The sequence below is a fragment of the Emydura macquarii genome, unplaced genomic scaffold (genome assembly GCF_026122565.2).
Source record: "Emydura macquarii macquarii isolate MOO-44397 ecotype Brisbane River unplaced genomic scaffold, CSIRO-AGI_Emac_v2 contig_2676, whole genome shotgun sequence".
NCBI classification, from domain to species: Eukaryota; Metazoa; Chordata; order Testudines; family Chelidae; genus Emydura; species Emydura macquarii.
Window position 1 is genome coordinate 10,000,001 of NW_027132813.1, and position 119,844 is coordinate 10,119,844.

Genomic DNA, 119,844 nt, shown 5'->3' on the forward strand with positions numbered 1-119,844 from the left:
CAAGAAAGAAGATCCAGAGCTAAATCATTATAATATTATAGAATAAGAAATTATAAAATATAATATAAAATAATAAAGGCCAAGCACCCAAAATTACATTATTATGGATACAGTGCAAACAGACTATGGGATTCTATTTATGATATATGTCTTTATATCAGTTAGAGTCTGACTCTGCAGTCTTGATTAACATGAGTAGTCATAATGATTTCAGTGGGAATAGTCATGTAAATAAAGATTGCAGGATTAAGCCCTTAGATTACAGTCCAGTGAGCAGGGGGAAGCTGCACTCCATTCTCAACATACCATTAGTTTTAATATAATTTGTATTAATAACATTAAACTATGCTCTCAAGCTCAACATTGCTTAGAATTATGTACTATTCTGCTCTCCCAGCCAGGAGTTCTGCCACTAGTGAAAATGCCCTGGAATTCCATGACGTCATGGGGGGGAGGGAGCATGAATATTCTGGCTCAGTGCTGTTTCAGTCTGTCTCCTGCTCTTGACCTAGTCACTTCTGGTTCTCAAGATGCAATACACAGTTCCTTTCCACTCTCATAAGTCCAAAACAAACAGTTCAGGAAATAGTGAATGAAAGAAACCTCTACAAGTAAACGCATGAGCAAGAAAAAAGAGGAAATCAAATGTGTATCTACTCACCAGGTCTTATATATGTGCTGTTATCCTACTAATAGTTCCTATTGAACTGAAGCCTTACAATAACATCTTTAGGACCAAACTGTACCCTCAGTTAACCATGCACATTGAAGCCAAAGGGAATCACATATGAGTATTTGAGGGGAAAATCTGCCCCAAAATCTTTCAACTTTAAAATATCTTCTTCTCAATTCCTCTTTTCCTACTAATGCAACAAATATGCTTAAAGGCAATTTGCAAAAGAAAAAAAATGGATTGGTGCCTTTTTTGCTTCTTTGACATATATAAAGAATATTTGAAACAATATTCAAACCTGTTTTCCTTGTTGGTTGTACCGTAAAAGTATCAGGAATATCAAGTTTTACCTTCCCAGAGTATTGCTGGAGGACACTTTTGAGAACCAGATACCAGTTAATAAGGCTGAGGGTGCTGACTGAGAGAACTTGTCTCTTAAGTGTTTTTCAGACATTGAGTTAAAAGGTTAAAAAGGTTAACACAGAAAAGCAAACAAACAAACCTTGGACACCTCACAATCAGGGTTCAGGCCAGGGCACAGCACAGCAGGTGTTCTAGTAGCACTAAAAGACCCTCAACTGAAGCCAGGGGATGGATGGATGGTCTTCCCTCTACTATAAACCAAGAAGCCAAGCACAGCCTACTGCTGAATACATTTTGTGTTTAAGTCACAGAAAGACCTTTTTTGATTTACGTTGTGTGAACTAAACATTGGTTGGACTACTGAAACTAGGTGAGCCCACTTTGCGAAATACCTCTTGGCTCAGGTGAGCCAGTGACACTGAGCATGAGAAATGTTATCCCAAAAGAAATTTCAAAGGCAACGTTATATAAGAGAAAACAGGTGAATTAGCACAGAGAACTGAGAATCAGGGCTCTTGAGTTCTATTTCTAGTTCTGAATTATCACTGATTTGCTGTGGCTTTGAGCAACACAAATTCTGCCCTCATCATTAGAGCCCTGCAAATCCGTGGATATTCACTTTATATCTACGGACCATTTTTGCAGATCACAGATCGGATGCAGATACAAATTTTTGTATCCACACAGGGCTCTACCCATCATCATTATGGCTTCAGTCCTGCAAAGACTTATGAATGTGCTTAGTCCCACTGACCTCAATCTTAACTTTACACTGATCCTGTGTGCATCTTCCAGGTTCCCCTGGTCATCACCACCACATATGCACAAACAAATTTATACTGCCATTGACTTCTGGGCAGTGGTCTGTACTCTAATCCTTCCAATGGGGACCATAGAGCATGGAAAGGTAATAAATGCTACTTGAAGCATCATTAACTAACCCCTACTTTTTACATGGCCCAATGGCCATGTGAATTTCCTGTGGAGGAGAAAGTGATGGCTACACAGAGTAGGGAACATCCCATATAGCCATGTCTCCTCCAAACCACACAAGCACCATATTTTTATAACATCTTTGTGCCCTTCATATTGCATGCTGCAGAGGGACCACAGAGTTCATGGTTTGTGGGATCATCCATTGTTTGCCATATGTATTTTAACCGCTTTAAAATCTTATTATATATAAGCTGTGAAAGTCTTGTACACCGATATCCACTGTATCAGGGGAAAAAGCACTTAAAATTTAACATTACAAAAGAATCAGTATTCCTAATACACATTACAAAAGTCCCAAACAGAATACCGAGGAACTTTTAAATAGTTGTGTTTGGTTTTACTACTGTGTTTCCATTTCCAAGGTCTCTTTGATTGCCCTTATAAACTGCCATGTTTATAAAACTTTTTATTATATGCTAAATTCCTTCAGTGTATGATATGGTGAAGGATAACTGACATGAATAAATACTACTACTATATTTTTAATACAGCTGTGGGCCTGTCCTCATCATGGAAGCTGCAGCTTCTTGCTGAAGAGTTCAATTGACAACTTGCGCATTTTGTTTTTCTTTCCTCTGCATAGCACTATGCTACTAAAACACAGTTTTGACATATTCTGGATCTTGCTCACTCTGTAATATGGTAACATCTTGTTAAATAGAAAGATCTGATTACTATATTCTTGTATAATGTCTCTCTAAACAAAAGCTAATTTATTGTTTTGTTTTTGATATTTACATGACACGGATTTATAAACTTGTTAAAACTTCCTACATAAATAGTTAAAAAACCCACTAAGTTTAATTAAACAAGGCACTGTCAGACTTCCTAAGGTATAAAAGGGTTAAATAAAACAGACACAAAATAAAGGAATGTATACCAGGACTCTAAGCAACCTCAAAAAAGATTTAGTATGGCTTATGTGTATGACAGATGCTTGCAAGGTTAATTTACAACAGGACCAAAGACTGGAAATTCTATGATATCGCAGAAAGTTTAAGATTTTTAGAGGAAATGTGGTCTAGTGTTTAAAGAAGGGAGCTGGGAGTCAAGATTTTAACCCAGCTCTTCCATTGATTCTGTTTGACCTGGGATATACCATTTAACCTCCGACTCAGCTTATCCATCTTAAATGTAGGTGTGATAATACATACATGGGAGGTATTGTGTGGCTTGATTGGTATTTATAAAAATACTTTTAGGTTCGTGGATGAAAGTTGCTGTACTAAAGCAAATCTGTATTCATTATAAGGAAAACTGGTGGACAAAGAAAAACAGATTTGAAACTAAACCCACCAGGCCAAGTTATTTTGCACAGATAAAGATATTAGAAGGGTTTTAAAAGGTCTTCTGCATATAGAGTATGATAGCATAAGCATGTGGGGAAACATTGCTTCCTCAAGTTACAGTATCAAAATGATTAAGCTCATTCTAGCTGTCCAGGTCCTACACACATGATCAAGTTATGATAACCTTTTTGATCTTTTTCTAATCACCATTCTTTCCTGTATTGGATAGCCCATGAGCCTCATCCTAATGGAGGCTACTGTAAAATATTTTATTTCCTAGTACTTTATTTCTGTGCTGATAGACTGAGTTAAAGCTGCTAAAGAGAAACAACCAGGATAAAGTATAATTAGTTCTCAAATGAGATTTGTGAAGTATCAATGATTTATTTTGATCATCTGTTTAGCAGAACCTTAGCAAGCTGGGTTGCCCCAGGACTCTAGCAAACAAGCCCCTGTAGGTTTGCATTAGAAAAAAAACACAGGCTTACTATTTTCCATACATTTAGGCTCACATTAGCCTGATTTCATGGTGCCACTTCTGCACTGATATGGTATCCAGCCCAGGCTGAAGTTGCCTTAAAAGGCTCTGGCTTTCTCTGAGGCACTGTATTTGGGAGAACTGAAAAAGATGTTTTATTTATTTCATATTTTTTCTCAATGAGATAGTCGCAGGAGATAGGCATCTCAGTTTCAGGAATGCCCAGGAGGGCAGCAGTCAGACAGTGGTACTTAAGCATACTGCAGTACAAGCAAACACAATGCAGGATACCCCAGCAGATGGCAGTCCTCAGTATCTGGTGTGGTCCTCAATATCATTAGTTTATTTGAAACACTAAGGCTCTTTTGACCCAGTACTTTCAAAATATATTAGTTCCTGCTTCATTGTGAAAGTACAGGAGTAAGCTCCTCTTGAAACTGCACTGAAGCATCACAGGTCTAATTTTGAACATCAGTTGAAATACATTCTCAGTGAGGGAATCATTTTATAGTCTGAGCCTAATACAATTTTGAGGTGCTCTGCAGCATCCCATTTTTTTAATGGGTACTCCAAAGTCTCAAAACCCTCTTTCAGGAAAACTAGCCTCTTGAGGGACATTTGAAGAGGGAATGAGGAGCTGGAATAGCAGGCAATGTATTTTATAATGACAGCAGGTAACTTTAAATTCTTCTTAGTCTTATGAGCCTAGAGAGATTTGTTTTTAAAAGAAAAGAGAACTTCCTAGCAAAGCAGGTTTTTCCAAATTCTTTGTAGATCACACAGATCACTGTGCCACAGTTCTCTCTCCTCCCCCCCACCCCGTTCCCCGACAGCCACCATTTTCTCCTAGCAATAATTTTCCCCCCTTCACCTCAGACTCAGGTCTCATGAAGCATCAACTGAAACCCAAAACTGGAGGCTATTTTTAGAAATGTTGGTACAAGTAACTTGTTGAAGACCACAGGAGAAATCAGTGTGGGAACCAGAATTAGAATTCAGGAGTGCCTGGCTCCCAGATCTGTGCTGAGACCACACCTATTAGGCACTGGCCTGCATTGGGTCATTGCAGAGCTACACCATCCCAAGAGGAGCTCCAGAAGATATTGTGCTTCAGAGGAGCATGATGCCTTCCAGAGTTCCTTGGTACACAATGGGAGTTCTCCAGCTGCACCACATGCTCCTAGACAGTTCAGGCTGCTTCACCACCGCTTAGTCACCTGATGACATTGTTGCCAACTCTCATGATTTTATTGTGTGTCATGCAATATTTGTTATTTTTCTAAAAGCCCAGACTCATGGAGTCATGTGATTACATCAACAGCTGAGCTTTTGATAGGGTTTTTTTTAAGTAAGTTTCTAATCCAGTAAAAAAGCTTGAAAATGTGAAACTCCCTCCTCTGAAGGCTCAATAAAACCCCAGAAAGTAAGCAAATAGCTCCAAATGTATTATGTATTAAAACCTCATGATTTATAGCAAATCTTATGATTATTCGGGCCTGACTCATGATTTTTGAATGCCATGAGTTGGAAATATTGCATAAAACATAATTGGTGGAACATCTAGAAGGAAGGAAGGAATAGAGCACAGATACCTGTCAAGACTGTAGGTCTTGAGAAGACAAATCAAGACAAGACTGAGGGGGGACATGATAACAGTTTTCAAGTACATAAAAGGTTGTTACAAGGCAGAGAGTGAAAAATTGTTCTTGTTAACCTCTGAGGATAGGACAATAAGCAATGGGCATAAGTTGCAGCAAGTGAGGTTTAGGTTGGACATTAGGAAAAACTTCCTGACTATCAGGATAATTAACACCCGTCAGAAATGGTCCAGTTATTACTTAGTCTTGCCTTGAGTGCAGGGGACTGGACTAGATGATCTATTGAAGTCCCTTCCAGTCCTACACTTCTATAATGGGGCTTAAGGAGGAGATGTTAAATATAGCAGAGTCCTTCCACATTAGCGGCTTTAATATCCAAAAAGGATATCTTAAAATTAATCCACCACCATTTAGGGCACTGGGGTAGAGAACACAGGTTGAGTTTAACATGATTGTGGCTACTGAATAGAGGGAGCAGGCCTCAAGCCACAAGCAGTGAGGAAGCACAACTGGAAACCTTACTAACAAAGAACTGCAGTACTAAAGGTTAGTCATGAGGGTGTGTGGTTTAATTGTAGATTCTTCACAGATTAAATAAAGGGACAACCCACACAAATTATGAAGCTAATAAACACTTCATACCATGTGTGATAAATGGGTTTCCATGGAAAAGGCATGATTAGAAATAAGATTCTTATCCTTACTACTTCCGAACATTTCCCACAGTAAGTAAAAATAGAAAATCAAAGAAACCCTACCACCTTCCCCTCATAACGATGAGTCCTGCCCACCTGCAAGGCTTCTGTCTTCCCCTGGTTTGAAAATGAGGCAATCCAGACATATCCTGCCAGCAGTTTCATCGCATCTTCAACAGAGACCAAACCAGCAAGATCCACCAAGCAACAGATGTACAGCTGTGTCATTGTTATACTAGTAATATTCCACTCTACGCATGATTTTACCAGGCCTCATATATATATGAGATAAGGCAAACACATAAGAGACAGAGTGCTATATTTCAAATTCCTCACTGAAGATACATAATTATCCATTTCCATTGCCTGACTCCTATCTTCCAGATAGAGCTAAAAGAAACACTGGAGGGCAGTTCCAGATACATGAGCAACACTCTTTGAACGCCAAAACAACCAGCTATGGTTAATTATATAAGTGCTCAGAAACCTAGTGTAACCAAAAAGACAAATTGACTGAATCCAAAGCCATTCATGACTGTGACTAATATAGCTTCACGACCCCCAAAAGGCCTAAAACTGGACTGGAACTTACCCACACTGTCATTGTTATGGAGGTGTAACTGGAGGTGACCTGCAAAGAAAAAAAATTCAGTGTGGTAAATTTGAATGCACAACCACAGTTGACAAAAAAAGCTGCTGTGCAGACACAACCCAATTTTGTTGGTTGTCTCCAGGTCAGGTGAGAGCGTCGCAGGTTACAAAAACACTTGTTTTACTTATAGTGTAAATAAGGCCTATGGTATAGAGATAATCCCTCCTTGTTCTCTGAACAGCCCCAAAAGCTCACTGTTACACTCCCCATCTTTAAAAATGCTGTCCAACAGCACTGAGTAGCTGAAGTGCAATGGTGCTATCACCATGCCACTTGGTGTTCTGCCCATGCCTCTTCTGCCCCCCAAGCATGCTCCTACACCAATGGCTGCAATGTGGGACCATGTAGCCATTCCACTGTCTCTATGCTGTTCAAGGAATCCTCTGTAGGGGGATTATCTGGTAGCAGCTTCTGCTGTGTTTATGACCCTTACGATGGAGATGGTGTGAAGTGACTGCACTTAACTCCAAGCGAGGGGCTCTGGATCCGGGTAACCTGCTGTAAACCACACTCTGTTTAGACCTTTCCTCCATGCTCCTTCCCTTTTATTGCTGCCCTTCCTTTCTGTATTAGTTTCAGTCAGTGATCCAAGGGAGCCAATACCAAGCAGATGTGGGTGGAACACTGTAATTTGGGAGTTACTCCCAGCAACTGGAAATGCAAGGAGACTCTTAACAAGGAGTCTTCAAATCAACATTCATCGCAGTGGAAAAACAAGGACATGTCTGGTTTTTTACTTCCACTGATCATCTCAGTATCTACTTAGTTTGCTTTGGACTGTGAGATTCAAATTATTACATTGTTGTGTTCAGATGATGAAGCCATATTATAAAGCCATGTGACGATTGCCCTCTCCTATTTCCTAAACACAGGGGCCTGGCTGACAGATAATAGAAATGTACTCTAGATAGTACACATCTGATACTGTATGCTCATTCTTAGGTTTGGATTTTGGCAGCGTTGCCTCAGATGCCAATTAGGAAACTGGAATCTAGTGCTTAGACAGAGATTAAGTAATTCAGCACAGTGTCTCTGCAAGCTATAATTAAAGGCAGAGAACTTTGTTACAGGCAGAGCAAAAATAAAGAGAGACAAGAGACCTATTTTTAGAATTGTTTTTCTTCTATAAAATCCTCTGTGCATTGCAGTTTACCCACTCATCTCTCACCAGCCTCAGTCAGTTAAAGTCAATCAAAAGAGACCAAATCTAAAAAAAAGAATAGACTAAAACTAGAGGAGATATAGAGTGAGAGGATAAGGCCCTAAAAAGCCTGACTGGTGAAACAGTATTAACTTCTTGAAAATTACTTCACTTTTCAATAAACCCGCTCAGCTTGAGATATTGTTGCCATACTTTAAAATATATATCCATATTATTTATTATCTGTTGTAAATAACTGAGGGGGGTTTATAACAATAAGAAAACCCTTGGAGTTATTTATCACATTTACAAATGATTTGTTAAGAGAATTAATCAGCCTCAGTTTTGTTTCAGGCCATTAATATCAAGAAACAGACTACAAGGCATTCGGTAAATTTGACAGTAGCTACAGTATTGAAGCTAATGTAATATAATATTGTATTCCCCCAATGTAGTGTAGTGCGCCCAACCCAGTATCAGGTATCATAACACATTGCTTTTACCCATTATGCTGATGACACAGAAAGTGGAACAGATGACTATTAACATTTGGCAGGAAACTGCGCTTGCGGATATCAACTTAGATTAATTCCACTTAATTACATTTTTGTCAAATGGCATGATGTCATAGCATCTGAAATGAAAAATGTTCCCTCATGTAATACAGCATTTAACATTATTATTCTAAGAACACACACTAAGGTTTTTCTATACATTTTCATGACCCTCCATACAAAAAATATCAAATTGCTTACAAACATTTATAAATTGAAAATAGGCCACCTACAAGTTGTAGTTTAGCACATTAAAACTTAATAGAAAATGTCTCTACTTATTCAGATTAGCGAATCTCTGTGTATACTGTATTACTCAACATACTGTCCTGCAGATTAGAAAACATTCTTAAAAAATATTTCTTCAAATACCTGTAATGATTGCTTAAGTATGCTATTTTTTACCTTAATGATTCATCCTACAACAATATTTTAAAGAGACACTATCCTTTTTTAAAAAAGCGGTATCTTTCATGTTTTACCGTCTCTTTCTCTCTGTTGTGTTTAATAATGCCCAATCCTCTTACTTTATCAGAATGTCTTTTCTCCACACCACTCACACAGGTTTGTTAATATGGGGTACCTTGTGAGTTCAGGAGAAAGTTATACACTTAAAGAAGTTTACTCTTTTCTCCCTGCTTGTATGTTATATTCTTTCTTTCACCCCATGTCTGTTTAGATTGCAAGCTCTCTGGGGCATGAACTGTCTCACACTCTCTGTACAATGCCTACCATAATAGGACCCTGATCTTGTTTTGGGCCTCTATGCACTATGGTATGATGATCATAATGATTATGATGATGAAAAATGAACAGATATTTTGAATCAAATCACTGCATGTCAGAATTATTCAGACTTTGTATATAGATGTAAGATTCTTTTTTAAATTTACACATAGATTAATAGATTTTACGACCAAAAAGAACTATTATGATCATCTAGTCTAACCTTCTGCATAACACAGGCCTACCCTGACCTAATAATTTGGACATTTCATTTAGGGATTTCAAAGTGAAATATGAGAAAGATGTGTAGTCTAGTTGTTAAAGCATAAACCAGGGCAGTAAGATATTCTAAATTCTAATCCTGGCCATGCCACTGACTTGCTGTGTGATCGAAGGCAAGTAATGTAGCCTACCTGCCTCTGTTTCACACCTGAAAAGTTGAAATAATATTTTCTCATTCCAAAAGGATGTTGTGAGGTTTAATAAATCAGTGTATACAAAACATTTTCAGTGTGAAAAGTGATAGGTATTATTTACTAATTAAACTTCAAAACACCACTGTGGAATCAGGGACTATTAATTAATTATCAATTGACTAAAACTCATGCTGTATGAGCTCAATGTAAAATAGATGCAAAATAGAAAATTAAGGAAATACCTATCTGCCATGATGACAGCTTTTTTTTTTTTTGGCTCCATTGATTTATAGATTTTTTGAAAGAAGACAGAAGGGCGGTGGAATAAGTTCTGGTAATCAAGACCAACTGACACGGGAACTCCTGAACTCTAAATTCCACCTTTGCCACTGGTGTATGCCCTTGGGCAATTCATGAGAACATGGGCTATAAAAGCAGCTGCACTGCTGTACCTTATCCTGTGACCAGGCTGAGGGAAGATTGCACGTCTCCCCTCTGTGACACTCTGCTATCTGTAGCATCCTGGTTACTGAAGGTATGTCTACACTGAGATAAAAAACCCATGGCACTAAGTCTCAGAGCCCAGGTCGGCGAGCTGCCTCAGGCATGCAAGGCTTGGGCTGTGGGGCTAAAAATAGCAAAGTAGACATTCAGGCTCAGGCTGGAGTCAGAGCTCTGAAATCCTCTGGGGTCTCAGAGGCCAGACTCCAGCCTGACCGGCTACACTGACATTTTATAGCCCACAACCTGAGCTCTGGGAGCCTAAGTCACCTGACCCATGCCAGCCACAGCCATGTTGCGGCGGGTCTTTTACGGTAGTGCAGACATACCCTGAGGTTGCTGCAGCACAGGAAGACTGCAAGCTTAATTGAAGTCAATTAAACCATTTCTGTTGGGAATTACTGACACTTGGGTGGTAACTGCTTATCTGATGAGGCAATTGGCTCAGTAATTGGGAGGATATATATTTGGGAGGAATAGAAAATAAAGGGGGAGTCTGGGAAAGGAGAAAAAGCTGTATGGCATTGGCAATCTCCTCTTGCTGTCTACCTGTGGCTCCTTCTGTTATGCTTTGCAATTGAGAATTAAAAGCACATGTGATGAATGGAGAAATACTGCCAAAATTTCAGAAATGATAGATGCAATGGCGGGATACATCCCAGGGCTTTTGCACAGAAATTGTCATATGGGGCCAACTGATGGATGAGGCCAGATAGTCAGGACTTAGAAGCTCAAATAGATGCTATTATTCTGGAACAGTTCACACACAGCTGCTCCAAGGCAAGAAGAACTTGGGTCCAGAGACATCAGCTGGAATTGGTAAAGGCTGCTGTAAAATTAACAGAGGAGTATGTGGAAGCAGACTTTTCCATGAAAAGAGCTCGCTCCTCCTACAGAAAGGGAAGGAAACTTGAGGAACCTCATTCATCGAAACCTGGGAATTGGTTGTGAGACAAGAACAAAGGTGGCACAATTGCCTGCTCAATGATTTGTTGCCAGTGTGGGATAAAGATCATATGAAGAAAGACTGGACCTACATGAATTGTGGGTTTGCAGAGTTCTGTGGTTAACAGGCATAAAAGAGGGACCTAGGATAAAGACAATTCCCATCAAAGTAGGCTGGAGAACTACAAGGGGTATTGTGGATTCAGCAGCAGCATGTTCCCTTGTACAGAGCACCTTGGTTAGGCTATAGTGGTGACAAGGGGATTTATTAATAAATAACGATTTATTGTGTACATCAGGAGAAGAATATTTATCCCACAGTGGCTGTTCTATTGGCAGTGGAAGGAAAGTTTAAATGACAGAGAGTGGGCATAGTATAGTCATTGCCTTGCTCAGTGTAAGAGGGGGAATGGTCCCGCTTATGTGGGGAATTTCCCTGGCTCATACAGTACTCCAGTGAATGTGGTTAGCAAAGGGATCTGAGTTCTTGCTCCCACTCTCTTTACCCAGAGGCCTGCCTGACTGCAAGGACCCCCTTCCACTGCCCTGTGTGGCGGAGACCCTGTAACTCCGAAAAGGCTGGGCCCAGAATCCCTGGGGGTCTCAACCCCCAATCTTGTCTGGGTCACTTAGGATAGAGGTTAGGGTGTCTCCACTCCAGGGTAATCTCTCTGCATTGGACACTTCCCTGACCGATGCATACAGTTCAAAGCAATACAATTTATTAAACCGTAATCAATTAAAATAAAAGATGACAATGAGTAAAGGAAAATACCTACTGCTACACGATGGGCACGGAGACACCACACACATCATCTCTGTGGTATAAGGGACATTCACAGTCTGTTTCTCACACATCGCAGGCCTCCTGCCCAGACCCTGGCTGTGCTGCGCTGAGGGGACGCAGAGAGTCAGACACTTGCTTTGACAGTGGCCACACGCTCCCAGGCTCTAGGTGGCAGGACACTTCTCACCAGCTTCAGCCTCCCATCAGGGTCACGATCCCCCTCCAAGTCTGGCCGGCAAGGCCTCTTGGATGGTGGTGTTTCCCTGCACTGGGCCCTCTACCCACAGTCCCCTCGCTCTTCCCAGCTGCTCACCGCACCCGGCTCTAGATGGCTCCAGCCCCAGCTCCACCCTGCTTCAGTGTGGTTGCTGCTCAGCTCTGCTCAGCTTGGCTCTCTGGGCTAATCCTCAGGCCCCTCTGGTTCTGCTGCTGTGGGTCTGCTCAGCTCCCTGGGTTTCTTCTCTGGCCTCCTGCACCCAGTTCCAGATGGCTCTACCCCCAGGTCCAGCTCCACTCTGCTCAGCTCAGCTGTCTGGGCTTCTTCTTTGGCCTCCCAGCCACAGCTGCTTTGTCCTTAGCTGGGCCTCACTCTCTACCCAGGCAGCTGCTCAATCCAGCTCACATGGAGAACGGGACCCCCCCACATCCTCCTGGCTCCCTCATTTGTCTGTCTGCCTTGTCAATCAGACTGACCTGGAGCATTGGCCTCTCCCCACTGATTTCTCATCAACCCGTCCCCTGTCCTTTGGTACTGAGAAATGGCCAAGCAAAAAGACCCACTAAGTTTCAATAAGGGGCTAATAGTCCCCTTACATCAGTAATGCTAGGAACTGACTGGACTTTGTTTGCCTTATGTAAAAGAGGAAACAATGGAGTGAGAGATTCCAACAGGTGGGTCCACGTAAAGAGTTAATAAGTGTAGACCCACCAGTTAGCTCTCCAGGTGCAGCATGTGATAACCCTAGACATACCATAATAGCCCTGAAAGAACTGACATGCTAGAGGATTTGTGGGGGGAAAGAAAACTCGAGAACAGGGCTGTATAGCAGGGAGTGCTAATCCGTCTGTGACATCTCCCAAACATTACAGAGGTCTCTTGCTTGAAGCCTGCTTACTTAGACTTTTTGCAGGGGGCCCACATTTAGCTATACAGTATTCTCCATTCTTTATTCTCCTGCACCCTTAGATGCATAGGGGTCCACCAGATTCTGCCATTTCTTTAGGTATTGTGCTGGTCTGTGCAGGCTTCTAAGTGTCATGTTGATAGATTGAGCCCTGCACAGATCCAAAAATGTGGCTCTGCCTCTGCTCCTCATCCACCAGAATAAACTTGTATCCAACCCATAAGCCGCACTCCCTCTTTTAGGTGTATTTGCATCTGCAGCTCAAGGGCCACCGATCAGTTGTTTGGCGGTCAGTCCCCCTCTGCCACTGATCAGCTGTTCAGCCGCATGCCATGGCCAAAGAGCTAATTGGCAGCCAGTTCCAGGGCCTCCTGAACTGCTGTTTGGCAGCCCCAAGGCTGGCTGGCACATCAGCCAGCTGTTGGGCAGTGGCTCCAGGGCTGACAGCTGCTCTAGTCCTGCCCCAGAAGTCAGGGAGGTCACAGAAAGTCACGGAATCCATGACCTTCATGACCATCCACATCTGCTCCTCAATCCGCAAAAAATGATCCGCAGATATAAAGTGCATATCTGCTGATTTGCAGGACTCTTTTGATGGATTGGCTTCTTTCTCCATTGTTCTGTGTAATGTTTCTTTACATAGCTGTTACATGGTGGCCGACTCCTGTGATTAAAATAAGGACTAGTCTACACTTAAAATTTACCACGGCACAGCTGTATTGGTACAGCTGTGTTGCTGTAAGAGCACTTGTGTAGCCATGTTATGTCGGCAGGAGAGCTCTCCTGCTGACATCATAAAACCACCTAAACGAGCGGCAGTAGCTATGTCGGCAGGAGACACTCTCCTGCCGACATAGTGCTATCCACACAAGCTCTTATGCCAGCAAAACTTATGTCACTCAGGAGGGTGTTTTTTTCACACCCCTGAGTGACAAACGTTTTGCTGGCACGAGTGCTAGTGTAGACAAGGCCTAAGTCTAGCTCCCCTGGACAGACTAGGTGCTCCTAGCTGAACCAATTAAGAGTGCAGGGCTGCATCTGGGCTATAAAAGGTCATAGGAGTTCAGAAGGGCACAGCTACAAGGGGGTCTGCAGTGGGAAGCTGCAGGGAGAGAGGGTCTCCTGCAGTGGCCCCCAAAGAAGGGAGTTAGGGCTGGGTAAGAAGACCCAGCTGCAAGTTTTGTTTTTTCTTTGGGAGAAGACAATGAAGGCAGACCAGGCCTTGTGTCTTCCACAGTTGCTCAGACAGCAGGAAAGGACAGTACCTTAGGGAGGAGGCACTACACTCTGCTTAAGGTTTGGTGGAAGATTTGTTTATATTAATAAAGAAATCAAACCCCAAGAAGGGCTGTGATTAGATGATCAAGACTGTAAGGAATTTTGTGAAAGGAGTCCTGAAGAAGGGGAAAACAGGCCATGCCCTGGCTATGAGGAGGCACTTGAATGGTGGCTGTTGTGTTACCATTGCCCACTTTGTCTCTTTCCAGGTGGTGTCCATATTATTACCACATGTTGATGGAATCCTTAAAGTGTGTCCTAGATATGTCTATCACCGCCTTCTTGCTATATTTGAAGCTTTAGATTGGTTTGCTCTACACAGAATTTCCAGTGTTGCAAGAAATTCTTTCCAATCACCTCAAAAGATCTTTCACAAGTATTTACTTTGGAATGAGCAGATTTTCTCATCAATTTCTCTTGTAGATTTCCATGACTCTGCTTCATAAAAAAGGACAGACAGGATGCTAATGTTACAAATCTGTATTTTTGTGTCTACTCCATGCTACTTTTCCAAATCTTTTCAAGTTTATGAAAGTTGTTTACTGTTTTTGATATTCGTTGCTTGACATCTAGCACGGTGTAAACATCATTGCACATTTCACTCCCTAGATAGGCAAAATGACTTACTTTTTCTATAGTTTCTTCATCCATTCTAATGGTTATTTTTGAGACATTGATAGCCATATATTCTGACTTGCCCTTGTTGATGAACAAATCAACTTTTTTGCTGCATCTACAGAAAGCTGGTCTTTTCTTCCATTAAATAATGTATTGAACTGGACAGGACAATGTCATCAGCAAAAACAAGATCATCCAATTGTGCTGTATCATTTGTCCATAGAATTCCTTGCTTGCCTTCTGCAGTTACTTTCCTTCTGACATAGTCAATGACCAATGCAAATGATAGTGGTGGAGACATAATACACCTTTGCTTTTCTGCAGCTGCCACTGCAAACCATTGGCTGATGTTGTCACCATCTCTGACTGCACATTCCGCATTATAACAGAGATCCTTTATTATTCTAATTATTTTTGCTGGTATTCTGTAATGTGCCATAATTTTCCAAAGATTTTCCAATCTCTGTGTACACTATCAAAAACATCTGGAAATCTATAACATTTATCACATTTTGTTGTATAATATGTCTAAGGTCAACCATATGGCTTGCACATGCATTCAATGGTCTAAAAACCTACTTGTTCCTCTCTAAGTTGAAGGTGTATTTGTTTCTTGATATGTTCCAGGGTGATGTACCACATGATTTCCCCAGGCACTGAGATTCCTCTCCAGTTATGCAGCTGGTAATTCTTTGGCAATTTTACTATAAAGGTAATTATAAGGCCTCTCTTCAACTGTGTTGGGTTCTTTTCTTCATTCCATATTCTGTCAAAAAACACAAGGAAAGTCTGGGTTGTTTCATCACTTGCTTTTAGCATATCTCCAGTAATGTTATCCTCTCCAACTGCTTTAACATTTTTTAGTTCACTGATGGCTTTTCTAATCTCTTCCACTGTAACATCTCCTAAATCAATATCAAGCTCTAGTGGTAGGACTTTATCACGTATTTCTGGTAGTTTGCTTCTGCACTAAGAGTCTCCATTGCATCTTTAACAGGGCCTCCAGTACTCCTAAAGTTTCCTATTTAGCTGTTTGATTGTCTTATACAAGGCTTTTTGGCTACATTTTTGGCCTCTTGACATTTTCTATCAATATAAGCCCTTTTATCTCTTCTAGCACTCTTTATATCTCTATTTAGAGCTCTATATTTTTCTTGTCATTTGCTTGTCTCTTCACGTGTCAGCATTCATGGGTTTTTGCTTTCTTCTTTTTTCCATTGCTGCCCAAGTAGCATCACTAATCCATTTTTTCCTTTTAGATTTCATTGTTATTAAAACTGTCTTTGCATTTTCTAGATAGCACTCTCTGATGTTTTCCCACAGAGTATCAATGTCCTGGTTTTCTTCAGTTAACTCCATTACCACACCGAATCTGTTCTTCATTTCAAGTTGAAAAGCACTTTTTTGTGTTTGGGTCTTTTAATTGTGTGCTGTTGATGCACGGTCTTCTTTTAACCTTCTTCATCCTCTTTAACTTGATTTTCAGTTTAGTAATATAAGGTTTATGGTCACTGCTCACATCTGCTTCCCTGTACGCACGTACATCTACCAATGAGCTACAAAACGTTCTTGAAAGGCAGAAGTATTCTATCTGGTTCTTTGTAGTACCATCTGGGGAGTTCCATGTTACTTTATGGATTTCTTTTTGAGGAAATGTTGTTCTATCTGTCACTAGGTAGTTCACACTGCACATTTCTACTAATTGTTCACCATTTTGGTTCATGTTCAAACCCCTGCCACACTTTGCCCATAATTTTATCCAACCTATCATTGTTAATTCCAACCTTTACATTAAAATCATCCATGTTCACTTTGATATCATGTGTTGGGGTCTTGGTTAACATGTCCTGTAATAAATACTAAAAAGCATCTTTTTCCTCATCTGGTGTTTTGTTTTGGTTTTTTGGTTGATGCATTGCATTGTATAACTCTTAGTTTGAAACATCTAGTCTGAAAGTGAGCTCTAATAATTCTTTCATTGACTAATTCACACTCAGTCATTGCCTGCTTTTCTTCATTTGACAGTAGGATTGGTACATGTTTCATGTTTACCATCCACATTCCCAGAATAGATGATGGTCTCATTTATTTCTCTAAATTGTAGTTTGTTTGAACCTGTCCATCTACACTCACTGATTCCAATGGACATCAAGATGGTATCTGGCCATTTCTTTAACTATTTGAGCAGTTTTAGTAGCTTCATACATAGGTCTTGCAATCCAAAACATGATTTTCATTATTGATCTCACCTTGAGCAAGGGACTTTATGGGTTTTATTAATGCCTGTCATATTCTTCACAGGAAGCTGATCTATTGTTCAAGCTTGCTGTACGCCAGTATAGCTCCTGGTGTTCATTTCTGTAGTAAGTTTGTTTCTTTGTGGTAGGGTTGTTAGCCTCATGCAGAACCTTAGGTCCACGGCTCCTTATTCATTATTCAGAGCTGTCCACATGTGGATATGCCCCCATTTGCAACCCAGGACACGTGCTTAGAAGCTTTGGATGCCACGAGATAAAACATTTTACAGGAGAAAATATTTTATACTAATGCATCAAAGCCCCTTAAATGATTATGTATTATACATGTAGGGCCTGACTCTCCTCCTTCTTACTTAGATTTTACTCTGTTGCATTCAATTCTGATTTACACAGGTGTATGTGAGAGGATTAGGTCTATAAAGCACCTAATGTAGCTGAGGATAGAATCTGGCCCTAAAAGAGTTCTAAATGATGGTGGGTGCAGAGGGAGATGTAATTTGTTCCTTGTGTGGCAGGCAGCAGCTGTACTAGCTAAGGTGTTCAGCCAATCCCTAGGCAGGAGGGGAGTTATAGCTCCAGCCAGAGCTCAGTACAAGACTGCCTAGAAGATGTACTGAATCAGTCCATCTCATGGGTTTCCTGGTTCTCCTCCTCCCTAGTCAACACCATCTACTATTTTGTCTGTTTTAGTGAACTACAGACCCTCACTGCCAGCAGCCTGGGTTCCCATGGAGGAAGTAAATCATGCTCTCTGAATGTAACTGAAATTCCTAAGATCTAAAGCTATATGTATACCTATTAAATATTGCAAATTACATATAAATTATATTCTGCGTATATTTAAAAATATTTTTAAAAACCAGGGAATTCTGCATTAAAAGTGACATCCCAAAGATAAGTCACATGGTTCTGAATGAAAAGGTGAATTCAGGAGAAAATATTAGCTTGAACTTTGGATCTGATCCAGCACAAAACCACCATAGCTTTCCAGGCTGCACAGACTTCAGAAGGCTTTGGATGTTAGCTGTGTAGTAAGAAGGCTTATGCTTGAGATGTATAACCTTGCTTTTGGAAGGTAACATACTAAGTGCTTGTCTAGATTAGGATAAAAAATGTATGTTTTTTAAAATGTGTTAGCTAACATGTTTTAAACCTCTAATGTACTATAGACAGGGCAGGTTGTATTTTAATATGTGTTAGCTGGTCGAGGTGAACCCTGGGAGGAACCTGTTGCCTTCAGTTATTAATAATTTGTATTACAGTAGTGCTTAAAGGCTCCAAATGCAAATCATTTCATTTCTCTATGCCTCTTTTTTCCCTCTCATTCTTTGTCTATCTTGTCTATTTAAAATAGATGATAAACTCTTTGAGGCAGCAACTGTCTCTAACTTTGTATTCATACAGCACCTAGCACAATGGGGCCTTGATTTTGGTTGGAGTCCCCAGATGCTACTGTAATACAAAGAATAATAGTAGAATTTGCAAGCATTGTACATATAAAGTAAAACTAAGTCACATTTTCAAAAGCAATTTAAGCATGTAGTAGTCTAAGTCCTACTGACTTGCAATGAGACATAGGCTACTACATCCCTCTGAGTATGTGTACACAGCAAAAGTTGTGCCTGGGCTAACCTGCCTGAGCTAATGCAGGTAATGATAGCAGTGAAGATAGCGCGGCACAGCCAGGTATAAGTCTGACACAGAACCTGGGTACATATGTGGCTCTTAGCCACGCTGAAGCCTGCACTTCCCTGTCTGCACTGCTATTGCTACCCATGCTAGCTGGATTCAAGCTCGCTCTGGTAGGCTAGCCCATGCCCAGATTTTGCTATATAGACATACCCTAAGTCACTTTTAAAAATGAGACTTAGACTCCTAAGTGACCTAGGCGCATCTGAAAATTGTACCCACACCTAGGAAAAAACTGTCCCTGCCTTGAAGAGCTTACAATCTAAAATGACAAAAAGAGGAAGAAAAGTATTAGTAGTATCCCCACTTTACAGATGGAGAAATGAGGCACACAGAAACTGACTTGTCCAAGCAACATAGGAAATCTGTGGCAGAACTAGTAAATTAATCCAGATATCCTGAGTCTCAGACCAGGGTCTTAATAACAATACCATTCTACCTGTCCCACTGGGACACACATGAATAAGGTTTTATAGGGCTGTGCCCTAGGCTCTCTGCTCCTGCATTCCCCAGTATTTGGGGCCATCTGTCTCATACACTCACAAGGGTGACTGATGCTATAGTAAAGCATGGGTTAAAAACAAAAATAAAAGAATTACTGGGTGAGGGCTTCCCCGACCCCCTGGTAGCTAGAAGTCTGTGATTGGGGTCTCCCACCTCCAGTCACCAAACATTGCCTGTGGGGAGTAACCTCCTTCCTCCCACTTGTCGAGGTTTGTGAGACTGGGTGCCTGTGTCTGTGCACTCTGCAACCAAGTCTTTTCAGGCAGCAGGGCCCCTTGTTGCCTCCCCTTGACTGACCTCTGGAAAGGCTCCTGTAACCATCTCCCTGGCTGTCAATCAGCCAGGGAGAAAATCTGCCCCTATATTAAAGCACACCACCACCCTGATGTCACTCCCAGTTGCCATGCCATATATGGCTATCTGGCTGGGTGGAGTCTTGTACAAATGGCTGACTAAGCTGGTGTTTGGCAGCTACTGCAGTACCGATGGCTGCAACTGTAGCTCTCAGGACTGTCAGAGAGCCTATGGGCCAACAGCCACTGAGGAAAATTTTGCATGGATTTGACCCTTTGGATTTCCTGGTTTATATGTTTGTGTCAATTTTAGCTTTATTTGATTTCCTTTAAAAGAGAGGGAGAACTGGATGTCTGAAGGGACTGACAGTAGGCTGCAAATATTTTCACTTCTACATTGGCAGTTCAAACCAGTTAAAATCAGCAATGGTGACTGCATCTGAAATCTATGCAGTAGCTTTCATAAAATGAGTTGGTGGGTCTTAATCCAGTTCCTAATGGACAGATCACAAAATCCACCATCTCATTTGGCACTGACTGGTTCCCTTCTTGGTTGCTATAGCAGCAAAGTCAAGAATTGAATAGGTTATGGAGACTGAACTGCACTCTAAATAATACCTCAGGTGGAAAAGAGGCCCATTGGCAAAACAGTCTGTACTGCTGTTTCCTGTCCTACATCTACTTAGAGGATGCTAGTCCCCAGAAATATTAATTTGGAACCTTTTACTACCACTGAATTCACTTTACAAGTACTGTAAAAACAGCTGTTATTACCATAAGTTAGATGGGAGGAAAACTATGTGAAGGTTACAAAGCAAGGCACATCCGACATTTACTGAGATATTACCTGAATGGTATTATCGCCACACAGTCAGCTGTGGCCTCTTCTAATGTATATATATTTAATATGAATATTATTTATCCAGTTGACCAAAGGAATTATTCCGGTCCATCACAGGTAAAGACATCATTTACAACTGCTTTTAAAATGCATATTAGTTATTGAAAAGAATAAATTATCTCCTTGAAGCCCTCCAGTGTGTTGCTTAATTGTGCTAGCCATTAATGTGGAGTGTTATGTCAAATTAATAAAGCAAATGTGTAAACTTTAAATCACAAAAACACAATGAAGTGACCTTAAAAACCTGACTTCTGGCTCGCTCATGAATTCCTGGAGCACCCACCGAAGTTACAATGAAGTGTGAGACTGGGCCTTTAAACATCACGGTTGGAACATTCAGAGAATGCAGGAAATGTGGTTTGACACTTTGCCAAGTTATGCTTACAAGGGAACTTCAGTGATTACTTGTACTCCATTAAGCTTTGACTACACTGAGCTTCCTTTCTAACTTTCCCACTATTCTGTTCTATACAGGTTTTTACTTCTCCCACCACCATAGTATCTGAGTGCTTCCAGTACTGCAATTCCAATCACTGCACTACAGCCAGTGCAGACCCCATGAGTGACAGCAACAGTGAGATTGCTAATGTGGACTGGCCATCATTTTATCATGGACTGGCCAGTGACATTTTAACTATCTTATGATCTAGATCTGCTGAGTAGGATTAGATGACACAGAGGTAAAAATGTTAGTGGCTAGCCTGCAGTAGCTCTCCTACCATTGCTATCTCCAAAGGAACTGTACTGATGCTTAGGAAGGAAACCATGTCAAAACCACTTTTAATATTATTTGGGCAAGAAAAGTGTTATAAGTGGTTCCCAACCTTTTTGGCTCGAGGGCCACAAATATCATTTTTACAACCCGGAAGTGCCATCAGTCTATCAACTCATTAAAAATGTACTGACATATATACCATTAAGGACTGCAAATCACTACGTATTTAAAATAAACATTTTGATGCTACTGTCTCATTTTTACATTCATTGTTTTACACCTACAAATTACTCACAGTATGTCACATGCTCACAAAGCACTAGTGTAGATGAGTGACTGTCACTACACACTGAAGCACATGGCCTGGCAGCTAAGTAATGGTGGGTGCAGGGCCCACACATTGGGGGCGGGGAAGGGTACACTTTACCCGGGCCCCAGAGGCTCTGGGTGGCCCAGCCCAGGCTGCAACCCCCATTACCATGAGGAAAACATTGAGACTAAATTGTAGATCATGCCTGAGGATATTTATAGAAACTTATTACCCTGTATCTATTGTCCAGATCTTGTGAGATTTGCTGGAGCCAATCAGAACAATGTTAGAACAGTTTCAAGCAACATTCAGAACAGTGAGTTGCTGGGTGTGCTGGCCCAGCCCAGGCCCTTCTCTAGAATAGAGAGTGTGTGCTTGTGCAGTTAAAATAGGACTTCTAGTTTGAGACTGAGAGAGAGATTTGTGCTCCTCTCTGTGACGTGGTCTATCATATCAAGATCAAGAACTACCAGTCCCAGAGTTCCTTGTGCATAGGCAGGCAGGAGGGACAGCTGGTGGGAGGGGCAAAGCAAAGCACCATAAGACAGTGGGAGCCAGTGCTGCTGCTTCTTCTGGTAGGATTTGCAGGCCCAAAATGTGAGAGTGTCTAATTCACTCACAGTCTCACACACCCCATGCTGCCATGTCTGGTGGTGGCTATAAATACAAATCAGGCAGCCAGAAACATAAGGAGGTTAAAAAAAAAGGAACTAAAAGAAGCTAAAGCACACCAATCTATCCTCCAGTTTTTCAAATCAGACAAGGCCTTTCTGCAGTCAGGCAATATACTAACTAGGGAAGCAGATGAGCAAAATCAAGATGAAAATGATTTCAATACAGAGACTGTGTCTGTGGCACTGGCAACTGATGACAAAAAAAAGCTGCCAGAACATGCATCATGTGACTAATGCTTGAAGATCCTCAGATAGTATCACCATTAGCACCACCACATTCAGAAGGTTTACAAGAAACAGGAGAAGTAGTGCTACACTGTTTCTTGTTGTTTCAATGATCCAAGCTTGTGACCTGAAAAGCCACAAAGCTTGTGATCTGAAAAGAACGGTTAAGCCACCTAGCTATCTTGTCTACTGAGTGTGAACTTGCAAGAGAAATTGACTCTGGGGGGCTAATTCATGATTTTGCAATGAAAAAGACAAGAAAAATAAAGCTTTAAAGTTAATTGGCCTAATTATAAAATGTTTGCAGTCACATTGGTCCATTAGAATAAAAAAATCAAGACACTGACAGGATATAATACATTTATAATGACCAAAAAGTTACAAAAGTCAGCAAACTAGTAGGACTCTCAGCTGGGTGTTATGTTAAACAAAATTAGCAAAGGGGGCATTTTTCAAAAATGTAGAATATGTAACAGTAATTTAAGAATTCAAACTTTTTTCATGGCTCAAGAGATTATATGTATGGGATGAGGGATTGTGGTATGTGTATGGGAGGGGGCCCATGTTACAAGTTTGTACTGGGCCTGAAAAAATTACGCTTGGGCTCTGAGTGGATGGCCTGCTAAGTGCAGGCCAAATCAGAAGGCACTGATTTTTAGAGTCCTGCCCCTCCTTAAGCATGGTGGGCCCTGGCTGCTCCGCTAGCAGCCATCCCCGTCTCCACTGCAGCCAGACAGGAGTTCAGTGAGGAGGCTGCTTCCTCACTGATCTCCCATCAGCCTGGCTGCAGCAGGGAAACCACATGTGTCCTGTAGCCCCGTGCACTCCAGCTGGGTCCCTAGGCAGTGGCTCCCTCCCTCTGGCTCCAGCAGGGACCCAGCGCCTATGGACCCAGGCAGAGTGCTTTGCTATGCTCCCTGCTACAGCCAGGGAGAGGGGAGCACTGATCTCCCATTCTCTTGGCTGCAGCAAGGAACCTGCACCTATCTTGTAGCCCCACAGCAATGCGCTCCAGCTGGGTCCTTAGGCAGCAGCTCCCTTTTGCAGCCACTGGGAGAGGAGCAGCGGGCCACTTTGAAAGACCCCATGGACCAAACACTGTGCTAAAAAATGTAACACTTTCAATAGTTTTTCTGGCCAGCATACTCCAAACCATTCTACAAATTATGCTCTGGCATCTATTCTCTTGGGGTTAGGCTTGTTCTGTACTAGTCCTGGAAACTATGTTTAACATGTTAACCTAGTATAAGTTCTGGACTACACAAAGAATATTGGGATCTGCAATTGTTCACCAATCCACAACGTGGACACTTTTGCCACCAGCAACATAGTAGTTAAAAATGCCTCAGTATTGCCATCTCAAGAATTCAAAAATTGAGTCAAAACCATGAGATTTTTAAAACTAATGATTTGTGGGTTCTTTTCATATGCTTTCTGAGCCTCTTGCATTCATGTTTTTAAACTCTCTTCAACCATAAGGTGTAGAAAACTTACTTTTTCAGTGAAAGCGGAGACTCTCACAATCACAATTCTAGAACCTGAGGCTTCAAATAAAATACCAAATATTGCAAGACTCATGAGAAATTGAGAGTTGGCAACAGAATCCTTTCTTCATCCCAGCCTCCACAATAGCTACAGTTAATGGAGTTACACTCGTGGAGAATTATGTGGCCTAATTTTCCTAATGTAGAAACAGTTAAGGGAGGGCCCTTGTGCTATGCATTGATTTACTTGATTGAGAGTTCTTTAGGGAAGGAACTGTGTCTTATTTAAAGGTTTGAACAACACATATTAGGTGTTTTTATTTATTTGTATTGCAAAAGCAACCCCCATCTCCCAAGCAACAGGGCCCTAATAAAACTTGCACTGTCTTTCAAATACAGGCATACTAGATTTTTTAAAAAGTGAAGTTCCCAGGACCACTGTCTGGAAAATGCACTGTATTCTGTTATATTCAGCTGTGGGTGCCTAAACTCAGGTAACTAAGGGGAATATTTTCAAGCACACCAGAGGGATCTAGAAGCCCAAGTTCCATTGGGACTTTTTCCTCTTTAATCCCATCGGGTCTTTTGAAAAATCTCCCCCTCAATCCACATTTAGTCACTTGGAGTTTTAAGAGCTTATTTCCGTTGCAAAGTTTTGGTTTGAACGCCTAATTTTAGGCAGCAAAGCTTGAAAACATTGGCCAAAGAACCTCGTCAATAAGGCGAGGACACCCTGGAGGTCACAGCTAGTGCGCCAGCGGCAGTGAATTCCTGCTGGTGTACTGATCACTTCGACAGGTAAATCGCCCGTGGGTCTTCAAAAACACCAAACCAAGCCACAGTCACTGCAGGAAGACGCGGCACGCGCCGATCCCAGCTCCCCTGCAGGGCTTGTGACGTGGAAGATTTCCGTCCACGCAGGCAGCTGCCCTGTGCTCACGGGACTGCAGAGAGGATAAAGCAGAGGCTGCAGCACGCCCTGACTGACTGACTGACTGACTGACTGACAGACAGACCGACCCCTCTCCGCCCAGGCCCACCAGCAGGCTCCCGCCCCCCCATCCACCACACAGAAGGACGGAGGCGGACGAACACTAGCAGCCTCTTGTATCCGGCCCGCGCCCGCCCTTCTTTATCGGCCTTCTCCAGCCCCGCCGCCCGGCGCGCCGCGCCGCGCCAGCCCATTGCGACCCGCGCCCTTTCTCGCCACGTGACTAGTGCCCGGCTTCCGGGTTGGCTTCCTCCGTCATCAGCGTGCGCCGTACCCGCGGCTGGCTTGGGGCGGCGCGCGCTCCCTCTCCGGGCTGAGCGGGGGAAGATGGCGCTGCTGGTGCGGGACCCCGCCGCTTCCCGGGCGCAGCTAGTGCCGCTGCCCTCTGGGGGCGGCTCGGTGCGGGACTGGCTCCGCATTCGCTGCCGGACGCTGGTAGGAGCGGGAGGGCGGCCGGGGGCGCTTCCTGCCCCATGGGGGGTGTCCCGCGGCGGGGCGGGGACGGGAGCTCCTGCCGGGGGAGAGGGGATGGTGGGTGGGGGGGGGAGAGAGATGATGCCGATCTGGGGCCTAGAGATTCCGCTGTGCTCCTCTGCCCGGTGTCTTGGGCCTGCTGGTGGATCATTTTCCTCCCTGCAAAACCGGTGTGTGTGTTTGTGGGGAATAGAGGCCTGCTACCGGAGGGTTTGCTTTTGTTTAACAAACTAGAAAATCTCTAGACCAGCCAAGACGTGAGCTTGAAGGTCCCTTTCCACCCAGACCCTCCCACCTTCAATAGTTGAGGAGATCACTGCAATACCAACAGTGCCCATACCTGCACCTCCTTGCAGTGCTTCAGGATCTCACTGACACTTAAATTAAAACAGAGGAAACCCTGGTTTTGGGTCTTAGCAAATAAATGAGGAAGTGATTTATTTAATCTCTAGTAGGATCCTGTTGATTATGACATTTTTCTTAATATGCACAAAACAATATATTATTATAGTAGGCTTTACAGGCCTCAGCTGAGATTGGTGCCCCATTGTGCTAAATATTGTACAAATGCATAGTAAGAGATAGTTTCTTCCTCTGAGAGCTTGCAATCTAAGTAGCAAAAGAGACAAGGAAAAGTTGAGGCACAGAGACAGAAGAGATATTACATGATGTATCCGAAGTCACAAAGGAAATCTGTGGCAGAATAAGGAACTGAGTCCAGGTTTCCTGAGTTCACATCTGGTGCCGTAAATATAATAACATTATTTCTCTCAATTACGAATGATGCTCTGCTATAGCCAAAGGCTATCTTTAAAAAAAAAATAATAATTCAGTTTTCTATTCTCTTCCACCTTCATAGTTGTAGTGAGAACAGCCAGGCTTGCACTCCCAACATCTACCAGTGGTAGCAGTGAAATCTTTCACTCTTTCTGGCAAACTGCATCAGATATGGTGTGCACATTTATGCCTTCACCTATTGTTACCACACAGGGAGCCAGGAAACTCTGATCTCTTCTTCTTACAATTACTGGAGGAGTTGACAATGCACTAGATAAAACTTTGACATCCTGGGGTTGTGGGCATCTTCTTTCTTTCCTCTTACTGCCCTAGCTGAGTGGAGGAGGTGCTTATTTTATTTTTTTTGTTTTGGTTGGTACAAAGTTTAAAGACCTCCAGTAAGTGATATAAAGTGCATTTTAACAGTGGAATTCATTTGCAGGCAAATGTAAACTCTATAAGCATCTTTAACCTTCACTATAAACTCAAATTGGAAAAATACTTTGCATTTTGTACTTTAATTCCAGTTCATCAGGTGAATTACCTGTAACTTGATTTAAAAATGTGTTTGTAAGTTTTAAGATTACATATTCAGTGAATGTTTGTGGACTTGGAAAGCTTCTACTTTATTTTTAATATCTTACTAAAAAGGAGGAAAAAAGCCCATTCTCCTTTTATTGTGTTCTTAAAATGGATTACTCAGGCTGATCAAACTCCATTTTTATAGACTGAACTTTATTGTTTCTAGGGCATTCCTGAGGACAGTGTCTATGTGAAGTGTAATGGACGACTGGTTAACTCTGAAGATTTGCTACAGGATGGAGTTGTTTATAGTCTGGAGCCAAGACTTTGTGGTGGAAAAGGAGGTTAGTTGCTGATGCTGTTCTTTTACTGCATAGGGGAAAAAACTGTCAAATGTTTAATGTATTAGATTTCAAAAGCTCCTAGGGGATTTAAGAATCTAAATTTTAATGAAAATCAACAGGAGTTAGGATCCTCAGTCACTTAGATGTTTTTGAAAAGATTACCCTAACCCATGACCTATGGAGGTTCTTTGTTTATTTTATTCTACAATCAAACTTGGGAGTCAAAAAAATCCTTGATAGCCAGAACCCCTTTATTCTAAGATTCCATGGTCATAAAACTCACCACAGAATCTACCACTTGCCATGCAGTCCTGCTCCAGAATCAAACTTTCATTTAAAAAATATATGAACATAAAATGTGAAGTGAGTGTAACTGATGCAGAGCTGGTTTCCTGAGTCTACAGCACAGACAATCTGAAATTGTACCTGTGAACCTAAACCATTTAAATGTCAGAATAATCTGTTTCTGCTAAAGTAATGATCAGTGAAAGATTCAGTTATAATGTGTTTATCCCACAAACTCAAATTGCTTCCCAGTCCTTTGTTTCAAAAGACCCAGCTACCTACTGCTCAGCTGCCAAAATAACTCACTTTCCTCTCAGTAACTGCATTAAATAAATTATGCATCATCAGTACAAAAATATGCACCCCTTTGACACACTGAAATATAGGCACATAAAAATGAATTTAATAACAAAATAAAGCAGGTCACTGGGCTAATTATATTTTCATATTTGATAAATAAATGCTTCCATTTTAAAATGTTAGGAAAAGCTGGGGAACTTCATTTATCTGCATGCCACAGAAATCAAGGGGGCTTGCTTCAGAAGTCAAGTCCAGCTTGTTGCACTTCATCTATAGAATTAGGCAGAATTGAAAGTAAATTCTGCATCTGTAACTTTTTAAATCGACCTGAAGACAACGGACTACTGGTATTTGTTTATAACTTGCAAACTTTATCCATTGTCATGACTGCCTGCTTCTACTCTACTGTAACAACCCAGAATGCATCATTCTGTGATGTCACAGATGCCATTGGAGTCTTCCTGGGGCTGGTCAACTAAATATTTTTCCAAATCATGGTTAGGCTTGTCAAGTACTTCTGTTTGGGTTTTAAAATAAAAATATGGGATAAAACAAGGAAACTGGTCACAAGCCTGAACCTATACCGGTCTGAAGGCCAGCTTAATATCCCATTTGACTCCAAATCAGGCAAAGTCGCAGAGAAACTGAAAAGTTTATGACTTTTTTGAAAAGTTTAGGGCCTGGGAGCATTACCACTGACTTCAGTGGGAGCAGAATTGGCCCAGGTTTAGAAAATAGTTCTCTGTACTCTTCAAAATATAAAATCCAGTGGAACTTATAATAAGCAACTTCCTCCCAAGGGCCTGCTTGGAATCAGCTTTGCAAAATTCTATTAATCTATGGCAATAGTTTGTTTTAATAGGTGAGTGAACAGGTGACTCTCATGGTATGGATGGGTGTCTGGCTTGGTAATTTTCATGGCATTTTTTCAAGGATCTTCAAGGATTCTAGTACAGTTTTGTTCAGCTTTTAGTTAAGAATAATGTAATAATTGGCACTTACATAGTACTTTATAGCTCTGCACTGACATTGCAACTTACATGATACTTTAAAGCTCTGCACTGTTTCTTTGTAGTAGTTAGGTAAGTATTATCCATAACTGGTGAGGGGTTATGAGATAGAAGTTAAGTGACTTGACTAGTGACAAGAACAAGTGGTAGAGTTGTAAATAGAACTTAACATTACGGAGTTTCCACCAGAGAACATTGCCTTATGTGACTGCCTCGATCATGCAATTAATTTTTTCTGGCATTCTGCAAAATTCACACTATAGCCTGCAAAAAATCACTTTCCTATCCTCTGTGCAGGTGTCCTCAATATGGGGGTCATGATAGTTGTCCAGTTGGGGAGGTCCTGTGGTCCTGATATGGAAAAGACTGAGAACCACTGCATAAGATTGAGAACCTCTGCGCTAAGAGACTCTGTAGTATCAGAAATACAGATTCTAGGGATATCAGTAGCTCAGGAACCCAGCTGGCATAGCTTCAGGAGAGTTAAAATTAAAAGTTAGTTTAAACTTAGTTATACCTTGGATGCCTTTCTTTGACTTGATGTTTGAGTCATTCAGCTCAATAATATAGTTTATCACATTGTATCTGTTAAATATTTACAGCTCACCTTTGGCCTAAGTTATTCTGAGAGAAAGCAAGTAGCTAAATTTTCTGTATTCCTTTCCTGATCAATGGTGGGACTAACAAAAATTTTTTCTCTAGTATATTATGTCTCGTTGACAAAATCTCTGATTGGGGGTGGGGAGGAAGAGGAATAGTTACTTTTAAAAACTGTAATGGTCCTAATCCTGTAGATTTCTCTATCAGAGCTTTATAGCTGACTTCTGGTAACTTTCAGGTTTTGGATCTATGCTCCGAGCACTTGGTGCTCAAATTGAAAAGACAACTAATCGAGAGGCTTGCCGAGATCTTAGCGGAAGGAGACTACGCGATGTTAACCATGAAAAAGCGTGAGGCATTTACTTTCTCAGAAATATCATTATAAAATGAATTACCTATATTTTATTGTTAACAGAAGTGGTCAAATAAGAGGATCTTATAATCAGAATAATGAAACTTTATGGATATTAGAAGGAGCTTTTCACTCTTTGAAACCCTTAGCACAATATGGATAGCAGCCAGCAGAAGTCAACTGTCTGCTTGCTTAAGAGTATATAGCTGGTGCAAATTAAAGGTGACAATACTGCAACCTGTTTGTGACACATTTGTCTGCACGTCTTGTGTTTCTCAGGGGTGTAGAAGAATGTTCTCACACAACAGAAAAATTATAGCATTCTCAAAGCACACTGTCCTGTAGCTGCAGGCCAGTGATATTCACCCAGCTTTGGAGCCCATCATTAGTTTGTCTTGCATAAATAAACCTTCCTCCCTCCTGTAGTGAAATTTCCAAGAGTTGCTGTGGGGTGATTCTTTTTTTATGACTAATTCACCTATTTCCTCTCCTCTTCCTTTTTCTGTCCCCAACAATGGGTGAAAGTGTTCAGTAACTGCAAAGCAATAATTATTGTAAGATTGAAATGTCTGAATGGTTCCTATTTCCTGGATCTTTTATTCTCTACAGAATGGCTGAGTGGGTGAAGCAGCAAGCAGAGCGGGAAGCAGAAAAAGAACAAAGACGCCTGGAAAGGCTGCAGCGTAAACTTGCAGAACCAAAGCACTTTTTCACTAATCCAGACTACCAACAACAATGTCACGAGATGGCTGAGCGGCTAGAGGATTCAGTCCTTAAAGGTACTACCGAGCACTTGGAATGACTCCTTATAAATAACCCTTATCAGTCAACATAGGACTATTTTCAATCATAGCCTATTAAAATATGGCAGTTTGAATTAACTCTATTTGAGAAATTGTTACTGACCATAAATATGGTGGGCTACGTTTCACTGTTTCATCTGGATGAAATAGACTAAATTTGACTACTGATGAAAACCGATGGAATTAGCTTTTCCTCCCTTTGAATATAATTAATTGGAATATTACACAGCGAAGTTGCAACATAGATACAAGTGAGATATCATTTTACACCAAGGTAGCGTACAGGTAGGCTACATGACTCCAAGGTTAGCAGCAGTGCTATCAAGAACTTTCTGAAGATGGTGATGAGAACTTAGTAGTAAGAATCATATGTAAACTTTTTTGTAGTAAAAAAATCATAGATTAACAAATTTTATGGAGAGTTTAGAAATTGAATATAATCTATAAAATATTTGGATTACACAAGTGTCCTTTGCAGTTATTTTATTTAGTCAATGATTTTTACCCTGTTGGGAGGTTCATGCCTGTTCTGAGTTTATGTGGAAGACTTCACACTTCAGGACGTTCAGTCCAGCACCTTACACCATGCTAAAGAAAGACCGTATTTATGTATTTATGGAAAGTAACTTGAATCATAGAGCATCCTGTTTTCCTTTTAAAGCTCTCAGTAGCTCAATCTTCTTATGTGGACTTGGTGATCTCATAATAACCTATCTAGAGTAGAATAGATCTGCAAGGGTACTAAACTTTTAACTTTTGCTTTGAAGGAATGCAGGCCTCTTCCAGTAAAATGGTGTCTCCAGAAACCAGAGATAGTCGGAAGCGCCCAAATGAGTCTGAAAAGAGTGGAGCCAAATTTGGGAAAAAGCAATGTTTTTGGTAAGTGTTCTGGCTAGAACTAGCTTTGTAAAGGATAAGAAAGATAATAGATAACTACCATGGGATAATGATCAATTTTTTTACCAGTGGTACAGATTTAAAAATAAAGGGTTTTAAAATAAAATACCATTTTAACTAATCACCAGCAAAATCCAGACAGCTGAAAGTGAGTGTTACTTAGGAATAGTTGGTATAGAATAACTACCACAATTCTACAGAAACCAAGGAAATCTAATCTGATAGAGCTTTGGCCCCTCACTTCTCTCCCTCCTACTACTTCACATCCTGGTGCGTCCTGCTGCCTTGCCCTCATCAGTATTCATCTGGATAATTAAACCTACCATTTGTAACCTGAAGACTTTTTTGACCCATTTAATCTTCTCACGCTCCAATTTGGTCATCTTTCGTACAGAAAACAGTGGGAGGATCATACATTGTTCTGTTCTTTTAACAAAATGAGTTTTTAAAGTCCATTATTTATTTAAAATGATGCAATAGAATGGTTAGACGTGGGCAAGGTGTTCCTGTGGTTAAAGGTCTGCCACATGGCAGTAGTGGATTCATCTCATTCTTGACTAGGAGTGCTTTGGAAAGTGTATCTGGCTTTTGAGGGAGTGCCTGGAGTTATCTACAGTAACAGTTACTTCTACCCTTCTGAGTGCGGGAATTAAATTGGTCTGGAGACAATCCAGTTTAGTTCTCTTTTGCTAGGCTTGTACAGTGGGGCTTTTTGGGGAAGTCTGGCACATGAAAGGGAAAATGACTTTTTAATTAAAAATTTGTAACCAGTGTTGTTTGTAACAGGATGGGAGTGGATGCACTGGAGGATCCTGAGAGCTCAGATGATGGTGGTAGTGAAGATGATTCTCCTAGCATGGCAGAATGTAGTTGGCAATCAACTGGCAGCCATGTTGAAAAGATTGAACTCATAAGTGAGTGTCCCAGTAGTTCAGAGGATTCCATAGGATACAGTTCAACCTCTAATGCTACTGAGAAATCACAGGAACAACCAGAAGATATCGGAAAAGATCTACCAGAGGAGGTGCCTGCAAGTGGGCAGACTGAAACTCCAGCAACTGATGAAAAAAATGAAGCAGCTAAGATCCTAAAGGATGGGGAGCAAGAAAACATTTCAGCTACTCAACAGGAAACTCAACAGTTGCAAAGCACAGTAAGCAGTACTAAATGTGAATGTCTAAAGATGGACCTATTGCTGCTTCTTCCTCTATTCCCATCATCTATCTTTGGACCACATTTTCTATCATTCAGTTAGTGAATGACCTACCTAACTGACATAAAGGGACATAGCCAAAGTTGTTGGGTCTATAAATTAACTTGCCTTGACAGTTCTCGTGAAAATTCATATTTCTAAAGAACGCTCACTGTGGGTTCTAAATAGCTCCTTACAGCAGCTCAGAACAATCCCCAAGTCACTGCATGTACCACTTTAAAACAAATTGGTTTAGATATGCTAGATCCTATAATGATCTGTATGCAGTAGTCTTCTTTTGCAGTCAGAGGCAGGGATCAAAGAGCAATCAGAATTCTTGAGGCAAGATGAAAGATTTTCATGCTCACTTTATCAGGTTTAGTCACATCACCTGTAAGTGTAGGTTGACCTTAATATTCATCCTTGAAGGTCTCCTAAGCTAGAAGTTAGTCCCTTGGGTCTTCTGTTTGGAGCAGACAAAAGCCAATGACTAGTTCATCTATCTTGGTTTCCTCTTATAAACACTTCTAAGGTGGTTTTGTCCAAGCACCATACTGATGTGGCTGAGACTGCAGCTCTCATTCAGGCAGTGAGATTTGGTTGCAGTATGTCTATTTGACAGTAGCAGCTCCTGGGAGGTGGGAGCAAGGATGTGATGTGCCACTCTTGAGTTTACAAACAATGGTGGAAGAGAAGATTTAAAGGAAATAATGAATCCATTACCTCCACAATGGAGTAACCTCCCTACTCATGTTTCCTTAAAAGATGGGCAGTTCAGAGTCTTATGGAAGCTTATTCAGTCACATCACTGACAGTAGTCAGCTTTACATTAGCTCTTAGCCACACAACTGACATACTGTATTACTTCGAATTTTCATCTGCTGTGTAAGAGGCCTGGATTAGCTTTCTAGCCAATGAAAACTTGATGTTCAGTACTGAGCATGTTGGCACTGAATAAATTGCCAATAATGATGGCAGCCAGATCTGTTCTGTTAGTGTAATAAAACCTATCCTTGAGTTGAGAATAGTCCAGTTCTTCTGCCTTTGTTTGACTCCTGCAGAGTCTTTATTAGTAACAGTAATATGTTTGGAACCATTTGTTCCTCCATAGAGTTGAATCTTGCTAACTTTCATTAACTGCGAAATCCATTGCAAACTATTGAATCTTGACAGTTGGCAAGTAAGTGAACAAACATACATTGAATGAGGGAAAACCCATCACAAAATGTACTTTAGTTTTTAACAGGTGTTAGTTCAGTCAATCGAAACTTTGTAGTATACACTTAGTGCACAGTTGGCACCATCTTAAACTGGATATTTGCAACACTCTTTCCCTCATTATTTGCAGTGTTCCCTAATCTTAGAACTGGAAACTTCACCAATTGCATAATCAATTCTTATTGCAGGTGGTAAATATCATGATAGTGCCCACTGCATTTTGTAAAAGTAGTGACTATAGTAATGAGACCTCTTATCAGCTCCATTCGGTGCTAAGGGACAGCCAGGAGTTTTTTGATGTGTATTCGGTAGTGTGCAATCCTCTATAGAATCAGACTCTGTTCTTAAGTAAATAGTTAATGCTGGGTATTGGGCTGAAAAATGAGTGGTCTCATTTCCGTCACTGGGACTGTTTATTATTGAGTCCCTTTTGGCAAAACTCCAGCATGATGCTTCATGGGAAGCACTATGCTTGTTAATAAGTGGTGTAAGAGTGAGCCCAAATTCCATATCTGGTTGAGTGGATACTAATACATTGCATTGATATGAATCTTCCTAGAAGTAGAAGATGCTGATTTTCTTCATCAGAGGCATGGTTTGTATTAGCTATGCTAAATGTCGAGAAAAGATGCACTCCTAGAGCTTTGCTCTCCCCTAAACACCTTATAAAAAGAGAATGTTTGTTTTATCTGCAGTTCTTGTAACTTCAAGGTGGTTGCAATAGAAATGTATGCTGTCCCCTCCACTTTTCCTACTACTGATGGTGACTATTTCATCTTGGCTATATTTTAAATTAAGAAAATGTAGATTTAGGTCCTGGGCATTGGATGGCCTATGCAACTGAAGGATAAGGCTGTTGAACTGCTGAGTATTTAAGAATTCTGTGTTCATGGGATTATTTTTCTGTTATTTCCAAAGAATGAGAAGATAGGAACAGGTCATCTGTGTTCCTATTTCAAATTTGTTCAGCCCTCTGTCACAAGCAGACTGTGTTAAACCCTGGCCACTAGTTTAGTCCATGGTATTTTGGCAGGATAACTTAGAAATATAGTTGTCTGTAGATCACAGAAAGGACCCTTAGGTTACTGGAATTCAAGTTCAATTGTGAAAATATCCCACTTACTGTACATAGATGTTTAACTAAATCGTCACACTTTGAAAGTGTTTGGATGACTTCTGTAACATGAATTCTTGTTGAAGACCAAATAAGCATAAGCCTAGAAGACCATATTGTAAATCTATTAAAACAATTAATTCATTGCATGTTCTCTCCACAGGAGCCTACACGAATAGATCTGCTGGCATTCAACTCTGCTGCTGAGATGGAAGAGCTAGGATTAGAGACGCTGAAGTTCGAACTGATGGCTGTGGGTCTGAAATGTGGAGGCACTTTACAGGAAAGAGCTGCGAGGCTTTTCTCAGTGAGAGGTCTGTCGAAAGACCAGATAGATCCGGCCCTGTTTGCAAAGCCCTCTAAAGGGAAAAAGAAATAAAATATATGCTGTTGTTAATCTCCTATTTAATATCTGCACTCTCCAAAAAAAACAGCTTCTCTGTTCTGCTGTCACTCTGTAACTTGCCACTTGCATTTGATGTCTATAGATACTCTGATTTCCATTTTTAATAGTCTTAATAAAAGCATCAGTTGTTAACGTAACACACGGAGTAAATTGCAAAGTAGTAAGTGTTAAATATTAAAGGGAGCTAAAACCGTGAACAGCTACATTAAATCATGTAATTAACAGCACACACAGTGTCCCTGGAGGGTAGAAGAAACTGATGTTCAGATGTGATGGTGCTTTCCAGAAAAGGATGCACATCACTGCCAGTGCCCAATTAAGTAAAAGTCAACCTAATGGAGTTAACATAGGATTACTAATTTGCTTTAATCTAACACTCCATTTCGTCCAGATATACCCTTCAGATCGTGGACATTTATTTAAAACGTGTTTCAACCTTGAAAACTGAAGTCTGACTTGAGGGAAAGGGAAAACTGTTGTATGGGTGACATCAGATATGGATAATACACTATTTGTGAATTGCCTTGGTGGTGCTGTCAAGTGTTTAGTATAACAGGTTAAAACAAGTGAAAACATTGCCTTTCTGTATGTGATATAACTTATCAGTGTAAATACGTTTTGTTTCTATGAAAAGCAGTTTAATAAAGGAATCTTTACTTATGAAGCTGTAGAAGAGACTGAATGGGGGGAAGGAGAAGACATCACTTCTATAAATACTTTTGAAGTAGGTATACAAATGAAGGAGGCAAATTAATTGGAAGACAATAAGATGTGGAGCAATGGCTTGAAGCTTAGTGAGAAGTCTTCCTAATAAAAGCAAGAGTATGTTCTCTAGAGAGCTTGATGAAGCACTATCATTGTAGGTATTTAGAATAATGTTTTATACCCCAGTAGTGGAAATGGCTGTCACAAGAGGTCCTGCAAATTTACAGGGGCCATGTGTGGAAGGCTAAGGGCCCCATGCTGCCATGAATTTGTGGGTGCAATTTCCATTGTCTTCAGATAGCAGGATAGATCCTATGAGTAGTCTTTCTTCCTGTTTCCTCCTATTAAATATATATATATTCTCTACCATTTTTATTTCACTTTTGTTTAGAGAGCAGTAAAAGCAAATGAAAGATCCTTTATGCAATGAATAGTCAACATGTGGAATTGTTGCATTAAATCATTAAGACAGCATGCAGGAGTTTAAAACAGAAGTGGGTAATCTTGACCTCCTGCACTTACACTTTGACCATAGCTGCTGGTGATCCTGCAAGCACTCCACTTACAGCCTGAGTATGAAAGTTTCTGTCCTCTGCAGGTATACACTTTTCATGACTACTTGCCAAGGCTGCTGTAACCTCTTTCCCAGACTACTGTGTAGGTTGGACCACTGATATAATCCAGTTTGGGAGTTCTTTTGCATTGACTGCCACTTCTTTACCTTGACTTCCAAAATATAGTTGTATTAGCTAGAGGCAATACTATAGAAAATAAAATATGGAGCTTATTGTAAAGTATCAACAAGCAATCTGTACATGATGGACACTCAAGTGTTGGGCAAACAATACAGCTTGAAACTGCTCTTGCCAGGTGGATCTTCAAAAGCTCAGCATGGGAGGGGTCTCCAAGATGAGAGTGGTCCTGCTATGATGGCATTTCCTGATTGATAATTGTCCTAAATATTCCATGAATTCTTTCCCATAAGGGTGAATCTTTCTAGCACAGTTGGCAATCTCATTAAGTGCCTCCTGCTCACCCTATTGTGTACAGAAGGGTAGGCTTTTAATTACAGAAACATGGGGAAATTGGGTGGATAATCTAAGGTAAGTGTCACATAAAATAAGGGAATACTAAACAGAGTGAGGGCAGTTGTAATACTATGTTTTGAAGTTAAGTACTTCAACTTGGAAGGTGAAGACTATTTGGGTATATTTTTGCGCAAAACCCACTTGAGTTCTTCACCTAGTGCTGCTCATGTGTGGCTGTGGCTATTATGTGGTATATACTAAGCTGGGGTTGGAGATGTTCAGTAGCATCCTGTCCCATCTTCAGTGCAAATGGTTTAGATTTATATTCAAATTACGCAAAGAAGTTGGTTGAGCAGCCCCAGAGACACATTTGAAAAATGGAAAGAGCGCACTCTCTTCTATGAGCAGCTTATTTGTCAGAAGCAGATGTAGTTGAGGATTGCAGTAACTAATATGAAAATAGGTATCTTACAAGGTAACCAGTCCACCTTCAATGCAGTTAGTGTTTTAACATAAGCAGGTTGTATCTCACTATTCCAGCTCCTGCCTTCACTATATTCAGTTATCAGAAACTGAATCTTCTAGTCTAGGAATAACCTCACCTCCCCATCTCTTTCCCAGTTAGCCAGGAGGCTATAGAATGTTCATGCAGCAGCTTTAGAACAGTCAGTGTAAGCCTATGGCCTTACATCACGAACATGGCCTATATGGTACTGCTTGCATTTCCCAAAGGTAGCTGAAAGTCACAGATTGCTCTCCCTCAAGCAGGCCCACTGACAGGGAGGGGAAGGGGGGCAATTGTCCAGGGGCCCAGTGATTTAAAAGGGCCTGGGCAGATGGGAGAATAGATATGTATCCTCCTCTTCTCCACACCCTCCTTCCCCTGAGGCCTCCGCAGCTCTTCCTCTCTGCCCTTCTCTTGAGCCAAACTTATTTATTATGTGCCATGCAAGTTTCCAAGTGGCTGAGGAGGCGGTATCTGCTACTCTCCTTCCCAGGTTCCTCAGTAATCTCCCTGGGAAATCCAAGGGACCTGAGAAGCGGAGTAGCAGATGCCACCTCCTCAGCCGCCTGAGAACTTGCATGGCGCATAATAAATAAGTAAAAACTTCTGGTGGAAGCCCACTTGGCCCTCAGCCATCTTTTTCAGGGGGGAGGAGAGGGGCATTGACTGTTCTGCCCTGGGACCTGGAATTGCTGTCAGTGGGCCTGCCCTCATGGATTATTGGACAGGCAGTGTTGTTTCTTGTAAGGAGTCATATTGCTCTAGTAAGTTTAATTATTTCTCTATCAGTTAGAGCAGAAGCCTGAGAAGTAACTCTTGGGTTCTTTTCCTGGCTTTTCCACTGCTTCTATATGTGGGTCTTGCCAAGATATATGTTTTCTTGGCATTTTAGTTATTCATCTATCAAATGGGATAGGAGATATCTTATGATTATTGTAATGCTTAGTTAATATTTGAAAAGCACTTAGAGAGCAAATTATTTTTTATATTTACAAAATAAATCTTTTTAATGTTTTATTTGAAATAACTGTTTTGGAATTTCCTTCAGTTTTATTTTTTTGTTAAAGTTCAATGTTCAATCTAAATGAAACATTTAATTTGACTGGAAACAAATTTTTCTACTCTCGATTTGCTGAAAATTGTAGTTTCAGGTGAACCTAAACAATTTTTTATATTTTTTTCAGAACTGAAAAACTAGTAATTCACATAGTTCTAGTGCCAGCAGTCCTCCAGTGCTTTCCCACCCTTTTCCTTGTGTGCACAAACAGACCAGTTCTCCCAAAATTCATTGGGAAAGAATTAAAGTGGCACAGCTTACTGCAGAACTGTGGGATATGTCGTGACAAGTTCTGGAACCTAGACAAGTGAGTACAGCAGCAGTGTGGATGCATGTGAGATAGGCTAACACAGGTGCTCACAGTTGGGTGCTGACCACTTGAGCTAACACTATAACAAAGGCATATTCTATGGTGCTGGTTTGTGAAGAAAATTCTCTTGCTATGTTACTTGCCTGTCAAAGCAAGAGGAGTTTAGCAAGTCTGCCCTAGAATAATTTATGGTGGAAATTGACCTTTCACTAGCTCCCCTCCACTTCACCCACCATGAATGCAAGCCTGTTATCTGTCATTCACCATTGTTTTGGCCCAGCTTTAGTCTATGTGTTGCTGAGACTTCCACCATAATATAAACTATCCCAAACTCTAGCAGCTCTCGCTGTTCGGATGTTTTTCCTGTCAGTCTCATACACAGGTATTACAGCACCATTACTATTAGTGGTGGGTCCTGAAACGTGAGCGGGATGGGGGAATGTCCACTTGCTAATTGGTAAGTGCTGCTTTATGCTCTGATTGCTTGTGAAGGCCTAGCACTGTATCAATCTGGCTAGGTCTGTGCCCCATCTCCATTTATCCATCAATCATGTCCCTTTGTCCCTCTCTTTCCCCAGTTTTCTGAACCTCTACATGTTGGGATTCCTGAAAGACACTGTCTACAAAATACAAGCAGAGCAATGGACAGAATACATAGAGTATCAGAGAGAAAACTCTCAAATACTTGTGGTTGAGGAGTGGCACAGTCGGACTCTCCTAGTGCACTCCTTAGCTTGTAGCTTTGTGCTATAGCATCTGCCCTCATGGGAAAGGATGTGTTTTTTGTATGACTTGTATCATTCTGTAGTCTTGTTTTGCTAATGCCACCATATTAACAGACATCGCCGGTTCCACAGTATGAGAGCAGAGAAGCATCATTCTGCCACTAGATGTCACTGTGCACTGATAACCATGGAAGGCTGTTGCATTGCACAGCAGCTTGGAGAGGGAAATAAAGTAAGTAAAGAGGCCTGAGTTACATTTTCATGTACAGAAGAGTTTTGTTTTTATGGCTGGCTAATTTTTTTAATGAAAAATTGGTTAGACTCCACAATGAGTTAATAAATATTAGCCCAACTCATAAACCTAGAGAGAGTTTCTGATTTCAGCTACTCTGCTGTAAAGCCAGAGTAACTCCACTCCGAGGAGTAATTCAGTGGAACTACTCTGGATTTACCCAAGTGTACCTAAAATCAGAATGTGGCCATTAGGATTCACAAGTAGCTTGTTGGCAAATATGCTTTATAGCAGTGGTGCTCAATCTTATTGTACAGGAAGACCACATAAACTTAAGCACACTTATGTGTGGGCCAAACACATTCTACATATTTTAATAAGATTTAAAGTCACCTGTATTGATTTATATTTTAAGTTCAGCTTCTTTCGTATATATTTAGATAGATCGTTTCTATGTACAGTACTGTCTATTTACATGTGTAAACTAAAATGATGTAAACATGATGACTGGACGCTATTAGCATATTGTATTGAAGCAGGCCGTGGGCCTTATGAAATGCTCTGGTGGGCGGGATGTGTGGGCACCCCTGCTCTGTAGAAAGGAAACTATTCCTAACAGTATAAAACTGGACTATTAGAGGTGTTACATGTACTTTTCATTAGAACTCCTGAGCTAATATTCCTAGGGTCAGTTTGAATGTATTAGAGTTTGTGTGGAGTTGAGAGGTATGAAGCAAGTAATTACATTTCTCTGTGCCTTGGTTTCTCCATCTGTAAAATGGACATAATAATACAGCTGAAAACACATGAGGCCATTGGAAAAAATGCTCTGTAGAAGCATGAAGTATTATATAATAACACTTAGCACTCCCCAGGGCCTTTCATCTGAGGATCTTGGAGTGCTTTACAAGCTTTCACTAATTAAGCTTCATGACACCTCTGAGGTAGGAACAGATATACATACAGTTTCACTAGTGTTAATTACCTCTGACTGATCAATGGCCTTAAAGTCTAAATCTATGATCACAACTTCTGCTGGTTTATAGGAAGCCAATTTGCACATAGGCTGTAATATTTAAATTAAGTGCCCATCTATTATAACACATGGAAATCTGTCTTTTTACATATGTATGTAATCTAAAGATAATGAATATGCCTTTCAGCAGATTAGCACTAGTATAATTCCATTTGCTTTAAAATGTAATGACTGTTATTTCCATGAGGAGCAATTATTTAGATTGAGCAGATAATGACTAAAAAGGAAAATGGATATTTCGTGGCAAAAAAGGACAGACTTGAAATTATGCTTATACAGAACCTTTAGTAATTCTCAAGTGGGGGGGGGAAGCTATTTGAAAATGACATCTTGTAGGGACTATGGCAGGTCAAACAGCCACTCAAGACAAAGAAGCTTGTCTTGTTTTCCAAGCATGTGTTTTACTAGGGGCCTGACACTGATGGTGAAATCCTAGCACCATTGAAGACAAGCATAGATCAGAGTTCCCCTCTGCCCCAGAAGGGAAACACTTGGTTTTTTTTGCCTGGAAGGACTTGTCTACACATGGAGTTGTTTTTGATTAAATGTTCCTGATTAGCTGTGTGTGGACACTCTTACTCTGGCATAACACTGCCTATTTAGGCTATTTAGCCTATTTAGGCTATGTCAACATTATAGACCTTACAGTGACACAGCTGTACCGCTGCAGCTGTGCCAATGTAAGGTGTCCCGTATACCTGTTCACCCCCAATGAGCGGTGGTTGCTATGTTGATGGGAGAGCATCTCCCGCCGATATAGCACTGTCCACACCAGCACTTTTGTCAGTGAAATTTATGTTGGTCAGGGGTGTGGTTTTTTTCAACCCCTGATCAACAAAAGTTTTACTGACAAAAGTGCTAGTGTAGATATAGTCTTAGTTTCACTCCTTGGGTGTTCTCTGCTGTGGGACCAGAATGTTACATGCCCAGTTGGCAGGCTTCAGAAGACAAGAATGATATAAAGACTCACTAGAACATAAAATGTTACATTAAACATAAAAATGATCCCTCAATGAAAAGAGGAAGTGCTCTGGGGTGCCCTGAAAGTCATCTGAGGCACAGAGAGAGCCTAGATTCGAGCAGCCAGGGGAAACTATTTAACTGCCACCAGCAAAAGAACATGCTACAAGGGGAAGTTACGCTAACATCTTGTCCATGCTTCCCTAATCCTCTAGTGTGCAGTAATATCTGAAATCCAGTTCAGTTCCTCCTAGATATGGGGCATCCTCATGGGCACTCTCAGCAGGAATGAGTGTGGAGACAGAGGCCTGGTCTACATTTAAAATTTAGATTGACATTGCTACGTTGCTCAGAGGTATGAAGCTCTGTAGCTATGCACACCTCGCCCCCAGCATAGATACATTTAGGTCAATGAAAGAATACTTCCCTCACCCTAGCTACCACTGCTCAAGGAGATGGATTACCGGCAGTAACAGAAAAACCCTTTCCATCACTGTAGGAAGCATCTTTGCTATGGTGCTACAGCACCATAGCTTCAGTGCCATAACTGTGCTGCTATAGCATCTGTATGGTAGACAAGCCCTGAACAACCGCTGACCAGCAAAGGTGATCCCTCTGATTAGGATTGAGGCACAGCTTGTGAAGCAGAGTGAAGTAAAGCTTACACTCCCATTGTTCATACTGTATCTGTTCTAGGCTTTTTCACAAACCTTCAGGATATCTCTTCTTCCCTCTATATAGCTGAACAAGAGGTGCTGATTCTGCAAGTTCATATGGCAGGGTTGGGACATTAGGCTTTGTCTACACCCAAAACTTGCATTGGATTTTAACTAAAACTCTCTTTCAAATCAATTTGGTTAAACAGCTGTAAAGCCCTGTGTGAACACTTAATTTACAATGGTTTGTGAGATTTACCTGAAGTAATAAGCTAATTTTAACCAATTTAAGGGCCCTCCTCCTCCTTCTACATAAGAAAATTGTATCAATTTGACTAAATTGGTTTATAAACTGATTTAGTTACATTGTCCATGCAATAGCTATACCACTACGGTGCCTAGTGTGGGTACAGCTATACCAGTATAAAGATGCCTTATCAATATAAAGGTGGTTTATCCCATATATACTGAAGACATGCTGGAGGGTTTGCACCATTTTAAACTATAGCGGTATAGTTTAAGCGGTACAACTTTTGTATGTAGGCAACTTATTCGTGTAACTAAAACTGATTTAGTTAAATGGATAAAATTTATTCATGTAGACAAGGCCTAAGAGGATTTACATATGTTTAACAGAACTTGTTTACAAACCTATTTTAGTCAAACCAGTGCAAGTTGTGCATGTAGACTAGGGGCAGTCAATAGGCAGACCGTGGGCCAAATCCAGACCACCAGATGCTTTTGAAGAGACTGAGAAATCTTTTTATTTACTTATTATTATCATTATTGTTATTGTGGTATGAAAAATGTTTCTCTTGAGTCTGGACCTTGACTAAAAAATTTGGACCTTAACAAAAATAATTGATTACCCCTGCTGAAGACCATCTCTTACATTTCTGCTTTTTGGAGCAGAAACTGTTTTCATGTATATCCGTAAGGCACCTTGTACTTTGTTGATGCTTTACACATAATAAATCATAGCAATTAATAATAATTCAGGAATAAATCTTTAAATATAAATCTAGATTTTCTTTGCAGATTTTTACTAGTAAATAGAAGCTAGAAAAGAAAGTTAACTTTTCTGAGCAGGGCTAAAGCCCATGACACTAACAAATCTCCTATTATAATGCAAAACCCAGAAATTGCCTGCAACTTCTCCTTTTAAATTTAAATAGAGCTGAAAAAATTGGAAACATTTTGAAAGAATTATTTACCGTTGGAGAATACAGTGCTGTTGAAATCAAACCAGTTTGCAAAATCATTTTGATGTTGTCAGAATTTCACCGTGAAGGGTAAAAAAAGTTCCAGCAATGTCCAAATGTCACATTTTAACGTTTTGGCAATTAAATGTTTCAATTTTTCCTTTCAAAATTACTTCTTCAATTTTTTATTTTACATATATATAAATTTTTATATATATATAAAATAAATTTTTAAAAAGTCAAAATCAAAACCATCCACTCAAAACAAATTTTTTTCAATGTTCTCTGATGGGGCATTTTGAAGTTTTTAGATTTTGTTCCTAGTCAGAATTAAAACAAATTTTGAAATCTGAAAATCCTTTGCAAAGTGGAATTTCCATTCTTCACACATCTCTACTTTTAAATAGAAAAGTTTCCTATAAAATGTTTAGCAGCTCCGGTTGTTAGAAGTAGTGCTCTGGTTAATACAGCTATGCTACAGCTTTGGTTTCAATTCTAGCTGATTAATTACATTGACTTTACAGATTAACATGGTAAATACAGCCTACAAATAAGGAGGCGTCAGTTATTTTAAATCACTCTGACTATTGTAGAGGCTAGGCCAGTGGCTTTACTTTTGCAGCTCATTGCCGCTTTAAGCAGGGTACACACTGTCCAAAATGGCTGGTCTGAAATTAGACTGAGCAGCTGTGATTTGTTTTGGATGTGCCCAGTAGCATGAATGCAGATGTACACTTAGTGTCCTCCCTCTGCTCTGCCTGGCAGAAGGGCTTGAAATATACAAGAAGCCTGATCTTTGAGTACTACACAGGGCAATGTGTTACTTAACCACCTTCTTGTAATGTTTCGAAAGAAAAATTGAGTAATCATGAGGACTGTTGCTCTGAGGCACGCTGAAAGACTCATGCAGGCAGGGCCTCCACTGCACATGGGAAAGGATACACTTTACCAGGGCCTGGAGGCTCTGGGGGGCCTGGCCCAAGCTGCAACCCCCATTACCATGAGGGAAAAATTGAGGCTAAACTGTAGATCATGCCTGAGGATATTTATAGAAACTTATTTCCCTGTATCTATTGTCCAGATCCTGTGAGATTTGCAAATCTTGGAGATTTGTAACATGGGAGGGGGCCCGTCTTACAAGTTTGTACTGGGCCCGAAAAAATTATGCTTGACCCCTGCATGCAGGTAGTACTAAAACATCCTTTTCTAAAAACTATAGATAATTTTTAACACAAAAAGGTATTGTACCGAATGTGGGGTAACTATGTGAGACCTCTTTATAATGGAAGAACATTAATTGAACAGTGAACTGGAAGTTGCCCCTAGGGCGCAGTGATCATGACCTCATTATTGGCAAACAGAGGACAGTCCCAACCAGTAATATAGCTCCAAAAGAACTAATTTACCAAAACTCAGTAAAAAGTTTGAGCAAAATTAACTGAGAGAAAAAACTGAGACAGAAAAATGTAAATGAAAATTAGTTCTTAAAGAAGAGTTTACTGGACAGCCAAAAAGCCCCAATCCCAAAAGATAACAGCATGGTTAAAAGCTCATCCCGGTTACAAGGGGAAGTGAAGGCAGCAGTTAGAATAAATAAGCATAAAATAAATGGGAAAAAGGTCAAATAGCAATCAATATAAATTAGAAGTAATAAAGTGTAGAAACTTGAGAAGAGAAATTGAAGACATCATGGAAAAATGACTGGCTGGCAGGTCCCAGCACAACAAGGAGGGTTTTTTTAAAGTATATCAGGAACAAAATAAATCCTCACCATGGTATATGACTAGATCATACTCTCTCTGCAGTATGACTGGATGGTGCAGGGACTAAAAATGGGTTATGGAATCTTTGTTCAAATACAGCCCAGGTTGGTGGTGACCAAAAATATTAAAATCAGTTAGCTAGTTGGTGTTTTATATTAATGAGCTGATGGGTCTCAGTCTAGTATCTATCTAAAACATTTCCCTAGGACCCATTATCATATCATCTATGGCATTCTATGCCCTGATAGTGGCAAGTGGGCCAATGTCCATGCAACAAAAATCTTGCACAACTGATGCCCATCATCACTAAGTGTCTCATTAGAGAGGTCAAAGACTGATTGGGCTATAAAGAGTGAACTCCCCACTCTTCTCTACAGGTGGTCCCTGCAGCTCACAGCTGAAGAACATTGATGTAGGATGTGGTAGTATTTGCCTTGTTGCTGCCGCCCATGTTCTGTGAATAGCTGAGTTGGATTGACAGAGATTCATCTCTGTCATTCCCTCTCCTTTCACAAGAAAGATATTCACATCAAATGTAAAACATTGCATAAAGATAATGTTAAATAGCTCTTTAAAAATATGATAAAACTGAAACAATCACACAGTGTCCTGAAAACTGCTTACTTCCTCTTGAGTTTTTTCTTCTCTGTATTTGTCTCGCATTCTCCTTTCCCAGACCTCCACCTGTTTTTTGCAGAAGCCCAGCGGACCTTCACTGATTGTCACCTTTGTTCAGATGTGGATTGGGTATTTGCTATTCTACTTAGACTACCAATTAGGACCAGTCCTGAGAGGCTAAGTGTCAGACACTATTTGCAGGACTTTGTCAAATGCAATAAAGAAAGAAAGAGGAGAGAAAGTGAGACTAACGGATAAGGTTATGACTTATCATAGTAATGGTAGATTCTGAAAGCAAACAACAGAGCAACATAGCTTAAAATGATAAAAGATCTGAGGATCAAAGACAGTAAGGACAATTTCATTAATAAAAATCGTATCTAATGTGGTATGAAAACATCTGTTTGTTATTTTTTCCCTCCAAAATATTGAAGTAATAATAATTGAAAAAATAAATATTGAAAAATAATGCAAAGACCCAAGTAATCTTCTCTACTCTACTAAAGTCATACATGCATGAGGGAAAAATTTATTTAAATGAGGGAACAGTTATCTAACAAATTTCCCTACAGAGTGCGATTAGGAATGCCAGCACTGCACATTTCATCATCTTAGAAATATAGATCAAGAAGCCCAAATCTTATGATGACATTCTAGATTAGGTACAACAGTAATGAGTTCTAGTACAAAACCTCATGACAGTCAGCAAGGCCCAACACTTACACACGTGCTGTACATTAAAAAGACTGATTGATTTCAGTGGGACTACTTATGCGCTTAATGTTAAACACATGTGTAAGCATTTGTAGGATTGGCGCTTAGAACAGCAAGTGAAATGCAGGAAATATTAATAACATCTTCTTATAGTCAGGGCTTGATTCTCCTCTGTTACATCTGTTTTACCTCATGTAACTCCATAGGGCCGGATGGAGCTGCATTTGTTTCACATTAGCTGAGGATCAAGCCCCATGATTTTTAAGTGGAGAGTGTCTGTCTAATGTTTGAAAAATTAGGATAAAACTCAAGGTTTAACTGATATTTTAGGCCAAACTTGAAGTAAACATTCAGTGAAGACCAACATAATATGAATCTGGAAGAAGTGATCTAGTAAGTCGGTGAAGAATCTTGAATTTGTATAGCTAGAGGGTAAGGTATCTATTAGTGGGATTCTGTTAAGATAAAAATGTTTATATTTTTAATATGCCATTGTCTTTTACACTGATAACTAACACTGGAAGATGTTTAAGAAATTGGGCCCAGATCCTGCAATCTTAATAGCCCCTTATGCTCTTCCAGAGCACTGCTGAAGTCAATGAGGGAGCACAGATCTGCTTGTATGGATTCAACTGCAGGATTAGGCCCTAATCTCCTTATTGGCATGAAATAGATTTGTTCAGTTTCTGCATTTTCAGTGTAGTCAGTTTCCCTTTACACTTCTAGTCAGGTTTACTTTTTTCTTTTTCTCATGCACTAACTCAGTGCTCTTATGCTTTTAACATTGCTAGAGAATGTTTACATTTTAAAAACCCTGTTTTCACTTTTAAAAAAATACTTATTTTTATGCAACCATTTCTAGTCAGACTTAGTTTTGTAAGCCCCTCCCTCTGCTTCCTCCTTTCTCATAAGAGAACCTGAGAGTTGAGCCTAAACTAAGCTGATAGGGCATACCTAAAACATTTTCATGTCTTTCCTTGGAAGGCCAGTTGTCACTCAAACAGAAGGAAAAAATGACAGCTCAACAAGCCCTTTGGCATGTATTCCCATCTCGTCCCTGACTTACAATTTATAATAATGCTGTGTGTGTATAAAACCTTTTATCTGAGGATCTCAAAGCACTTTAAAATACTAATGAATCAAGCCCTACAACAGCTTTGTGAGTTAGGGAAGCATTATTACCCTTACTGGGAAACGAAAGCTGCAAAAGGTGAGGTGACTCATTCAAAATCACAAAAGCAGGTGTGTAGCAGGGCCAGGAATAGACCCACAAGTTGGGATTCCTGCTTCTGTGCTTTAGCCACCAGGCCATCTTCCTCCTCACCTTTCCAGGGGTTCTCAAACTGGGGATTGTGATCCCTCAGGGGGTTGTGAGGTTATGATGTGGGAGTCATGAGCTGTCAGCGCCCGTGCATGCCAGTAAGGGTGGCATATCATGGGAGGGGTCATCACTGTTTTGGGTGGGTCATCACAGCCTGAAATATATTCAAACGGGGTTCCAGCAAAAAAAGTTTGAGAACCCCTTAGCTGAACACAATGTAACCTGCATTAGGATTTAGCCAAGGCTATCAATCTTCATTCTCATGCAAGGGACCGATCCCTTCCTCCCTCAGATAGTACTGGATTTGTCTAGTTTGTTGATAAATTGGCTATTTTGCACTTTGTTGTGCTGTCTTGGTGTTGGTCAGAGCCTTCAGGCTACTCCCTGAAATGGAATAAGAAGCTGGGTCTGAAGTGTAATGACAGTAAAGGCAGGCTTCTACATAATCATGGGAAGGAGGTAGCCAGAGATAATGGGGCTCATCAAATTTGTATTCAAATAACTCCCAGAAGGTACCGAGTGCCATAGATCCCCTCCCTGAGGACTAATGTGTGTTTTCTTTTTCTCTCCCTAAAGTTCTTTGATTTTATTGATGGGAATTTATGGCAGAGAAAGGTGCCAGAACACCAAAATGAAGTCCATTATTTAACCATAGAAAAGATGTATTATGGATAGCAACAATGCAAGCTTTCCTGTGTCTCAAACCTGATCAGTTCAAGGGTATGAGAAGTTCTTCAGGCCTTGGCTTGGGCTCTTCACTAAATGAATTAGAGAAACAAAGTGGGTGAGATAATATCTTTTATTGGAACAACGTCTGTGGGTGAGAGAGGCAAACTGCAAGTTTACACGGAGCCTGATCCAAAGAGTGGAGTGTGAATGAATCTGTTACAACCCCCAGCTGCTGAGCCAGGCTTTTTAGCTCAAGCTCTGAAAACTCATGCAGAAGTAACCCAATGTTGGCCAAGATGATGGCTATCACACCAACATTGGGGTCAGTTAGTGTCATTCTGATGGCACTTATCCACTATGAATAGATGAAGACAAAACTAATTTCATAGTGGCTACTGAACCATCATCCTCCTGCAGCAACATTGTTTACTACTGACCTGGGCTATATTTGAACTGATGTTTTGGAAGTAAAAGTTTCCATGTCCTATTACCAGTTTCCTCCAAGTCATTGTTAATTTGGTTGTTCCAATGAGTACAAAATACATTGACTAGAAAGACCTGTAATAATTTTCCATATAGCATATACTAGACAGATGAGCACGTCTTTATGTAAATATATGTATCTGTACATGTAAATGAATGTGGCAGTGTGCACATATATGTAAGTGCATGTATAGGAATGTGTAATTGTATACAGATGTATGTGTTTGTGTCAAATGTATATAGGATATGCTTCAGTTCAGAGCTCTGTGCAGGACTGGGATCCCATGGGTCCCGCAGGACCCGCTGCCAGAATAGCAAGTGAAGGATTAAATAATAGAGCACAGGGCTTTACTTCAGATTTGGTATTTGGGATGATGGTTTTCACAGCCTGGTGGAGCCATAAAAGAGGTAGAAATAATGCAAGGCCTAGTCCCCTCATGAAGTTTCCCTTCCTGGATAGGGGAGATACCATAAGTCCCAGATCTTGCATGATTTTGCCCACATAAATGGATCTCTGAAGCAGAAAAAGCCCATGAAAAATATGATCACCAACAAAACACTGAGATATGTGGAATCCACAGTGCTAGTATGTGAGTGTGAGCTCTGTGCTCTAGAAATGTGAAATTCCAATCAATCATTTATACTCCGAAAGAGAAATAAGTCAGGAGATGAGAATAATAATGAGGAAACATTTTTAGAAGCCTAAATCGATAGTTTTATATTGTGGCTCCTTAGTTTTACAATCAGACTTGCACTTGGTGGCAAAACTAAAAACCCTGGAATGAGAAAAATTGGCTTCTATTTTCTTTCTAGTTTCTATTATTCTTTTATTTTTGTTCCACTTCTGTATAGAAGGGTCAGACTGGAGTGAAAAAAATGCTAGTACTGTACTCAAGCGCCACTCACACTTCTGGAACAGCTGGACAATACTCCTGAAAAGTTCAGCAGTGAGAGTTAACAACTTGATACTCCACTGCACCCTGTCTTATAACACAAGAACAAAAATGCATTCAATGAAACTGAAATATAACCAATTTAAAATTGATAAAATGAATGTGTGGCGCTCACTGCCATTAGCTAACATTGAGGCCTAGAGCCTAGAAGGATTAAAAAAAAGGATTAGGCCTTTATATGGATAATAAAATCCACAGTTGTATTAGATAGGATAAAACACTGCATTAGAAGGGGTATAAACCCTCATGCTGCAGGCATAGACAATCTCTAACAGCTGGGGTTTGGCAAGGAAATTCCGCTATGATTAATTATTCCATAATTGTCCACTTCGGTGTTTCTTGCACCTCTCTCCGGAGGCACTGAGAAAGACACAATACACTGAACTAGACAGACCACTGGTCTGATTCAGTGTGCCCATTCCTGTGTTCCTATTATTTAGAAGTGTCTCAATTAATCTTCAGAGTTAACAGCCTTAACCATGAAAGGGGCAGTTCACACCTTGCAGAGTTGTTATTTGAGGCTTATTGGCTGCAGGTGCAACGATAGCAATACATGGTTATGTTCAGAAGATTTTCTTTCATCTTTCAGAAGGATTTAAAGCTTCTTTTCAAAAAGGAAAAAAAAAGCTTAAATTCTGCAGAAAAAGATGGAGTCCCGAAAGAAGCGCTTGTGCCACTGTGTGTTGCCACTTACTGGCTCAACCCAATCCCTGTCTGCATACAAAGATAGCCATATAAAAAGACCTCATATGTATACATATGTCCAGATTCCAATCTCGTTCAGATTGAGGACAATCTAGAATAACTCCATTAAATTCAATGGTGACTCCAGATTTGTTACTAAGAGCAGAATCTGGTTCATGGAAAAATATAGCATCTACATTTACCAGATGTATATTTTGTCTAGTCATTACAGGTATATCTTACATGAATATGGATTTATCAGTTTAGATTTACCAGTAATCTTTCCCACAATAAAGCACCCTTCTAGCACGTATGAGTTATCAATAAAAGACATCAACATTTTATTTTTATACTTTTATTGTTTTCCTAGTGTTTCAAAATATGCAAGACTGAAGGAAAAATCTCTACTCTGGAATGATTGTGATATACAACTTGAAAAAATAAGGGCCTGATCCTGGGTTTCTAAGTCATCATGTGAGCGGTCTTTACAGCCCGCACTCCCATTGACTTCAGGATTGAAGGATCAGACCCTAAAGTTACGTTTATCAACCTTCTGGCTGAAGTCATTCTTGGCTCATGGCACAAAGGTGAGAAATAGACAGCTTTGAGTTATACAGTATTTACATTTAAGTGCTTCTGGTTTGTGATTCACAGTAAGTATGTTCTCATGGTTAAGACTGACACACAGACGAAATTATAGAGCACCAGATTTCAAAACATGGTTAAGACTGTTCGGCTCAACAGTTGCTCAGCTGGAAAACATCACTGCCATTTCCGCTTTCCTCAGCAAACATTCACTAGGAGTCTGATTCTGATTGGTTTTTACACTGGTGTAAATCAGGAGTAACTCCACTGAAGTCAATGGAGTTATACTGGTGCAAAACTGGTGTAAGGAGAGAGCCAAGCTTCATATTTATAAAGTACATAGGGCAGCAAAATACCTGTATATATGGACTGTCTTTATCGGCTATTGCTGCATGAGTGGTGGGCATGGAGGGGCACCACACTGGGGGCAATGACCAGAGTCACACTGCCTGCAGAGGACACAGGCAGGCACAATTCCCAATGGGGGCATTCGCAGTTCTAGCTACTGCCAAACCCCTTTAAAGGGTGCAGTGTGCAAAGTCCTTCGTGCCAGCACCACCAGCCAGCTGGCATGAAGGGACAGGGAGGGATGCTGAGCCATGTCTGTGATCCCTTTTGCAGCATCTAGGGTTGATGGCAGCACTTGCCTGCACCTTGCACACAGGGAGTGCAAGCTCTAGGACTGTGTCTGCCTCTGCCTCTGGAACTGTAAGGGAGGAAAGGACTCCGGGTGGTGTGTCCCCCTTGCAAGAGCAGCCAGACTCTGCCCATGTGTCTTTATTCTACACCACTGCTATGTTGTCCATAACACAGCCACATTTTTCTATGATCATGTTAGGAAATTCAGCCACTTCAATTTCCGTGTAGTTTCCCTTCTTGACAAGGTACATCATAGGAAGGGGGGAGCTCTCCACCACAGCACAGGTTCTTTCCCCATAGCCAAAGTGACGCAACAGGCTCTTGGCCTGCACACAACCCCCCATGCAGAGGTAGGCCTGGTACCCCGCAGGCTCAATAATCCAGTACTGAGTCCAGGTCAGTTCTCGGAAATTGATGTAGTGTTCCTGCCGGCAGCACATGGGTTTCTTTGTCACAGTTTCCTCCTTGCAGTCTCCAGGCCCCCTATCAAAAAGCAAAGCCAAGAAATGCTGAAAGATGGGGGCACGGGAGGGGAGAAACAATCTGTGTCATTATCAGCAGAAAAGGGCCAGAGCTACAAAGCTTGGCTCTGGATTATCATCCTGTCCCCGGAATTCAGGGATGTTTTATTAGTTCAAGTATTTAAGTACAGAAATGAGCTCAGTAAATCTGGGGAGAGGAGATGCTTGAAAGTAAAGAAACTTCCTAGTATTCCATTTACAGTGATTTATTTCTAACAGGTAAGTCTGATCCTCTGGGCTTGAATCTCCATTGCTCTGCACCTTATGCAGTCATTTACACTGTGCAAAGTGTGAAATGCTATCATATCAGAACAGGAGTGCTTTACAAACCCTTGCATTTACTTCACCTCTGTGTAAATGACTATACAAGATGCAAGGCAGTGGAGAATCAGTCCTTCTGTTGTCTGGCTCTAAAAATTCAATACTATCCCAGCCCAGATATGTTTGTCTCCTCTACTCTCTCTGTTTCTGTGGTCTGATTGATTACTTGTAAAATATATTACAACTAGACATCCTAATCAAAACCACTTGGGATAATTTGGATCTAGCTCTGAACTTCACAGCTGGTTCCTAGCTCTAGAATGGGCCTAACTAAAACCCCATGTCCAAATTGTCCACATTTTAGGGAAGTTTGGAACCAGATCTTTGTCAAATTTTGTGGCTCATTTCATTTCTAATTATGACACATTATTTACCTTAGTATTTAACTGTGTGACCTCCTTGCAGTTTCACTTACCCACTCTAAGAGTTTTGCAACCAAATCATGCCTATCCAAGCTTTGCCTGAAATTTTATCTTCATTATGAATTAGCCACCAAATACCAAAGACAGCACAGACTTGGATTTGACACATACCCATATTCTTCGAGGTTGAGGGTATAAAGCACCAACTCGGGTTTGCCCAGGGCTTTATCCAAAGGGTCCTGAGAGGTAAACCGCACGACTTTGGCCATTTCTGAGGCATAGCTGCCTAACCTTTCTCCTTCAATCCAAATCTCCAGGAGCATTGGTCCCGTCTTCTTGGCTTTTAGCCAATAATGTACAGCCTGAGTCACGTCAAAATTCCTCCAACCAGACTCCATTATTGGAACCAACCTGTGTGGCAAGGTGGGGACAAAAAAAGAGTCCATTTCAGGGAATTAAAGGCACAGGACCTGAAACTCATAGATGTCTTCAGCCAGATAATGCCTGGTGAAACTCCGTTAACACCAATGGTATTACACCAGAGAGTAATTTAGTCCCTCTAGTTTGCCATATGCCCTGACTGTTCAATAATTCTTAATGGATAGCTATTATTAATCTTTAATAAAAATAATCATTATTTTCAAGAGATATGCTAATTTAGCAAATGATGAAGTACTAATTAACGAACTAGTATATCCATTCATTGCTATTTGTACAGAGCTTTGACAATGCAGGTCCATAGTCAGCCGTGGCACGAACAAGAGCAGGCCCTTTAAAAACAATGGCATTTACATCCATTTTTGCTGGAGCTGAATTGAGTCTATCAAGCTCTACGTAGAAAAGGGTTTTATAGCTCTTGTGTCTGATCTTGCTCTCACTGAGCAAAGCACTAGACTTCCTTGGTGCAGAATCACAGCTCATATGGGGAATTTGCATATTCATAATGCCCAGTGAAAGAAATCCTCAGAAGAAGAAAAGCCAGCAGTCCATCAGCATGTTCAAAACAGGAAATAGAGAGTGAGAGAGAGAAGAGAGATGTGAATGAGACAGAAGACTGTGGCAGAGCAAGAGACGAGAACTATTACATGCAATTGCAATTTTTTAAATGTATTATAATGTATAGCTCTCAGACAAATTACAGAAATACAGTCACTTCAAGATGAATATTGCAATCTTTTTAAGAAATAAAGATGCCCTGGCTCTTACAAATTCATTATGGACTTAAAAGAGGATACAGAGCCAGAGCCTGCAGTCTTTACTTAAATGGGAATTGCATCAGAGTGAGGGCTTGGGCCTGATTCTGATCTCACACCAATTGTTTACAGCTTTAGCTTCCTGGATTGATTGGAGTTTCTCCTGATTTAGGCAAGTGTAGGTGACATCAGAAACAGGCCCAGTAAAACCAAGTCCCTAAAATGCAGCTGTATCCACATTAAGGGATCATTTCTTACCTGGAATCAATCAGGGAAGTCCTGTTGGTGCCATCAACTTGGATCTGCACCCAGTACACGCTGACTCTGGCATTAGTGACTGGCCTGTGAGATTGCTTGGTAGGCATGTTCGTTCTGTCCAGGGGCTTTTTGAAAAGTTTTAGTTCAGCCATTGTCACTTCACTGTTTTCAGGTATCCTCCCTTCCATGTCAAAGACCAGATTCTGGCGTGTGGTATCAGAATAGAGAACTTCTCCTGCAATATCTATGTACATTGGAAACAACAAGGAAAACCTGGCTCAGCATCATTTCCACCCCATGCAAGCAAAGCCCTTACACTTCCCTTTCATTCCTAATTACCACAACACACTCATCTCATGCTCCAAAGAGTGGCCACTTAGTCCCTAGACAGGTACTAAACACACCTTTTCTAATGCACAGCTGAAACAATGACTTGTAAATGCCCTCATCGTCTCATCTCCCTCTGCATGGCTCTCTGTAACCTGGTGGATAGTGGGAAGGAATCTAAGAAGTTAGTATTTTATTTCTCCCAGAACTCAAAACCACCAATGGCCGGGCATTTATTTATTTTACAGATCTCTGTGTGAAAACAGGTCCCGGAAAATGATGTAAATCTTTTGAATACTGAGCAGATTTTTAGAACGTTTCTTTGTGTTTAAATAGCTAGTCAATATTTTTCTGTGGAAAATTTTTCCAACTGAAAATTGTTTTGTCTAAAGAAAACTTTTCATGGGAAATACCTGCTTTCCTCACATTTTTTTGATTTTTTTTGTGAAAAAAAACCCTGACATTTTTGCAATTTTTAGCCAGAAACTGTGGGTGAGGGGGTGGGGGAGTTGGTTTTTGGGTTTTTGATTTAAAAATTATTTTCTTAACTTTTGCCAAAATTTTCTATAGTAATAAACCCACTTTTCAACCAGATCTAATTTCAGTGGTAATGTCCATGGAATCCCCCTTGTTTATGCTTTAGTCTTTAAACCACCATTACTTTATGCACATCTATTTTATCCACATAAATATAAATAAAGAAGGGTCCTAAGCTGTAAAGTTCAGCTCCAGAAACAAATCAAAATAAAAATTCCCTCAAATTTGGTAGTTGGCACCATGGTTTTTGTTCAGCCCATGATATACTTTGAATCCAGAAAGTCTGGATGCATATCTGGATCTGAACTTCCCCCAAATTCACTGGGTGTTTGGATCTGGGGCTTTGCTAAACTAATTGTAATAATTCTAGCATTGTTACCTGCATTGCCCGGGATTCCTCTCAGGATGCCAGCCAAACTTGGCAAGGCTCTTCTCTTCACTCTGTGGCGCCTCAGCATGGAGATGTATTTGTTCCTTATGTGATCTGGGATAACTAGATTCACTAGGTCTCTTTTCTGAAGTTTAGGAACCTCAGAGAGCCCCAGTTTCTCTAGCAAAGCCTCCTTCAGCTCTTTCTGGGTTAATCCACTGGCAGTGGCGGCTAGGCAGAGTACACAGACTATCCAGTCAAGCCTCACACTCATCCTCTGTCACCCACCAAACAGCTTATCAGAATGGATGAACTGATCACTCTCCCTGGAGGCTGCTTTTGGCAGAGATGCCTCTTCAAGCTCACAAGTTGCCTGAATGGGAAAGGGACCTAATGTGCTGGATTTTTATAGCAAGTCCAGTCCCACTGGCACAACAAATTCCACAAGTGGAGGTGAAGCAGAGGACTTGAAAGGGATACTCTCACATTGATAGTAACAAGACATATTAACACCTTCATGTGCTGTGAAGTTAATACAAGAAATATTTAGGAGATTGGAAGAGGGTTTCCATACTTTTTAGCTCCCTTTTCACTTTAGCCCTCCTAAACTCTTAATGGCCTGAAATGTCTCATGCTCCGTCTGGGTCAGAGGGGAACTTTTCTGCAGAGTATGTTATCATTTATGTACGTCACCACAGTACAACTCACAGGAATACACAGTTCCTACCACAAGATGCTCACATCTGGAATTAGTCAGACAATATCGTTCAGATGCATAATTTGTTAGCTGGACAAGTGGAAGTTCAGTCTCAAAACCATACAGATATTAAAAATATTTAATTCTAAATCAAAGGTCTTTGTGGCAGGATCTGCTTTTATATTTGTGGACTGTACTATGCCCATACTCGGTGCTAAATAATCACAAAGTTACAAAGCTTATTGCCTTGTAAACCAAGCAAATCATTTTTGAATTCTAGCACTCTGAAAATGTACTGGTTTTACATTTTAGAAAGTTGTCCTCAATTTTATCTTTTGTAGGTTTAAACATAGCTTGTGTTTTGAAAAATGCTGCATTATACAAACATAGATGATCTTTTAGCAACTGTCAGAAACCAAACTCGCTGCTTTTGGGGGATACTGTCTGCCCAACAGTCCCCTGCACCCTTCACATTGCTTCAGCAGAATCAGTTATCACAGCAGATGGCTGTCAGTGGGAAACAAAGCTAACCTGGAAAGTCAGGTTGTTGTTTTTTAAGATACCTTTTCAACTTTGAAACGTCCACATCATTTGCTTCCCTGGAATTTGCTTGCATAACAATTGGAAGTCTAGACCCTGACAACAAACCTCACAAGGAAGGAATTGAAAAATAACATCTTGATCGATGAAACGTTTGAGCAATTTGACATTTTTTGCATGAGTTCTAAGGTTTCATTCTTTCCAGACAATGAGGTCACATGACATTGACATTTCCTCTAACTGTAGAAAGGCCTGATATCTGAATCCATCTTCGGATATCACCAGCCTCCACTGTCAAAAACCTTTCCGGTTTTGCCTGTCTCTAGAGATAAGGCAAACTTGAAACAATGTAACCAAACTCCTTGATCAGTGGGGCTCCCTGAATTGGGCTTGGATTAAGGACCCAACTGCTGAGGTTCTGTCAAACCAAAATCAAACCTTCTTTTGACCCATCTATGGTTTAAATAAGTATGAGCTTCATATAGCCTACTGCTGTAAGGGAGTGAAGGAAGAGAATAGAATCTTTTGAAAATGCCTAAGCATTTTAGTAACTGCCCAAATTGTCTCCAAAGGCTTTTCATAAGCAGCTCTCTGTATAGATTTAAATTCTCCATTATGTTTTAATGGGTAGGATAACCCAAAAAATTCAGATGTGTGGCCAGATTCCCAAACCAAAAAGTGGGGATATTTAGAGTCTATTTATTAAGTATGATATTCTACATTAATTAATTAGTTTATTTAAGCACCATCAGTGCGCTCAGTGGTTTACAAAATATATATTAAGACAGTGCTGATCCTCCTGACTTCAATGGGACTACTTACATGAGTTATGTTGCAAGTGTAAGTAAGTGTAAGGTGTGTTTGTAGGAATTGGGCCTCTTCCTGCATTCCGTCATTGCATCACAATTTAAATGCAAAACAATGTAAGTGTTGGGCGTTTTGAATACTGATACGTAGGGCTGCAACCTTTTGAGTTACATAATGCTAGTATAGACAGGGATGGCATTAGCAATGAGTCGCATCTGAGTGAAGGACAGTGGCAAGACTGCGGTTGACAAAATCTTCCCTAGGACATATAGATTTCCCAACAAATCATTTCCAGTGATGAACTCATTGTAGCCTTGAATTTGGAGAAGTTTTGGGACTGAGGAGAGCCACCAGTTGTAAAATAGTTATAGTCCAGGCATTCTTTAAATCAGTCAGAGGGCCTGATCCTGGAACCCTTATCTACCCACGCAGTCCTTGTTCATGTCAGTAGTCACTAATAAGAGCTATTCAAACAAGTGCTAATATGGAAAGTGAAAGTGACTGGTAGATCCTTCAGCAGCAAAGATCTCTTGATCAGAAAGTGATTTCTCTCATGGCTGATGTCCAGGCTATTAGGTTGGAGACTCTTGATTGTCAAATGTGTATTGGAAGCAGATTTATAGGCTCTACATGTAAAATAAAATTATTGATCAAACACAGTTGAAGGATGTGGATTGTAGGCTTTTCGCAGGATAGTGATTATCTGCTCCAATTGCAGGATTTGCCATTCTCTCTTTGTCATGCAAACAAGAAAAGTCAGGAATTTTATAATAGCTCTTTCTGTGAAATGTGTATTGGAACCTACATGGTGCATTTAAAATGTCAGACAGGGGATTTAAAGTGGCTGCAAGGAATGAAATATGAGGTACCGACAGTTTCAATACAAGTCAACAGTTGGTGGGAGGGAGGTCAATACATGCAAGATTTTAGTTTCATTCTAACGCAACTCTCAGATGTGGCTGCTTTGTTGGTGGGACATATCTGCACAATGTTTACAAGCTTTTTGGTAAATAAATCTAATGGGTTAAGAGAGAAAGTGTGAAAGGTTTAGACTTAATTGTACAGATTTAGCTTAAGCAACATGGACAGTTCAAACAGATTAGTTGTGCCCAGCAGGAAAGTGTATTTGCTAAGTGTGGGTGAAGATTAGTGTCCTTAACTGTTTGAGATTTATATTTTCATTTTGTGTCATGACCAAACCCATGTTTGAACAGCTCCTACTTGAGAAAATGTTAATATGACAGTTTCTGCATGATAGGGAAATGCCAAGTGTGATTTGTGCATCATGTGTATTTTACAGAAGCAGGCCCAGTCTGCAGCGTGATATCTGGATATGTAGAGTACTGCACGGATACAAAAATGTGGATCCGCATCCACCAGAATCAATTTACATCTGACTTGCCATCTGCAGTCTATCTTTTCTATTACATCTGCACCTACATGGCACCCATAACCCTAGGCTCCCCAATCAGTTGTACAGTCACCAGCCCCTCCAGGCAGCCGCCGAAAAGCTGATTGGAGGGGCCCCACAGAACAGCTGATTGATGACTGCCAGGGGTGCCCCACAGAACAGCTGATCCCTGCCAAACAGCTGACTGGCAGCTCACGGGGAGGGGGAGATGGACACCGAATATAGCTGATCAGTGTCCTGCGGGTGGAAGGCACCAAACAGCAGATCAGTGGCCTACAGGGGGAGGCATCAAACAGCTCATTAGCAGCCCACCGCAGGGGCCACCGCTGAACAACTGATGGGTGGCCAGCTCCCATCCTCGGATCTCAAAGTCAGGGAAGCAGCCTCAAAGGCTATGAGCTGGAGACAGCTGCTTCCCCGCTTTTGAGATCCACATTCGATCCACCATCCGCAAAAAATGGTCTGAGGATATCCGCATCCATGGATATAAAGCAGATATCCTCGGATTTGCAGATTCTAGAGATATGGTGTCTGGGTCTATGGATCTGGAGCTCTGAAGTTTAGGCCCAGATACAAACCTCCCCAAATTTTAGAGGTGCTCAGTTTGGGGCTTCAGGTTTGACCCCCCCATCTACAGTATTTTCTTATCTTTCTATGTTTATTTAAAGCACACTTCGTGTTACATGTTTATCAAATAAACTGACCGAATGTAATGTTCATTGTAAGTGCTGGGCCTACACCTTTGAAAACTGACCTCCTCTTTTTATCAACAGAAAAGGTACAGTACATGCACCAGCTGTGTAAATTGCCCCTTTTCCTCACCTCACCAATAGATCTCAGCCCTGACCTGTGAGGGGGAAGGATGGGGAAATTCAGTATTTTACCCTTAATTTTTAGTAAAGATAGGCCCAAATCACAAATACTGAATCAAACTTGCATTCACATTCAGTCCTTGGCTTCACTCTTGTGACTGTCGGTTGGATTAGTTGTGGGAATGCTGTCTGTAACAGTTTTCCACTAAGGAAAAGTGCCATGCAAGTCAATGGAAGTTTGGACATTTACTTCAATGGGCACAAGATTGGCTTCTAAGAACTGATGGGAAATGATCAAGCTTATTTCACACAGACCACCAAACAGCCATCAAATGGTAGAAACCTTAGGTCATTATGGATCTGGACCAAATTAAAAATCGTGACCAAGAAAAGAAAAGTTCCATATCCTATTTCTCATCTCTCAAGCCAACCAGTATCCTCACCAAACCTGTAGAATTACAATGAAATATTATAAGAAACAAGAGATGGTGTCCAATCTGTTCCCCTACTTCAGGACAGTTCCAGAGCTCTATTGACTACAACAGAGCTACAGTGATTTATGCCAACCAAGGATGCAGCCCTTTATTTTAAGGTTCCATTTATGAAAAAAAAAAAAAAGTGGGCCAAAGTCTGTGCTTAGTCATGCCTGTGCAGTTCCACCACAAGGTGAAATCTGGGCAATTGTTGTACAGACTGACCATGCCCAATAGCAAATAAATCTATTATCATAGTAACAAAACCATCTTGAATTAATAAAACGATGCCAGTCGGGTAACTATCCATCAAGTAGGCTGGAAGCAGGAGTGTGTAGATTATCATTACACATAACAGTTTTCAACTTGAAATCAGCACTTGTGATGGGGTGTTGGCCCCACATTGGCCTCTAAAGGGCTTAATAGAGCCCTATGGAGGTTGTGCAGAAAGCAGCCAATAGGAGCAGGGCTGTAAGGAACAGCCAATCAGGGCACAACAGGCCCACATAAGAGCTGTAGGGCAGAGCAGGATCAGTTATCTCCTGAGCTGAAGGAGGGAGGACTGGGTGCTTTGCAGGTAGACAGAAGCTAGCACTCTGGACAGAATAGTGCTGAGTAAGAACAGGGGAGCAAAAGGGAGCTCCTGACTGGCTTCTAGGACTGGCATGCTAAGGCTCTGAGGTAAGGGCAAAGAAGGTGCTGGGACTGTGGGGAAGTGGCCCAGGGAAATGTACTGAGGAGTTGGTGCAGTGGTGGGAACATTTGACAAAATCCTCCCTGTCAACAAGGCCTAACAGGACTTCCACTACTTGTCTTGTGGAACTATTTCATAGACCTCACTGTTAGAAAAGTTTTCCTGTTTCACCTAATTGCTTTTTGGCTCTTTTCCAACATATTACTCCTAGTTATAAACTCTTGGACCACCTAAACAATTCTCCTTGTTGTTTGGTCTTTACATCCTTCACATTCTTGCAAATGGTTGTCACAGCCTTCTTAGCTACCATTTGTCCAAGTATTGAATATTTAGTTTTCCTAATTTTTCCTCCAGCTCCCTGAACATTTGTGTCAACATTGATCTTGGTAGTGGAAGACCCAGATGCTGAGCCAATGTTTTTTAAACAATTCTTTTGGACACATCCAAACTACACGCTTCTCTGATCCTGAAATATCTTACAAGATCAGTTACTGAAGAATATAACAGTACAAAACCCATTTTTGCAACTTATGTGGAAGGGGATTGCACTGCCCTTTTAACTGCCATTCAGTAACTGGTTAGAAAATCCATCGCCACTCACTCTCACAACAGCCACAAGACTATTTACCTGAAATGGTTTTCAAGAACTGTATCCCCTAATTCAATCTTTCTCAAGGAAGAAAAGGCTGAACAGTACTCCCTTAGGAGACCATCTTAATTGGCTGGAGAGGTCACTGTTGAGTGATTTAAAGCGTGCCTGTCCTTACCCCTCCCTAGTTTACTGGCCTGTAAGTCGCTTTTTTCCATTGAGGTTCTTCCTTTGAGAAATTCCTTCACTGCTAAGGATGAGTAAGCAGGAGGATACAGGGTCATTTTCACACTTGTTTGCCACTTTAGCCCTGAGTACTCTCTTGTAACTGCAGCCTCCAGTCTAGATTATGTTCCAAAAACTACCACACACAGGCCATTAAAATGGCACTTAGCCCCACTGCAAGATACTGTAAAGGAATCTTTACATGGTGGTGGCCTTCCCTCCATGTCTATATCTATAAGCAACTGTGAAAAGTGCCAATCTAGCAGCCCTCAAGACTTCTATGTGTCCATGAAACATGTACAGCTTGTTAGTAGCAGCATGAGCCTCCCCAATGTTGTCCTCCAATGTACCTTAACTCTGTCTTGGAAGGATTTGGTCTAGACTTAAGAGAAGAGTTCATCAGTCTCTATGGTCCACCGCCATCCAGTCCTTTGCCTTGCTGCTGTGACTGCCAGAAAGTGAACCAATTTTGGTGGCAGGTTTTGTGATGTGAACACTTGTCTGCTAACAACTGGATCAAAATCACCCCAGTCATTTCATCTAGGTCGGCAAAGAGCCATGGGAGAATAACAGCCTTTACTCACTAGGCTGGATTGGAACCAGCAATCTACATCTGAAAAAGTCTTGTAGCACATGCCAGTCCCTTAACCCATCAAGTCCTCTCTATAGACAAAACCTCACATTCAGTTAACAAAGCCTGTGAAATCAATGGATGTTGTGCTCACTTAGGCCAGAGACCAGGGCTGCATCTGTCTCACAAAGTTAAAAAATTGTCTATTTATCTCATGCAATACGAGCCGCATTTCAGTTTAAAAAAGACTGTAAAACTCATCTAACCTTTAACTCCATTATATCAGAAGCACTACCATGACGAAGGCAGTAACCCTTTCACTGTGCAGTACAGATTACACTGACATTCAGACCTTCTGAATTTACTGCTTCTATATACAGAGTTCTGTTTTTCTTTATGGACTTTCTCTAATCAAATAATTCAGATGAGGTTGACTGTTACTATAGGAATGGATAGAAATGTTTGGCCTCTTACTGTGCTGCAGATCAGGTGATGCCAGGTCAGATGGCTTGCTCACATTATTTGTATTATCAGCATTTGCAGAATGTCACAGTTCTGGCACAAAGGTGTCTCTACATTATTTTTACAGCAATAACAAACACGACTGTTTAAATATACCACTTTTTCTCTTCCTCCCAACCATTCCCCACCAGTCCGTAGCTGGAGAAGTTGTGTTTGTTACTGTGCTAGGCCAAAATATTGGTGAATGCTGTCAAATCAAATAAATATAAGTTACTTGGTCATCTGACCTTAAACAGTCTGCTTCATATCACAACCTGTTTATTTCACATTGTTTTACATCACTAACTGCTCTATGACACAGGTACTCTATCTGAGGACTCAATTTTGCAGTTCTTGTGTCAATGGGAGTTTTGCTGAGCAGAAAGGTGTGTAAGAACTGCAGGACTGGCCCTAATTTGTACCTGTGTAGAGGAACAGCGGTGGTTTGTGGGAGCAACTTGTCTATCAAGCACCCACTTAAATGCCTGTTTCTTAACTATGGGGCTTCACTTTGTTTTTTTGTAAAGAACTTCAGGCTGGTGTACACTTTAAAAGTTTTACAATATAACTGTCAATTAGTGATGTGATTTTTTTTTTTCCTGACAATTATGCCAGTAAAAACTCTAGCATAGACGCAGTTAAACTGGTACAAAGGTGCCTTCTACTTGTATAGCTTATTTTGGTTTCCAAATTGAGACCTGGTCTACTCTAGAAAATTTTACCAGCATAATTATGTTGGTTAGGAATGTGAAAAAAACATACCCCTATCAGACATAGGTATGCTAGCAAAAGCCCTAGTGTACACAGTTATTTTGCCAGAATAGCTTATTCCAGTGGTTCTCAACCTTTTTTCCCCGAGTATCACTTGGGAAAAAAAGGGGGGGGGGGGGACTTTCGGCGGTGGCGGGGTTTCGTGGCGGCGGGGGGGGGGGGGGGTGTGACCATGACTTTCAGCAGCGGATTCGGCGGCGCGGTACGGCTTGCGTACCACCCAGCCTTCTTTGAAGTACCACTGGTGGTACGCTTACCACCGGTTGAGAACCACTGGCTTATTCCATTTGGGGAACTGGTTTGAGCTATAGCAGCTAAAAAACTTTTTGACCAATGTAAGCTGCATCTCCTAAAGGAGTTTCCTGGTATAGTTCTACCAGTACATCTATGTTGGCAAACTCTTCTAAGTGTAGAAAAGGTCTAGAATAAGCTATACCAGTATAAGTACGTGTATATTGGTATAACACCAGACTCTGCTAGGTGTCATTTCGTTCCATTAATACAGAGCCTGCAATGGCAGAGCCACTACAAAGCACGTGCTAATAAATTTGCATGACCAAATTTACTAGGTGTCTTCTCAGTAGGTAAAAAATACATATTAAAGGCTAACCTGAAGGATATTTTAATTGAGCCTCTTCTGCTAAACATCTGTGAAGATTAATGTGCAAATAGCTTGAATTGTTTGGTAGAGTGTAAATAAGGAAAGAGGCAGTTCTTTGTGGTGATAACTGCAAAAGTGAGATCAAGATAAATTTCAGAGGATGATGTTAGACTATAATATGTACATAGAAAATAAGAACTGAGAAATACATTTGGCTATACATTACTAATGGGAACATCTGTTAGACTGTGGATCAGTTGCCCAAGGGAAATAATGGAATAAGTCCCACTGCTTGAGATATTTAAGACTTCCCTGGGCAAAGCATTAGAAAATATATTGGAGAGAACAAACCTACACTGGCAGGAAGGTGAGCTAAATTATGTGTAAAGATATTTTTGATCTGACATATGTGGCTATAGCAACTCATGTGACTGTGTCCATAGTTTTTACATTTTACAGATGTATTCAATATCAAAAAATTCCTTATTCGTGGCTTCTTTTCCTGCTGTTAACAGCATGTTTGTTCCATAATAATTAAAAGAACGATGAAGTGGATTTCTGAATGGATCCAGCAATAATGCCAAATCTGCCTGTCTGAGCCCTGGATGGACTTGAGTAATACAGAGGAGGAATGCTTGAAAGGCTTTCAGAATGGATGGGATTACAGAGATTTGAAACAGTTCTCTCATAAGATCTGAGTCAGACTGTATTAACTTGTCCATTGTTTAGTGATTTATTTTTTTTTATTTTAGAGACAGCTTTTTTTGCCATGAACTTAAAAAGTTAAAAAGTCTGTATTTAAAAAAAACAAAAACAAAACCAACCTTAAATTTGTCAATAAAATTTAAAATGATTAAAACTAAACCAATGTATAGAAATCTAAAATACTTTTTACTATTTATGCTGATTGTTTCCATTATACTTTTTACTCATCTTGGACAGTGAAAGCTGTTGGACTGTTTCCCTTTTGTCTATATCTAGTGTCTTTTCCCTTTGTTCTGTAAAGCACCTACATTTGGGCCTTGTGCAAAAATAAGTAATAAAATTAAATCCTAATATGAAGTTTTATTGTCTGGTTCTGATGTCCTAGAACAATGCTGCAATGTTTAGGATGCAGAAGTTTCAGGGGAGTGTTTATATTCCAAAAATAACAACAAAAACTCTTTTCACTGAAATAAAAATATGAATAAAAAACTGATGACAATATTTCTAATAACTTTACAAATCTTTTTGATGAATCCTACGTTTTGGAGTCCCTATAGCTTTTTTCTGTTCTATTACTTAAAAAGAAAATCACAAAGAAAGAATTAAAATTCTTTATGCATTTGATTCTAAACCAGAACACAAAGGAATATTTTCTTTGAGGACATAGTTTAAATTGTGTAATTTCCTGCCATGTACCTACATCAGTGAAAACAAAGAAAATGAAACCCTGGATTTAACGCGGTCCTTGCAAGGCCAAAAAATAAAGCTGTGCAACCCAGACTAGACTTAATCCATTTAACATCCAGACTAGATGTTAGAGACTAGATTAGAGCTCAGGGAGATGCATCTTGTTCAATTGATTTTTAAAAGAAAGAGCTAACCAGGCTTTGCCAGGTCCTTTGAAGTGTGAAACACAAACATGCAAGCACATCTGCTAATATTTTCTTACCTGACCATCTGCTTATTCAAATGTATTAAATCAGCAGTGGCCAAAGTGCAACCTGCAAGCAGAGAGTTCTACAGTGCAGCTGGCTGCTGTCCTGATGCTTAGGTTCAGCTCATGGAAACTATAGGTTCCTGCAGGCAATATCATCGATCCAGTGTTGGAACCTGCTAGCTTCCCATGCTACACCTCTATAATAAAGATATTGTGGCTCTAATCTACTCCATTTTATGCCAACTGGTTGTGGCTCTCAGGTTTCTGGGCAGTTGCCAATCCAGTCTTGAGAACAGATGCTGCTGTAGCAAGTCATATGCATGGGGGAGATTTTCAAAGGCACAAAGGGTAGTTAGATACCAAATTCCCACTGTCAATGAGAGTTGAGTGCCTAACTCCTCTGTGCTTTTGAAATCTCCCCGTAAAATTGCAAAACAAATAGTAAATAGCTCACTGTGCCCAGAGACCGGAACATTCATGTGAGCCATTTTTTGCTGTGAGTTATTGCTACACCCATGAGACAAGTGAGGAGGCTACCAGGAGATAGTGACTTCAATAAGATTCAAATCCGGCAAATCCAACACATATAGAATTTCAATTGACTTCAGCAGGAATTACACATGCAGCAGATTTGCAAGATTGGGCCCCAAAAGTAATCTTCAATTTTTGCAAACTTCAATTCCTCTTAGCCCTTCATGACAGTGCCAGTTCAGTTGTGGGTCTCATTAAGGGCCTAGATCAGGAAAGTTTTTTAGCACATGCTGGAAGATTGCACATAGGGACAACTTCCTGAATCAGGGCTCACAGTCATACTAGATTATTAAATTCTCTGCTTCTTGAGTTTCCCTTGAAATTGATCCAGAAACTGCAGTAGTTGCAGAATGCCGCTGGCTGCTTACTCCTTAATATAAGTACATGGAAGTTGGTTTCTTAATATAAGTGCCTGAGGGTGGCAACTGCCTTCCATTAAATGCACTGGCTGCCACAAGCTTATGAATACATTTTAAGGTCCTATTACTAATATATAAAATCCTAAATATAAATCTCAGAGAATGATTTTGTGAACTCTTTTATCACCCTTAGGTGCCTCCAAAGCAAATAAGATCAACTGGTTTATCCTTTCTTGCCATTCCCAACTATTATGGACAACTAGTGAACCTGTTAGAGACAAGGCCTTCTCACTGTTAGGGCCTCCAAGAATTCACAGATCACCAGTCAGATGCTTGAGCTCAGCTTGTAATTACTACATTAAATTTTTTCCCCTTTATACAGAGCAGACCATACTATTGCTTCCAAGCCAGACACGGCTTGCAATCTGGTTAAATATGCTGCCTATGACTGGAGGACATGCATCAAACACTGGTGCACCTTTCCTTTATGTTCAGATGTGGAAGGAGGGAACAGAAAAGAGAGAGAGATCCAGAGAAATGAGGATCACAGTAAAAGGAAAGAACAGTCATGAGAAAGGAAGAATGAAACCGGAGGAGATAATACTATAAAATTGAGAGCAGGAATGAGAGAGTAGAAGGGAAGTGAGAAAAAGGAGAGAGAATTGGAAAGAGAGAAGGAGAGAGATGTACATAAAGAAAAGGAGGGGGAGAGAGAAAGAGGATGTACAGAAAGAAAGCAGAACACTATAAAGAAAAACATCTACTGAAAAACAATTCAATCTATGCTAGATAATTTCATGTATTTTGTAAAGGTATATATTGGTGTGAGAATCATTGGGAAGTCTTTGTTGTCTTTCCTCCTTTCATCATTCGGTGTTTGCCTTCCTCCTTTCCAAGAAAGTGAAGGTGTTAGTGAGTGCCCGCCAGGGGCCTGAGCATCCTGTCAGTTGACTTCCGTGGGAGTTGTGCCTATGCAACTGGTGGCTTGATGCCTGGGCCCCAGACTTTATGCTCATTCTTTAATAAAAACAGATCTCCTGTTTTGGGGGTGGGGAACATTCTACTGCCAATGAAGGCATGATGCTCTCACTCAGAGCTGTCCATTTTTACAACTACACTGTATGTAAGGCACTCTGCATATGTAAGGCACATGCTCCATATGTAAAGCACCCTGCATCCTGTCACCAGCAAACCTGCTGCCAATCTGCCTGGGACACTCCTGCCTTGTGTTCCTAGCACTCAGCTCCCTGGGTATGCTCAGTAGGATCATCCTGCTGTCATTAGTGGAGATCTTGTAACACCTTCCTGAAGTCATGTATATGTGCAAAGCAGCGAAGAGTTCCTGTTGCTGTGGGAACTGTAACACTGAACTTCCTTAGTTTTGTACAATCCAAATCAGAATTTTACAGTTCAAGCTCATTTCTAATGGCTAACACAGTAGGTGAAATGAAACTTCACAGCATTGTCCTTTAGTAATCCATAAGCAATGCACAGAACTTAACAAAATGTAGCTGTTTCATTTTGAGTTTTGCCTTTTCTCCTTTGGTTTGTACTAACTTGAAATTCAAATCAAAGTTCAGTGAAATCCACACAGTCTGGACCCAGTGAGTTTCTTCCCGCTCCATAATCGAGGAGGAGTAGCAAAATCACTTTTAATTTTTGTCTAGGTAAATATTTTGGTGTTTTGTTACATATAACTGTTTGGGTCTTTAAAAGGAAGAATACAAAGCTAAACCAGCATAGGTTCTGTAGTGTAGACATAGCCATACTGGCCACACCAAGTCCTTTGGTGTATTGAGAGGCTTATAAAACAGATTGCTAGATGAAAGCAAGGATTAAGAGGTAGCAATGGGCCGTCAGGCTAGAAACCTGAATTAGATCCATTAAGATAGATTTGAGTAGGCAGATGTGTAAGTAACAGCCAATCAGGCATATGGGTCTCTTCTCAGAGAGCAGCAGTAATGAAAACTGCAAAACCACCGGGAGAGCTGTCATGCATGGTAAAGCCTCAGACCACCTGCTGCCCAAGGTCCTGAGCATATCTATGTCCATGTTGGTAATTCATCCATCGAGGAAAGTCCTGCTGTGAAGGATAAAGCCACAAGTGAGAGGCTGAAGTTGAGCCAGAAGGCAGTTGCAGAGAGAGCCACCTTGATCAAGGATATAAACCACATAGGAAGAGAGTCACATAAACTACATATGAAGAGAGTCGCACACTTGTTGAACTGGGTGCTAAAGAGCTGTCAAAATGGATGGAGAACATCCAAAATAAAGTTAAGGTGGAAGGATTTCAAATTTTGTTGACCTGCTCTCTAGATCCTACAACTGGGTTTCCATATATCCCCAGCAGTGAAATTTAATGTTTGTTAACTAGTAGAAGGATGTGGCTTTTGTCACCAGAAGAACAGACAGTGTCAAACAAAAATCTGTTTACAAGAAGTGGGGAGGGGTGAAATGTGGTGCTGCTGTTGAAATCAGAGATAAACAAAATCACACTAATTAGCTAAAAAGCCTGTCTAGACAGGGAAAGAAAGAAGCAAATGCAAAGGCTGGGAGTTACCAACCATTGTGAAAGAGAAAAAAAGCTATGTTACACATAGCAAAAGGCACTAACGACAAGATCCAGTTCAATGTCAAGATAACTGAACATCCCATGTATTAGACCACAAAATCAGATGTTCTAGCGAAGGTGAGGGTATAGGGATTAAATTTTCTTAATCCTAAAAAAGACAAGAAAGAAGAGCACAAATATCTTATGAAACCAGTAAAGCCATGAACCAAATGGGTCTTGGTTTTGAGACTATGTAAAATACACACACTGTGACACTGTAGACACTGTGGCTTTGTCTACATGGGTATAATTTTTGTAGCATAGCTATAACAGAATAGTTATTCTGCTATAGCTATTCCAATATAATTTAACTATTTCAGAATAACTCCTCCATGTGGATACTTTATTCTGGAACAAAATCTTTTCAGAACAATTACTCCTTTTCCAAAGCAGAGTAATTATTCCGGAATAATATTCCAGAATAAATTCATTTCCATCCTGGGGAATTATACTAGTCAATTTCTTTGTGATACCTTGGTTATGATTAAGGTGTGGGACCTCAGATATAGAATAGAGTGTCCATGCAGGGGAATGATGGTTGTCAATTTCCTCTTAGATACCATGATTATGGTTAAGATGTGGGAACCTAATTAGAAGAGAATTCATACATTCAGCTAAATTCACCACTGGCATTAGTGGTTTAGAATAGAATTGCACTTGTTTACTTGAGCAGTGAATTTGACTCACTTGTATGAGGAGAGATTAATAAAACTGGGACTTTTCCACTTGGAAAAGAGATGACTAAGGGGGGATCTGATAAGAGGTCTATAAAATCATGACTGGTGTGGAGAAAGTAAATAAAGAAGTGCCATTTACTCCTTCTGATAACACAAGAACTAGGGGTCACCAAATGAAATTAAGAGGCAGCAGGTTTAAAACAAACAAAAGGAAGTATTTCTTCACACAACACAGTCAACTTATTGAACTCGTTGCCAGATGATGTTGTGAAGACCAAGACGATACGGGGTTCAAAAAAGAATTAGATAAACTTATGGAAGATAGGTCCATCAGTGGGTATTAGCATGGATGGGCAGGGATGCAAAACCATGTTCTGAAGTGTCCCTAGCCTCTGTTTGCCAGAAGCTGGGAATGGGCAATGGGATCGATCACTTGATGATTACCTGTTCTGTTCATTCCCTCTGAAGCACCTGACGTTGGCCATTGTTGGAAAACAGGATACTGGGCTAGATGGACCATTGGTCAGACCCAATGTTCTTATGTTCTTGTTTTGGGACTGAGGTTTTCTGTGCTAAGTTTTAATTTATATAAATGTTTATGGCCAGTTTATGAATCCCCTAGAACAACCATTTACAATGAACACCCTGACAGACTTAAGGCTGAAGCTCTGTTTCAAAATTCCCCTGCTGTGTGTCTTGTTACTACAGATAATTTGGTGCTTTTTTTGTCAGGGGTGGCAGGAGGGGAAGGAGATTAAGGAAAGGGGAACCACAGAACGTTAGATGAACTCACAGAACATATGCACTGTGCTTCTGGACTATTGTCTAGCAAGAATTTATTTTCAAAAGAGACAGGATGTTCTTTTGAGTAAGGCACGTAACTGGGAGTCTAGAGATCTAGGTTCTATCCCCAGTTCTGTCACAGACAAGCTACGTAATTTTGCACAAGTCAATTAAACTCTCTATGCCTCATTATCTATCTTAGAGCTGTGTGGTAAGCCTTAATTCATTAACATGTACAAAGTGCATTGAGAGCCTTGGATAACAGTGCTATAAGTCATGTAACTTATTAATACTACTATCAGTATCCAACTTATTTTTGATTTATCTATATTAGGGTTTTGCACTGCTGACCATCACCATAGTATCTGAATAGCTTCCACTTAATTAGGTTGGAAATTGTCAAGTCCTTAGAGGCCTTCCTGGACTCTCTGCCCTCTTCTCCCTTTTTAGTAATAGAAAGCTCTTCTTGAGGAAGGTTTTTTTGAGGGGAGCACGGGGGGAGGGGGGGGAGAAGAAAGGTTGGTTGTTATTGTGAATTATGGGAGCACAAAACAGTAAACTAACTAACAAATGTTGAGTTACCCTATTATAATGCTATAATTTATAAATGGCCAAGTGGTTAAAAAACTCTCATTCCTTGGCTTGTAACCAAGATTCAGCACGGTGTAAAGTTGTTTCAGCTAAGCTATAAATGCCTAAAATAAAGAGACCTAAGCTGTTACTGGTGTGATGCTATTGACTTCAGTGAGGCTATACAAGGGGTACATTTGGTTCACAGTGTTTTAAAGGAAATGCTGGCAGACCTAACTCCCATTCAAAGCATTTTTGCTGCTCAACACAAATTGGAAAAATATAACTCCCCACCCAACCCATGGTTACTCAAAGAATAAAAGCACTTAGCATTCTGTTACAGTGAGGTGACAGTCTCCTGGCTGCCATGACAGCAGTGTAAATGGGCATCACTATGAAAAGGGAAGATATACTGAAGGATAAATAATAGCAATGTGCCCCAAAAGTACTATTATATAGGACCTTTCCTCTCAAGGAATCATGATCACCACAATGTTACTGAAGGGAAAACAAGAACATGTAAGCTAAGGGGAGAGATGTCCCCATTAAAAAGTAATGGTCACTTTGGATCCAAGCTCCCTCAAAATTCACCAAGGGTTTCTCAATCCAAGCTTTAGTTTGGATCTGTCTCTAGTTAAGAGATTTATGTGGATTGCACATGCAGGGTATGCAGTCAGTAAAGAACCAAGACAGAACCCAAGTCTCCTGACTCCCAGTTTTCTGCTTTGGTCACTAGACCTCTTTTAACACACATTAAATGTAGTGCCTAAAATCCTTGTGTTTCCCCCTTTAATATATCTAAATCTACAGATATCAATGTACAGCATAATGATTACATAACTGCACCTTTATTTATTTAAGCTCACATACAGTGACTAATCTTACAGGGAAGGTGTGTGACAAACATATCTGTGTATCCAGCAATTACCATACGAATTGGAGGTGGGGAAACAGCTCTCTTTCCTCTTCTAAAAGTATAGTGTAGCCCTCACTCCTCCGGTGACCTAAGAAGAAGTCCCGCACAGCTCTTCCTCCTTGACTGGAGCAAAGATAGCTCCCCATCTTGTTTCAATCTATTTTAACAGCTGTGAGTAACTGAGAGGAGAATTAATCCCTATGTATATTGCAGGGATGGTTCAGGAGATGCCACAGCCTCTGTTCCACGTTTACTCCAACTTCCAGCTATGAGATTGTACTATTCATTTATCTGTTACACTGAAAAGCTTATTATCAAATATTTGTTCCTCATGTAGGTACTAACAAAACCTTCTATTTGTTAAGCTAAATAGAGCGAGCTCTTTGCATCTTGTATATAAGACATGTTTTCTAGTCCCATAATCCTTTTTGTGGCTCTTCTCTGAACCCTCTGCGATGTATCAACATCCTTCTTGAATTGGAGACACCAGCACTGGACAGAATATTCCAGTTGCAGCTACACTAGTGCCAAATACAAAAGTAGATTCCATCATAGAATCCCCCATCCAATTAGTATGGCCTACATTCTTTGTTCCTACATGTATGATTTCACATTTGGTACTATTAAAATGCATGTTATTTGCTTGTGTCTATTTTACCAAGCAAACCAGATTACCCTGTATTAGTGACTTTTCATCTTATTTACACACAATCCCAATCTTTGTGTCCTCTGCAAACTTTATCAGTGATTTTATATTTTTTTCAGGTCATTGATAAAAATGTTAAATAGCATACAGCCAAGAACCAATCCCTGTGAGATGCCTCTAGAAACACTAGAATGGGTTACCTAGGGAGGTGGTGGAATCTCCATCCTTAGAGGTTTTTAAGGTGCAGCTCAACAAAGCCCTGGCTGGGATGGTTTACTTGGGGTTGGTCCTGCTTTGAGCAGGGAGTTGGACTAGATGACCTCCTGAGGTGCCTTCCAACCCTAATCTTTTATGATTCAATGATTCACCATTTACAATTACATTTTGAGACCTGTTGGCCAGTTTTTAATCCTTTTATGTATGCCTATTATTTTGTATCATCCAAGTTTCTTCATCAAAATGTCATACAGTACCAAGTCAAATGCCTTACAGACATCTAAGTGTATTATAGCAACACTATTACCAACCAAATTTCTAATCTCCTAAAAAAGATACCAAGTTAGTTTGAGAAGATGTATTTCCATTTTAACATTTTCCATGTTAACTGGCTTTAATTATATTATCATATTTTAATTATTTATTAATCTAGTCCCATATCACTACTCCATTATTTTGTCTAGAACTGAACTAGGGCTGACAGGCTATAAATTACCCAGGTCGTCCCTTTTACCTTTTTTAAATATTGGCACATTAGTTTTCGTTTTGTCTTCTCAGACTTCCCCAGTGTTCTAAGAATTATTGAAAATTAACATGAATGGTCCAGGGCATGCTTCAGTCAGCTCTTTTAAAACTCTCAGTGCAAGTTATCAGAACCTGCTGATTTAAATATGTCCAACCTTAGTAGCTGCTTTTGAACATCCTCGAGTTACTGCTGAAATGGAAAGCACTTAGCAGCATGATAAAACTGAACATCATGTTTTCCCCAATACAGAACAGAAATAGTTATTGAACACTTGTGTCTTTTCTGCATTATTTTTGACAATTTTACCATTTCAGCTTTGTGAAAACAAGTAACAAGAAATGCGAGGGGGAGGAGGGGTTCTTCATCACAAGGGGACGACACAGAGGGGAAAGAAAGACACAGAAGGAGTGCCAACAGGCCAACGAGGGGCGCATAGAGAGGCACCAAGCGGCAGTAGGGCATCATAGCACCAGGCAGGCAGTGGGTCACTGGGGCTGGGGGCAGAGGGCAGGCTGTGGGGCACAGACAATGCACCAAGTGGACTGTGGGGACCGGGAGGGCAGAGGGGCTCGGAGCGGGCCGTGAGCATGGGGAGGGCTCGGAGGAGACACACGCTGTAGGGCCTGGGGCGGGCTCCAAGCGTGCTATAGGGAGCGCTCAGAGCATTAGGAGCCGGGATGGCTCAGGATCCGGAGCACCGAGGCCGGGGCTCCAAGCGGGCGCGCGGTGCTGGCTGGCGGCACCAGAGCAGCACCGAGGAGCGGCGGACGCGCGCGCGCGCGCGGGCCGGGCTCGGGCTCAGCCCGGGACTCTCCGGCCGCTGCCCAGCTGGCAGCTGCTGGGCGGGGGCGCATGCGCGGCTCCTAGTACTTGTTGCTTTGACTTTACTTTCGGGTTCAGGACATGCCCCCACCCCGCGCAGGAGGAACTTGCTCAGCTGAGCCAGCGCAGGCCCCTCCTCGGCCCGGCCCGGCCCGGCCGGACACAGCGGGCAGCCGCCGCTGCAGGTAATGGGGCTACGGCCAGGAAGCTCCCGGGGCTGCCACGTCGTGTGCTGGGGGCTGCAGCCCAGCAGGATCCCAGCTGCTCCAGTTGGAGGCCGGTCGTGGGCGGGCCGCCTCCAGTCCCGGCGCTGTATCTCCCCCTCTCCCCCCAACTTATGGGCGGGAAAGCCAGCTGAGCGTCTTCCTCGCCTCCCCCCCTCGCCTCCTTCCAAGCCCCTGCCGCACTTGCGGGCCTGGCTGCGGTGCGGGATTCGTCTAGGCTGGGGCGTGTTGCGGTGGTGGCTGATCAAACGCAGAAGAGTTTCCCTGCAGGAAATTCCTGCTTGAAAGTCGAGACCCAGGGCCAGCCGCTCCCCAGGCCAGTTCCTGGTTGTTACCAGTCATCCAGTACATGGGCTGAGCCCACCCTCGTCAGGGGGCCCCCGTGGATGGTAGTGGCCCCCCTACTGTATGGTACAGGTCAGGAGCAAAGGGGCCTGTGGACAGAGTATAGGGTTAGGGTCTAGGAATTTCTGAGCACTAATCTGCCTCTGCCATTGACCTGATATGTGAACTTGAGCAAGTCCTTTCATCTTCCTGTAGCCTCTGTTTTCCCATCTGTAAAATAGGGGCAGTAATACTTCTCTACCTCTCAGGAGTGTTGTGTGGATTAACTGGTCAACGTGCAGCACTTTGGAGAAGCTGTTGTATGGCTCTTTAGTATTATTAGGGTATAATGTGTGTGCTCATGCACCATTTTAACAGACTTTTTCTTTTGTGTGAAATTCTGTGGATCTCAATAAGTATGTACAATGAGCCATTTTTGGAGAAGCCAGTGTCTGTGGGTATATTCCTATTCTCTATATAGCAAATAAAGCTCCTGGAAATGACGACTATTTCTAGCTGGGCAGATACCTAATTTGCTATTCTTCCTCTGCTGCTTTTGAGCCACACAGAGCTCTTCTTCCGGTCAGCTCTGTGTGGCTTGAAAACTTGTCTCTCTCACCAACAGAAGTTGGTCAAATAAAAGATATTACCTCACCCACCCTGTTTCTCTAAGGCAGGTAAAAGCATAAGGAAATATTAGCAATGTGTTTCTCTGTTTTTTGGATACCGAGACAAATGTACATAAATATACACTTTGGTTGCTTATGCAGACACTCATGTCAGAAAACTTGGGCTCCTGCTAAATACACAGCATCATTGGACTTGACTGATTGACTATAAATCTGGCTCCCTACTGCCCTCTGCAGGAGATAGTCTCTGCCAGGCTTGTCTTCATTGCAAATTTGACTGGAGCTGAGTGTTGGACCCTAATCTTGAGGCCCATCCACACACAAACCTTGAGTGTAGTGATGCTTTTGACTCAAGTTGGCTGGCTCAGCAGGGGGCATAGGCTAATGCTCAAGTTAGTGCAATTTGTCAGATGCTAACATGACTGCTCAGTAGTGTGGATGCAGGCTAGCTCCCCTGGAGTGCTGGTAGTTCTCCAGTGCCTCCCCACAAAACACCCCATGCCCAGAAAGGACAGACAAGTTATCTCACAATTCACTGGGAGAGAATTAAGAGTGTGTCTCCGCTTGCTGCAGTGCAAAGCAACATGGGATTTGCCCCCAGAAATCGTAGCACCATACGTGAGTGAGTGCAATGCCAATGTGGACATAGCAGCTCAAGAGTTATTTCATGGTGTGGCTGCTTTCGAATGCACTAATTTAACTTGAGAGAAGGACTTGAGTGTTGATAACTCAGATTGACTCTGCAGCAAAGGTATATCCTGAGGGAAAGGTTCAGGTTCAGGTTCTGCCTTGTGGTAAGGTCCACAAATCTGTTACAATAGGTACTTAGGCCTACTTATAGCGTAGGCAGAACCAGCCCTGTCAGTCACCAGCTGCAGGGGAATGCCCCGCCCCCTGCAGTTCCCTCCACTTCTGTCTCCACAGAGGCTAGCAGGAGGCGTGGTGTCCCCAGCCCTTCCTGCATCAGCTTTTCAGAGGAAGACTCCATTCAGCTTTCTGTTTCCAGTTGCTGGTGAACCGTTTGGATCCGTGACTGTCCATTTAATCCCCAGCAACGACCAGGGCTGTGCTTTTGGGGAGATTGTCCCCTCGGCTTCACTTTCCCTGCTGAGGCGCTGGAGTAGCTGGTGCCCTGACAGGCTTCAGGCAGAGAAGAAGGCCGAGAAAGCCAGAGGCAAAAGGAAAGGTCTGTAGTCTCCTGCTCCCGCCCTGCAGTGAGTGTCTCATTAGGAACTCGTCTGGCTCTGGACAGAGTGCAGTTTCCCCCTCACTGCAGGCCAGGTGGAATTGCCTCAGCTCAGCCCCGCTTCCTGAGACAGGAAGAAAGAGGCTGGTTTTGCTGGGCAAGATGCAGGCACCATCTCAGTAGCCCATTCCTGATTGGGTTGCTTTGCCTGGGCAGGGAGGACTGGAAAATCTAGCAAAAGGTATAAAAACACCTGGGTCAGGTGCAAACCCTGCAGGTCTCCAGAGAGGTACTACATGGTGGTGCTGCCAACCCTTTTACTCTAGAATCCAGTGGACCCAGGGTCTGACAGATCAGCAGGCCCAGCAAAGATTCCCAGTGAAAATAAGAGATGGTGCCTACACCTCTAAGAGCCCCCACCAGCAGTCACATTCCCCATGCTAGGTCACAAACCTCATTCTGATCTTTGCAGCAGTACCCCCAAAGGAATCCCTAAGAGAAGTGTCATTATATTTGCTATCTCCATTAGTTTTCTTGCTAGCTACTGTCTCCAAACAGATGAGTTCTCCTGTGTGGTTGCAGTCTGTGCTGAGACCTAGTATTTTTTAATTTAGACCTGTAATCTTCGCAGCTGCCATAGCAATCATTCCCAACATAAATTCAAGATATGCTCTAGCTTCCTGCTGTCAAGCATCAAATCCCCATTCTTAGGAGCATGGACAATCTCATGGCAAGAAGAGTCATATGTTTCCTGTAATGAGACCTGCTAGATGGCCACTTCACGTTTTAATGTAATTTTAAGAATGTGAACATTAAGAATCTGAATAAATGTGTGTTAAGCTGTATAACTGCTCATATAAATGTGTATAGATACAGTGTATCCTCCTGGTTAGTAAAAAAAGTGGTATGAAATTAAGTGTAGAAGCTATATTTAATTGTAAATCAACATGATTTCATGGTTACCAACCAATGGTAACCTTTCTTTAGGAAAATAACTAGGAAGTACAAATGATGATTTAAATAAAGGTTTCCAGCTTGTGATTTAAATCACTTTGATCACTTACATCAATCCACCCTGTCTCCCCTGCCATGACAGTGTTACACTCTAATTTGAGTTATTTAAGGCTACTCAGCTTTTGTGAATTTGAGGATCTGGAACAGAGGTAATTATGTCTCTCTCTGCTGAAGATACCACTACACTGTGATGGACTGAGGGCCTACCAGCTCCAGTAGAGAATTACTAGAAATAGGTCCTAAAAATCATTTATTCTGAAATGCTGTGCATTTTACTATCTGCATGACGGTATCTTGCAGACCATCTGTAGCTTATGGGTCAGGCAATAGTACTGATGTTTATTGTAATAATAAGGGGATATTGGGTGGCTCTCGGTATTGATATTGTGCTATGGAGCCTTTCATCTTTTGGCCTCCAATATAAATTCAGACCAGGTTTGTAGTGACCTAAAAATCATTACAAGTTGAAGGTTCTTAGAGGGACTATATTTAATGAATTTGGAGATCCCTGTTGAGGACCTAATGGACACAAATACACCATTTTAAAAAAAGTCATGGCTAACATCTCAGAGAATGTTCCGTTCAAGCCGTAGGGGAACTATATAGCTAAGACATGTGAGGATGCTTCCGTTGCTTATGCTCATGCTGTATTTGCTCTATGGATAAGACTTCAGTCTTCTCCATGATTGTTAAGCCAGGACCTTAAACTGACAAAGAAAAGGAAGGGGTGGAAAAAGAATAACTTCTGTTTGTTTCTTTCAGCATCCAGAGCAGTGTTTTCTTTGTCAAATCTGGGAAATGGTTTTGTGAGAAGCATACGCTTGTAATCAAATGTGGTGGATGTCACTCAGGAGTTGGTCCTCAGCACAGGTTCAGAGACTTATAATCTTTTCTCCCAAGAGTTTGAGCTCTCTAGGGTGTATTCTTCCTATGAATTTGTCATTTACAAACACCTTCCAAATGATGTACTTTTAGTCCAAGTAATTGAGAGCTACTGGGAATCAAGTATAGAAGATTCTAAAAGAAACTTTAAAAACAGCAAACCCCAGAAGTAAGTGAGCAATTTTCTTCCACTTGTAAAGACACTTTTGTATAACTGAAAAAATTCTGCCATTTTCCTTATGTTGCCAGTTAACTGAGCAGCTTAATTCATAATTGAACGAAAATAGGAAATGTTTATGGCGCTTTCTTGTTAGTAATATTATATAATATAGCTCTAACACTTTACTTTGTCAGCCAATGAGCTCTAACTTCTTTAAAAACTGTGATTAAACCTCACAACATGCCTGTTGTAGGTATGTGTTTTGTGGTTTTTTTATGGAATTTATAGTGAGTTTTATAAACTTTGAAGGCCTTCAAACCATCATAGGTCATTGGAATATCTAACTTCCTGTGTCACTTCAAGAACAAGGAATCAAAGTTCAAATACTTAATAGTTTTAATAGTCTAGATGGGAGAATAGGAAGGTTTACACATTGGTCTCAGGCAACCTTCCTCAGATTGCACATGCATTTTAAGCACTTGAGCTTTGATGCCTGGTCTCTGAGAGGCCTGTGTATTATTAGATGTTTAGAGTACATGGATAGAAATCCTGCACCAAAGAATATTTTTGTAACAGACACTGCTCAGTGTAGTTATTGCAAAATCTTTTCTCATTGGGAGTGGGGGATGACTGTAAAATATTAGTTCTGTGTGAGAACACTTTCTTTTGACTCTTCCTTCACTGGGAGGTGCCTGATTTGGACACTTGACCTCTTTGCACATTTCACAAACATGAGTCTCCTGACCCATTAGGCAAGCTGTTAATGTGACTGTTTACTTCCTTTTTTCAAGGGAGATACGAGATGATTCCTCTCCTGTTTCTGGACATTGGACATTCCCGTATAGTCTACTTCAATAGAAGTAGAGGTACCAACTCATCAAATGAGAGATACTGCTACAGCACTGCACAGGACAGTACTGTGCTTCAAGGAGTAACTTTTGGTGGAGTCCCTACTGTCCTGCTGCTAGATGTTACCTGCTTCTTGGTAAGCTTTCTTTTTAACTCTTGTAGCTGTAATTCTTCTTCCCTGTCCAGAAGCTCAGTGTTGCCCAGAATACCCTCGCTGTCTGATGGGGATTTAGTAAAGAGGGGTTCATTTCCTAGAATCTGCAGAACAGAATATTTCAGGAGGTTGTGAGAGATACAGGACTGCAAGCTGGCCTCATAAGTTTCATTTGCCCTGCTTTGCTCTTCTGTACCACTTTTCATCATGGAATTTCAAAGCACTTCACAAGTATTAATGAATGTGCTACTGATGGGTAGGTACAGAGGTGCTAAGGTTCTTGCCCTGGCTATACAATGAGTCAATGGTAATACAAGGAATAGCATCCTAGGCTTCTGGTTCTATGCCTTAGCAACAGAACATCCTTCCTTCCTATTGGTTGTTCCTTATGGGATGTAAGGGTCAGCTGGTGTTCGAAGAGCTCTCAAGAGAGGAAAGCTAATGCTAAATACTGTTACTGTATTAAGGAAGAACTTCTTAATGCTGAGATCTGTTAGACAGTGAAATAGTCTCCTAAAGGAATTGGAAGGAAACCCTATCACTTCAGACCTCTCAAATTAGAATGTACAAAGTGGTGGAGAAAATAATGTACAGACCAATCCTACATCAGAAGAAGGGACAAGATGACAAGGCAATGTGCTAGAATTTCAGAGAGAGGCCTACAGTACATCTGGGAAGAAATATGCTTGCACACCTACATATGTATTTACTGCAATTGCGCACACAGGGTTTTTTAGATATCTAAATACTCTTGTGCACATAATTATTAAATTTGCATTCAAGTGTAGGTGTGCAGATGCTCACAACTTTGGTATGTGCAAGTGGACCTCCAAAGGCATTAGACTATCTGGCCTCTGCTCCACCCAGAACTCAAGAAGCACCTATTTTAAAGGGACCAGGTTGTTGTTTTGTATTCTGTAGGTGTCTTGGTGTCCTTTAATTTTGTTCAGCAATCTTGATCCAGAGCAACCCAGATGCATTCAGAGGAATAAATAGTAACTGTATTCTGTACATTTTGGCTTATGAACTTAAAAAAACCCAATAATACTCATTGTAAGCTTTATCACTGCTGTGCCCTTAATGAATGGAGGCCAGCGTCTCCAATGCTGGGACAAGAGCTGATTAAAAAGCATGATTTTTTTAAAAAAGAAAATCAGTTTTTATTTCAATCATAATTTATTTACCTGTTGCTAGTTCTTTACTTTCTTCCTGTTTTATAGCCTTTAAATTGCTGAAGTGGATATTTTGTCCCTGTTTAACTAGTTCCCTAATTGTTAGCAGAATTTCAGATTTTACCTAGAGGGTTTTTTGCCTATTAAGAAATATACTTAAAATGCTCATCTATGCTGAAAAAGTGACATCCAGAGACTCATTAACATCCTTATATGAGAACAGCACAAAATTGAAACACACAGTTGAGTGCAGTACACCATGGGCTATTTGCTAACCAGCACCATCTTCTGATCTATTGAACTTCCTCTAGTCAAGAAAGTTGAAATTCTTCAATCAGGCTGTACTTTTCCATCTGGGTTTGTAGTGTGAAGTCAATGGGACTTGTGCTCCTAAGTCAGTTGGGTGCTTTTGAAAATACCACTGTAGGTGCCTAAATATTTTTGAAAAATTTGATGTGTGTATTTTTCACAATAACATTTTTAATGTGTTACAATTCTAAATTTTTTATTGTTAACATGGAAGCATGGAATTATTTTGAAGTGGTTGATGTTATGCTACTAAAAAGTTTGTAATAAAAATAAAATGTTAGGCCATGACGTCACAAACACTTATGCACATGCTTAACCTTAAGCACATGAATAGTTCCACTGGAAATCAATGGGACTAATTCGTATGAGTAAAGTTATGTACTTGCTTAAATGTTTGCAGAATCTGGGCCTTAATTGTCAATATTTTGTTTTTTGTTTATAGCAGTTTTGTGGAACTCAAATAGGATATCCTACCTGTAGCTGCGTTTTTAAAAAATAAACCAACCAGTCTTAAAATTTATTATGCATTTTAATCTAAAATTACAATAACCCAAATTTCCAAATTAGTTTTACCAAGCCTCACCCTGATTTAAATAAATGGATTATAAATAATAATGTGATTTATATCACTCCATACAGGCTGTGACTCCTTTCATTTGACACTTGTAATGTGGTGTTTGTGTGTAAGTAAGTAATATTTCCATGCAGAAACTTGTGGGTGGAAGTTTCACACTCTAGCGTTCCTGTGCACTGACCAAAAGCTGCCATCTCCTTTGTCTTCACCATATTTCTGTTGGGCTAATCTGGGTAAGGATGATGAGGGTCAGTGGCTACAGTTGTTAATATTTTACCTCCATAACTTTGTGGCAGGCTGCACTCCTCCCCTCCCCCCCCACCAAATTAAGATAACTGCTGCTTGAAAAGATACAATGCTAGCCTGTCCCCAGCCAAGAAGAAGAGCTCTAGATCCCCTTTGGAAAGCGGCAAAGTAGATTAGAACATCAATGAAGGGCTCCCTAGGACTGACATAAAACACTGTTGTCCTTGCACCTCCTCCAGAGTAGGAGCATAACTTTTGCTGTCTGCATGCTGAGTTTCATTTAAGAGCCTGTGATAAGAAATAAGCAGCATTGTAAGAGATTTTAACACTATTATTTCTGGAGGTTTGTCTGGGAACAATTTTTCCAGTGAAAGTTAATAGCCAGTGTGTTGAATACAGAGGAGCAAATTCATCCCTGACGAAACTCCAGTGAAGGCTAAGGCTATATACCAGGGAAGAATTTGGCTTATGGGATCTTAAATAAATATAGTTTTAAACCACCAGGCAAAGACATTGAAAGCCAGCAAATGGACTTGGTAATTGAGGTTCCTAGGAGTAAAGTGAGAATCAAGGAATCATCCAGTTACTGAATTAAGGAAACTGTACTGAAGAGGAGCCAAAACTTTGCCTATCTGAAGGCCGTGCTGGCAGTTCTGTAGGAACCCAGAGGACACCCCTAACTTGTTAAAATAAAATATAAAACAAACACAATGGAACAGCTAGGGGCCATCTTCATTTTCAATATGGAGGCACAGTCCAGTGGGCAGTGCTGTGCCTGGATGGCAGTTTGGATCTAAAGTACTTAATCCTGGACTTGTAGTCCTTATTAAAGAGGAAGGTGACTGTGAGCCCCACTGTAGACTTCTATGCTGGCCATTTTTGGGGTACAGTTGTTCTTCTTACAGACACTTGACTTTAAAATGTTGAGTCTTTGCTTTTGGGCCACTTTCCATAGGGGACAGGAAGGTATCGTCTCCCTCCATGAACAGCATTGCACAGTGAGCCAGGTATATTGTGGAGCATTTTTGCCTTCGTCCGGCTATCACTTATTTGCCTGTGGATGCCAGACTTGAAGGTCCGATGGTCTGAACTCATCTGACAGCTCATGTGTTCTTCTGTTTGTCACAAAGTGATGTTTGCAGACTTCTTTTAATAAGGAATTCATCTCCCATCTGATTGCATCAGTGTTTTTTTTAAAAAAAGTTCTCTGTAAATCTATGAAATATGGCTTGTTTTCTAACTTGCATGGTCGTAATTGTTTGTTTTGCTACAAAGGAATTAATTTAAGGGCAGAATTTAAAAAAAAGCCTTGATGATGGATTTTATGAGCCATAATAATGATTGTAGTTATCTACCATGAGAAGGATGTAAGCAAATTTCAAGCTTTGCCTGAAGAAGGAATTGCTTCCACCACAACTATCTGCATCACTGTAAAACATGCCATTATGAAGCATTCATCATACTTTTGGGCCCTGTTAAATAATAAATAATAGTAATGGTCCATTATGAAGGATTTAGCTTCTTCTGAAACATTTAGTTGCAATATACTGATTATTGTGTATGTACGCTAGTGCCTGCCACTGGATTGTATCAGAACTGTTCCTAGTCTGTCATAAGCCTTTATACAAGTCTAGTTAAAATATTTTTCTTTAGCTAAAACTTCAGGCCTGTGTTATGAGAGCAGCAGGGCTGGAGTTCTAGACCTGCTGACTCTGAAGTCCCAAACACACTGGTTTGTGGCATGGTGGCCACTGGATCTCTTACACCAGTGGTTCCCAACCTTTTTGTTTCAAGGGCCACAGATATAATTTTTACTACCCTGAAGGGCCACCAGTCTCCACCAGCAGTCCCCCTCCCCACCCTGCAGCTAGACAGTAGGAGTAAGGCTGCAGCAGGGAAACCGCATGCGTCCTGTAGCCCCATGCGCTCCACCTGGGTCCCTAGGCAGTGGCTCTCTTCTGCAGCCAGAGGGGTGGGAGATCAGTGCTCCCCTCCCTCTCGCTCCAGCAGGGACCCCAGCACATAGGGACCCAGACAAAGCACTTTGCCATGCTCCCTGCTACAGCCAAGGGGAGGGGAGGGCTGATCTCTCATCCCCTTGACTGCAGCAAGGAGCCTGCACCAGTCTTCTAGCCCTGTGACAATGCACTCTGCCTGGATCCTTAGGTGGTGGCTCTCTTCTGCAGAGGAGCATTGGGCCACTTTGAAAGCCCCCACGGGCCACTTTTGGCCCTTGGGCCACTGGTTGGGACCCACTGTCTTACATAGTACAGGTTAGTTCCAAAGATGAGATACCAGCTTTGATGGACCACTGGCATAATCTGATACTTTTCTTAAGGAACATAGAGTTTACTGTATTTTCAGTTTCAAAATTGAAATCAAGGATTTTTATTTCTATTTTCTAGATTTTAATGTTAGTGTTCTCCATTATAAGGAAGAGATTCTGGGACTATGGCCGCCTTGCCTTGGTGTCGGAAACGGAAAGGTAAAATTATGCACAGCCAAGCCCTGTTGTTTGAAACCAGTTGGTGGATGCAAAATTAAATAGGATAAATGGGGTTTTAGGTAACTGAAATTTGTGTAAATAAGGTTCGACTGTAATCATGTATTTTTCTTTACTTACTTTCCTGTTTAAAATCCTCTTCTGACTTCATTGTGAAAGAAACACCTTTCCCTCCAACAGTCTCTCACTGTAGGACACTGTCAGTAAATAAAACTGTGTGTTTACAGGTTGAACTTGTCATTAAGAATCTTTCTCAGTTCTCATTGGTGAAGGAAATGGCAAGAAGAAGAAAAAGCAATAGACTGCTCAGGTCTGGTTAATGTATCATCTGCACACTTATTAGTGCTTCTGCTCTTATGTAAGAATGAAAGTTATTACGTTTAGCTGAGTTCAAACCCAAGATCTTCCCATGCTGACATAGAGAATGGAGCTCTCCGTTGAACTTGACCCAGATCAATCCACTGTTTTCAGTCGAAGGACCTGATTCTGCTTTTGTTGAAGTTGATGAGTTTTGGCATTGATTTTAATGGAAGCTGGATGAGCCTGTGATTTTAAACTTCTTGATGTCATCTTAGGACACTTAGAAGCTAGTGATCTAACTATTCGTGGAAAGTGGGGCTAAGCTTGAGTACTGTTGCATTTGTCCTTGAAAACAGAGGTAGTGTAATGAAGCCAAATGAATCTGAAGGAAGGGCATGTGCTTTTTGTGTTTCTTAGTTACATCATAATTACTATTTTCAATTTGTTCTTGAAAAACTAACTTCCCATTTTATCGAAGATACCAGACTCTCTAATAGCTCTTTGCAATGCTATGGGACAGAACTGAGCTGGTGGAAGAGATGAAGCGAGGAATCCTTATAATGCTGTAGGGAAAGTCTGAGCTAAGAGGCTGAAACTGTTGTAGGGGCGAGGAGAGAAGGAAAGTCGATTAGCTTTTGTCATGTTGCAGTACAGGTCTGAGCTGATAAGCAGAGTGCAGGAGGAACTCTGGTAAAGCTGTAGTCCAGGTCTGTGCAGGATGAAGCCTGCAGAACTGGTCCTACCAGGTCTGAGATAACTGTCTGTTCTTTAAATAGTATTACCATTACTGTCTCATGAACTAGTTCATCCTTTTTTTTTCTTGTTCAGTTACATGCTCTCTTATTTAAGAAGCTCCTGCTTTCTTCTTCTTGAACACTGAATAAAAGGACAAACTTTTGTAATTAAGTATAATTCTCTATGCTACAATATTGAAAAATACATACTTTTTATTCAAGTTGCCTCACATAGTGACTTGAGAACTGTAAAAATTGTTTTAAGAGCTAGTAACTACAGCATTTCCATAGTAACAATAATTATTTAAATGTCTCTTTGTGTTTTAGTGAATCAAGATACCACAGATTGTCTTTTTCTTCATCAGTACATGATGACCCTGAGTATGACAGTGTCAGTATTTGAATTAGACACGTTAAGCATTTCGGTGTGTGTGTGTATGTATGTAAAAATATGCAGGAACAATGGAATCTGCCATAATTCAGATTTGCACCTAGCCTAGATAACCAGACTCTGTGCAGGGGGAATCTCTACAACTCCAATTTGGGGCACAGTAAACGTTATGAAAGGTGTGCTTATATTGGAACCTTTGATGGCTTTATGGCATCTTGTTTCTGCCCTTGATAAACACTGTGATCCTGTTATAAACCAAAATCCAGTTGTCACTTAATTTTTTTTTAATTTTTGAAAGTCTTAATCTTAAGAGTCTTAATCTTAATATTTTGAAGAAATAAAATACTAATTTACACTTACACAGTATTTTTTATGTTCAAAGCACTTTACAGATATTGCCTACTAATCCTCTCAACAAACCTGGTGGTGTTATCCACATTTTACAGAGGGGGGAAATAGGGGCACATACAGGCAAATCATTTAATAAAGCCATATATAGTTGGTGGAAAAGCAGGGTAGAGATGGAAAACAGCTCTTTGGCTTAATTTTCAGTTGGCCTTATCCATGGCTGCTGTTTTTGAGGGACTCTTTAAAAGGGTATGATTCAAAACGTCTTAGTCATCCTATGTTTGGCTACATAATCAAACTATGGAAGTGCTGTCCAAGCAGTGTTACTATTTTAATGTTTTAAAGATCCATCTGCTTAATTTAAAAAAAATCCCTGAAACTAAAGCACAGCCTGAGCTTCTTGGTATTAGCTGAAGATTGCTCTTAAATATGTTTTATTTTAAATCTTTCTTCAGCTTTTGAGGAAATTTATCATTTAAATTGTTAAATAAAGACATATTTCTTTATCTTGGGAGCATTCTATTGTGGAAAAGGCCTAGCAAACTTCATAGAAAATAACATTATCTGTAGCTTTGTGAACACTAATATAGAATTTAATAGAGAATTATATCTCTGCTCTAAAATGCTAAAGGATGATTCAAAATCCTATTTGAAATATATAATTTTCTATTACCTTCTTCGTAGTTGGTTAAAATTGAGGTGTTCAAACAACTGGCTTCATCCCTATTGAATTATACAGGACTCTTCCATGTGGATTCTATTTAAAATTGTGAGGGACCTTTGAAAGGTCTTTAAATATCTTTTCCCCCCCCAGTTCTGAAACTATTAGTTAAAACCAGTTCTATTTACGGGGCTTGATCCTGAATTGAATTTAATGGGAACAGGATTGGGTCTAAAGCCTATATATTTTTCTTAAAATCACATCTAAGATTTTGCACTCATTTAATTACTTTATTCATCCCTTGGACTTTCTAATGTTTTGCTAATTGTAAACTGATTTATGGGATGAGTTTAAAGCATATGTTTTCTGTGTTCATAGATTATAAATTGCACATGGTGTCCTGACATTATCAAAACCAAACTGTCAGCTCTTATTTTTAACCTAGTAAAAAATTAGTTTAATATAAACACTACTATTAATTGTAAAGATTACAGACACTATTGTTTCTTGAAAGCAATCAACGTTTAGAAGCTTGCATACTAATTCCTCTTTTTTTCTAGGGGTTTTGTTCCTGGATGACAGCTGCCTTTCGAATGCAGTAAGTACACGAAGCAGAAGCAGTGAGCCATGGTTTACTTTTTCTGATGTGTATATATTTTTAAAATAGGTAGATAGTATCAAAGTGGAAAGTGATTAATAGATTATATCAAGGCATAATATGTAGGGATAGAACTGGCAGTGTATGAGCCAAAACTGGCTTCCATTCAAGTCTGTGGGAGTAGGAAGTGGGTATAAGATCGTAAGTGCCCGTTCTTCAAAGAGAACCATTGAAGCCAGTGGTCTGCCCACCAGGTTCTCTTTGTAGAATTGGCACTTCAGTAAAGAGGGAATGAATCTGACCCTAGAACAGTTTCTCAGTAGCTGAGTATTAAAGATTTGATACTGGTTCTTCGTGCCTATCTGCCTAGGAAATCATGACTTTTTGTCCTATTTGAGTAAACAGACTTTTTAAAAAGAAATTGTTGAGGGTGGGGAATAGGAGAGTCCTCCGGGATTCCTTTTCCATGCTGTCCTCCATTTCCCCCTGTTCTTTCTCTCCCTCCCAAGAACTCACGTTGTACTGATTTTTGTCCTTCTGACAATAGATGTGGTTCCTTCCAAAGCTCATCAGAGCCTTTCCTTAATTGGTTGAGAGTGGGTTTAAGAATAACATATAGTCATCTTCCTCCTCAGCCTTTCCTGGGTAGAGTGTACTTCTGCTGTAGGAGCCCCATCCAAGAGATTAAAGTCTGAGTTTAATTCAGCCTTGCAAAACGGTCTTGGAAGAGTAACACAGGTGCAAAATATATTTACCCATCTTTTTCCAGGCTGATAATGAGAATTTTACTCATCAAAAATATTGCCTGCCCAAAAGAGTAGAATTTTGCTGACCTGGTTTAATTCTTTATGTATTCCATACTTCAGGTGGATCAGTAGAAGGCAGTCAAAATAAATCCCTTTCCCTTTTGTGGCACACAGTATTTTTCGAGTACTCTGTGTATTCAGTTGATGAAGATGTACATGTGAATGTTGCTCTGAGGGCCTATTTGGATTTCAAAATAACCTCTCATTGGTGATTGTGTACTGATATCAGCAAAAGGATCCTTTTAATACAAAAAATGTTACATGTTATTTATTTGTTTGCAGTATTGTAGCCGTGTTGGTCCCATAATATGAGACAGACAAGGTAGGTGACGCAATATCTTGTACTGGACCAACTTTAATTGGTGGAAGGTACGCACTTTACCTCACCTACCTTGTCTCACGTTTATTTTATTAAACCATCCCATGTTGGTGTTTCATTTCTCAAGTTTAGAAGAAGGTAGAGGTTGTAGGGCTTATTTAGAAGTCAGTGTTCATAAGCACAATCCAACAAGGAAAACATCCTGACTGATTTGGTGCCTTTTTGTCTATGGTGCAGTGATGAAGAGATTCGTGATAAATGCGGTGATGATGCCATGCACTACCTCGCCTTTCAGCGCCACATCATTTGCCTGCTGGTTGCTGTCAGCATTTTGTCCATTTGTATCATATTGCCCGTCAATCTTTCAGGTGACTTACTTGGTAAGAAAATCTTTTCGTCTCCTGAAGATGGGTGTATTCGGTGCTACTGGCAGAGCTCTCCTATTGTGATAAACTTAATAAACTAAGTCCCCCAGTCTGTAGTGTAATACTATGCAGCTAGATGCATCTGGCAAAGGCCACTGTCAGAAATAGAATGACAAACTTCATGGCTTATTTCCCTGTTCTGGTATAGCAATTCTATGTTTGTATGCCTCAACAAACATTGTAATATCCTGGCTGGCTGGTGTGTGCGTGCGTGTGCTCCTGCCCTCCAGTGGGTGGAATTGAAACTGCTCAACTGTCATAGGCCTTGTACTGGTGACAGAGATTCTGTTTTAGCTCAAGTGGCAGGGGGCCTGTTCTTTCTGGAATAGGAAGATTCAAGTTCTGGTCATGCTGCTGTATTAAGTTCTGAGTGGCCACACGTAGCAAAATTTGTCACTTCTGTATGTTCCTGGTGCTTTTTGCTATGATGATTTAGAGAGTAGAGAACCTTGTGATGTGATTAAGTATTTTATCCGACCTGTGGTGGAAGGTCGTGAAGAGGTTTTTTGTTTTCCAGAAATACTATCACTCTTGTTTCCCCGACACATCAGTGTTTCCTTGGATTGTCTACTTCCTTGTCATCAGGATTAGCGATGCTGTCAGTATAGTTGTGGAAATAAGTTTTTTTGTAATTTGACTTATATTTGAGATAATAAAAGTGGGAAATTGGACTTTCAAAGTGGTGGTTTTTTTAAAACAAACCTGTAAATATCCAACGTCCAAATGTTAAAAAGTAAGCTGCTATTTCCCTTTGCAGGCTGAATGAAATATCTTCTTGTTTTACTCAATTTTAAAATAAAACCATAGTTAGGCCAGCATTAAGTGTCTGCCTTATTTTGAATTTTTATTAACATTAAGTGTGATGAATATCAACAATAAACATAAATTTATTTTTGAAGTATTTTATATTTTATTTCCTTATGTTTTCATCTGAACGCTGCACCAGAAAGCACCAAAATACCATGTATTTTGTCCTTTTTTTAGATAAAGATCCATATAGTTTTGGGAGAACAACTATAGCAAATTTACAAATTGGGTAAGTAAATGTTGAAAAGTATTAGATGATATTTTATATTTGCTGGACATATTGCACCTTTCATCTGAAGCTTACCTTATTCTTAAAAATATTAATTAAACTTTACAGCATGCCTGGTGATTGTGGTATTATTATTTATTGCCATTTTATGGGTGTGTAAACTGAAACAGAAGTTATGTGACTTTTGCTATATAGTCTCAAGCCAGTTATGGTGCAGGGAAGAGAAACCTGGAGTTCTGGTTGCTACACTCTGCTCTAACCACTAGTCCACACGCTTCCCTTGATTTAACAAATGTTGATGTAGCAATGTAACTGACAGGAATTTCCACACTAGAAGAATTTATACTTGTCAGTATTGTTTTGATCTCACAACTTTAATAGAATGTATGACTTAATTGATTAAAATTCTTTCTTACCCCAGACTTATGTGCCTGTCTTTCTCGAGAAGACTATTAAAATCAGTCATGCATTTGAAGAAATGCCATAAAAATAGTTGGATGACTAAACACATACAGTAATTTTATTGTGTGTTGATCTCATCTTAAAAAAAAAATCCCATTCCTAAAAAGCCCAGCTAGCGTAATTGCCAACTTGTATTTTTAAAGCAACATAATAATTAGTAAATGGGCATTTAAAAAACTTTAGAAATTTGTCTGTCTTATAGGTCTTCATATAGAGGCTTTGAAATCATATTTTAATTACTGATCCTATTATAGATAAGCAGATTGTTGACAGTACACATTATGTAAGTTTTGAAAGAGGCTGACAAACACAGAGGGGGTAAGGGAGTACAGCAGAGTTAAGGTAGTATAGGCTGTAACAATAGGTATGTATATTATTATGTGTATTATTTTTTCAGTTAATTCCATTTCGCCCCTTGCCTCAGATAGTCAGTTTTTAACCTAATACATACAGTAGGTCATTCTGTTTCTCTTAATTCTTCTTGTCAACCAAAATCATGTTTTAGATTTGAGTAAGGATTGGGGCCAAGAAGAGTTCAGCTAGTTACTCAGTGCAGTGAATTGTAATATCACCAGAAAAATTGTCTGTAAATCAACAATGTATGGCAAAGTGTGTCTTTACAGAGCTGGACAAGAAGGCATATGCCAAAGGCTACCCAAAAAATATGGAGATCCTAGAATAGTTGCATTCCTTGGAAAGCTACTACTTCTGTATGATGGGCTGGGAAGTCACATGGTTAGACCAGATGCCTGCATGGGCAAAACCATCCATCAACCAATCAGAGACCAGTTTTCCTATCCTAATGCAAATGAACTCTTGTATTCTTAATAGCATTTTAATAGCTACCCATGTAGATGTGGCTCTAAATTCCTTTAACTTCTAATCATCTTAAATGTTTTATTCCACAGCAATAATCTTCTTTGGTTGCACACTATTTTTGCTGTTATTTACCTGATTTTGACTGTTGTCTTCATGAGACATCACATCATGTACGTCAAGTATAAAGAGGAAAACACAGTAAGTTTATTTACTTGGAGAAATATGCAGCACATTCAAAAGGGGAAAATGCTGAAAAATCAAATACAAAAATGCCTTCCCTCTGCGCCAAAATGTCAGTATATGTGAAGGAATCCATTGAAAGGTAAACATTCCAGTATAATAGATTCTAATCACAGCCAGAAAGACCAAGTTGAGTAAATCACAAGAGGAGTAAAAACATACCTGAGATTTTGTTTTGGCCTGTTACCAATATAGGGCCAAATTCAGTGCTGAAGTTAGGAGCTGGTCTTATCTTTTCCATTCTATTTATTTCTTTAGGACAGATATTTTGATATTCTGTGTCACAGTTTCCACCTCCATAGAATCATAGAAGATTAGAGTTGGAAGAGACCTCAGTAGGTCATCTAGTCCAACCCCCTGCTCAAAGCAGGACTAACCTCAGCTAAATGCATCCCAGCCAGGGCTTTCTCAAGCTGCAGCTTAAAAACCTCTAAAGATGGAGATTCCACCACCTCCCTAGGTAACCCCTTCCAGTGCTTCACCACCCTCCTAGTGAAAAACGTTTTCCTAATATCCAACCTAGACCTCCCCCCACTGCAACTTGAGACCATTGCTGCTTGTTCTGTCATCTACTACCATTGAGAACCACCTAGCTCCATCCTCCCTGGAACCCCATTTTAGGTAGTTAAAGGCTGCTATCTAATCCCCCCTCATTCTTCTCTCGCAGACTAAACAAACCTAGTTCCCTCAGTCTCTCCTCATAAGTCTTGTGCTCCAGCCCCCTAATCATTTTTGTTGCCCTCCACTGGACTCTTTCCTACTGGTCCACATCCTTTTTGCAGTGGGGGGCCCAAAACTGGACACAATACTCCAAATGCGGCCTCACCAATGCCAAATAGAGGGGAATAATCACTTCCCTCGATCTACTGGCAATGCTCCTACTAATGTAACCCAATATGCTATTAGCCTTCTTGGCAACCAGGGCACACTGCTGACTCATATCCAGCTTCTTATTCACTGTAACCCCCAGGTCCTTTTCTGCAGAACTGCTGCCTAGCTTGTCGGTCCCCATTTTGTAGCTGTGCATGGGATTCTTCCGTCCTAAGTGGAGGACTCTGCACTTGTCCTTGTTGAACCTCATCAGATTTCTTTTGGCCCAATCCTCCAATTTGTCGTGGTCACTCTGTATCCTATCCCTACCTTGCAGGGTATCTATCACTCCCCCTAGTTTAGTGGCATCTGCAGACTTGCTGAGGGTGCAATCTACCCCATCCTCCAGATCATTAATGAAGACGTTGAACAAAACCGGCCCCAGGACCGACCTCGGGGGCATACCGCTTATGACCGGATGCCAGCTAGACATGGAGCCATTGATCACTACTCCATATTCCTTTTGGTTCTCTTCCTTCTGGTAGTTGTGATAAACTGGGATGTTTTTCTTCTACAGGTCAAGTGCACACTGTTCATAACTGGCCTTCCCAAAAATGCAAAGAAAGAGGCTATAGAAAACCACTTCATGTAAGTCAAGAACTAGTGTGTGTATGGAGAGGGGTTTAAAGCAGTGTAATGGCAGTTTTAACTATCCAAACTAGATGTGTCCTTGTTTTTAAACTAGTTAAAACCTGTACTCTAATTTTCATCCCTGGAAAAATCTTATTTCAAAATTGGTTTTGTCAGATTAAGAGAATAGAATGTTAAATGCTCAGCTTTTCAAAGGAAAAAAGTTATTTTTTAATTTTAATGCCAAAGACGTGGCTGCATATTCACGCTAATTTTTTCATGCTCTCACCTGGCCTTCGCTTGAGAGCAGTGCAGCTTTTTTCCTGTTAATCATAATCACTGTAAATTAAATTACAGCAAATGTTTCCAGTTCTCCAGTATCTGTTTGTCAGGAGTTCCTGTTGGGAGCTAAATGATTGATTCGGATGTTAATTAGAAATCAGTGATGACAGTATGGAGAATGTCTCATAAAGTTCACTCTCTTCTGATGTCTCTTTTTTTCCTTTCCAGTGCTGCATATCCGACCTGTAATGTGCTAGAAGTCCAGCTGTGTTATGATGTAGCTAGGCTTATCAGTTTGTACAAGGAAAGGTACCTGGGTTTATATTCTAGCTATGTTTGTTTATAGTTCTATAGAAACAATGTCAAGCTTTATTGAAAATATGGCAAAAGCAGAAAACATGTAAATGCTAGAGATGAATCTGACACTTGAATTCAGATCTGAATTTAAAGACGGTTCAGGGGTATTCAGAACTGGGGGGTTTGCTTTAGTCCGTCTCTAATAGGTGCTACATGCTTCATATGAATGAGTTGCCCAGTTGATTTGACAAGGCAGTACCATGGTTGTCAAGGTGTGAAACCCTAGCTTTGAATTATTAACTCTGGTTCCCAGGACAGTGAGACTGGGCACACATAGACGGGGATTATGCTTAGAGTAACAAAACCAGATTGTCCTCTAGACACCTGGGATTTGTGGACAGATTTGCTGATGTAGCCCTGATCTGGGAGAGAAGTAACTTTATTTAAACTTGTGCATGCTGAAAATTATTGAGTAAGCAGTTCTGGATTCATTGAACCTTGTAGCTGGGTGGGAAAACTAGAACAGAACACATACTGGTGTTTGGGGGAAAAAAGCGCCAAATCTTTGAAGCATCTTTTCAAAATCTGTTACATAGTTCAGGGCAAGACTTTGACTCTAGTTCTGCACCACAAAATAATAATCCTTGGTACTTTTAAATATTTTAGGAAGGAATTTGTTAAATATCATTGTATTTCACTATAGATTAACCTAAGTTACAATAGTTAATGTCCAGAGTGAACATGTAGGCAGTTCTAGATTAGATATGGATTGGAACTCTAAATTAACTGTAATTCTGAAAATAAGCACAAGTATTACTGAAGAAGCTCTTACTTTAGCGGGGGGAAAAAGAGACTGAAGAGAACCCTATAATGTGTACAAACTGTGTAAAAGCGGCCATAATGTTGAGATTTTTTAATTTATTTTTGGGGGATGGAAGAGGGAAGAAGAGTGTGTTGGTTTAGTCCTTGTCTCCTGTGTTCATATAATGCTTCTTTATCAATTCTTGAACTAACTTTGTTTCTCCAAGGATTATACTCTCCTTAGGTTTGTTGCTTTGAATACACTGTTCCATTGCAAAATCTTATGTATGTATTTTTGTATCCAGAAAAAAGGCAGAAAAAAGTCTGATTTATTTTACACACCTGCATGAGAAGAATGGCAGACGAGTCCAAATCAACCCAAAGCCATGTGGCCAATTCTGCTGTTGTGAAATCAGAGGATGTGAAAGGGTAAGGGATAGTTTCAATCACTGAGTTATTAGCCAGAACAATGGAAAATAGCAACAGAAAAATTGCAAAGTTTACAGGAAACTCTTCTGATTTCTGCAAAGAATTTAGCATCAACTTTGTTGCATGTTTCAATTTCTGCAACATCCTTCCTGGCAAGTGGCAACTAGAATTGCCAAGAACATTGGAAGTGTGATCTTGCTGGTACTTTACTATAATGCAAGAAAAACTTCCTGTTTTTACTCCACACCACAATGTGATTTGTAATACATGGAACAGGAGGAGGGACTGCAATTTGTGGAGCTTGTATTTAAATGAATGTATGAGCCATTTGTTATTGATATGTAACAGGAATCAATTTTCCAACAGGTAGATGCTATAGATTACTACACCCAAGTGACAACTAAACTGTTGGATGATTACCTGAAAGAGGAACAAACTGTTCATGATAGTCCACTAGGAATGGCGTTTGTAACATTCCAGGAGAAATCTATGGCAACATAGTAAGTTTTGTGTTGTGTATCTTTTTGTTTTGTGAACACCATAGTTATGACTATAGCTGGTTTATGGGAAATGAGTTACTGATCTCTGTTCATTTTCTAATGAATGGATGAACCAATCACCAAATCACCACCACAGTTAGCGCAAACTAGCACCATTGTTAGTAGTTTCAACGAAGGAAAACCCAGCAATTGAATGGGCCATAGATGCTGAACTGTTCTGTCTTTTATAGGCACACCCTGCGTGCTAGGGGTATGGAACGTTGGTAGAGTAGCGAGAAGAATTCAGTGCTGCCCGTCCTACATGTCTTCTGTGGATTAACAGGACTTCAGTGAACTTTGCACTGATGCAGGGTGCTAAAGTACATATTTGTGTTTGTCCAAATTTACATACATAGCAGTTTTGCTTTTTTTTTAGTTGTTAATATCCAGGTTACTGGGAAATGCAATTCAGAGAGCACTAAAGATACAGAATTGTGCAATGGCCAGTGTTATCAGGCAAAAGGCTAAATTATGATATTGTTAGGTAATGATGTTACTACTAACTGTGATGAAAGGTTACTGGACACAATTTCATGTTTTTTCAAAATCCCTTCTGTTTGCAGCACACTAATCACCCCTCACAGTTCAGCTTTCCAGTTTAAATTTTCTAAATCAATATATGCTTGATATTTATTTATAGCTATAGATATTTATAGGCCTGATCCTGGAAGTTGCTAAGCACCCTTGTAGAAGAATTCCAGAGTGGTAGCCATGTTAGTCTGTATACAGCAAAAACAATGAGAATTCTGTAGCACTTTAAAGTTAGTCTTTAAAGTGCTACAGAATTCTCGTTGTTTAAGCACCCTTAACTCCCTTTGAGTTCAGTGGGAGTGAGCATGCTCAGCGTTGCTGAATTGGGTCATTGGTAGAGAAAATTAACTTAGTCCCCTTGAGTGGGCTATTTGCTGTCTGCATGTCTCTTATTAACAGGTGCACAAAGAGGATTAAGGAAGGAGATCAAGGTCTTTATTTTATAAAAATGTGGTTCCCATAGGACCATAGATCATTCTCTATGGGCCCCTCAATTTTGCCATTCATTTATCACAATATCCATAATCTCATGACCTTCAGGGTATGCTGTAAAGCCAGTTGGTCTAAGATAAGGTGTTTTTTGTGGGAATTTAAGGTGTTGAGGAGGTTGTACTCCAATTTCTGATAAGTGCTACCAAGTGGAATTGAAAAAGATGATGCAATCTGCTCGGTGGTTTCATTTAGTTTTCAGTCAAAGCAGTGGACTTTTTCCTCTGGAAAACTGGGTTGCATTACATATTCATATGTGTTCCACATCAAACCACAAGACAGCTGAATACCAATGACAGTCACTGCTCCAGGGAAACCAGTAATGGAATAGTAAAAGTGTTGCAAACCAGGATCGAGATGTATTGATTCATTTGAATGTGGAAGCTTAATCATCATTATGCTTTGGCACCATGTATTGACGGCACTAAATCTTACTTCAGATGTTGCTTACATTTAAAAAAAAAAGTACAAGGTTAATCACTAATTCAATATCTTCTGTTGCAGGATGTAGAAGGTTTATGGCAATACTATTATTGCAGTAAGGAAAAAATCCCTCTTTCCCTGGTTGATATTTGTATAGGTGTTGCCCTGTATCATTTTATGTAAATGAAGAATATTCATTATTACATTCAGGAACTTCAGAAAGACCGGCTATTTAAATATAATGCATACCCCTGTCATGCTTGCATGTCAGAGCTCATCTGGGACAGATTGTTTTAACAGTAAAATACACAGTCATACCTTTTGAAATATTTGCCTCAGACAGTACTTATAGCCTTCCCAAATGCACTACTGCTTGTGGCCATAATTAGACTGGGTGTGAATGCACCAAATGTCAGTCAAATAATAACCCTTGCAGATATAATCACGTCTGAAGGTTACACTTTGGGAAAGGGGTTTCAGGAAGTGACAATAATCCTCAGCATCATAAAAACATTCTGAAAATGGCTGTTCTGGACTGGTGGCTGGCTTTGGTTTCAGTGTCATAAGTAAGAATGCAGACACATCCACTGCTTTGTATTTACTGGACTCTTTACAAAGGCATGTAGAGCACTGAGATGAGGTTTTTTAATATATTAATCATATTAATCATCACAAACTCTACTTTCATGATAGTGCTGAGCACCTCAAAGCAAGATTGGTTTGGTGTCCGTAGGATCTGATAGACCTAGATTTTGGTAATTGTTTAAATGATGACTATTATATATATGCATGTGTGACATGATGGTGAAGTTCAAATGCTATCTCCAGAAGGTGTGATAAAAGCCTTTATCTTTATTGGCAATCTCCCTGCTTAAATGTGACATTTCCAGCTGTAAAACTGCATTTTTTTTCTTTATTGCAGTATTCTTAAAGACTTCAATGCCTGCAAATGCCAGAGTTTTAAATGTAAAGGGGAACCTCAGCCATCAGCCTACAGCAAAGAACTCTGTATTTCAAACTGGAATGTTACATATGCCACCTATCCAGAGAATATCTGTTGGTAAATTCTTGAGCACTTTACATCAGTTTATAATCCAGAATATAAATTTAGAGTTGGAGGGGTTGGGTTATTTGTTTCTTCCCAGAAGAAAATTATTTTTGTCCAGATGTTGAGAGTTTGAGCCAATGTCCAATTGAACACCTGTGGTCTAGTGGACTGAACACAAGACGGGGGGTCAGGATGTCTGGGTCCTGTTGTCACCTCTAATACTGAAATGTTTAGTTGCCTTTGGGCAAATCACTTATGGCCTGATATTTTTCAGAGGTTGTGGGTACCCATAGCTCCTATTGACCTCAGTGCCCATTGAAATCAATAGGAACTGTGGGCACTCAGCACCTCTGATCATCCCCTTAACACCTGTGCTTCAGCTTTTCCATCTGCAAAATGAGGATAATGCATACCTGTTTTTGTGAGATGTATGCATGAAAAAGCCTTGTATTAGTGCTAAGTATTATAAAATTATCTGATTTCTAGTATTAGCTGCCCCATGATAGCAATAGTTGAACCCACTGTATCGTGAAACATTCTTTTGAAATCTTACCACTGTCCCAGTACATTTCACAGGCATGATGTATCACTTGTGGGGGAAAGTTTGAAAATAAGCAAATGCTGTTGAACTATTTTTTCCCCTCCCTTCCTGTCACATTCAAAAGCTAAAAGGGTACACCAAAAATCATTGACAACTCTCCAATTATCTTGCAAGGATATAACCTGCATTATGAGACACTGATTTTTTTGTGACTTTTCCACTATCCACCACAGAATCACAAGGGAGTTTTCGATAATACATTTATTCGTAATATTGTAGACGTTTTGAGCCATGGTTTATTGTGAAATACCCTTATTAAATACTGGTCGTCTGCTCCCTTTTAACTTGTGATTCTTTTTGATGTGTGAATCCTCTTTAATATCAGAGCATCCATTTAGAAATGTGATGGTATTCCATCTGACTGCTGGTACTCCAGAGGTTTATTTTTTTCCGTAACTGCAATTCTACCATCAGGCTAAAATAAATAATTTAACTGCTTATAATTGAACAGTGAACTATAAGCTGAACTAACGGTGTGGCTTGTACCTTTATTTTTGCAACCATGGTACCTTGAGATGTGAATTACACAGTTCTTGCAAGTTGCAGTAAGTAGGGTCAGGTTTAGTCCTTAGATTGAAGTCCCCCAAAGAATACCTCAATGTTGCAGAAAATTACACTGCTGGTTCAGTAGGTGACGTTCTTCCCTCTGAGTCAGTAGTGGTGATGTTGGTGGGGAAGCACTTACATAGCTAGGGCCCTACCAAATCCACAGCCATGAAAAACGCATTACAGACTGTGAAATCTGGTCTGCCCCGTGAAATCTAGCTGTTGTAGGACAGACCAGATTTCACAGAATGGAGCGGATGGAGAGCAGCGGCTGCTGGCCAAGAACCCAGTTCTGAAGGCAGTGCCACCACCAGCAGCAGCATAGAAGTGAGGGTGATATCGCATGGGGGGGGGAGGAGCAGGGCAGGGCCAGCCTTACGGGTGGGTGAGTGGGCGACTGCTCAGGGCCCCATGGTCAGGGAGGTGCTGTGGTCACCCCACACATACATGCACACACACACAGTCAGCCCAAGGCCTCTTTAACTCTTGAGCGCTGGGCCTGGAGCCTGGGACAGGGAGGTGGTGCAGAAGTAAGGGTGGCAATACCATGCAATCCTCACTTCTGCATTGCTGCTGGCAGTGGTGCTGCTTTCAGAGCTGTGCACCTGGCCAGCAGATGCCCTCCAGCCACCTAGCTCTGAAGACAGCAGTGCAGAAGTAAGGGAGGCAATAATGTGACCCCTCCCCCCCCCAATCGCCTTGCAACCCCTCCCCCACAACCTCCTTTTGGGTCGGGGCCCTCACTGTTACAACACTGTGAAACTTCAGATTTAAATATCTGAAACTGTGAAATTTACAATTTTAAAAATCTTATGATTGTGAAATTGACCAAAATGGACTGTGAATTTGGTAGGTCCCTATACATAGCACTTCAGAAAGAATATTCTGAACCCTGTGAGGTAGGGAAGTATTTTCCCAGAAGAACAGAATGAGGCACAGATGTTAACTACTTATCTAGGTTTGTACAGTGAGTCATTGTTGGAGCTGAGACAGGAACACATGAGTCTCTGCTCCCTCTCCCAGACCTATGTGCTAGCCACTAGACAATACTACTGTGACTGACTTCGGAGATGGTGGTGTTGCACATGCCATGTTAGTCAGGTAACACATAAAACTAAGCTACTGACTTATATGGTCATTAAAGATCCCATGATTCTTTTCATAAGATTTCTAACCACAGTTTTTCGATCAGACTGCAGAATTATTCTGCCTACCCAAATTCCTGCTGCGGTTTCAATCACTTCCTGTGCTAAACTCCTGTGTAATGTAGCTGTGTTCTGGTAAACACCAATACCATTTCGTCCCAGAGGTGGCTGCATTTTAGTGGTGGGCTAAGTGATTCTCAAGTCCAGAAAGACTTTCTAATTCTGTTTCATTGTGGTGAAAATAAAGTTTACTTCATCATTCAAGGAAAGGGCTACCATTTTTCCTTCCCACCTCCATTTCTCCAGCACGTCACCAATTACGTGTATTTAACACTTGGCTTTTCATAGTTGATACCATGATTACTTTTCTGTTTAAAATACCAACATCAGTCAAACCACAAAAGAGCTATACCATATGGCAAGGAAACAAATTACATCTGGAGAGATAGTCGGGCATGAATGGATTTCACTCTTATTTGGTGTTTATGCTATAAAATAGAAAAACTTAGGACATTGCCAATTATCTGTTTAGTTGCTTATATGGCCCCTGTGCCCATAGCAGCTGAGCACCTTAACAACACTTAGTCATCGCTATCCGTAATTGACCAGTGGTCCCACTGGATCAGTTGTTGAGACTTCCACTGAAAACTCAGCAATACTTCAAACATGAATATCTCATTTATTGTCTGCAGCTAGATGTTCTGTTGCAAATCGTAAGGAACTGATCCTTCAATGACATCAATTTGGTTTGAGAAAATTCCATCTATTAAACCCCCCCGCAAACAAACCCCAAACTGGAAAAGCTTTTTAATTTGGCTTCATTTTATTGATTATGTAGGGGTAAAAAGTTCTCCAGCAGTCAAGCCTATGCAGTTATACAAATTTTTCATTTACTAATTAATGACTAATGGCAATTTGGGCTTGGTTAATGAATTTCTGGTTTTTGTATTATGATTTCTAGTTACCATATGAAAAACCCAAACCTGTTGTTTGGCAGTTAGTATGTCACTGTATTGGCAAAAGACTGACTGTTTTTTGTTCTGTCCTTTTGCTTGACAGGAAGAATTTTTCAGTGCATGGGCTGAGGTGGTGGTTTAGATGGTTTTGCATTAATTTGCTTCTTTTTATTGTGCTGTTTTTTTTGACTACTCCTTCCATAATCATCTCCACCATGGACAAGTTCAATGTCACCAAACCTATTCGTTACCTTAATGTGAGTATCGCTATGTTTTTGAGTTGTTAGACACCAATATCAAAATGTTACAGAAAGCGAATAAGGAAGTGATCTGGCAAGGATGGTATTATGGTTCTTCATCCTAAGATACTATGGAGTTACACCAGTTGACACCAGCCAAGGATTATCCATGCCTATGTGTTAGTCAATCTCAACCAATTCAAATCCCCAGCAAGGGCTGAAACTGATGCAGAGTTTAAAAAAAGATATTCAAAACCATGTCCTCATAAGTTGGTTGGGTTTTATTTTGTTGGTAAGGTTTACCCTGAAATCAGTTCACTTGAGACTTTCTGTGATCATAAATTTCAATTTTTCATGTAAAATGAAAATGTATCTTACTATATTTGAAGTTATATAATTTAACTTGAGCCAAAAAACAGACCCTCTGATCCAAACTCCTTTTAAGGTTTAGAATTATGTGTGTGTGGGGGCAGGGTGGAATGAAACTCTAAAACTGAAACTCTAAAATAAAACTTCATTCTTAAATTTTGGTTCAAGTTGGATCCAGAATCAGGAAGGTGTCTATATCTGGTTCCAATTCAGTTCCAGCTGAAATTTCACAAAAACCTGTGAGATAGTCAGTATCTTGGAATCTGACCTCACACCCTAGCTCTGGTTTTGCTTTGTACCCAAACTGTGAACGCTAACTGAACCCTAGTCTGTATCAGAACATAGTTTCCTCAGTCCAAGTCTAATATAAATGGGTTGCTTACCTATAAAAGCTAATTTCTGCAGCATCTATTCTTCAGCCATAATTGTATTAGAATATTTGCATCTGTCTTTATTTTTTATTTTATTTTATTTTTTTAGACTCCTATCATTAGTCAGTTCTTCCCAACACTCCTCCTGTGGTCCTTTTCAGCTCTGCTACCAACAATTGTCTACTATTCAACGCTATTGGAATCCCACTGGACAAAGTAAGCAATAGATTTTCCCCTATTTTTGCCTTGTCCCATAAACCGAGTCACTGGGAAAACCAGAGAAAATGTTTAACTTCATAAAAATTATAGCTGGAAAAGACCTGGTAAGCCACATCTAGTCCATTCCTTGCCCAGTACAGGGTAGTCTATCCTCTGTCCAGTGCATTATCCAATGTCAGGTTATTCCACAGTCTGATAGGTCTTCTTGATAAACAATCAAGGAATTTTCCCTGTTTTGTAGTAGATCCATTGAACAGTATCCAGTCACGTCTTGTTTTTTTTGTGCCCCCCCTATTTATTTTTTTTGGGCAAGGCCTCTATGTAACAGAGAGATTCAGTGCTTGACTGACAGCATCTCTGTCATTCTGAAGCAAACTCTCCATAGAGCTTGTTTGGACCTCTGACTACAGACACTGGTGATCTGCCACAGACTAGTCTGAATTACAAAAGTCCTACCTTCCCCAATGTCTGTACATAGAAAATCATCCTTACTGAGTGTCTCATACATTTTGTCTTAAATGTGTGTCCTTGGGGACATTGATATAGAACACTAAAATAGCACCACTGCAGCCCATTACGTGTAAAGGGAAATGTATGGTTCCTGCTTTTCATAAACGGTGCTCTACTGGACATACCTGGGGTTTTGGCCAACTGAGGGTTATTGTGGGTAGGAGCCAATTTAACAATCTCCTATTTTGCCTTTGCCCATAACATTTGCAGCTGATGTTTCTTAGATAAAAATCATATGCAAATTATTTTTGTTTAAATTGTGCAATTCCTTCACATGAAGGCCATTCAGACTCTGTTGCTGAGCAGTTGGTTTTCCGCCAGCTGCTTTGCCTACTTTTTGGGGTTGGAACACATGAGCTTTTTCTTGTCTTTTTGTTTGAAATTGTTTCCTGGTGTCATTGTCTGCCATAGACTTGATTTTTACATTTCACAATTTCACAAAAATTTTACAATTTTTACATTTACAATTTCCATCCCTAATGTAACTATGCTAATAAATTACCAATTCAGCTATGATCTGGATTAATGATCAGAAACAACTTCTATGTTTCTGTAAAGAAAGACATGGGCCTGCTGGGCTCAGGTTTATAGATCACTGATGACCCTTGCATTCTCTATTGTATTAGTGAAGGGCACTCAGAGAGTTCTCACAGCAGCTGACATTTTACAGCAAAGATCCTTAAAAAGTAGAGCTATATTCCATGTGGAGATAAATTAAGGGGAGAATACTTGGAGACCTGAACTAAGCTGACCTAAGAGTTGGGGGGAAATTAAAAAATGACTAACCTAGTTTGTGTTCAGAAAACATTATAGATTCCTCCGCTTATGACAGCAGAACTAGTGGAGTTGGAAGAGGATGAAAACTTGTGTTTAGCAATAAGTCTCTTACTCAATAACCTTTTCCTCTTTGGTAGGTCTGGAGAAAACAGAATAATGATGCATAAAGTGTACATATTTTTGATCTTCATGGTGTTGATTTTGCCTTCCCTTGGTCTGACCAGGTATTGATCTTGTTCTTGTGTCTTAAAGTTTGAATATTTTATAATTAGAGTTGGTCTGCTTTGTTTTTGTAGCCAGCCCTCCTGGAGATACATAGCTGTTTTATTTTGTTTTGTTTCTATCTGTGTTGTGTAGTCATAATACCCTAAATTGCCTTTCATCTGAGGATCTCAAAGCACCGACAAGAATGTAATGAATTAGGCCTCACAAATCCTTATGAGGTTGGAAAGTATTTCCAGCTGAAACAACCAGAGTCCTGTAGCACTTTAAAGACTAACAAATTTAATTTCTGCAGGCATAAGCTTTCGTGGGCTGTAACCCACTTAGTCAGATGTAAGGAATAGAAATCAGATAGGAGGTGTATATATACATATCCAAGAGTAAGGAACAACAATGGGGAAGATAGATATAAGCAAAATCCATTCAGTTAGAGTAGTTGAGGCCTATTCACAACCATTGATTAGGAGGTGAGAATGTGTGAACAGTGACAATTACTTCTTGTAATGAGAACCATTCCAAGTCTCTATTTAGACCCAGTTTGATTGTGTCAAGTTTGCAGATGAGTTCTAGCTCTGCAGTTTCTCTTTGAAGTCTGTTTTTGAAGTTTTTTGTAGAAGTATGACTAGATTGGATTACGAACAGGAAGCTGCCAGACAACTCTCCAACACCATATTCTACAAGCCAGTACTGTCCGATCCCACTGAGGAATACCAAAAGAAACTACAACATCTACTTAAGAAATTCCCTAAAGAAACACAGGAACAAATCTACACAGACACACCCCCTGAGCCCTGACCAGGGTATTCTGTCTGCTACCCAAGATCCACAAACCTGGGAATCCTGGATGTCCCATCATCTCAGGCACTGGCACTCTCACAGCAGGACTCTCAGGCTATATGGACTCTCTCCTCAGTTCCTATGTCACCAGCACTCCTAGCTATCTTCATGATACCACTGACTTCCTGAGAAAACTACAATCCATCGGTGATCTCCCAGAAAACACCATCCTAGCCACTATGGATGTAGAAGCTCTCTACACCAACATTCCACACAAAGATAGACTACAAGCCATCAGGAACATTTTCCCTGATTATGATATGTCACACCTGTTAGCTGAACTTTGTGACTTTGTCCTGACCCACAACTACTTCAGATTTGGAGGCAATCTATACCTTCAAGTCAGTGGCACAGCTATGGGCACCCGCATGGCCCCACAGTATGCCAACATTTTTATGGATGACCTAGAACAACGCTTCCTCAACACTTGTCCCCAAGCACCTCTCCTTTACCTATGTTACATTGATGACATTTTCATCATCTGGACCCATGGGAGAGAGTCCCTCGAAGAATTCCACTAGGATTTCAATAATTTCCACCCCACCATCAACCTCAGCCTGGACTAGTCCACACAAGAAATCCACTTCCTGGACACTACGATACAAATAAATGATGGTCACATTAATACCACCCTATACCGAAAACCAACTGACCGCAATACATATCTTCGTGCCTCCAGCTTCCACCCTGGACACATTATACGATCCATTGTCTACAGCCAAGCCCTAAGATACAACTGGATTTGCGCTGATCCCTCAGACAGAGACAAACACCTACAGGATCTCCATAAAACATTCTTAAAACTACAATACCCACCTGGAGAGGGAAGAAACACATTGACAGAGCCAGACGGGTACCCAGAAGTCACCTACTACAGGACAGACCCAACAAAGAAAACAACAGAACACCACTGGCCATCACCTACAGCCCCCAGCTAAAATCTCTCCAACACATCATTAAGGATCTACAACCTATCCTAGCAGATGATCTCTCACTTGCTCAAGCCGTGGGAGGCAGACCTATCCTTGCTTACAGACAGCTCCCCAACCTGAAGCAAATACTCATCAGCAACCATACACCATACAAGAATACTAACCCAGGAACCTATCCCTGCAACAAACCCCGTTGCCAGCTCTGCCTGCACATTGACTCTAATGACACCATCACAGGTCCTAACCACATCAGCCACACCATAAGGAGCTCATTCACCTGCACATCTATTTATGTAATATATGCCATCATGTGCCAGCAATGCCCCTCTGCCATGTACATTGGCCAAACCGGACTGTCACTACGCAAAAGAATAAATGGACACAAATCAGACATAAAAAATAACAACATCCATAAACCAGTCGGAGAGCACTTCAATCTCCCAGGATACTTTGTAGCTGACTTGAAAGTTGCCATACTTCTACAAAAAAAAAACTTCAAAAGCAGACTTCAAAGAGAAACTGCAGAGCTAGAAATCATTTGCAAACTTGACACAATCAAACTGGGTCTAAATAGAGACTTGGAATGGTTATTTCATCACAAGAAGTAATTGTCACTGTTCACACATTCTCACCTCCTAATCAATGGTTGTGAATAGGCCTCAACTATTCTAACTGAATGGACTTTGCTTATATTTACCTTCCCCATTGTTGTTCCTTACCCTTGGATATGTATATATACACCTCCTATCTGATTTCTATTCCTTACATCTGACGAAGTGGGTTACAGCCCACGCAAGCTTATGCCTGCAGAAATTACATTTGTTAGTCTTTAAAGTGCTACAGGACTCTTGTTTTTGCTGTATACAGACTAACACAGCTACCCCTTCGGAACTTATTTCCAGCTGCTTTCTGTAGATAAGAAATGTAAGGCATTGAGAGATTAAATGGATAAGGCACTGAGGGTCCCATAGAAAGTCAGTGGCAGAGCCAGGAATCCAGACCTCTTGACTCCCAGACTTGAGCTTTAGCTACGCAATTATCCTTTTTGTTCCCCACCTTCTTTGCTCCTGAACACTCATTTGGCTGTCTCCCTGGGCACTGTGCATGTCTGCCTCCTGCACACTGTCTGTTGAAAGATAGCATTAAATCGGACACTTCCATTCTATTGGATTCCAAGTTTCCCTTCCCTCCTTTGACAGAACAATGTTCAGTAATTACAATAGGCTGGAGTAAACTGCAGTTTATACAGTTAAAACTCTCTCCATTTTAAAAGAGCTTTGTCATTGGTTGGTTTTGTTCGTTACCACTGTGCTACTGTGGAGAGTGAATGATATTAACTATCTTTCTTCTAGTCTCGATTTTTTCTTCCGTTGGCTGTTTGACAGAGAGTCGGACAAATCTACAGTCAGGTTGGAGTAAGTATTTGCCTACTGTCTGATTTCAGAGTAGTTTTTTTGCTAAGTAACCTTTTTTAGTGCCTAATCAATGTGCATCATTATGGATACTCTGTAGTATAACATGGGGATTCAGAATGAACAGTGGGATGTGAGCTCCTCCTAGATTATTATAAGGAGGAGTCATGGATCAGAGCCCTTTTGTGCTGACACTGTACACAAACACATACCAAAGAAACGGTCCCTGCCCCGAGGAGCCTACAATCTAAGTACAAGACAGAAGATGGATGCAACAAAACAGATGGGGGTGCAGAGAGAGCACAAGGAAACAATGAGATGGTGTGTTGAAGGTTGTGCCATATCATTGGAACAGGAATCTTCCCTAGAACTGCACTCAGTTACAGAAATTGATTTAGAAGAGGAAAAGAAATCCTCACGTTGTTTGGCTTAGTGGTATCAAAGATCAACATTTGCAGATGTTGGATATCTAGATTGCAAGATCTCTGGGCAGAGGCTGTTTTTTGTTCTGTCTTTGTACAGCACCTAGCACAATGGGGTCCAGGTCAATGACTGGGGCTGCTAGGCACTACTGCAAAACACATATTTAGGCATCTCTTCTGGAAGAAACCACTAATCTAGCATCTTGCCACCAACAGTGACTTGAGGTATAAAATGACTCACTCTTTCAACATAAGCCACCTATCAGAATGTGCCATATTGTCTTTTCAAATTAGTGTAACTTCAGATGCTCTTTATATTGTTATGGATCCATGTTTGATGGCATCCTACAAAATATGCCTTTACTTCTGCATGTAGAGAATTCAGCAGAAGGTACTTGTAATTAAACCACTCTATCAAAGGTCTTCTAGCCATCTTTTGTAAAACTTTGCAGTATTTGTTCTGAAGAGGAGCTATTTCCAAATGTAACCTATCCCCATTGCAAACGCTCTGCCTTCCAGTCACTGACTCTGTTTCCTTGTAGGTGTGTCTTCTTGCCTGATCAGGGAGCCTTCTTTGTGAACTACGTGATTGCCTCGGCTTTCATTGGCAATGGGATGGAACTACTGCGCTTGCCTGGCCTCATCCTCTACACCATTCGCATGATAATGGCCCAGTCCCCTGCTGAGAGGAAAAACATTAAACAGGTATAAGGGCCCCTCTCAATAGCATAGGGACAATAAAACCCTAACCAGCGTATAAGAAATGACAAGTCTTTACACAGGAACAGTGTGTACCCCCATCATCCTCGGTCATTCCTTGTGGCCTTTATTTTGCTCAGACTAACAGGTTCACGTTCCCTTCCTGAGCAGCACAGTGTGAGTATATAGGAGACAGACTACAGCCTGAGCCCATCCCTGATTAAAACAAGCCATTCAGGGCCCATTCATCCTTACTTGGGGCCTGAAAATCACCTCAGAATGAGAACTTTAATTAGGGAGTTGGCAAATAGACTGAGTTTCAGCCCACCCCCCATTCTTTCTTCCCTTCTTTCCTCAAAACTTCATCTGAAATTGATCTCTTTGTAGGTTTGAAAAAAGTTGGTTCATTAACTTTCACTTCTGGTAATCTCTGCTATGCCCTGAGGGTGAGAGAGAGGATGTCTGTACAAGGCTCCCAGCTTCAGAGGTTCAGCTAAACACCTCAAACACTTGGGTTATTTACCAAGTCAAATGCAACCTCTGAAACTCTAGGCCCTGGTCTACACTGACCTGGCGATTTGACGGCAGTCAACGAGAGTTATGCAGTCTACACAGAGTAGCTTGCGTAACTCCCATCGACTGCTGTGCTTCCCTTCTGCGCAGTGTCTTCACTGCACTGAACCACTTGAGGGGGTGGTTTTACTGTGTTGACTTCTGGATCGATTGAGCAGGTCTTCACTGACCACTCAGTCAATCCAGATAGGTTGATCCGACATCAGCGACTTTGCTGCCATCAGTGAAGACATACCCTTAAGCTCGGCGTGCTCTGAAAGCCAACACACACAGCACCACAGAGGTTAAAATATAATCATTCGAGAGATCAAAGTTCTGGCAGCACAGGCACAATAATTTTCTACCCTGTGGTTGGACATAACTTTTCCCCATAGCTGAATTTAAGGAGGAGACTGAAAACAGGCTCCTTGGGAAGTGCTCTTGACTGAAATATAAGTGCTCCAAGTAAGCTTTCAACAACAGAAGCTGGTCCAGTAAAAGATATTACCTCATTCACTTCGTCACTCTCATGTCCTGGGACCAACGTGGCTACAACACAACAGTGTTGAAAGCACGTAATTAATTTACATACCACTTATGTGTCTGTAATTAGTTTGCTGGGTGTCCCTCTGTTGTGAGGGGAGAATGAGGAAGGGGCAAATTGAATTGTTGCCTTTGTCAATCTAACTTAATCCTTGGAAAGCTAACATTTGTGTTGTTTTTCCCCCTAGCATCAAGCATTTGAATATGAGTTTGGAGCAATGTATGCCTGGATGTTGTGTGTATTCACTGTCATCATGGCCTATAGCATCACATGCCCCATTATTGTCCCATTTGGTAAGTTTGCCAATGAGTTGTGTGCACAGTGCAGGGAAGGGATAAGCTTGGTCTAAGCACATGATTGGAAGACAGGAATTCCTGAGTTCTTATCTCAGCTCTGTTAGTGATTCTTTGTGTCCTTGGACCATGACACATGTCCATTCTGCCATGTGAAAAATAGGGCAATACTCAACCTCAGAATGTGGTGTTGGGGTGAATTAATGTCTGTACACTGTTTTGAAGCTGAAAAGCACTACATAGATGCTAATTACTATATTTCTACAGCTCGAAAATATATTAACTCTGTCTTCTGTACAGTTTTGATCATTGTTTAGTGCCTTGTTTTTCAACCATATTAGCTTTCATTTCTGCTTGCCTCTATGCTCTTAGGCTCTGAGAGAGGATGTCTACATGTGGCTTTCAGCCCAAAAGGTTCGGCAAAGCAGCCAAACTTTCAGTGGGTCTTGTGCTCCTAGATCCCTTAGGGACTTCTGAAAATTTCACCCCAGAGTTCCATCAAAATAGATAAAATACAACATAAAATTAAACAGTGCAAACCAGTGACAAATGCGGCATAAGATCAGAAAACCTAAGCTGTTCCTCTCCTTGTTTCACTGTCACAGCTCTTCTGTTATAAATCTGTTACTTAAATTCCAGTCTGTGATGAAGTCTTTCTGCAGACTCTGAAGAAGGTCTGTGAATCAATAATGGACCATGGATGTAGACACTTTGTGCTAGAAAGTTTCCCATATAAAGTGCATGACCACCTGACCATAACAAATTAAACTGTTAATTCATCACTTAAAATGTGTATATTCTGTATTCAGATGAGGCCACTATATTCATTTCCTTTTAACACTGTTTTTAAACACTGGAATGTGGGTACTTTCCATCTTCTCAGGGCACTGCACTGTAAATAGTGAAGATTAGGAGAACATTAAGTATTGTATGTACCATTTATTGTGTGTAATGTCTAAGTACAAAACAGAATTTAGACAGGAAGGAATATTTGTATGATGTCTTTAGAAAGTAAGTATCTTTTAGAAAATCATCCAATCTTGATTCTCCATCACTAACAATTTCTAGATCAAGATTGAATGTTTTTCTAAAAGCTATGCTCCATGAATTATGCTGGGGAAGTTCTCCTGTATAACACAGGCCATAGGTCAGACTAGATGATCACAGTCATGCCTTCTGGCCCTGGCATCTATGAATGCTTTAATGTCCTATGTGAATAACAAAATAATAAGAGCCGAGATGGAATCCTGAAGATCACACCAGCAAAATGCTGTTAGGAGCAGAACAAATACACAGCTACATAAACATGTCATTACTATAATCACAAAATAAACATAAAAGTAAACCTCTCTCTCAGAGGAAGGATTGTGAAATAAACCTCATATCTGTTAAGTGACAGTGGAAAAATATAAAATCTAGCTTAACCCGACAGACTGTTTTGATTAAGATTTAAGAATTAAGATGATTTTGTGTCTCTAAATTCTCTGTGCTCCATATTGTAAAGATCTGAGCATACTATACATAACATAAGTGTTGCAATTATTAGCTGCCTCTGGAAGACTGAACTTGGAACATCTTTGCTTGTATACAGTAAAAGGGACACAGTGGACTTGAAATCTTGTCATTTAAAACAAAAATTAAAAGTAGTATCACATGTCTGGGTCTCGCTGCCAATTTATGGTTTTTATATTCCCAGTTTTCAGCAACCTGTCTCTCACTCTATCCTCTTTTTCAGGTTTAATATATATACTACTGAAGCATATGGTTGATCGCTACAATCTTTACTATGCATATCTCCCTGCTAAACTGGAGAAGAAGATCCACTTTGCAGCTGTGAATCAGGCCCTGGCAGCTCCAATCCTCTGTCTGTTTTGGCTCTATTTCTTTTCATTTTTGCGATTAGGTAAAGGTTAACTTTCAGTGATAAGCTTGAAATATGGCTCTGTGGTCTTGTGGTCAAAGCAGAGGGACCAGGATTCTACTCCCAGCTCCGTCACTAACTTGTCTAAAGTCATGTGGGAAGTTTCTTAACCTCTCTGAGCCTCCAGTTGTACATTTTAAAGAAAGGATAATAATCTTTACCTGTCTCATGGGGATATTGCAAGGCTTAATGTCTTCAGAATACTTTGTGATCCTCTGACAGGAAGCAATAGGGAAGGGCGAAATATTATATTTAACTTTAAGCTGTTTATGCAGTGCTTGGTATCGTTTCATTTTACAGGGTAAAAGTGACTATGTGCTTTACCAAATGTATGGAGTCAGCTAATTGGGCTGCTGAATAAGCAACCTATAAAACTCATACCTATTTTAAAAATGAATAGTTCAAAACTAACTTCTAGTAAGCTAGTCTCTGGCTTAAGTTCTGCTCTCTGACTCAATGAACAGCTGCACTCTGCAACTGTCACTATTACCCGAAACTATGTAATTGATATCAACCATTTACTATAATCAGGATCCCCTCTCCTGTACAGATGTGGAAGAGACCTCACAGTTAGCTGACACATCCTTTCACTGATCCCCATCCTATCCTGCACTCCAGTCTAGTCAGTACTGGGTTCTGGTTTTAACATGTTAGATTCAATTTATTTTACATTGCCCTCAAATTACAAATGTTCATTGTGCCACAAACTTGTCATATTAACAGTATTGCTGGGGGAAATTGGTGGTTTTGATAGCTGGGGCATCCAAATGGTATGGCAGACCATTTGGGGATTTTGTTACCCATGATGCAGTTGAGGCTTTTGGTACTGTAGAAGGGATTCAGCATCTCTTTTCTTCCCCCTTTGGGTTGGGATGGAAGTGACTTTTTAAATCTGGAGGGAAGGGGTTTGTATTTCTCATTTCCTACTCCAGCCTCCTTTGATGCTTCACTGTGTCCGGCCCTAATATCTGTCACTACACCAACAATAATAAGTAAGCACATTTACTTGATGATGATCTCAGATATCAGTAATGAAGAATACGATGTTGACAGATCATCATCTGACTTGGGTGTTGGCATCCCACTGAGATGAAATAGGGCCACTTCATACTCTGAGCTGCTATTTCAGGCTATCTGCAGATTTGGACAGACATCACTGCACTGGTTACACTTGTTAAACATTTTGAGAGTTATCTTCCTAACCATGAGGGTTAGTGGTTTCACTTCTTTTAAAATTACAGCGGAGATTCTGGAGCACTTCTTTAAAAAACAAACAAAAACCCCAAAATATCTGCAATTATGCAGCAATTTACATAGCCCTATAATCACATTATAATGTACATCTCCTTAGTATATGAAGTCTTTAAACCACAGACAATATTATAATAATCTACTGCATTTAACATAAAATCCTTCCTTTATCATAGGATTTAGAAATGGAAAATACAGACTTGTGCTGTGAATGCGCAGGTGGCATTGGCTGGCACTGAAGGCAGCTTTGTCTAGTACCCTAAGGATGATTCCTGAAACACGGGGCTTCTGAGGATGGCAGAGAGAAAATAGGGGAAGGTCTCATGGGTTAAGATGTGGACTTAAAGAGCTTCTCTTTATAAGAGTCAGGAAAAAATCCTTCTGTTGTGCTTGTGCTCTATGTAATGGGCAGGTCATAAAATCAATGTGTCCCTTAATGCATCGCCCTTTGTTAGCTATTTTTCTTCTATTTTGTTCCATTCTCCAATGAGAGAACATTCCTTTCAGATAAATTATTTTGTGATCAGTGTGATTTGTTTTTGTTGCTTTTACCTACTTGCACGAGTGATGGATACATTCTGTTTTGTATTGTGTCTCTTTTTTTAAGGTTTTAAAGCTCCCACGACCCTCTTTACGTTCCTAGTTGTCAGCATCACCATTGTTGTTTGTTTAGCTTATACCTGTTTTGCCTGCTTCAAGTACCTGAGCCCACTGAATTACAAGGTAAACTCATACTGAATGTATTGGGGAATTGATGCTAATGAACCACCAGCATTACCACCGTGCTTAGTACTGCACAAACTAGCCCATGGAAGCCAATGGCAAAACTCCTGTTGACTTCAGTGGGAGCAGGACCATAAGGGTTCATTCCTCTAAGATGGTGAAGACGTGCTGCTGAATAGAAGCAGGTTGTTTTGCACACTAGGGTGTGCGGGAGTGAAACGTTCCAAGCATGAGGTGCAGTATGGGAGGCATGTACAAAGTGGGAGGCTTTGGAGGAGCACAGGCAGCAGCTGAGGTTTCAGTGTAATATATAAGGGGACATTGTGCTGAATCTGTATATTGATGACCTGTGGCTGCAAGTATTCTGATGTTTATGATCAATTCCATGTAACTGGTTGATTTACCCAGTTTAACACTTCCTCTTTACTGTCTTTTTATATAGATAGAAGAATTGCCAAGTGGAAGAGAAAGTGACACAGATGTAGCAGCAGCTCCAAGATCTTCTGTAAGCCCTTAACAAAAAATATTTCTTACCCTTCCTAGAAAAACAAACTCCTGCTCTGGCCCAGCAAAGGGCTTGTGTAGGAGATTACTACTCTGAATTATGTCAGGGAGTAGGTATTAGCTGACTTGAGAGTCAGAAGATGAGAACACTGCCCTTACCTATTTGAAAGTGTTGCTCTAGAAATACTTTCTAGACCTAAGCACGATAGGAATAGCTGAGAGAGATTTTTAAATACCCTTTACTTCCAATAGTTACATGTGTTGTGTTCTGATTGTCTGGGTCTCGCACCAAACACTATATGATTAGCTGCATTTGAATGCTGACTATCCAATCACATTGTTTGGAGACTCAGAGGTGTGACATGCACAGCAGAGCTTCAGTATCACGTCACCAACAAATGATCACAAGACTTTGATATTTGAACTGGGTTTTGAAATACCAATTGCGTGAATATAGCTACCTTAGTGTGCTACAGCCCATGTGATGTGCATGCATGCTTGAGTTTTGCATTAAGGAATTTATTTTGAGGGACAATAAACTGAAGAGGACACAGTGGGGGAAACATATAAGTAAAAAGGAGGGGTTGTAGGAAAAGATTTTAAACAATAAATTATCCCAATATTTTAAAATTATACTAGAGACTACATAATAAAACTCCATATGTTTGCATTTTCAGATGTATGTCCCACGGGTCTTGCTTAGTCATCCTACAGAAAGGACAACTCTGGCTCAGAAGGAGCAGCAGTCATATGGCACCATGGAAGATACTGATGTACAGGCAGAAGACTGCATAACCTATTTTGTGGGATCTGCAGTAATTGAAGAGGCATAGAAGTATTTCTGCTGATCTCCAGGACTGACACAAGGTGGAGCACTTGGTCTAGCTTTAATAAAACTGATCCCTCAAGGACTCTGATTTACCCTGTCTGCAGAAGAAGCCCAGAAATAATTCAGTGTGTGATCTGCAGCTCTGCTTGGAGATTAAAAAGCAGCCACTTTGGGATTGATTGTTTTACAGGCCATCTACGTACACTGTAAAACCAATGTGTTGAACAGTATGAGGGAGACAATCCTCAGGGACTACTGCTTTGGGTTTACTGTTTAATCACTTGCCTTATGGAGAGATTTCACCGTTCACAGAGATAACAGGTCACTGAACAAAAGCAGCCCCTCAATTGCAGGTGTCAATTTATTTGCAATGACTCCCCTTCAATTTTAACCAGCATCAAGTATTTATCAACCAGTTGGGATTGATTAATCCAGAGACTGTCAGTTTTGATGAAAACATGAAAAAATACTACCCTGCTGGTGAGAGCCAGGAAAAAGGCTTGTGGTGTGGTGTCTCTTCTCCCACCACCCCGAAATATTCAGTCCAGACAACATTACTTTTCTGAAAGAGATAAGGGCTTTATTGTGCATTTTGAGTGTGAATGTACCAAACCCAGAGGACTTGTGTGAATAAGGGATTGATCTGCTATAACTTTTATATATTTTTGCAGGGGATGCATTACTTACTTCCTGGTCACTATTTTAGGGGCCTTGCACAAGAAACATTCACCTGCCAACAGTAAAGGATGTAAACATTTTATCTTTCTTTTTTTTAAATCTCTCTGCTTACAGTGACAAATCTCTGCACTTCCCTGATAAGTGCCAATCATATGAACTGTAAGATGTTACACTGTTTTTAAATTATGTAGTAGGAGCCAATTTATCCTAAAGCTACATTGTGTCAAAGCATAACTAAGCAATAATCACATGAACAATAAAACACTGAGTTCAGAAAATTCTAGAGCTGTCTTTATTGAACTATCATTCTTTGCATATTTAAACACTCATGTTACCTCAGAGACCTACCAACACTGAGGTGCTAATAGGTGAGTGGACCTCTAAGGCCCAATCCTGCAATATGCCAAATGGATACTGAGACAGTGAGTACCCTTAACACTCTGGGAGTCAATCTCATTGATTTGTATAGAAAATTTTTGTTGTGATTTTTCTACTTGTCTTTCCTTAAACTGTGAGCTCCTCAGGCTAGGACTGTCGTTTCTTGAATGTCTGAAAAATGACTGACTAACATGTCTTGAGTGGTACCACAAATAAAGAAAGGTGTTCAGTGTCTTCCAGAATTGGATTTATATTCCCAAGATCTGTTTCCTGCTCTGTTGCTGGACTAATGCTGAGAACGTCAGAGGATGTGATGTGACTTGCTACAATTGTGTCCCCTGCAGGTCTCTAAGGAACAAACTGGCAGAATTTTGGAGAGGAGTCAGAGGATACATAAAAACACCTGGCTCTACAGAAGTAAGTGAGGGGGTACCTCCTAATAAAAAGGCTGCATTTGTGCCAAACTCCTTTAAGTCACTTATACATTGTCCTTTACCCTTTTTAAACTGTGATAGAATTGCCAGAGGTGAAGTGCATTGGATGCAAACCACTACTTAAAGATTTTGGACAGAAACCAAATAAAGTATATTCTGAGCTGCAGCTTCTACTCCACATTCTGGCTTGTTCAGGTATTATGTGTGCTTATGAGAATCCTGCAATTCATGGCCATGTTAGAGGCAATACCAAAAGGAAGCCTGGTAATCCTGCCTTGGCACTGACTTTTTCAGTTGCCTGGTTCAAGTTAAACTTTAACATCTTCTTCACATGCATCTATAGCAGTTCTCACCCCTTCTGTGGGCAACTTCACTGGTAATCATGATGCTGAAAGGTTTGGCTCCCACACTCATCCTGTTAGCTGTGGCTGGACTAGCTCGGGACCCTTGTCCTTCATGGTAGAACTCAGTTCTTTCACATTTGTTGCCACTGATCTACTGTGTGAGGTCCTGGGTGAGTCCGATATCTAGGACAAGAGTTAGCTTAGTATTTAATTTCCTTTGGTGTCTGATCTCTCTCTGCTCCTGAAGAGTGGGAGGCTGACAGTCCTTGACTATGCAGCTTCTTATCCCTGGGACAGATTCAGCCTGGACAATGGAAATAACAATGCCAACTTCCACATGCAAACCACTACTTGTGCTTCAGACCTGATCTAGATTCTAGATTGAAAACAGGAGTTGAGAAGTGAAGAGGAATTTCTGTTTCACTGAAGAGTCATTTAACCTCTGCTGAGTGCTACCAAAGGAGTCTGAGATATGGAAGCTTATTTTACATAGGCCAACAAACCATGTAGCAACGACTCTTGGTCATCACCACACAGTATCTGTGAGAGGCTTTCGTATCCGTTACCAGTTCCCTGAGCCATCCAGTCTTGTTCATTTTTTGTATCCACAGTATTATAACTGAATCGTAGCATGAGCTTGTGCACTCGCTTTCTCATTTTGGCTGGAGGATGAAAGTATCCACTGGTAAATTAATACAAGACCTCTGCCTACCAGCACAGAATAAAGGCTGCTCTGACCTAACTCAGTTTGCAGTATTGTCCTTTGGGTCTATTTCAGAACTGGAAGAAATTCAGAAACTGCTCTGATTATAGTTCATTCTTTTGTGCTGGTGAAAGTTTCCAAGAGGATAAAATTAGATCAGTAATAGGAACTCCCAACATTCCTTGATGAGCCTTGGAGAAAAGACTTTCACAGTATGGTATGGAAACTTCAACAAATTTGGATATTGGACTGTACCATATGTGAAATTCGTATTTAAAGTTATTGCACATTCTTTACTGAGCCTCTTCTAAATCCTTTGGCAAGCATCCTAAGCAAATGACCCAGCCGGAGTTGCCGATCCTAGGTCTCAGAAGTCATATTTCCTGAGATTCAAGGCCTGCAACCCTGCCTGGCATAGCTCAGACAGAACAACTGCCTCATTCTCCCACTTCTTGCTAAGTCATTACTCGCCCTCTGAGCAGCAGCCGTGTCCTAGAATGTGATGTTCTGTGGAAGTTGAATTTTGGGGAAGCCTGACATTCAAATATGACTCAAACCTAGAAAGCAGTATCTGGTGGAATGCTACATACACATAGCAAAAGACACAGTCTCTTAGACTGAAGCTAGAATGTAAGTATGGACCCTGCTTTGGCCTCTCCATCACGGAATGTTCAATTTCATGCAGTTGGGCAAGGACTGAATCGATTTAAAAGAAAAAGTAGTGTAGTACAAACCCTGACAACCTAACATATTAAAAAAGATGGGGTCCTGCTTGGAGAAATGGAGGGGGAAGCTTTCTCAGCCACTAGTTGAAGTGTGCTGGGTGGGACTGTAGGATCTTTGAGAGATTTTTTTTTTCTCCTGACTGCCTGTCAGCACTGAGCTGATCACACCAAAGGTTATGGACATACTGTCCATGAAGTACAGAGCCATAGCCCCAGACTACTCTATCTAAAATGGAACAATATTTAGGAACATACAGATTTTTATCTCTACTGGATGGATTGCCTCTGCTAGGGAGAATATTTTTCTTTTAAGAATCTATAAGCCTCTCTATTAACATACCACAATGTCCATATTCCTAATGTGCCCTGAAAGCCACGTAAATATTTCTGGCAGATCCCGGCTGTGCTCATATTCTGCCCCTAACAGCTGCACGTGTCTGCTTCAGATAATTCAAAGCTAGCAAAGCTTGGGTTCCCCCCTCCCCCCCCGAGGGCAGCTGTTCCCCAGGTCATAACAATGAAAAAAACAGTAATAGCAGATGCACTGAAAATGGACCCACTGGTTAAAGTCACTGGCTTGCCGATTAGATCTCCTGGCTCTTGCTAACGTGACATCAAATTGGTCAGGTCTGTGTGCAAAGCTCTTGAATCTCAGCTGCAGCAAGTGTGACTTCCCAGTTTTGTTCTCTCAAGTACAGAATTTCTGGATGATCTCAAACTGGTTTTTGTTAGTACAGTCTAAATAAGCAGTTGCCCTTTGGGAAGGGTATGAATCAGGGCCAGCTGTCTTTTTACTGTCTACACCAGGCATTAACTTCTAATCCTTCTGACAGAACGTAGAGAATGGGGCTCCATGAATTAGCTGGCACAGTACGTGAAACTACTGTCCCATATTCAATGTGTCTCCATTACTAATCTCTTCCTATTTGGCGCTTGCGATCCCCAGTGCAATGAATCTGGATTCCTGGCTGGCACCACAAGCTGTCCCCTCTCCTGAGGGGGGGATTAGGATTAGTTTTCTTCTGTGATAGCTTATTCCCTTCTTTCCTGAAGAAGCTCTGGTACAGCATAAAATTGATCTTCACAGACCTGAATGGACTGAAATTCCCTCCTGGAGACCAGGTTTTATGACTAGAGGATAGTATGTTGCTTTTTGGTGGTATTTAG

The 119,844-nt window shown here is 40.6% G+C and overlaps 3 protein-coding genes and 1 long non-coding RNA gene across 6 annotated transcripts; 3 read left to right on the forward strand and 1 right to left on the reverse strand.

The window, feature by feature from the left end:
• The first annotated feature begins 24,992 nt into the window (after nucleotides 1-24,992).
• Nucleotides 24,993-35,832, forward strand: SDE2 (SDE2 telomere maintenance homolog). The gene is made up of 7 exons (XM_067564850.1): nucleotides 24,993-25,313; nucleotides 26,878-26,995; nucleotides 29,429-29,540; nucleotides 30,152-30,321; nucleotides 31,113-31,224; nucleotides 32,029-32,395; nucleotides 34,930-35,832. Exons 1-7 carry the CDS (start codon nucleotides 25,206-25,208, stop codon nucleotides 35,143-35,145), a joined length of 1,203 nt encoding a protein of 400 aa, XP_067420951.1. The 5' UTR covers nucleotides 24,993-25,205; the 3' UTR covers nucleotides 35,146-35,832.
• An 11,152-nt stretch (nucleotides 35,833-46,984) lies between these two features.
• On the forward strand, nucleotides 46,985-65,645 carry LOC137164494 (uncharacterized). Its single transcript, XR_010923053.1, has 3 exons — nucleotides 46,985-47,076; nucleotides 51,164-51,380; nucleotides 65,114-65,645. It is a non-coding gene; the product is annotated as an uncharacterized lncRNA (long non-coding RNA).
• LOC137164493 (left-right determination factor 2-like) lies at nucleotides 52,161-56,180 on the reverse strand. Its single transcript, XM_067565393.1, has 4 exons — nucleotides 55,916-56,180; nucleotides 54,673-54,916; nucleotides 53,393-53,632; nucleotides 52,161-52,500 (listed from the first exon to the last, which is right to left on the reverse strand). The coding sequence occupies exons 1-4, from the start codon at nucleotides 56,178-56,180 to the stop codon at nucleotides 52,161-52,163; spliced, it is 1,089 nt and encodes a 362-aa protein (XP_067421494.1).
• Nucleotides 65,646-74,959: 9,314 nt separating the features above from the next.
• Nucleotides 74,960-116,939, forward strand: TMEM63A (transmembrane protein 63A). Of its 3 annotated transcripts, none has more exons than XM_067564851.1 (25): nucleotides 74,960-75,082; nucleotides 79,037-79,325; nucleotides 80,108-80,301; nucleotides 85,026-85,105; nucleotides 86,485-86,548; nucleotides 88,118-88,155; nucleotides 89,518-89,660; nucleotides 90,690-90,741; nucleotides 92,112-92,220; nucleotides 93,650-93,720; nucleotides 94,213-94,293; nucleotides 95,388-95,511; nucleotides 95,878-96,011; nucleotides 98,416-98,553; nucleotides 101,893-102,046; nucleotides 102,878-102,984; nucleotides 104,412-104,498; nucleotides 107,618-107,680; nucleotides 108,642-108,804; nucleotides 110,082-110,187; nucleotides 111,923-112,090; nucleotides 113,967-114,082; nucleotides 114,525-114,587; nucleotides 115,264-115,453; nucleotides 116,816-116,939. In XM_067564851.1, the coding sequence occupies exons 3-24, from the start codon at nucleotides 80,119-80,121 to the stop codon at nucleotides 115,417-115,419; spliced, it is 2,400 nt and encodes a 799-aa protein (XP_067420952.1). In that variant the 5' UTR covers nucleotides 74,960-75,082; nucleotides 79,037-79,325; nucleotides 80,108-80,118; the 3' UTR covers nucleotides 115,420-115,453; nucleotides 116,816-116,939. The 3 variants fall into 3 exon arrangements, with proteins under 3 accessions (XP_067420952.1, XP_067420954.1, XP_067420953.1); XM_067564853.1 differs by lacking the exon at nucleotides 74,960-75,082 and adding an exon at nucleotides 77,210-77,260; XM_067564852.1 differs by lacking the exon at nucleotides 74,960-75,082 and having other exon boundaries at nucleotides 78,438-79,325.
• The last annotated feature ends 2,905 nt before the right edge of the window (nucleotides 116,940-119,844 follow it).

Bases quoted from the DNA above. Each gene is read 5' to 3' on its own strand.
- LOC137164493 (XM_067565393.1), bottom strand. From the start codon at position 56,180: ATGAGTGTGAGGCTTGACTGGATAGTCTGTGTACTCTGCCTAGCCGCC. The intron at 54,917-55,915 runs GTAACAATGCTA...CAATGTACATAG, and splicing joins AGGAATCCCGGGCAATGCAG to ATATTGCAGGAGAAGTTCTC. The intron at 52,501-53,392 runs GTATGTGTCAAA...GCTTTTTGATAG, and splicing joins CTCAACCTCGAAGAATATGG to GGGGCCTGGAGACTGCAAGG.
- SDE2 (XM_067564850.1), top strand. From the start codon at position 25,206: ATGGCGCTGCTGGTGCGGGACCCCGCCGCTTCCCGGGCGCAGCTAGTG. The intron at 31,225-32,028 runs GTAAGTGTTCTG...TGTTTGTAACAG, and splicing joins GGGAAAAAGCAATGTTTTTG to GATGGGAGTGGATGCACTGG. The intron at 32,396-34,929 runs GTAAGCAGTACT...TTCTCTCCACAG, and splicing joins CTCAACAGTTGCAAAGCACA to GAGCCTACACGAATAGATCT.
- TMEM63A (XM_067564851.1), top strand. From the start codon at position 80,119: ATGATTCCTCTCCTGTTTCTGGACATTGGACATTCCCGTATAGTCTAC. The intron at 90,742-92,111 runs GTAAGTAAATGT...TTTATTCCACAG, and splicing joins ATAGCAAATTTACAAATTGG to CAATAATCTTCTTTGGTTGC. The intron at 102,985-104,411 runs GTAAGCAATAGA...CCTCTTTGGTAG, and splicing joins TTGGAATCCCACTGGACAAA to GTCTGGAGAAAACAGAATAA.